Source organism: Antennarius striatus, chromosome 1, assembly GCF_040054535.1.
Source record: "Antennarius striatus isolate MH-2024 chromosome 1, ASM4005453v1, whole genome shotgun sequence".
NCBI classification, from domain to species: Eukaryota; Metazoa; Chordata; class Actinopteri; order Lophiiformes; family Antennariidae; genus Antennarius; species Antennarius striatus.
In genome coordinates this window covers 11,921,286-12,043,570 of record NC_090776.1, presented here as the reverse complement: position 1 = coordinate 12,043,570, position 122,285 = coordinate 11,921,286, and the positions used below count along the sequence as shown (strand labels likewise).

General features: G+C 42.9%; 5 protein-coding genes across 6 annotated transcripts in view; 2 read left to right on the top strand and 3 right to left on the bottom strand.

The window, feature by feature from the left end:
* The window catches only part of tmem276b (transmembrane protein 276b), an 8,262-nt gene extending 2,603 nt beyond the window's left edge, over nucleotides 1-5,659 (top strand). Inside the window, exons 2-4 of the mRNA XM_068319337.1 lie at nucleotides 97-210; nucleotides 4,940-5,077; nucleotides 5,324-5,659. Of these exons, the coding sequence (XP_068175438.1) occupies nucleotides 97-210; nucleotides 4,940-5,077; nucleotides 5,324-5,571 (500 nt within the window). The 3' untranslated portion in view covers nucleotides 5,572-5,659. The remainder of the gene's footprint in view (nucleotides 1-96; nucleotides 211-4,939; nucleotides 5,078-5,323) is intronic.
* Nucleotides 5,660-7,111: 1,452 nt separating this feature from the next.
* gas2b (growth arrest-specific 2b) lies at nucleotides 7,112-22,423 on the bottom strand. The gene is made up of 8 exons (XM_068317700.1): nucleotides 22,286-22,423; nucleotides 18,850-19,093; nucleotides 18,600-18,709; nucleotides 18,236-18,377; nucleotides 17,203-17,266; nucleotides 16,171-16,711; nucleotides 15,981-16,088; nucleotides 7,112-9,755 (listed from the first exon to the last, which is right to left on the bottom strand). The coding sequence occupies exons 2-8, from the start codon at nucleotides 19,067-19,069 to the stop codon at nucleotides 9,543-9,545; spliced, it is 1,398 nt and encodes a 465-aa protein (XP_068173801.1). The 5' UTR covers nucleotides 19,070-19,093; nucleotides 22,286-22,423; the 3' UTR covers nucleotides 7,112-9,542.
* Nucleotides 22,424-36,762: 14,339 nt separating this feature from the next.
* slc17a6b (solute carrier family 17 member 6b) lies at nucleotides 36,763-47,201 on the bottom strand. The gene is made up of 12 exons (XM_068339455.1): nucleotides 46,701-47,201; nucleotides 44,993-45,248; nucleotides 44,130-44,248; nucleotides 42,521-42,635; nucleotides 41,417-41,504; nucleotides 41,252-41,338; nucleotides 40,670-40,812; nucleotides 40,431-40,580; nucleotides 39,889-40,021; nucleotides 39,471-39,581; nucleotides 38,905-39,032; nucleotides 36,763-37,852 (listed from the first exon to the last, which is right to left on the bottom strand). Exons 1-12 carry the CDS (start codon nucleotides 46,772-46,774, stop codon nucleotides 37,511-37,513), a joined length of 1,746 nt encoding a protein of 581 aa, XP_068195556.1. The 5' UTR covers nucleotides 46,775-47,201; the 3' UTR covers nucleotides 36,763-37,510.
* A 3,090-nt stretch (nucleotides 47,202-50,291) lies between these two features.
* Nucleotides 50,292-69,935, bottom strand: ano5b (anoctamin 5b). Of its 2 annotated transcripts, XM_068339334.1 has the most exons (21): nucleotides 69,646-69,711; nucleotides 68,957-69,024; nucleotides 63,039-63,100; nucleotides 61,108-61,215; nucleotides 59,221-59,289; nucleotides 58,756-59,040; nucleotides 58,460-58,579; nucleotides 57,938-58,053; nucleotides 57,713-57,847; nucleotides 57,172-57,277; nucleotides 56,974-57,034; nucleotides 56,610-56,761; nucleotides 56,416-56,490; nucleotides 56,109-56,334; nucleotides 55,850-56,028; nucleotides 55,608-55,705; nucleotides 54,125-54,255; nucleotides 53,827-54,032; nucleotides 53,566-53,753; nucleotides 52,306-52,411; nucleotides 50,292-52,221 (listed from the first exon to the last, which is right to left on the bottom strand). In XM_068339334.1, the coding sequence occupies exons 2-21, from the start codon at nucleotides 68,964-68,966 to the stop codon at nucleotides 51,997-51,999; spliced, it is 2,658 nt and encodes an 885-aa protein (XP_068195435.1). In that variant the 5' UTR covers nucleotides 68,967-69,024; nucleotides 69,646-69,711; the 3' UTR covers nucleotides 50,292-51,996. The 2 variants fall into 2 exon arrangements, with proteins under 2 accessions (XP_068195435.1, XP_068195363.1); XM_068339262.1 differs by lacking the exon at nucleotides 68,957-69,024 and having other exon boundaries at nucleotides 69,646-69,935.
* Nucleotides 69,936-72,998: 3,063 nt separating this feature from the next.
* On the top strand, nucleotides 72,999-119,448 carry igdcc3 (immunoglobulin superfamily, DCC subclass, member 3). The gene is made up of 14 exons (XM_068317479.1): nucleotides 72,999-73,234; nucleotides 77,157-77,462; nucleotides 98,894-99,038; nucleotides 99,144-99,274; nucleotides 99,623-99,760; nucleotides 102,518-102,676; nucleotides 106,025-106,190; nucleotides 114,278-114,525; nucleotides 115,216-115,377; nucleotides 116,974-117,162; nucleotides 117,285-117,389; nucleotides 117,474-117,609; nucleotides 117,696-117,906; nucleotides 118,347-119,448. Exons 1-14 carry the CDS (start codon nucleotides 73,168-73,170, stop codon nucleotides 118,470-118,472), a joined length of 2,289 nt encoding a protein of 762 aa, XP_068173580.1. The 5' UTR covers nucleotides 72,999-73,167; the 3' UTR covers nucleotides 118,473-119,448.
* Nucleotides 119,449-122,285: the final 2,837 nt, after the last annotated feature.

Below are 122,285 nucleotides of genomic sequence, written 5' to 3'. Positions count from 1 at the left end.
TTGATAATTCCACAGATGGAGCGATAGTTCGGTCTGCTGAAAATAAAATGACTTCCTCTCCAGTTTTAACAATCCCTATCATTTTCTTTCTGCCAGGAATAATTCAGAGATGCACCCCAGTGAAATATCACTACTCTTCATCCATCCTACCGCGAAATTTACCCATCAACATCACAAAGACCATACGACAAGACGAGTGGCACGCACTCCGTAAGTCTGAAAGTGTTTTTCTGTCTTTGTGGGAAATTTTTTTGTCTCAAGGTTTTCTGGTTATGTGTTTTATCTGTATTTATTCCACTGGTTCTTATGTATTTAATTAGCAGAGCAGTTGAGCAATGCAAAGAGAAAACAACAAAGTTTGAGAACATTCTTGATCTTTCATCTGATGATGGCGAATCATTCTAAAATGGCCTTGTTCCATTATCATTTAACAATGTTATCCTCCAGACGAGCGCCTTTTATCCTGTTGTGTTGTTATTCCTCTGTTATTTATCCTTAGCAGCTACATTTTTTCCTTAATCTGCATCACGAGGGCATTTTATATAAAGTCAACCTCCTGATATTGGTCAGCTGTTCCTTCTGCAATTGTTTGTAGGATTTACTCTCATCCCATTTAAAGCACAGGTGCCCCAATTTTCAGAACACATCATTAAATCTTTTAGCCCCTCCCTCCCAGATCCAACTCTCAAGCAGAAAGCATAAGATTGATTAGGGAGTCAGGTTTTAGACTGAACATATCACATCATATTGTTCTGTACCGTGCTATCGCTGTATTGTGTAATGCTGTATCGTTTCGTATAGCATTGTACCTTATAGCATCTTTTCAGATAGCATTGTATTATATGGCAGCGTATTGTATTGTATAACACTGTCCTGTACATGTACATTGTAACGTGTCGTGTTGTCTCATATTGTATCATATTGTGTCATCGTATCACATCGTCCTATAGTATTGTTGTTTTGCATCATGCTGTATTGTGTCGTATCATATAGCATTGAACCTTGTAGTATCTTATCATACAGTATAGCATCGTATCGTATCTTTTCATGCCTAGTCGTATGATATCGTACAGCATCATCCTGTCGTGTCTTGTCCTGTACCATAATTGTATTGTGGCATGCAGTATTGTGTCGTATTATTGTATTTTATAGCATCTCATCGTATAGCATCATATCTTATCTGATGATACCATTAGTTGTCGTATCGTATTGTATAGCATTGTCCTGTCCTGTCCTATCATCAGGGGTGGACAGTAACGGAGTAGATTTACTTAAGTACTGTACTTAAGTACAGATTCTGAGGATTTTTACAATACTCAAATACTAGAATTCTTTCAAACTTACTACTCTTACTCGAATACATTTCTAAGGCAAAGATTTTTACTCTTACTGGAATTAAATTCTGAGAAGGCTCATGAATACTCGTTCATTTTAGGTTTGCCTGTTGTTGTTTTTTTGTCCTGTCCCCCCCAAAATGCATTTGGCCGCATGCAGTGTTCGTCAAAGAAGGAAACCTATCACAGTACATGTTCTCAACTGGGATTTACGTAAAAGCGGAAATACGTCACCCCCTACCCAATCAGCTCAAAACAAGGCCGCGGTGGCAATGGCTACTGTCGAAGAAGCCTCCGTTGAATCTGATGAACATGATGAGCCGGAGTTTTATGAGGCGGAGGAAGAAAACCCATGGCCTCATCTTAAAGATATGTTCGAGTTTGTAGAAGTGAAAAAGGACAAAGCGGACTCAGACAAGAAAAAGTACATTTTGAAATGCTTATTGTGTTTGCCAAAGAAAAACTGACAAAAGTAACACCTAGAGACCTCTTGTCACTTAATTTTACAGTACTACAGACTGACAGAGACTGGCAAACACAGGGCCACAGAGACACACAGACTGGGGGGCAGGGGGAGACAAACAGATGGGGGCGGGGGGGCAGACAGACAGGTGGGGGGAGACAGACAGTCTGGGGGAGACAAATATTGTGGTACTGGTATATGTCCTTCCTGTAAACATTGAGTTGTTGAAAGCAGAGATTTAGTTTGTTGTAAAGCAGTGGTTCTCAACCAGTAGTCCACCAGGGTGTCCTTTAGGGGTTCCAGTTGGTCCCCAGTATGGGCTTGCACTAGGAGGTAGTATGACTAAGCCGCTGTGGCTTAGTGTAAAAGAATTGAGCAAGCCACAAAAAGCCACCGTCTGTGTCCAAGACAGTGGCGCATGGGCGGACGAGCAATGCTTGTCGCTGGGGGGGCGTGGGGGTCCGGGGGGCCTCCCCTGGGAAATGTTTTTGAAAATGTGGTTGTTTTCCTGCATTCTGAGGGCAAAATCTTCTGTTCAGTTTACCTACAAAAATACACTAAAGTCAACAGTTCAAGTTGAACTATCTTTATTTCTATCCTACTTTATGCAGGTATGAATGTGAGATTCGACAATTGAAAACTTGCATTCACAATGTGAAGATGGTCATACAAAATATTACTCAATGTTTACTTGTAAGTTTTACTTAGACTAGAAGACATTTTAACTTTGACCACCACCAACACCATTGGTATGTCATAGTTTAGTTTAGTTTTTTTTTTTAAATTCAATAACATGATTTTTCATTTCAATTTAAAAAGGCATATAAAATATCAAGCGAGGTGAATACACATTTACATGCATCGCTGGTTATTCCTGTCGGTCATAGGGAACAAAAGTCTAAGACTACAAACAAGTAATGATAATATCTTTCATTTACCTTCTGATCGGTCTGTCACCACTCCTCCCCCCTCTCAGCATTCACCATTTGTTTAAGAATGAGGACTTTAACACAAACTCTACTATAAAACACTGGATTCTTTTGATCGATCGTCCTCGCCTTGTCTTACACCAATTCGCGGGTTCAGTTTGTAAAAAAACAATATTTTTGTTTTTCATTGGACGAGAGGAGGTCATGACCCGAGTGCATATTTAATGATCGGGAGCGTTCAGGTCACTTCAGCTATTTCTGTCGGCATGCTTCGGCTAAATTCCGTCGATATGCGGAAAGAGCGGCGCTATTTTTGCTAGCGCCGTTCGCTAGCGGAAGTAGCGCTAAAGGAAATAGCGGCGCTCGCTAAAGGAAATAGCGAGCGAAAAAGTTGTAAGTTTTAGCCTTTTTTCCGTAAAAATAAGAACGCCACTGTGGCTACACAGTCTAACAACCTTGTAGCCAATCTGGAATTTACTTCGCCTATGGCGAAGTGGCGAATGGCTAGCGCAAGCCCAGCCAGTTAAACGAGTTGGTTGGGCCTGTATGGCTCCATTTGGTCTTGTGTGTGTATGGAAGGGGGGAATTGTTTAGTACAATATGAAAATGACATAATTGTCCTCTTTGATGATTCCATTAATTTTATTTCCATTTTTATAGATGTTGAGGGAGGCTTGGTACACTATAACATAATGGTTCTACAGGCAAGCACATCAGTGCAGGTGGTTTCAATGAGTTTTCTCTGAAACAAGAGATACAAGGTACTACGGTATATATAAAATTGTAAAATGACAGTAATTCAGTCAGGTCAATTCTTATCAAAGATAAAAAAATAGGAATTTACTCTTACTCTTACTTTTACTTTAAGTACATTTAAAAGCATTTACTCTTGAATACTTAAGTACATTTAAAAGCAAGTACTTTTTTACTCTTACTCAAGTTATGTATTAACTGGGCTACTCTTACTTGTAGGGGAGTAAATTTTGGCCAGAAGTATTTTTGTATATGTATAAGTATATTTGTACTCTTACTCAAGTACTGGGGTCAAGTACTCTGTCCATCTCTGCCTATCATCGTATTGTGTAATGCCGTGTTGTATTGTATCGTGTCATATCATAGTGTCTTGTCCTGTCTTGTACTATAATTGTATTGTGTCATACCGTATTGCATTGTATCTTATAGTATCTTATGGTATAGCATCATATCGTATCATATCATGCCTTGTATCGTATCTTATAGCATCGTCCTGTCCTGTCCTCTCATCATATGGTGTATTGCTATGTTGTGTCGCATTGTGTCCTGTTGTATCGCAACATATTTCGTATTGTTATCCTTATTTTATCTTATCTTATCTAGAAAGCTCTTACAGTTAATTTTGACCTTGTATTGCTAACTGCTTGTATTGTAATACTTGTAGAGTTTCAGCTAAAATGAAAGGAAAGGTGTACAAAACTGTGGTGAGACCAGCGATGTTGTTTGGTCTAGAGACAGTGTCACTGAGGAAAAGACAGGAGACAGAGCTGGAGGTAGCAGAGATGAAGATGCTGAGGTTCTCTCTGGGAGTGACCAGGAAGGATAGGATCAGGAATGAGTACATCAGAGGGACAGCACATGTTACAGGTTCTGGAGATAAAGTCAGAGAGGCTAGACTGAGATGGTTTGGACATGTCCAGAGGAGAGATGGTGAATATATTGGTAGGAGGATGCTGAGTTTTGAACTGCCAGGCTGGAGGCCAAAAGAGGAAGGTTATGGATGTAGTGAAAGAGGACATGAAGGTAGTTGGTGTGAGAGAAGAGGATGCAGAAGACAGGGTTAGATGGAGGCAACTGATTCGCTGTGGCGACCCCTGAAGGGAAAAGCCGAAAGGAGAAGAAGAAGAAGATTGAATCAGTGCTGGAATATGATAGAACAAAACAATCATTTAACTTTAAGATCAGCTATTAAATTATTCATCAATTACAATTTTGTGAGTTTGCTTGTTTGTCAATTCTTAGAATCATTGGGGAAAAGTAAGACAGTTATTTTAATAAGTGACAAGAAGCCATTAAGTGACCAAAAAGATAGATAGAGATAATTTTACGACTGCAAATACACCCAACCTTATACCTTAAATTATCATGTAAAATACAAAATTATAGTATGAGGTTTTCTTAGCTTAGCTTCTAGAATTTAAACGAACCCTCTTCAGTGTCACCGTTGCTTCCTCTTGCAGATCTAAGAAGAATGACTGCTGGCTTCGTGGGCATGGCCGTGTCCATCATTCTTTTTGGCTGGATCATTGGAGTGCTGGGATGCTGCCAGCAGCATGATCTCATGCAATATGTAGCTGGGCTACTCTTTCTCATGGGAGGTACTGTGAGAGCACATACACACACACACACACACACACACACACACACACACACACACACACACACACACACATGCAGACAAAATCCAATTTACCCAATTTCTGAATTTATTTGGTGACAGCAGAGAGCAGCCGGAGACAGTAGATCAATGTCGTGCAGTAACATGATTCCTGTCCTGCAGTGAGATGCACAGAGCACGTACGTACCAACGCTTTAGAACCTCTTTGTCTCCTCTGCTCACACAGGAACATGCTGTATCATTTCCTTGTGCACATGCGTGGCAGGAATCAACTTTGAGTTATCCCGCTACCCCCGCTACATGTACGGCCTCCCCGAAGACATTAGCCATGGCTATGGCTGGTCCATGTTTTGTGCCTGGGGTGGGCTCGGTCTCACATTGCTGGCTGGCTTCCTCTGCACCTTGGCCCCTTCCCTGAGCACGCCGGCTCGCACGACCATCCACAAGCCGAGGCAGGAGAACGGAACGGTGTGACGGAGAGCAGCTGACCCGCTGATGTTTGATGTTTAACAGTGAAACTGTTTTTTTGTTTTTGTTGTTTTTTTTGTCCAGTCACCATGTACACCACCCTTGACATCTCCATCGCCCCCCCCCCCCCCTCCGTCAGTGTTCAGTGTGCCTGAGAAAGAACAGACTCATCTCCAAAATCCCTGAGGTACCTGCAGGAGTACCGACCACCCGTCTTGACGGGGGCTGTCGTGGCACAAATAAGACATTTGTCTGGTTCCGATGTTCGACGTGCATGTTTGACATCTACAGGTGACTGTTTTCTCTGAAGAGAATTTTTTTTATAATGGTGCTCTTGTAAATCCATAACAACACACACACACACACACACACACACACACACATATCCACACAGTGCACACACACATATACACACAAAACCGGACGGTTCTCAACACATTCAAATACTAAAGAATCAAGGGAGTAACCCCCACCCCCCCCACCACCTCCCCGATCCCAAAAGAAACCAACACGAACATCAAACCAGAGCATCATGTCAGCGTTCCTCTTTCAGTTGAGTGATGTGTGCCGTGTTAATGTTCATAATAACAAAAAAATATGGTGGCGTCGACCGCCTGTTGCTTCTGTTTAGCCTAGCACACTATCTGATACCAGACATCGCCACCCCCCCCCCCACCATTACCCACTCAAGGGGAGAAGGTCAGCAGCCTCAGCATGAACAGTTCCATCAAAAAAAAACAACACAGAAGTGAATTAGCATTGATTGTTCAGTGCTTTAAAGACTATATATGTACAAAATGCATCTCTGTGTAGATCCAGGTCATCGTTTGTGTAAAGTAGATTTTGAATAAGAATCTTTGTTTGCTGTTTGTTTTTGAGGCGATAATGGCTGATAAACGGTCGCAGGAGGCTGCCGGGAGCCTAGATCAACCACGTAGAAGTATTTCAGATAGACGTTGACCGGGTTGTTTACCGACGGGTAACCTGGTAGAAAAATAAGAAACAAAACCGAGAGGACGTGTTTAATCAGTCGGGGGGGGGGGGGGTTCTGTTATGCGAGCAATTTAAGAAGGAAAAAAAAAAAAAGCAACTCGGCAATTCTAAAAGCACAATCTGTGTTCCAAGTCCTCATCTAGTGCATAAATACCATAGAAGCATCACACACTGGTAGGCATTTTTAACAGGACTTCACCTCCTTAATGGCTAAAATGATCAAACATGCATTATATGGAGGATAACTAATATAAAAGAGAGAATTTTTCCGTATTTAAATGCACATTAATACAAAAAAAATGGAGGTGCTCTTCACTCCAGCAATGATTTCTTTTTTAAAGTTGGACATGTCATTGAATCTTGGAAAACAAAATAAAAATTTTAAAAAAGGAAGTGAAGTAATAAATCCATGAAACATGTTTGATTTTCAAGTATAGACGTGACTGTGGTGTTTGAAATCCACCGCCTGACGGATGTGTTGAACACATCTTGCATCATTTCTTCAGTCAAACGGATATTTATTGTGTACATGATGTAGTATGCAATAGGAACGTGGGGATTATTCCAGTTCTCTCTCGCTTTTTGTGATTCAACTGTTGGATTGAAAATACCTCCATATGTGTTTTCAAAAAAAGCACAAATCATTTAGAAAGATTTTGACTGCAGCGATGTACGTTAAAAGCTGTGATCAAAACTCACTGAATAGTGATTTTTAAGCTTTGTTTCCATGCTTTTACACGTGGAAAAAAAAAAAAATCACAAACTGAAACTTCAAATCTCCATTATCCTCACGAAAATATCTGGATTATTAAGTGTTGTGGTGACACCGTTAACATACATTTATAAAAGACGACATATTTTTCCTTCACATGGGCAAAAAGGCGGGAAAAAAGATGGAAAATAAAATACAAATGGAAGTATTATTTCAGATGGACAAATGGATTAATGTGTGGCATTTGTATAAATCAGTAATATAGACCTGTTTCTGTTTGCTTACCTACACAGTCGTACGAGGGAGTTTGAAAACAGGCGGAACATCCGGGCCTTATTAACGCTTGAACGATTTAATTTTCCCCCGCCATTTTAATTTGAAAATCTCAAACTCGCTTCAATTTCACAATAAAAGAATACTACAGCCATGTGTGATGAAGTTTTGTACGAAGTGGCTGGAGACAAAACTTCAGCTACTTTTCAAATTTACTCTCCTAGAGCAAAAAAGGTGTTATAACGTATGTTGACGACACTGTTGTGATGTGCAGTCCTTTCACCGTCACCATTAACCTCCTCGAGGGAGCAGGAGTTCTACGCCACGTGTCTGCAAGGCCACACGTCCAACAGGAGACGATCGAAGCGTGTAAGAAGCTAAAGAGCTCGGATTTGAATCGCGTTTGGTAGTTTGAGGTCTGATCATTGGGAAAATATCTGAACCACGTTTCTATTTATGGTCACTATACCAACGATTGACTCAATGTATTTTCTGATGTCCTTCGACTTACAAAATGCTGTTTGGTGTTTTGGTTTTTAGAATGTTTTAAGTTAACACACAAACTGATGTGCAGTAATCGAAGTACTACTGCAAGCAGTAAACTGTAATGTATAAATACATGGTGCAAGTATAATGTGTTGTTAGGACTGAAGCACACAATTCTTTTTTCCAGTATTATATAGGTGGGGGGGGGTATCCAATGTTTCCGCTACTGATGTGCAGGATGATCCAAAAAAAAAAAAAAAAGAAAGAAGAAGAAATGACCACAAGTGAACATTTAAAGCACATATTTATGCCTTGATATTCCTGATATGTGTAACAAACAAATGTATTTAAAAGATTTGAGATTTTCTTACTGATTGGAGTTCAATGCAGAAGAACAGTAGCACAGAGTAGCAGGATTTACAAAACGTTAATAAACTTTAGAGGACAAATGAAATCAAGCACAGCGTATTTGAAATTGTCGTAATAATCCTCAAAGCGGCATCTTCTTGCGTTTCATGCATACGCCGAAAGATGCCCTGTGAAAAAAACGCCGCCGTTTCTAGTGGCACTTGTTTCAGTAGCACAGTTGTTATTTTCTACAAGTCATTTCTACCGGTTCAATCCCACTGCAGATGTTAACGTGAGGACTAAAAAGACATTGCAGTCTTGCATGATCTCATTACAGTTAGTTTCTTTCAATATCTAAAAAAAAAAAAATTGTGTCCATTTTTAATTTATTTTATTGAATTAAAATATGTAATTGCTAAAGTGTTGTGTTCATGTTGTCTGTTTGGACTCCTGCTTTCTCTCTCTCTCTCTCTCTCTCTCTCGAGGTCAAAGGAGCTTGATTATATTCAGGCTGGTTTGAATTTATTCACTCATCCATTCATTCTGATTTGATGATATGCACAGCAGCTCTCCACCATGGAGGGGAGAGGCTTTGGCCTTTTGTCACTTAGGACATGGTGCCATCTAGAGGGAGGACTCCATGTCCTCCTGTGATTCCTTTTTGATCAAATCTCTGCTGCTGAGTAAAACAGCTGTGGGTGGAATAAAAGATAAACCAGGAGTCAAACTGTGGAAACAGAATGTTGGTCTTTGAAAACCAGGCTGAGAGAAGATTTCAACTTATCAGCTTTCAAACATTTTTGAAGAGTTTATTCAAAATATAATTTTTTTTGTCCAGTAAAATAAAAAAAGAAAGCTCAAATTATCAAATTATGATTTCACCCTTTATGCAAAGATCTTTTTGAACCCAACTATAAGCTATAAGCATTTAAAATACAGATTTGCGCAACAGGCTTCTGAGACACCTTTACAATGAGGATTATTTTCTTCAACCAGAAGTCTAACATTCAGAGCCACATCCAGCTTGAAAGGAAAGATGTTCATTTTCTGCTAATAGCTTGAATAATAAGTTCCTCCACTGGATTGGATAATCAATACCGACAGCTGTTTAAGGGATATCAGCCATTAGTTAACCCCGTACAGTCTGGCCTGACTTAGACAATCTCTACTTCTTGCCACGGTGATGGGCGCCGACCACCAGGTAGCTGTCAGGTGAGACGCTCAACCTGGGGAGCTTTGCTCTGTCCGCCCAGACCCTCCGGACAGGGCCTCCTCTTCCTCCTCCTCCTCCTCTGCAGGGGTCGTGTTTCTGCAGGTAAGTGACGAAGGTCTCCCACCCTCCGCCCACGCGCACCATGACGTGACGCTCATTCAGCATCTGCAAAGGTGACGCCAGACGCTACAGTCATAGAAGGAATGCTGGGTAATAAAGAATGCATGCATTTTCTGGGTTGATATATTGCCAGGATGTTTATATTATGTGGCAATCCAACCTTACACACACACACACACACACACACACACACACACACACACACCAATCTAATATCCCTGCGCTCCTCATGCATGTGTAGCTCGAGCCATGAAAGGCAAATGATCTCTCGGATAGCTTTGTCAAAATCTCATTAAAGCAAATGAAACAACACCTGGCACCAGCTGAGCACACACACTAATCCACATATGAACATTCATACACACACACACACATGTGGTGACGCACAGAGGTGCACCCACACTGATCTGCGACATAAACCGGCCAATAGACAGTATTTTAAATCACATGACCGCTGTATAGCTGGAGTAGTGAGGAAGTCTACTGTGGCTGAATCAACAAATCCTTCACCGACAGCCATCTTTACAGGAACCAGCTGCTGCCATGGCAACAGCATCCACAATATAAAGGCTGGAAGAATGAAAGGAGAGACCGACATCAGCTCAGACCTTCAATTCCCAGCAGACATTAGCATTCCCGGGAGGCCAAGCAAAGTCATCCGTTGTTCTGTCGGCACCGACCCCCCCTCACCCTCCTCACCCCTCCACCCCGCCCACCGGCCCTCCCCCTCTAGCCTTATCACCAATAAACCCTTCATTATAGAGCCATTAAGAATGTGATAATACAAGCAGAGCTGCTCCTGTGTGTGTGTGTGTGTGTGTGTGTGTGTGTGTGTGTGTGTGTGTGTGTGTGTGTGTGTGTGTGTGTGTGTGTGTGTGTGTGTGTGTGTGTGTGTGTGTGTGTGTGTGTGTGTGTGTGTGTAGGAGGAACAATCAATGACACATGGTCCGTCTCAGCTGTCATCCTGCAGATTAAAATGTTGAGGCTAACAGGGGTCAAGTCAGACATCCTGAATAATCCACTTTCCTGTCAGACGTGGGGGGAATAAAATTCTGACTGATCATTTTCAAAAGTTCACTCAACATCCAAATTCCATTGGCTGAAAAAATAAAAATAAAGAACCTATCTTAAACTGTAAATATTGTTTTTGCTGATAACTAATCTTATTTTTGTGAGATTCTTGTAAGAAAAAAGAGATTTGTAAAGATTTTATGGGATTTTTTAAATTGTTATAGACAATTAAGTTTTAGTTTCATCATTTCTATGATTAAATCAAGTTATCGTTTGAACTGATACTGGTCTTTTGATCGAATATCATGCACTATGCACGATGTCCAGTAACATTGGACAGGAGCCCTCTTTGTCAGGCTCTCTTCAGCCTCTCGGTGCAAAGTGTTGTACATCTGCTGCCCATAAACCAGCCTCTGAATTCCCCTGTGCCCCCCACCCCACCCCACCCCTTTCAGTTCCATTGATTCCCTCCCTCCTTCTGTCTTTAAAGATTCATGGCCGTCCTTTGAGAAGAAGAAGGCGTTCCAACACCGTCCAGTAGGGGGCAGGCTTTAGCCACATCTGTTGCTTGAGGCCGTTTTAGTTTCCGGTCTTTCTGTAAAATTTACAGTGAAGACAAACTAAATGTGAGCTGCTGAGAGCAACTGTGAGTCTGGTTTCTTGATCTTGATTTTTCTTTGACAACAGAAACCGATAAAAATTTCAATGTCTTAAAATCAGCCTAGTTTATTGATATCCTGACTATGTTGCACCTGGCTACCAAAATAAGATGATGCAGGAACTCGACACTAATCGATCAAAAAGAAAACGTCATCTCTACACAATTAGGCACATAATATCCCCATAGACTTTCTTGTAGCCTGATTTCCCAGTAATCTCTGCAGCCTACAATCACTTAACCAGTATTATTTCCATTAAATAAAAGACGACTGTGTTCAACCGTGAGTAAAGAAACTACTAATCCAGAGTTGCTGATTCCTTAAACCAGTTTCAAGAAAGTGTTTACTTACAACCTTTAGCCCATATAATTATTAATCAACCATTTTTATTTGCATTCGGTGTATGTTATACAGCTAAGCCAAACTGTCGTTAACTATAACAGCGCCCACTGCCCCATCCCAAACAGCAACCACTTCCATTGTCACCTCAGCCAATCAGCATGAGGCAGCAAGCTAGCTGAATGTCACTATGTATTTGGAGTATCTTTGGGCTCTGTTCCAACTCTTTGGCTGTTCTCTCGATATTTCATCTCTTAGTCAAATCATACACTACTATGAGAGAACCCACGCAGACACGGGGAGAGCACAGAGCGGAACCCGGGTCTGCCGTGTTGTGAGGCAGCAGCGCTAACCACTGCGCCATCGTGCCGCCATGCTTGACTCCAGTAAAGCTCAAATTTCAAACACCCTATGTAACTAAAAATTAAAGATCAAATGACACATGATATTCAGCTCCTAGATAAAGGAAAACAATCAAACCCTCAGTTGTAGGGTCTGAAGTCAGTACCTGGTAGTACATTTTTTCACTCATGCATCTTGCTTTGGAGCTCTGTCCATTGAGCTGCTAAATTTTTGTGTTTCGATTAGCGCTATATCTTCCATTAATTTAGTTTTAAACCTTGCTGTCAACACTTTTTAAATGCATTGGTCCCAGTCAATAAATCTTTTAATATCTTGTAGATATAGAGGTAGTCCTCAATTTAAGAACATTTGGACATATGAACAAACAGTGCCACCTGACTATTGTCCTGCAATTCCGCTTTATACCACAACCTCCAGGGGGGCAGTACTGCTGCATTTATGCAGCTCTAATGGTCATCTTCACCTCTTGTTACATCCCGCTTCAAAGCGGCGATGTATTGTAATTGTCAGCGTTTGAGTGTTCGTCCGTTAGTCCGTTCGTCGGTCCGCATGTCCGTTAGTCCACCAAATATCTTCACAACCATTGCAAATAGAAAGATGAAACAAAACGCACATTACTCGGGCAGCAAAGGGGATGAAAATGAGATGATGACCTTGACCTCGAGAAAAATAGGTCAAGGTCAAAATTTACTTTTGTACACTCAGGAACTGGATGAGATAGAAAGACGAGGGAGAAGGCCAGCGTGAGTAAGACCATAGATCAAAGAAGTAGCATAGATCAAAGAAGTAGGTCAGAGCACTAGCTTTGATCTTTGACCTATGCAAGTACGTCAAGGTAAAATTTTGAATTCAGGGGTGTCGCGGGATGTTGCAGTCTGTGACTGCATTGATTCTTGTTTGTTGTTGTCTTTGTGAGCCTGTCAGAGCTTCAGGCTTCCTACCTTGGATACATTTCTGTTTATCATGGATGATAAAGTAAAGGCTGGTGAAGATGGTGATAGTGGTGACCATCTCTCTGATGACAACTCTGACTCTGACCGACAGTAACACCTCCCTCCTCCTCCTACATTCTATAGGTAAACTACATGCTGCATGCTAAATGCTACAGTACAGTGGATTGTCATCATCAACAGCTGATTCAACAATCAGTCATCAACAGCTGACTGATTGTTGTTGTTGATGATCTTGAAAACTGTCGGAGAGTTCCTTCAAGTGTTTTATTCTTCTCCTCCTCAAGGATTAAATTATAAGGAGCAAAAGTTTATAGTAAAGTAATCTGAATTCAAATCATGTCAATCACGAGTGGTGCTTAGCAGTAGATGGTGGAACTATACTATGATAATATGTTTTTATTCTTATGTATTGTACAGCAACATGATATTATGTGCTTTTAATTGTTTTCTAGTGATTTTAAGAGTCCAGTACTTGAGGTGGACAGACGTTAATTCTGGTGAAATAAAGTAAAATTGATTATTTTAGTCTTTTTTTAAACCTACATATTATCAAGACTGACTCAAAGTAACTCAAAAGAAAACCTACCTGTATTTTAGCTTGTTATGTTTTAATGTTGTCAGGCTGTCTCTCTGTAGGATGTAAATGATGTAGGAACCAATGGTTTTCAGTTAGGTTTCTGCCCGGAAGCATTCACTGAAAGTAACAGAACTCTGAATGTTTTGCTAGTTGGTGTTAACTATTGGTCGAGTTAACTGAGAAACGTAATGAAATAAAACAGTTTAATCAAACCTAAAGAGGCGTGTCTGACTCTTGATGAGTAGGAAGTGTATCAGCGCATCATTCACGTCAGTGTTGTGGAATACCTCTGTGGATTAAAGCTTGTTTTAGCCTCTACATCCCCGAGGAAAAAATCCATTCAGCAGAGGTAGAGATATTAAAATTATATTATGGTACTACAGTATTTTACTCAATTTATTAAATCATTTAATTTATTGAATAAAATCCTGAAGAGACCAGAAACAATTATATCCTGTAACTGTTACTGGTCAGTCTTAGGGAATTGTACTATAGTATTTAGAGCAGTAATGACATTTAAATGACCTCAAGTGAAGATTATAAATTGGAATTTAATGAAAATGACTTACGAACAATATCTTGGAACCAATTATGTTCGTATGTTGAGGACTACCTACTTTGTTCTTTTGCAGGATGAAGAAAGAGATTCTGATGAAGGTGTTTTCCAGTCAGACTTTGGTCTGGACCAAAATATTAGTAATTTAGCAAAACCGATTCCCACAGGTCACAGATAGCATGTACTTTTTTTTCTTGCTATTAATAATCGCTTAGCATACCTAATCAAACTCAAATGAACATGTAAACATATAGCTTTCACAAAGCTTGTTGTTTTACTTTAACATCACTCATTAGTGATGTTTGACTGTTACTTTTCCCTCCTACTTTTCCATTTCCACTATTAAAAAAAAGTGAAATATCGAAGTCACATATAGAAAACATACCTTCCTCATCCTCTTTTGGGTGCAGATTTTGCTTGAATAAAACTAGTCCTCTATGAGGTCTCACATTTTTTGAATGCATCTGTTAGATTGATGGCATGATCAACAAAGAATCTGTGTTGCATGATAGTGTGAGGCGCTTTGACGTGTTTTCCTTCCATTGACGGAGTCAGACGGTGTCCCTGCTTACAAAGCTGAAGGAGAGCCTAATTGGGAGCGGAGAATAAAGAAAAGCCTTCCTCTTTCTAACACCAAAGAATGGTGGAACACTCCAGGGCCGGCATGAATGGATAACCTCCAGAGGGAATAGAGAGGGGTGGGATGGAAAGTTTACATGTGCGAGGAGGCATTCGTTCTCAGCCGCTCATTAGCAGGCTGTCTGATTAAACCCCCTGCTAATGACTGTGTCTCAGTAATCAATAGTATCTGCTCTTTAAAAAAGGTCTGTACACACTGAATGGCATGCTCTCCTAGGAGCTGCACTCGGGTTATCGTGGTACATGGTAATTGAGGATTATGGTGTGTTTCCCTGCACACATGTGAGCTCCGAGGTAATGGATGGTGTAAGGGCTTGATGGGCCGTGGCGTTCTATTCTGTGTTTGCTTGTCGAGAGGAGACGGGAGGGAGCAGGGTTGACGACTCGTGATTACAGCTTCAACCTGACAGATGTGGTAAAACAGAAGAATGTCTTAAAACAGGTACTTGAAAGTTGAAATAGAAACTATTTAAATGGCTGTTTTTCTTTGAATTTCAAACCCTCCTAAGAGGCAAGGAACTATTTACATACTTTGGTTATCATGTCTTTTTTTTGTGTGTGTTTCCCTTCCTCGATGTGTTAGCAAACCACAGCTAATGACATTAATTAATATTATTATCTGTTCGCCACCTGAACTGTGATTCACCTGTGTGTCATGTTTCTAAAGGGAATAATCGTCACTATTTTTAATAACTGTTCAAAAACCTATTTTTATTTTAACTTATGGGTTTATGCATATACATCACATAAACCCACACACTAACCGATCTTTTTCCTCTTCATAAAACCTTCATATATTGAAAATCCTTCCCACACACGTGGCCTTGAACTCCCCACCGAGCCGCCCTTTAAACCACACACTGCAGTCATATCTGTGCAAAATCATACTGAAATAAATGCATTTGTGGTTCCCCTTTGAACTCTTCTCTGAAGGTCTGTGTACTGAATAAAATCATTGTTAGCACAGTCGTATCCTGACCATTGGTTGCCAAGCAACCCCACCTCCCAGAAGGCCATTCCTCAAGCATTTGTACAGCGGCATACAGGTGTTGCACGACTCCTGTAGGCTAAAAAGCCCCTATGTCTTCATCCTTAATGAATGCCTACTGAGGATCAAATACTAAGGAAAGAAAATCATTGAATATAATAACAAGTCGAGTTGAACACCCTCACCCGTATGTACAGAAGTTTATCACCAACACGGTAGCAGCCTTTTGGTTGCTTCTCCACCAGGAAGCTTGTAGGACAGCAACAGGGGGGGTTTTCAATGATGTTTCTCACCTGGAAGAGGTTCATATGAAATTTACACCTTTAGCATCCAAAGGCTGAACAATAATCATTTTTCTGGAGCTCAGATACGCACAATATCGTCCAAAATGTTGTCGGTGCCCACGCTCCTCCTGGGTGTGGATTTGCACGGGGAACGAGAATGCTGGGCTGCAGGTGGGGAGGTGATGGGAGGTGTGGGAGCACATTTGTTTACTGCCGTGGGGGGGGGTTTGGCAGGAGATGCCGGGGTTTGGCCCGGAGAGGGTGCCCGTGGTGGAGACGCAGATGCATTAGCAATGCAGGATGGAGAAAACAAAGGTGTTTGTGTTGAGGCTGTGGTTGTACACGGGTTAGAGGCCGAGGGAGGGGGCTGAGGAGGGGAGAAGTATGTCGGCGCTGGGTTTGTTGTGACTGATGGAAGATCAGAGAGGAAAGTAGTATCGAGGGTTTCAGACAGGGCTGTGGGAGAAGGAGGAGGAGATGGGGTCGGGGGCAGCGAGGGTTTTGATGGAGAATACAATGTGGTAGGAGTTAAAAAGGAGAAGGGCAGACAGGATGATGGAGATAAGAGCCCCGCCTCCTCCCTCTCTATCTCCCTCTCCAACTTCACCAGCCCCGGAGGTTCTATTCCATACCTGAGAGACAACAATCATGAAGAGAAACCAACAGGAAACACAGATTACTCAACAGAGATACTTCAGTCCCATTTATGGAAAGATTGTGCCACTAATTTGAAGTACAAAAAAAAAAAATTACTCTTTCATTTTGAAAAATTTATTGTTATATATGAGTGAAACTCTTGCGAGTAAATATCTCTTATAGTGCAAAAAAACAAAAATAAATTAGATAAAAATTTGCTAAAAGCAGCTAATTATTCATTTAAAACATCTACAAAAAGGTACCTAAAAGAAATGGACGGAGTTAAAACATGTAGCTTTAAGTAATGAGTGGAATAATGAGCAAAGGAATAAAGAGTAGCTTTAAATGATCGGCTGAGATTAAAGACTAAATGGTTAAAACAGCTTCTGAAAAGTAGAAGAAAATTAGTTGATATAATCATCCATCCATCCATCCATCCATCCACCCAATAATCCATCCGTCCATCCATCCATCCGTCCGTCCCTACCTGGCGGCGGTGCGGCCCAGCTCCATCAGACACAGGCAGACCACTCGAGGCTGCTTGTGGAGGACTTCACGCATTACGGCGTTCCAACAAAGAGGGTGGAGGGAGAGACATGAAAAGAAGTCACTCATCTAAAGGGAAAGATATTTCCGGAGATAAACTCCGTCTGAAAAGAGGGGTGGGGGGGAAGGGGGGGCCACGTTTCCCTCTCTTGTGTGCATCTCTATCTTTGAAGCGGAGCAGGAATTCCTGTGGGTTCCGGATGAGCAGCTGAGGGCATGAGGGCATCAAAGCTTCATCAAGTCATCCTCTTCACCAGCTATGGGACAAACCACCCAATCGTCACCCCCCACCCCCACTTGTGTGCTCAGTTTGGAAGTCTTTATTGGTATTTGTTTATTTGTTAACTGGTAAACATGAATGTAAACAGTAATGCGAAAATGTAGGTATCCATAAACCTGATCCATCCTTACATCACGCCTGATGAGGCAGGAAACTGAAGGCTGTCAGATACACTGGTGTCACTCTCCCTGCTACTCAATTACTGAAGTCCATTAAAGTAGGTGAGTTTAACCTGTGGGGGAGTGTGGGGGGGCTTATTGTTGATGGGGATTAACCTATACATTAGGATAGTCACGCAGCTATCGCCTCGCCTGAACACGCTTCAAGTGATAAAGAGGAGCATGTTTAGTGAATCAGGCCTCTTGTTGGCCTCATGCTCTACCGAGCGTCATGCATAAGGATGCTCAGACCCACAAGCACGTCACCATGGCGACGTCATTTCAGCTAAAGATTAAATTGCTGAGTTTTAAAACGTGTTTTTCTGTGATGGACAGACTACATGGTGGGACGTGTCTAATTTGTGCCTCAGGTGACATGAAACTCTCAGTCTAAAGATGTGACTTTAATTACTAATGTACGTTAAGTGTTGCGTGACTCGAGTCACTTCACTTCTTTGTCTGTGAGAGAAAGGGAAGAAAAGGTCAGGACTTCTTAAACTCTGTAATTTCAGGCACTATCTCCTGTTTCAACTCACCCAAATCCTCTGACTCGAAGAGGTAAGCCTCATCAATGCCAGTCTTTCGACACCAATACAGGAAGTTGGCGGTGTTGTCTCGGGCGAAGAAGGATCCAGACGTTGCATCGGCTCTCCAGTAGATGACTCGTCTTGTGAAGGGCTGAAATTGTTTCCAACACACACAGAGACAAATATGTGTCCATAGAAACCAACATGAACACAGGCAAACAAAAAGAAATGGTGTGGGTCTTGGTGAAAGACCTGCTTAGCACACAGCAGAACAAAAACCCATTCCGAAACGAGCGAGCAGGAAATATTGTATGTCTGAAAGAATGAGTTTTGCCCTTGTGAGTACGTGAATGACGTTGTGTTGTTGCAGCACCTTGCCGTTCTTGTTGTGTATCATCTTCTCCTGCAGCGTTTGCGCGAGCTGACAGAGAAGAACACCATTATCCAATCCGTCCATCAGAGTCTCTGCTGTCAGCTCCACACCTGATGATGCGCAGAGAAGCACCGAATTACGTACAGTAATCATTCATTAATTATTTACACACTATAAGTCAGATATAAAACATATAATCTGCAGTGACATATTGATCTGAACATTGCTGTGGTAACATTGACATCCTCACCCATGAGAGAGTTGAGCCAGAAGGCCAGGTCCTCCTTCATGGGCAGCAAGCTGGCATCATGGCGATACGGGAGCCACTGGCTGTACTCCTGAGGACAGGCCAGGCCCGGTCCAGAGTGTCTGTACCTGCTCAGAACACAGTTCATACCCAACCCGGTTAGGAGGCTCGGGCTCGGGGGTCGGTTGAGGCCGGTGTTCGACTCCTCTGCCTCACCGTCCATGACTCGGCAGATCGGTCTTGGACCCTGATGGACCAAAAGAAAAGACGTTTGCTTTATGTGTTGATTTGAGTCAGACATTTTTGTGTGACTCCTTCCAGGATCGTCTTCCTGGGTTTTGTGTTTGGTTCGTTCGTTCATGTGTTCACTCTTGTTGCATGCGTGGTTTTCTTTGTCAACATTGTTATTTCTAGAAACCACTGGCTGCTTGGGTTTTTTAATTAGTTGATTGAAAATCCATCTGTTATACCTGCACAAGTTAGGTTTGCGTTTTGTTTGAGAGAACAAGTGAATCATCATTATGTAAGACAATCTAAGACGTGCGCAATCTTCCTTTAGCAGAGTTAGCCAAATAAAGTGTCTCTTCCTGTTTCCGACACGTCTTCATGCTAAAATGAGAACATACAAGCGCTGTATGGTGAAACTAAATCCACAAACTGTGGTTATGACTTCTATGTAGAGACCTTATACTCACAGCCCAACAGAACACACAGTCATTAATCAAAGGAAATAAACTGACAGCAGTTTTAATAAGATGTACAGCTACAGCCGGTCTCCTGGTGCCACTCCATGGCTCATTTATCCTGTTCCCAGAGCAGCCGCCATCATAAAGCTCAGTCCCATGCAGAGTCATGCTCTGACGACCAGCGGTACTCGTTCTAATCATGTGGAAGTGAGACAACACATGAAGGTCGATGGTCCTGAGAACAGCAGAAGATTGATTATAGCTGGACGACTGATTCAAATTGTAATTAGAAAACCAAAAGTGTGTGTTAAAGCCACGCAAGGGAACAGGAAGTGTGTTGTTTAGGGTACAGGTGAGACCTTAAAAGCAATAAAGAAAGTCCAGTATGATTGTGACAGATGCCAAAGAGGCTGTTTAAAGTATAGTAGGGCTGTATTTTACATTTATATTATCTTCTGTTGTGACATCACAACATCTCAAGGTAATCTGTTAGGAAGTCGATCAAAATTGCCGACATTTGATCTGCAGCAAAATAAAGATCAATGAAGTTATTGCAGTTCACCCTGAGGGGATTAAGAACAAATTACTTTATGACAAATGACCCAATAAACTAAAGCTATAGCTACAGAAATCGTCATCAGAGTCATAAAGGTTCATCCTCAGGGCACCATGAAATTCAGCGCAATTTCAAATCAACCCCAGACTTGTAGATGTTTGGTTTGGACCAAAGTGGTGAAAAGCTATAATCCTGCAAACGCGAAAGTGTCAAAAATGGCAAATGTGTGGAGCAGGCCCCATGCAGACAAATTTATTGTCGTATAATACCTAGATTTTTCCGTCGAATCACCTTTGACTCACTAGCTTGAACAATCATCAGTACAAGTTATCTCATTTCAGCAAAAACATGAGAATACATTCCCTCAGACATGAAGGGAAAGTAGGGCAACAACTCAGAGAACGTGGGTCAGTCAAAACGGGGGAAGCTGGAGGCATCAGTTCGGACTGGTCACAGTGAAAAGGGTCTTTTGTGAACACACCAAGTGGACATAGGTAGCCTATATGTAGAGGGAGTGTGTATGCGTGTGTGTGTGTGTGTGTGTGTGTGTGTGTGTGTGTGTGTGTGTGTGTGGGTGTAGGTGTGTGTGTGTGTGTGTGTGTGTGTGTGTGTGTGTGTGGGTGTAGGTGTGTGTGTGTGTGTGTGTGTGTGTGTGTGTGTGTTGGGGTGGGGGGGTACGCTGCCTGCCAAGTTTGACATGACAGGTTGACCAGCAGGGCATGAGAGGCTCCGTCTCTAACAAAACGTCCATGTGCCATATTCACACCTCTGCTTCAGGATGACTCTGCTGGGAAGGGAAGGCAAAGGTCAGCTAAGAAACTAGCTCTCAGACACAAGCAGCCTTTATATTCTCTGTAAAGACACACACACACACACACACACACACACGCACACACATACAGTTGCAGACACAGGCCCGTGCTTGCACCGCTGTCTCGATTCCACCTCATTTACTTTGCACAACCTTTAATGTTTCCAAAGTGAGGTTCGGTTCAGTGGTATTTCACAGCCTTTGTGTTTCCCAATAAAATCAAACATCTAACCTGCTGTTAGAGGGAAACAGCTAAAATTACACGTTACCTGAAGCATGTTTTGCCAAATGACAGATCCCACCTGAATCCTGAACGTGTGCTACATGTATGTCAGATGACAGGGGTGATTGATGGCGCTGATCCGACAACGGTGTCTCCAGAGAAAGAAACCGGAGTCCCCGTCTGGTAAACAACTAATTTCACAACTAGTTAACAAAATCCCATTTCCTTACATGACAGGCGTAACTCTCGTGTTTGCTTTTGGAAGAAGTTGAACCAGCAGATCCGTCAGTGAAAGGGTTTCTCAGTCAGGAAACATAACTATTCGCTTCAAGTTTGCTCTCTGTGTGACCCGCAGGCGTACTTTCATCCTAAGATTCCACTCATCATCTGCTTTTGGTGTCATAAAATAAGATTAATAACTTTAAGTGAACATCCGACAGCGCTGCTAGCAGCATCTGCTTTGAGAGAACAATCTGCTGTCTCAGGTGTCGGCTGGATTATAAAAGAGGTCGTGTAAAACTACAGCAGTGAACGAAACTGCGACCCTTGGGTATCAGTTTCAGCTGCAGCGGTGCGTTCACAGCCCGGCTCTCTTTCAGCCGCCTCCAGACTAAATAAACCTCACACCAACACTGGTTGGAAAGGTTCTGTCACCCGTTGCCGTTTCAGCTCCCCGAACACTGGAGACTTTCTCCACCGTCGCTCCAGCAAGGAACAATAAAATCTGATGTTGGCATCAGAGATTTAAAGTAAACTTCCATAGATTATTTTGATGTGAGGTAAATCAAATAAGTCATGATGTCCTCTGAGCAGCTGGCTGAGGTCTGACACAACCTTCTGCTTCTCGGGGCATGAGGGTCAGAAACATGAATATGTTGGAAGAGTCATTTCTGCACTTTGATCGTGTCATCAGGTTAATTAGTTGTAAATAATTTCAAACTAACCATCAAAAATTCTGAAATTTGTCTTTCTTTGATTAAAAAGGACATTTGCTTTTACCGTTATTATATAAGTTATGGCTCCAGCTTTAAAAGACGATAAATTCAATGACAAATCTTTGTAGAAATGTTCGATTATTAAAGGAAATAATTTATCATCAGCATCAACGATAATAATATTCCTTACTTTTATAAAAAGTTAAACACACATGACACTCTACTTACCAACACAACCAGCAGGATCCCTCAGACGATGTTGTCACTCATTAAAGTGTCATTACCGTGTCTCATCGCTGGTGGTTTTCCTCTCATTCATTCGTGGATGCAGATGTTCTCTGCCCTCAGGTTCTCCTCAAGTACCATAAGAACTCTGTGACTGTGTCACGAAGAGAGGCTGGCTTCACTTTTAAAACAAACTCTCCTGAACACGCCTGCAAGTTTTGAGGTGTCAGCTTTCAAGGTGTTGCACATTAAAGTGGTTTTTTTACTTGTTAAGATCTTTTTTCTCCAATATGCTCTTAATTTGATTGATTTATATTTATTTCTTACAGGGCAGAACTATTGTGGAAGTTTCTTCTTAATTTGTCTGTTATCTATAAAGACAAATATTTTTAAGGTGTGAAGCGTGAACATACAGCTCCTGTTAGAGAGTTAGCACAATTAGCAATGTTAGCCAGTTCACTGTCCAACGTAATCCGGTGAAAATAAAAAGTATTAATCTTATATTGTGTTACTGTGTGCATTTTAAGCTTTCTGTGAGTTACTTAATGCTATCTGCTTTTCATACTTTCAAATGCGTAAAGGGACGAATTCAAGGGATTTTATTTTTTCATTATTTGGGAATTCTCATTTCTCGTATCGTTTCAGCTTTATTTTCCTGTCTCGGTTCAATTTTGTCTTTGAAGGGCAAAGCAGGAGCTGGTTTCTGATGCACAAGTGCGGAGTTTCACTCACAAGGATGGACAATGAGTTTGAAGAATTGAGGGATCTAGTTGTATCAGTTAAGGCAGCTAATGAGAGCGCTATAGCTAAACCTCTCTAACCCTTTAGCCGTCTGCTCATTCCACTACTTTATCATTGATGCTTTAACAGAAAAACATTGTTTTGTGTCCGAAGACATTTCACACGTATACAGAGGATTGAGTGGGACTGAGGAGGAGCTTGTGGGGCATTTATCCACAACAGATCAGACATAATTTCTGCCTGATAACCTCAGGGGTGAAGCATGTAAAGAGATAAAATACTGCTCTAGTGCAGAATGGGCGGATCCAGCTAAGATAATTGCTGTGTTACTGGAGCTTTATGGCTGCTCGGGGTCCTATGTAGCCTTGCGGGAGGCTTTCTTTTCCAGAAGACAATAATAACAGGAGACTTTACAAGAGTTCCCCTTTCCTTTAATGAGCCTTATGGCTGGTGTAAAACAGTGTGCCCAGCGACACGCCAAATGCTCAAGCTTTGTTGAGGGACCAGTTTGTTAGGATGGTATTTTATAGCACCCTCTGTAGTGAGTTTATACATTTTGTGCGTAGGTAGTCCATTGCTTTGCTAGATGAGGAAAGAGGCTATCAGGTGGGAACGTAAGCGTTTCTCAGGGACCTGATTCACTCTGTTCAGTTTTCAGTGTGAAGTTCAAGGTGTTCCTCAGGGAGTTGCTAATTCTGGATATTTTCCAGGGATGCAACGGCATGTGCGTTCGTTCTCATTGTCAGCCCTCACATCAATGTGGACATGGTTGTTGTTGAAGTGCATTGTTTTGTAATTGCTGAGTCTATGCTGTGTACCCTTCTATCTTTGTGCAAGGATGTCATCTACACATTCTGGCCCTTGGTTGAGTTATCTTTGGTAGTTGAGGTTCCAAAGTCACCTGTCATTGCTGTAGTGTGCAGGCTCTTCTTGATCCCTCAGGGAAAACAAATGTGTGGGGTAGGGGGGCAATATGGTGATGGCCACATGCTCAGTGACAACAAGACCAGGAAAGATGCCTTTCATGTAGCACATATTTTGTACTCCTTATATTTCCATCAGTGAGTTGGACCTTCTCCTCCAAGCCCACCAGTATCACCCCTCATCTATTTATCGGCTGGGGTCCTGCTTCCTTTCTTCCTCTGTGCCACCATACAGTCATCCATACAGCTGTAATTGTGCCTTGAATTTACCAACTACATGATGGGGAACATGAATTGAAGGCAACAACCCCAATTGTCTAACTATAAGACTGACTCTGTCTTGCATATCTGCCACTCTCTCTGTCTCTCTTTCTCTTGCCTTGTCCTTATCTTCCTTTTATTTCTTTTCCACCCAACCGGTCAAGGCGGATGGCCGCCCAAAAGAGTCTGGGTTCTGCCTGGAGTATATCTCTCATCGAGGGAGATTTTCCCCGCCACTGTCGCTTATGCTTGGTCTGGAAGGTTCAGTTGGGTTTTTCTGTCTGTTAAAGCGCTTTAAAATGTCTGTTGCCATGATTAAGCGCTATATAAATAAAACTTGATTGATTGATTGATTGAATGATTGATTGATTGATTGATTGATTGATTGAATGATTGATTGATTGATTGATTGATTGATTGATTGATTGATTGATTGATTGATTGATTGATTGATTGATTGATTGATTGATTGATTGATTGATTGATTGATTGATTTCTGCACCTAGTTTTGTTTTGTTTTGGAGGAACCAAGTACCCTTTGGGTTCTATGACCACCTTCAGCTCCTTCCAGACACCAAAGCAAGTTATCTCTGGTGACCAAAAACAGCAATATTTTCTTGTTTGTCTGGAAGACATTGTGGATTCCTTTTCTGTTTGGAGTTGTATCTAGACTGATTGGCTGTGATGTCCTGTAAGACTCGACTGGAGGAACTCAAGGCGAAGCTCACCAGCATGAGGTGTCCCATCTGGTTCATGCGATCTCTGAGAGGGGTGTCTCCACAGACACCTAGTGGTTAACAGGTAGCCTCTCGCTGCTGTTTGCTCCTGTTTCATAGATGTCAATTTGAAGCTGTTACTTTCTCTTCTGCCAGACGGAACAGCATTGACCCCCATCGCGTCCATGTGGTCTTTGGAAACAACAACAAAGTCCAATAAAATGTGCAAATGTCTTTGTGCTATACAGCCATCGTGCCGCCCAGGGGTTTTCCAGCACCTCATCATTAGACTATGAAGCATAGTTATGACGTGCAAAACACACCTGATGGCAGGCTATCTGGGATCATTGTTTCTGGGCGGGTAGAGTGGCATGTTTTGTTCTCCGCTACGGTGTTGTTGTTAACAGAACCACTGGGTGGCACCAAAGTGGAACATTTTAAAATTCTGCACTGCATGGATTTGAAGGATCTGCAGACAATAGCATAAACATTTATGCATGAGAGATGCATAATCATAAGACCACATCTCATGTGAATCTATTCATTCATTTGAAACACTTATGTAAGAAAAAAGGCAGCAACACAAAAAAAAATGCCAGCTGTTATTAATTAATATTTCAGTAGTGCTGTCAGGGTGAAGTGGAAGTTTATGATGTTCACGACGTTTCCCCAAAATAATTTTATAGTTTTTTTCTAATAACAGAAAGCCGCTTCTAGACTTCAATTAATCAGGTAAGTGTTGGAGGCAGCAACACGCTAATCCAGGCATTTTTAACCTCTGTGTGTGTGTATGTGCGTGTGTGTGTGTGTGTGTGTGTGTGTGTGTGTGTGTGTGTGTGTGCGTGCATGCGTGCGTGCGTGTGCGTGTGCGTGTGTAGTCTCAGGTTTGGCTGCCGGTTCATTTGCAGTCCTCTCCCGGGGGACGGGGCCCTCATGTCACCACGTCTATCAGATCTGCCCTTCGCCCCCCCATCAATACACATCCCTGCTGCCCTCTTACTAATTTGCACTGGTTAGCATTCATCTGACCTACGCTGCTGGGAATATAGATTAGTGTGTGCGTATATTTGGTGTGTTAATTCCGCTTCATGCAAGATTCATTACATTGGAAATCAAAATAGTCTATAACTCCTGTAAAGTGGAACAATTCGGGGCGCTATAACCTCACTAGGTGATATCTTTACATCCTGAACAAGTGTTTTCAATCTATCAAAGATATGTAGAGCACTGTTGGATCAGATCATTGAACAGAAGTATGTACTGTATGTACACCTTGATGGGTTGTGCTTGCTAAAAATTAGTGTCCAGTTGTTAATAAAAGTTCTGCAAACAGTTGATTAGTTTAGCTTGGCTCTCTCTGGTGAAAGGCTCTTTATACACCCATGCTATCAATATTTAGCAGTTAACAACTAAGTGACCCTCTTGTGATGCTATGTGTATTCTCGGCTTAACTTGAACTTTAGAGCTTTAACTTGTGTAATTTTTGGACAGAGCCAGGCTAGCTGATTCCCTGTAGACAATGCTAAACTAAGCTATACTAGGCTAACCAGTTCTTGGTTTTATTTTTCTAACTCACAGAGTCTGCTAGAAGTTTTAAACACCAACATGCTTACAAAAATACAATCTATTGAGTAATAATTTTGATGAACCCGCCCTTCTTGTTACAGGCAGAATGACATCAGCTCTTGTATTTTAACACCTGATCCGTCTGGCAGTCAGAAAATGATTGAATTAAAACAATGTCTCTGCAACAAGATGTGGATTAACACACATGACAGATGGCATCTCCGGTTGCCAAGACGACGGAATCTTAATTCATCTCCCTTTTATCCTCTCTGCAATGTTGGAGGAGGAGGAGGAGGAGGAGGAGGAGGAGGAGGAGGAGGAGGAGGTGGTGGGGTCGATAATTCAGCACGGGGCACCATGTGCTGTGCACCACTCAAATTGGTCCCCTGGGTCGAGAGGACCCGGGGCCCATCAGATGGGGACGCACTTATTAGAGACTCACGTGTTTTATCAATCTGTCAGATTAAAGCGGATCTCATTTTGAGGTGGAACGAGCTGCATTCATGAAGAGGAATATTTCTTTGTGTGTGCTGCTGTTATTCAGAGGTGCACCAATTATCAGATCCTGAATGCTTCTAGTTTTGTCTGATAAAAAGGTGAAAACATAACCTCACAGTACAGCTTCCTCATCTCACCTCTTGTTGCAATTCAGGTGTGAAGGCAAAGCTTGTTTTTGATTTTTATCCACCTGTGATTTTCACATTTTCACCTGAAAACCTGTCCTATCCATACTTGAACATATATTCACACTATTGTTGCCTTATTTATACTTGCTTGTGACGCCACAGTCTGTAAATGAATAAAAATGCTACAATGCATGCACAAAAACGCAAAAATCCAGGTTTATTTTTCATCTCAGGATGATGTAATTTAAATTACATGACGACATTTCCTTAATTACCGCTGGTTCAGATTGCTCAAAGCAATAAGCCTGCTTTCGCAGCCTGTCGGCGAGGTGTTCATATAAATGACTAATAAATAATTTGTCAGTCCTCCACAGCAGAAATGAATGCTGGTTGCCTCTACTCAGGCTGGCAGGACAGGGGGTCAGTAGCTGCAGGGCGGACCTTTCCTTTAATTAAAGTACCTGTCACACTGAGCCAGTCTGGAATGAGCGCCTGGAAATGACTCTCCATCTGATTCTACAGTGGAATAATGGAAATAAAACACCAACTTTCTTCATATCTTTGCAGTTCTCTCCTCTTTATGAAACAAATCAGTATTTTATATCTGGTTAGAGCAAATTGGTTTGTGTGAAATGGTCCAAATGACCACTAGAGGGCAGCACAGTGATTTAATCAGCATCCCGGCTCAGACCTACTAGCCTGAAAAATAAAGAATCTGCTTTATATTTAATGGAGCTGGGCGGGGCGGGGCTTCTCTGCAGTGACCTCGTGTGCCTGAATTTAAGTAATTAAAGGTCACTAAGGTCAATAAAAACCACTTGTGGTTTCATCCCCAAACTGCAAACATCAAAAAGGATGCGTCTTTTATGCTTTCAAAAATACATTTGAACGTCTTTCCAGCTCCAAAGTGACCCTACGGCAGCGTCCAGACAGACGTGGAGAGGACTGGGCTCCACAGACGGCTGCCTGCCTGCGTCTTTTGTCTCGCTGTCACTGTGATCCCAATCACTGAGATTTTAACAAGATTATCAGGAGCGAGTGGAAGCAATGGAGTACCAGAGTAATGTGATTATCCAGTGATGGAGTGCTTCAAACAGCTGTATTATCACCGGCCAGTCGCTTAACCCCTGTCAACACGAGAAGGATTGCATCCTCACTGCCTCGTCGGTTGATGAAGAGGCTCAAGCTTTTGTCTGTTTCTTTTGTGAGTTGATTTTAAGTAGAATTTAGAAGAAATTTCCAGGTTAATCTTTGTTCAGACATTGTGAACCAGACTCTTCCAGCCTCAACCTCACGGTGCTGGAGGGTCCCCTGCCAACCATGTTTCTCTCTTTTGCCACTTCCTTTTTAGACAAGTATCCCAGTCTCCATAGCAACTCATCTCAGTTTTAGAAACATGGACAAAAGACACACATACACACACAACTAAAAAGGGATGTGGGGGGGGGAGAGGCAAGGACATACATGCGTAATACATGTATTACGCATGTATGTCCACATCAATCAATAGAATACACACATACCCCGACACACACACAAAGATATGCAGACACACAAACACCCCTGCTACACCTCCACCTTCAATGCACTCAGACAATTCCCTGATGGATGTGAAGAAACTGAATGAATGTTGTTGTAAAACTGTTCTTTCCTCTCATTTCATTTTCCTGAGTCTCCACATGGAAGAATTTTTTTTTCCTGGTAATGATTTCACTCTAGACTGGAAGCATCTTGATGAGACTGCTGCGCCCCTGCAGATGTCGTATCAACCGTTCAGTAACTGATTTGTCATCGTTTGATGGCATCTGAGTTCAGCCCCTGACGCGTCTGTGATCGGACATCATGCATGTGAACGAACTGTGAACTTCTGTTCCTTCGTTTTCAGAAATGACGAGGACGTCAAGCAGCTTTTAATGCACTAAAATGTAGTTATAAGCAGACATCAGTGTTTATTTACCCATTAGTGTCATTACTTAACAATTTAGACACCCTCCTCCACACATAGGAGTGGCAGCTACATTATGCCGCATTATAACACGTTATAACTTCACTGTAATGTAGTTCCACAACTTATTTCCATGCATATGCCGCCTGTAATGGAGAGAATGTCGGTGCGGCCTTTATTTTCTAAATTGGAGGTTTTCTAAACTGATCACGTGATCCTCTTTGGATCTCCATCCATCGTTGCAGGCTTGCAGGAAGCTGTGGAGCTTGACTGACTCGTCGAAGCCCTGAAAAACAAAACAAAAAAACAACTTCTGCATGCCCTTGTGTTTGTGTATCTGTCAGGGCAAACAGCAGAGTGTGTGTAACCGGTATGAAAATTTCATACTGAATCAAGAGACTGACTCAGAATGTGAGCAGAAGGGGAGCGAGAGGCTGACAGATGGACGGAGAAGCAGAGGCATTAAGGAGAGCCTCGCCCCTCCGTGGAGCGGTGGATTGACAGACTGACCGTGGCGTGGAGGGAAGAGCACTAATGAAAATTTAAAAAATCAGCTTGTTTGTTAAGTCAGGGATGCGGAGAAGAGAAATATTGCTGTTTGATTTGTCCTTCATGGCAGCTGTCTGTCTTCTTTTTTTTTTTTTGGAGAGTTTAAACGAGCTCAGTCTTTTGGAGGCTTTTTTGTCTGCCTTGGTGCCGAGAAGAAAAAAAAAAAAACTTTTCAGGGATGGACAGCATCCGATTGGTGTGTGACTCATCCGATATATCATTCACCGTGTAGCATCTCTGCAGTGTCTGAGTCACCATGCAGCAGTGACACGGAGAGGAGGTACGAGGGAGGGAGCAGGAGAAAGAACACATGACAAAGGAGACTGATATGAATCAAAGATCATGACATTATCTCCCCCTTTTTCATCCGTCGGAGGTGTTGTAGGGTTGATACTGAGTGGACATGGGGAGAACATTTAATTTGAAGAACATCAGATTTCTATAATTGGAGTGAACTGGGGAGAGAGTGTGTTTTCTTTGTTTGTCTCTAATGACTTTTTATGACTGATTAGTTTGAATATCAGGGGGTCTCCTCTTCAATGCTCAGTAAAACTGAACCTTTTTACCAGATATGAAATAAAACTATTTTAAATACAACCTAAGCTTTCACATACATCAATATTTTTTCCATCATACAGTATTTCCAAACCAAATGTCAGCCGTGTTTTCTCCTGTTTCCTTATCATCTCTGTCCTCCAGAGGTGTCACCTGTCTGAACCTCAGCTCTTAAAGGCGCCGCGCATCAATATTTTATCACTGGAATGGTGCTAATCCATTAGCTGGATGCTAAAACAAGCTGTCAAGTTGTCATTAAAAATTATCCCCTGGAAGTGGACAACAGAAGGTGGGGAAGGATGCGGCTGCTGATTTCAGTTGTGGGCGGCTGACGAGTAATTGCAAAGCAATTTCAACCCCTAATGGCTAAATTACAGGGTGTTAAAAAAGGCGGCTTTGTGTTGGGCTGATTGTTGTAAGTGATTTAACGACAAAAAGGTCTTTAAGATAGAGATTTACGTGTCATTTTATAACCCGAGTGCAACTCGTGAGGATCGATTCCTCCGGGTCGCCCCCCCGCCGGAGAGAGACGCACCGAGGAGATGGGAACAATAGGGCAGAATGAGATAGTCCCTGTGTTATCCCTCCGCTTCAAGGGCTCTCTATCAGATGTGTCGCATCGATGCAGCTAATGGAATCAGATGGACGGGCCTGGAGCCGGTAAAGCACCGCAGGTCTTTGTGGCCGCGTCCCATTTATCTTTAAGCAGATGCTTAAAAGACTCCATCAGTGTCCGAGTCTGAAGGCCTGAATCAGGGCTGTTGTTTTTTAATAATGTCAGCTGTATTATGTTTCCTTTAGTCCTATTAAATATGAAGGAACCCCCCCAACACACACACACATACACACACATACACTCCCCCACTCTCACTTTTTAATGAGATTTGGAGTGTGTGTGTCACCCCACTGTGAAGCCATCAGTGACAGGCAACAGGACAAAGGGAGGCCTGATGCATTGGTTTTGGGAATGCCCCCTCCTACCCCCACCCCCCCACCACCACCCATCCTTCAAGGTCCCCCACCCTTTTAACCAGGCACACACTTTCATGCATGCACACACACACATACCACTAGCTCCCATCTGGTGATGCAGAGAAGAAGGGCTGACACACACACACACACACACACACACACACACACACACACACACACACACACACACACACACACACACACACACACACACACACACAGACACACACACATGCTACAGTCCAGGTGCTTCACCTGCATTCATCTCGAAAACAACAAAAATAATAAACAAAAATGTGATCCTAATGGGCTCATCTTTACAGCAAAAAAAAAAAAAATAGACACTTGGTTTTTGTCCTCCGAATTTCGAAACATCATAATACAAAAAATTTACCTCAAAAAAATTTACCTCAAAAAGAAAGAAAATCTTATGATGTGCATTTCAAAAAATGCACATCATAAGACGTATTAATTAAATAATTATTTCATTTCTCTGGGCCCCTTTGGGAACACAGGCCTATAAATCATCATGATTTGTCATCATCATTTTTTGAAGGTCCTATTTCCTTATGTATTTATGATATGTTTTTTGCTGTGTAATTTCTTTGTCTTCAAACAAAGAAGACCCAGAACAAATGGATTTGTTTCACCTGAACTGCTCACCTGCACGTCTGCAGACGCCTCAGATTTTTTGCATCATCCTGAGTTCGCCATGAACTCCCGGTTTCTGACTCCATCATCCTGGAGCGCCTCGCCCCAGAGGCTCCCCTTGACAAGCCTATGACGCACTTCCTGACAAGGTGATGGGAGGCTGTGCGTGAGAGTGGAGAACATTGTGTGTCTGTGTGTGTGTGTGTGTGTGTGTGTGTGTGGTGGTGGTGGGGGCATCTAAATATACACCAGCTGTTGTGATAGTGAGGAACATGCGCAACCAATCGTGTTTCCTGACTGAACAAAAGGAGGATCCTGTCACTGTTTTAGCAGCCAATGGCCGCTGATCCAGAGCCTGTTATAAACCAGCATCCACATAGAAGTTCCACAAACAGAGAGCATCCTGGGTACCACGAGGCTGGCTGTCATTGATCTTTATCTGGCTCTGCTGACACCCCCACCGTTGTGTCGTTCCACACTGATCCTTCAGGTTCAGCTGCCCACATGTGGATGTGTGTGACTAAAGTTGTGAGACTGTGCATTTGTCCCCTTTTTATGGATGAAACCCCCCCCAAAATGCCGCAGATGATGAAGAAGCCGTTTAATAATTCACGATGAGTGGATGAAGCAGCTGTAAATGCTTTCTTTGGAGCATTTTGGGTGTGATCATTTCTGGTTGGTCAGTGTTTTACCTTAATGCAGCCTTCTCGTCTCTCAGAGGTGCTGGAGGCACATTGTGCAAATCAGGACTTTATTTATGAGCCACGCCGGATCTCAGGGGCCCGAGCACAACACCCCACCCCGAGTCATTAAAGAGTGATTTTGGCATCCACTTCCAACCCTCTCTCAGCCGCCCCTCTGCTCCCTGGAGAACAGAGGGGCACCTGCCCCCCACCCACGTCTACACAGTCATTTTAAGATGCCGAGCATATGCGCACGCATCCTCTCAATTTAGCATCCGTGACTGTCAGACACGCGCCCACATGCTGTACGTATATGTGTGATGCAGATGAAAACATCAATGCGAGAGAACATTGGAGGGGGCTGCCAAATGATGACGCATTTCTGCACAGAGACACCAAAGCTGAAGTGTCCTTGATTGATTGATTGATTTTTTATTTTATTTTATTTTTTATTCATGATAACCTTTTCCTTGGAAAAAGCTTTGGCAGGTTTCTTGTTATTGCCTGGATTGATGGTTACTAGGGGATACGGGTCACCTCCCTCACTTGCACCGGGACTAGATGACGGTTCTGGCTGGTTGGCTGCAAGAAAACACTGTTTAGGGGTGGCTGGTGACACGTTTATTGAGCTTGTCAAATTAAGAAAGGCAACGAGCTGAGCTGGGAGGAGGGTCTCATTAACACACACACACACACACACACACACACACACACACACACACACACACACACACACACACACATATTGACAAAGGCAGATGGAGAGTGGAAGAGAGTCTGGTTTCAATATCCTTTGATCCAGAAGTTGTGCGTCACTCAAACACCTGCGTCTGCGTCACCTTGGACTTTTTTAGAGCTCTTGAAGTTTTGGTTTGACGTCAGTGATTTCAGGAGAGAGCATGCGGTCTGAATGTTAGAGCGATTATTCTCTGCAAAGAAAAAGAATGAGAAAAGATAAGTGACTTTCACGACAATCATGAAGGTTAAACGTGGGAAAGAGAACATTTATTTCCTGAAATCTTTTGGTATAAGAGTGAAATAAAACACTTTCACCAAATTGTGCTGAATGGATTCCTTTTTGGTCTTAAACAAAAGGAGGATTTGACTTCTGGGACGTTCACCTAAATGAATCGATTATCCGACCTGCTGTACGGCGTCTCCTCTGATGACCATCGACATGATGAAGCTTTGTTTAGGAGTCACACTCCTTCATCAAACTCACACCTCCTCAAATTGGCTCAATAAGTGCTCCTCCTCCTTCTCATCTCCATTAAGAGGTCGCAGCATTCAATAGGTCCAGCAGGACAGTGGGCGCCGCCGCGGGAGACGGAAGGCAGCCATTAACGTGCACTTCCTGTGGGCTTCACGGAACAATCTAGAGCACACACGGGAACCTGACTGGTTTGGTTTCATTGATCGGGGCCTCAACATTCAGCACTGCACTAATATTCATTTTTATTTAATAGGCCTGAACTAGAAACACTGTAGGTGGATATTTTTAACCACTTGAGTGGGTTTGGATGACCAACCTGCACAGGTTGTTTCTGATTCCTTTGTAAGATGTCTCCAGTGCTGTTACCTTTCTGATAAATGCTTTGTTTCCATTGCCTCTGACATCAGAGGTCAGAGGTCAGGTGAAAACTTGCAAAAGTAATACCTGTCTGTATGTGATGCTCATCAGCTCTGACTCACTCATTCCTATTCCTTTGTTTTTGGTACAAAACAGTCGGACACAAACACATTTGTTGGTTTTCTTTATATATAAAAAAGAAGATATAGTATTTCATTTTTGACATCAACAAACCTCTCAATGTACACAGCAACAGAAGAATCACGCTAAAACTTCAGAGGCACAAAACAGGAAATTTAAACTACTTCAGGTTGCACATCTTCATTTTTTGTAAATCTAGAATGGCCTGGTTGGGTTTCATCGTTAAAGTCGATGAGTACTATGACAGTGATATCAGGGTCATGAGAGGGGGGGGGGCAGGAAGTACATGTGGTCGACCGGACGAGGAACGTTAATGAACGTAATGACGTCAAACGACAGCACACAGGGAAACAAAAACGCGTGAAGAAGACGAGCACCGCCGCTCAGACAGAGCTCATTTTATCATTCTCATCTGGTGAGCAGCCCGGACACAAACTCCTCGCACTTCCAGTTGTCAAAGACGTTTGTTTCAGGCTCTATTACTATACTTTATACACATATTTCTTTGTTTCTTTACAAGTGTTTATTTTCTACTTTTGTTATCACAAAAAACACAATTTTAAAGGAAGGCATTAGAAACGACTGTTACATAATAACCAGAACTGTTACTACGGATTTATTGCTTTGTACACTGAGTATTGTTAGTTGCTGGTCTACACTCTGGGTTGGGGTTAAATTGGGGTTAAGATTAGAGTTAAGGTTAGGTTTGGCTTTAGGTTTATGGTTAGGTTTGGAATAAGGGTTAGATTTGGATTTAGGGTCAGGTTAGGTTGGTAGTTTGGATTATGTTACGGTTAAAGATAAGGCTGGAGTTATGGTAAGGTTTAGGGTAAAGGTTAGGGTTAATGTTAGGGTTAGGATTGGGGTTAGGGCTATCTTTATGGTTGGAGTTAGGGTTTGGGGTTAGGGTCAGGTTTGGTGTTAGGCTTAGGGTTACAGTTAGGTTGGAGTTAGGGTAAAGGTTAGGTTTGGAGTTAAGCTTAGGGTTTTGTCAAGGTTAGGGTTATAGTATTAGGATTAGTTAGAGTCGGGGTTTAGGGTGAATTAGGGTCAGGGTTTAGGGTTAGAGTTATGGTTTAGGGTTAGAGTTAGGGTTTAGGGTTAAAGTTAGGGTCAGGGTTTTAGGGTTAGAGTTAGGGTTAGGGTTTTAGGGTTAGGGTTTAAGGTTAGAGGTGGAGTTAGGGTCAGGGTTTAGGGTTAGAGTTAAGGTCAGGATTTTTGGGTTAGGGTCAGGCTTCTAGGGTTAGGGTGTAAGATTAGAGTTAGAGTTAGGGTTTATGGTTAGAGTTAGAGTCAGGGTTTTAGGGTTAGGGGTCAGGGTTTAGAGTTAGAGTTAGGGTCAGGGTTTTAGGGTTAGGGGTCAGGGTTTAGAGTTAGAGTTAGGGTCAGGGTTTTAGGGTTAGGGATCAGGGTTTAGGGTTAAGGTTAGCGTTAGCCATGTTGCTGCTGATATCTGACTTCCAGCTAAAACCATAATCCACTCTCCACCTTTGGTTTATTGTGCAAAGACATTGAAGCATCAGTAACAGGTTCTGAGACAAAGACAAATAAGGACACACACATACAAAATAAAGACATACTACAAATTTCACTTTGTTCCATGCATAAATACACATCCATACACATCTACATTGTGAGGTGTTCACTTGACGGTGGCAAATTACGCAAAATTGTTCCGTTTCAGACTTCGTCCATCTGCAGACGAGGAAACTATAGTTCCTGGAGTCCTGTTGGTGTTTTCTTTCTATTTGGGAAACTAAAACACTTTTTGTGACCAGACCTTTAAGTCAGGTTGTTCCATCGCACATGAATTCATTAAATGTTTCATCTCACCTCCATCTCATGTTGGAAATGGACAAAGGTCAGCTTGTCCAAATTGCACCCTTTTTTATAACAATGCTTCCATTTTATCCCATTTTATCTGTCACTACAAACAGAGATCTCCTATTTTGGTTTAACTTTTTGTAAAATATAGATAAATGTAAACATTCAAATACTTCAGAATAGAAATATTAACGTCAGCTTTTCCTATGTATTTCATCTAAAACTTTTCTCCAGTTATTTTAAGTCTCAGCTTCACACTTTAAACAATGTTTCAAATAATAACACTAAGTTTGATACTTGAAGTAAAAGAGTTTTGGGAAAAGGTCTAACTGACAACCTATTTCTTCTTCTGTGCTTGTATTGTATATTTTTGTGCACCAATCAGAGTTCAGCATCGGCCTCTGATGTCTGCTGACCACACCCACTCAGTCCTGTTGGAGTAGATTCACTTCCTGTGCTAAAACTCTTTATAAATAACACATATTTAATTAATTCATTTCATTTGATTGCTTTTAGAAATCATAAATATTTAACAGCTAAACCTTTTGATTATGTACATCTCTATTTCAGAACATTTTAAATATTAAATGTTCTGCTGTTATTAATATAATTAGGCTTGCGGCTCTAATAAAACAAGTCTGATTACGACTTCTCTTAGTCTTTGCATTGCACAAACCCTTCAGAAAGTCTGGATCTAACCAGATTTAATCTGTTATCTTTAATCTCTAATAATCTTTCGAATCTTCCAACGGTACAACTGGACTTTTTTCTGGCCTGACGCAAATGCAGAATGTGAAATAAAATATCAATCAAACATTTTCACTGAAGTTACAAAATGGATTACAAACGGTGGACGAACAATTGTACATTTTATGCAAGTGTATCGAAAAGTTGATGAGTCATTCGTCAAATCTGAATGCTGGGGGTTGAAGGACCGTTACACACACAGAAACAAAAGTCATCATATTGTGCATTAAAACGACACACTACTCTGAGTGCATTCAGGAGGGATCCAGTACAATCTATCTCAACAGTGTCTAGTTTCTCCTCACAACGCTGTGCAGTGACATATTTGTACACTATAACGGCTGGCCTGTAGTTTAACTCTGATTGAAAAAGAGGCCGCGGTTCTGATAGGCAGCTTCTATCTAACCCTACGGTCAGGAAACCTTGGCTAATGGATGAAAATGTTCACCTTTTATACACAATTGCACTCCTAAATATATATTATCAATATGAGTACTAATACATTTACAGACTGCCAATTCGATATGTGTTACACCTCTATTGATCAAATATCTTTTCTTTTTTTTTAAATATATTCTAGTCATTTTTACATAAACTGGATACTTTTAAAGATTTAATTTCAGGATTTGTGCAAGTGATACAACAATGGATTGTAGCTTTTCTTTTTTTCTCATTTGATATTCGATGTTTTTGTGACTAAACTGATGCACACTCAGGAAAAAAATAAGTCTACTGGTGTCAGTGAAGGTGTGTTTGGTCTAGGAGTATCCCTCATCCTGCCTGTACCCGTATCCTCCTCCCTGCGCCTCCTCCTGCACGTACTCCTCCGTCTTCTCCCAGCCAGAGGCCCATCCTCCGTTGACCTGTGTGGTCGCGCCGTACGACTTAGCCGGACCTCCAAAGGCACCGTAATTTTGAGTGATGTCGCCCGTCTCTTCCGCCAGCTCGTCCTCATCGATGAAGCCGCACTTCTCCTCACTGGTCAGTTCTGGGTCGGCCCACGGCTGCTTTTCACCCGATGCGAAGATTCCATAGAATACCACTCCGCCGTAATGCACCAAGGAGGCGATCAAGAACACGTACTGCCACTCCTCTCGAGTCTAAAGAGGAAGGAGAAGAAAATTCACCTTTGTTTTACGGTTTAATTTTTTAATTTTGTCTTCACATTAATGCCTTTTGCTTCTTGAGCCAGATCAAAGCCCAGGATATAAGAATATGGCCCATCTCAGATAATCTAGGGTACATAAGCAGCTCTTTTGGACTCATATTCATACAACAAATGAATAAATGCCTGTAAAAGGAGATGGGAGATGCAGGTGAGGAGATGGGATGTCAGCCTGTGCTGCAGTGTAGTGGGGCCAAGGTGTTGTGGTTTTTTGAGATATTAGATACTGACATGCCTTACATTGTAAGAAAGGTGTACCTTACCCACCATGTGGGCCTCCTGCTATTTTCACTCTTATTTTTATTCATGTAGTTTTATTTTATTTTATACTGTTTATATTTTAGTTTTAGTTTAGTTCCTGTAGGTGCTGCATGTGTCTTTTAGTGTAGTGTATGTCTTGTGGTATGTCCTGTGGTGTCTTTTCTTCTGGTTTTATCTAGTATTTATTCATTAATTAATGCCTGAGCAGTGGATATATACAATTTCCTCCGGGATTAATAAAGTATCTATCTATCTATCTATCTATCTATCTATCTATCTATCTATCTATCTATCTATCTATCTATCTATCTATCTATCTATCTATCTATCTATCTATCTATCTATCTATCCATCTATCCATCCATCCATCCATCCATCCATCCATCCATCCATCCATCCATCCATCCATCCATCCATCCATCCATCCATCCATCTATCTACCTACATACCTACCTATCTAAAAACAAAGGTAACATCTCTTAGCTTGTCTGCATTCGTACCATTAGCAACCAGGCTAGGGTAACTAGCCATTACAGTTATTGGTTGTGAGCTAGCAGGTTTATACCAATAGTCTCCATCTTTTGCATCATATTACAGTATCTCTGACCTTCATCACCTTTAAAACACTGTAAACCATCTAACCTCCATGATACTAAATATGGGACGTTTTGCTGATGTATTTTGGTTCCTTTCTGAAGAACCCCGTCTGCACAGAGAAGCTCTCACCTTGTTCTTTGTCATGGTACCGACGATCAGCGGACACACCATCCCGGACAGAGTCCCTACGCCGTTGGAGATTCCCATCAGGATACTGGCATAGCGTGGAGCGATGTCCAGGTGATTGACATTAAAACCTTGTTGAGAGCATAAAAAATACATGGTTGATGCCTTTTTCCTTTTATGGGGCATGTTTAGGTCCATAAGCAGGAAACAGTTTATACTGTAGGTAGAGGCAGCAGCAATGGAGACCATCTTGTTTGAGCAATAAACAGCAACTCTGTATCCTCCTCCTCCTCCTCTCCTTCCTCCTTCTCCTCCTCCCCCCACTTTGACTGGCTGAATGTCCTCGTGAGTCGCCTCAAACTGCCTGCCTGCCTAATCCCCCAGGAGGACTAACACTGAATTATTAAAGAGTCCAGGAGAAGGCTCAAGAACGGCACACAAGAAACTGATTTCTGACCTCTGCATCCTCAGAGACTCGAGTCGATAGGTGAGGGAGAAGAAGAAGAAAAGGATGGGAGAAAATATAAGGAATAAACTGATGCTCATTGGCTCACTTCACTTCTACCAACCTGATATGGCAAATCCACTGAAGCCCACCGCCAGCACCAGGAATGAGATGGCCACCCCTTTGTTGTGGGAATATCCCACCACCAGCAGTAAAGTGGCTTCCATGCCAAATCCTAAAACAGACAGACAGGTCAGACACACACACACACACACACACACACACACACACACACTGGCTGTTGGTCATCATGCTGTCAATTTAATTAACCACAACACATTCTCTGCGTTCGGTTACATAATTGGCTTCTATGAGATCAATGTTTAGTCACAATCAGCAGGTCAACTTGTGAATAAGTATCGAACACACAACTCGATCCAACAGGGAAGAACTGCCGAAAAGAGCAGCGTGGATCCGACAACATGGCGGCGACAGGCGGTGATGTGGAAAATGATTTTTCATCCTCGGTTCAGATTTCTCACCTCCACAGTTCATGATTTTCCTGACGGTGGTGGTTGACAGGATGTTCTTGCTGCGGAGGTGGTCAGCCAGCTGGCCTCCGATGGGCACGATGATGGTCATCACCAAATGGGGCAGGGCGGAGAGGATACCCACCTAAGGGAGAATCAACCTTTTAAAAGAAATACGCCATCGTATTTTGCCTTTTTATTTTGATTCTTTTAGGTCTGTGGACTGGCTTCACCGACAAACGTTCCTCTGATAGATAAAAACCTTTTCCCTGATTGTCGCCTGAATCATTGATCATCAATTTTGCAGGAATTTTAAAGGACTGTGTGCAATATTAGATGGAAATGTTCCTGTTTCCCCTTAGTGTTAGTTAGTTAGTTATTCCATGGGTGCTAATTTTCTTTTGCTACTCCAGGCTAACAACGACCTTTGACCTGAGTCCGATCTGCTCCATCACTGGCCTCTCTGGTGCTCATTCCCATAAAGCTCAGCCGATTCTCGCTATAGCGTGGCGTATCTATGGCGTATGGATCCAACAGCTTGGTCGTAGCTTCACCTTGCTTATCTCAAAGCCAAACACTTCTTCAAAGTACGCAGGCTGGCTGATCAGCAGCAGGTAGAACGTCCAGCTCCTGCAGAAGTTGGCCACGATGATTGCATAGACAGGCATAGACGTGAAGAATTTCTTCCAAGGGGTCTTGTATTTCTGTAAAAAGAGGTAAATGCATTTTATTTATTGTCTTTTTTAAGTGTGGATTATTAATCCGGGGGGGAGGGTGTGTGTGATCCCTTCACCTCAGTGGGACCTGTTAGTTTGGCGCTCTCGCCGATGCTCTCCTCGATGTAGCAGCGCTCCTCGTCGGTGATGGTGGGGTGTTCCGCTGGGCTCTCGTAGGATACAAGCACCCAGAACATGTACCAGATGATGCCGAGACACCCTGCGGATTACAGGCAGATTACGCCTCAGTAGGTCGGATTATTTAACAGTTCAAACACAGGAATAAATTTGTCAACCTGATATTTCAAAACAATGCCTGCAGAATAAAAATGACAGGAAAGCTAAACTACACAGTCCAATGAGTTAGGGAGAGATTGCAGGAGGGGTGTTGGGGGATGGGGGATTATTTATTGACACACCCAAACATGGAGGGGAGGAAATCAATACCCAGTCTGCCAGGATAAATCTATTTGACTTTCAGTGAACACTCTGAGTGTCAAACTCTCTACCGGTTCTACCGAGCCGAAAAACACTTCATCCAAATGCTGATGAAGTGTTTCTGTGTGTATTTGTACACGTTTACACCTCCTCCTCCACTCCACTGTGACACGTTACACTCACACGTTCATCACATCAGACCCCTCGTGATGTCATCTTACCGTAAACGTAGAACACTGAGGACCAGCCTGTGTACTGCACCAGGATCCCAGCCAGAGGCATCGCTATCACCGCCCCGGCATAGGAGCCTGATGGACAGATGGGATCAATATCAGCTCATGATCAACCCCCGATCAGAATGTTGATGGTAGAGGAGAGCGTTTTACCGCAGAAGGAGATGGTGGCCAGACGACTCCTCTCCAGCGGAGGAGCCCACTTGCTCCAGATGCCGTGACAGGCCGGGTAAGTCACCCCCTGAATGCACCGACAGCGTGTTAGCGGTGGGTGCATGTGCAGGAATGTTCACATGTTCTTTACATGCACAGTCTGAGCTCTCAGTTTCCTGGTGCACGCATACATGGATGGAACTATGCATGCACGAGTTTGCAGAACAGACCGAGAACTCGTTCCTCTTCATACACGGAGTCATCCTGAATGCTTTACTTTATGCTGTCTCAATTACTTCTGAGGGAATACCCTTTTAATATAAGTACAAGCCAGTAGATATCAACATGTAATATTAGAGCTAACACAAATTAACATTTTCACCCTTGTAATTAATGTGAACAAATTCCACACAGCCATTAACAAAGAGGTTCTGATGAGCTACTTATGGTGCAAAGCAGGCCCTGCAGCTATTAAACGTTCATCAGCTATTAAATGCTCAACCTGTTACTTTAGTATTTTATAAAAATGTACTGCAAAAATTTGAAGGATGCTGGTCTGCTGATGATTAAAATCTATGCTATCCTGATTATCTGCCCATAAACACTGGAAGAAGTGCAGAAAATAGTCTGTTTTTAAGAACGATGGCCCCAAACAGCTTCATCCTTACAATAAATCTGCAGCAGGACCTTCTTTGTGCCATTTTATTCGACATTAAGCTGATAGATTTCATCAATGCATCCAGATGAAACAGTTTCATCACAAAAGCCGGAGGATTCACAAACTCAGTAGCATCACAGCAGCACATTGCTCGTTGTGTTTACCATAACACACAAGATACAACAATAGAAAGATGAAAGAAGATGCTGGACTATCCCACAAACACTCAGCTGTAGTGGACCCGATCAATATGGATCGTCTCGAATTTCCTCTGGCTGGATATTCATCACACATTAGAATTATTTCTTTCCTGCTTGTGCAAAAACACGATAAGAGATGCATAGAACTTGTGTTCTATTAATATTTTACAGTATATCCCATCGTACATCAAAAGAATTATTTAAGGATTTTTGGAATAGATGTGTTAAATATTAAAGTCATCTTACCTCCACCAGACCTTGTAAAATCCTCACAAAAATGACACAGCCGTAATGAAACCTGGCTGCTGAGGGGATGAACATGTTGAGAGTGGAGGTCAGGACAATGGCTGCACCAAAGACCCTGAAAAATATGGGATGTATTCGAATATATATGTATTTAAAATATAGCATATATATATATATAACCTCGTTATTATTTCAACTTGACTAAATGTGTTCTTTTGTTCTTTAAATTAAACCATTCTTTGTTTTTTTTAAAAGTAGAAAATCCGAAAATCCTTTTCAATATGACATTTTAATTTACTTAATTTGGTGTTCATCGTGTTACAGTTCTGGTTCACCATCATCGTTCCACCAGGGGGGAACAGGCGTCAGGCGCGGAACGCTGTGTACTCGGTTCTGATTGGCCTGCATCACATTCTTTCCTCTGACGTCAACGAACTAAATAATTAAAGAAACCGCGAACAATTACGTCGATGCGTGTGTGTTGCTTAGCAACTACTCTCACTTGGTACTCTGTAAGAACTCTTCTTTTTTTTTCTTTCTTCTTCTTCTTTTTTTTTTTTTTTTTTTACCTTTTCTTTAAAGTAAAATAAAAATTTAAAAAACTTCAATGGATTTCACGGTTGATAATATTCATGCAGTTCACATCTCAGGTTTGCCCCGCACCCCCACCCCCACCCCCACCGCCACCCACCCCAGAGGCAGAAGAGAGGAGGAACATTTTGTTTGTGCTCCATCCTATTTTTACCTCTGGGGAGGAGCGGCGAGTTAAAAAAAAAATAAAAAAAACACCCACGGTCACGGGGGAGGACCGGGCCGCCACCTCAGTTATTTTTCATTTGTGTCGCGCTCTTTGGGGGGGGGGCAAAAGCTTGAAACAACTGTCGGGCACCAGCTGATTCGATCACCCCCCCAGTCAGTCCTCGAGGATACGATCATGAAGATTTTTATCACCTTGAACACGATTTAAAAACCTTGTCCACATGTAGGCCTCTGATGTTCAGCTCCCCTGTTTTGCGTCAATGGATCAATTTATCCCCCACGCGACAGACCATAATAATAATATCTACCCGTGGATTTTAATATTAGCCTTTAAATCATATATTTAAAGGCCATTAATATAAGATGGGCTCATCACGAGTGATGCACTGGCGCAGTGCTCTTGCGAATTAAAGCCCTTGGTGACAAGACGGGGTCTGGTCTCCATGCCGGGGGAAGGGGGGGGGGGGTGGCAGATTAGCTCCCACCCTCCACTGCCCCCACCCCCCCAGGGAGCTCATTAACAGGTGGTGAAAAAGCCCTGACATCAGGAGCCAAGGGCCCGCCGGGCCCAGAGCCGGCTGATTAAGAGTAGCTGTGGATTCTTAATCCAGACAATAATGACGCAAATTTTACGTCATGAGTTTGTTTGATTTTTTTTTTTTCCTTCTGCGTTCTGAAGCGTCACGTGTTCATTATGAGTATGTGTTCCTTACATATTTAAAAATATATTTAAAAAAAAACCATTTAGACATAAACTGATCAGTCATTATACTGTGTAGGACATTACATAAAAGCGTCAGTAAACGCATCTGTGTTGCGTTCAGGGTGATTCACTTAGAGCGGCTCCTACCTGTTGGCTGCCAGCCTGGAGGATATGTACCCCCCCGGGATTTGTGTCACGATGTAGCCCCAGAAAAAGGATCCGTGGATTAGCCCCACGGTCTCTGGATCCCAGTTGAACTTGGCTTTCTGGTGGAGTGTGGGGGGGGGGGAGTAAAATCCCAGTTTAAAAAAAAACCAAAACAGTAAAAACAGGAACACAGAAATATTCTGATGGAGGATACAGGAAAACAAAAAGATGGAATCCCTGAATGAACCGATCTGAGATCCGATTGTTTTGATCAGACTGTATCGATCTCTGCATCAAAATCATCGGAAATGTAAAAAAAAAAAAAAAAAAGTTCATGTGTGAAACCGAACATTCGGATTGGTTTTTTTTATTTATCCAAAACGCGTTAGGCCATTAAAATATGAATGCATCAGTTTTATTATTTTAGCAGTCTGCTCTGACGTCACGTACTTTTAACCACGCGCGTGCCTTTCAGCAGCACGTGTCGCCTTTGAGCGCCGAAACGTCATCCGCGGTGAAAGTGACGTCTCTGAATGAACCTATCTGGGTTTCTACAAATGCATAAATTAAATGGGTTTTTTTTTTTTTTAATTGATTTTTTTTTTCTCTTACCTGTAAACTAGACTCACGTCTGTCGTTAAATATACAGAAATAAACATTTTGATTTAAATAAAATCTCCCCAGACACAAAAAAATTTGTAAGAAAACATTTCAGTTCACGCCGTGAACTCGTTATTCGTTGGTTTTTTTTTCATGAAAACAATAAAAACGTATCGGCAGTAATTTTTTTTTTTTTTAGTTTTGTTTGTTTGTTTGTTTATTTGTTTGTCTACGTCAGCACCGTGTCGTTGCCGCTGCCACACCTCTTTGATGATGATCTTGCCGTTCTGGTGGACGGTGCTGTTGTTCACCATGCTCACTATGGCCACGCCCAGATTGCACCGGATACCGAAAGAGATGCAGAAGCCCAATCCGCTCAGGATGGCGATGATGTACCGGCGGGGCAAACCGAAGCACCTGCAGTCACACAGGGGGGGCTTCTTCTCCGCGGCCTCCCGGGGCCGCCCGTCCTCCGTCAGCTCGATCACCTCGCCGGTTTTCTGCCTCCTCTCCATCACCCTGTAACATCCAGGTGAAGACAGTGTGTGTGTGTGTGATGAAACACCTCATGAGGTGTAACCACCCCACCCCACCCCCCACCCACTTTAAAGGCCTGGAATATTTCTAAAATAATCTTTTATTCATATTTCAAAATGATGATGTCATTATTTCATCAACTGGATATCCAGAAAGCTCCTCCTGAAATGTGTTACTCCAGTAAAAAGAAGGAAACAACTAGAGTTCATATTTGCAGAATCACAACCACAGAGCTGCAGGTTTCAGGTTTCATCATGGGGAGGCCTCCTCCATTCTGTGTTCTCATATTGGGGGGAGGGGGGGGGTTCTCTGGCGCCAAGCAACGGTGTGTCGTTTTTAGTCGGGAGACAGAATAAATACCAACGCGTTGAAGTGTGTTTGCGCTCGGAGGAAGCAGGAGCGGGGCTGCAAACGTGTCCCCGGCTGTACCGCATTGCAGCATCCCGCTCGCTTCCACACTCATTAACATTCACGGGGGGGGGGGGGGGGGGGGGAGCAACGAGCGGCTCCATCCTCCAGACGCACGTCTGTGGGCATTCCTCAAACTCTCTCCCACCCACCCACATCTCAAACCCCCCCCTCCCACCCCACCGCCAAACCGGGGAAGTCACATTTACTCGCCTCATGCTCTTGTCGAAATTCAGGATGCAAAAAAAATAAAATAAATAAATAAAGGGGGGGGGGCAAAAGAAAGTGAAAAGGTGCGCATTCTTGTGCGTAAAATATTCGAAAAGCAAAAATCCCGAGAGGAAATAAACAAATGGGAAGATATTTAAGGTGGAATAAAGAAATCACAGGCCTGATTCCTCTCTAGTCAGCCTTAAATGACAGCAGCTCAACATCAGGACGTTTTTATTATGCGTCTGGTTCATTATGAGGTTTAACATCAACCGATCTGTTTAAAATAGAAACGAAAAACGAATTTACGCGGGAATAAATAAATCCAACGGGAGGGCTTTTCTGTTATTTATTCAGTCACACATTAAATCAAAATCACGTCATTAAAAAAAATAAAAAAATCGGTTTCAACCCTTTTGGAACGTTTAACGTCACAAACTTTTAAGTAGATGAAGAAACGAGAAACAAACGAGAAACAGGCGCAGGCCCCGATCCAGGGTGGACCGGCCGTGTGTGCGCGCTTTTATGAGACACACACACACACACACACACACACACACACACACACACACACACACACACACACACACACACACACACACGTTCACTGGATTGCATAATATTATTCACGCGATTTAGAGGCGTGACGGAGGATTCTTTAAAGTAGAAAACACCCGTCGCCCGTCCCGCAGACGCACCGACCCCGAAGCGAGTCAGGTGAAAGTGAAGCGTGCAAATAATCACCCACAAGAAGAGGGAACAGACAGGCGCCAATCAAGGGGGTGGGGGGTGGGGGTGGAAATTACCCGTCCTTACCTGTGCACATGACCCAGGGCCTTCCCCGCAAATTCCTTCACCCCCGCCGTGGCTCTCATCTTCACAGACTCCATATCCAGTTTCTATGTAGGCCTATTTCTCAATAATATTTTTACTGCTTATTCGTCATGTCTCGGCGCTGGATGGCCGACTGCCGAGGCTACAGAGGAAAACAACAAACGAAGTTATAAAAAAAATAAAAAATCAGAGTCCAGGGAGGCGACGGTCCAAAAGGAAGAGTTCAAATTTTCACAATAAATTAAAAAAAAAAAAAAAATACACCTTTGCGCGAAGAGTGGGGGAGTCAAACGAGCCGTGCGCCCTCATCCAACCAGCAGCTCGTCTCCTGCCTGGCTCACAGAAGCCGCGCCGAGAACCATCGCGACGAAAAATATAAAGACTCGAAATATAGCCAGGGTCTCTTCGATAATAAAAAAAAAAAAAAAGAGAGAGAGAGAGAGAGGATGAATGGGGGAGAAAAAAGAAAGAGGCTTGAAAGTTTACAAAAGCAGAAGTAGGTGTTTGGAGGGGCTGGAGGAAATCAAAAAGGGAGTGAGGCTGGATCGTGTCTCCTGTGGTGAGCGCAGGTTCATCTGACGTCGTTTTCAGCACCGAGATCAGCGGCAGAAATTCCGCGTCCGACATCTGGCCACCGAGTCAAGCTCGAATAAATAAAGGAGTCAGATTTTAACATATAAAATCATATATTCAACACTGGACTGTGTGTGTTCGTTATTTCATGAAAACACCGTGGTGAGAAAATGTTTTTTTTGTTTGTTTTTTTTATAGTTCTATTCATCTCTTTGCGTCTCGGCTCAAAATGATATTCTGTTTCTAATACAGATATATTTCGTTTACATTTTTTATTTGGTAATTTCAATCATAAGAAAATACACGAAATAATAACAGACAACCCTCGATATGAGAGCTACATGTCTCCCGAGGGCGGTGCTATGGAAACCAAATGTGCAGGAGTGGATTCTCTCCCCTCCTTTCCCTCCCCTCCGAGATCCTCTCCTCAGTGTAGGAATCATCAATAATTTAAGCGTCTCCGATATTTTCATCACCCCTGACAACCACATTTTTCTACAAAAGGATGAAAAATATATTAAAAGTTATTTTTGACCAGGCCAATTTCCCTAATCGCATGATAATCCTTCTCCAGGATTTGGAGACTAGAGATGAGCAAATAATAGAGGGTTACAGATGATAAATAATGTGTGTGTGTGTGTGTGTGTGTGTGTGTGTGTGTGTGTGTGTGTGTGTGTGTGTGTGTGTGTGTGTGTGTATATATATATATATATATATGTGTGTGTGTGTGTGTGTGTGTGTGTGTGTGTGTGTGTGTGTGTGTATATACATACATACACACACACGCATATACATATATATATGTATATATACTGTATATATGTATGTATGTATATATATATAGCTTAATTCATATCTATATTAAGCTATATATTTAGCTTAATTCATAATTAGATGAGTGTAAGTTATGGATCTTAGATGTGTTATCAAAGGACAAAAGAGGAAGTGGAAACAAGCGAGCAGTTTCATTTGTTGGTATTGGTTGCCATCTGGCGGTTATATTTGACACTGCACGCTGCCCCACCTGGGATTAATTCTGACTTGATTTTCATTGAATTTATACATTTTCTTTTGAGCTTTCATTTTCTTTTTCCTGAAATATATTTTAATATACAAAAATCCTCATATACTATTATAATTTAACGTCCTTAAATCCTCATCCCTTTCAAAAGTGTTTTTTCCCCCCACTGGACAACTTGATGCGTGTAACAAACTGGAATTATAAATACTTTAAATGGGCTCAGTCAAGTGAGAATTTGACTGTAGTACATTTACTTAAAGGTCCTATATTAGATAGATAGATAGATAGATAGATAGATAGATAGATAGATAGATAGATAGATAGATAGATAGATAGATAGATAGATAGATAGATAGATAGATAGATAGATAGATAGATAGATAGATAGATAGATAGATAGATAGATAGATAGATAGATAGATAGATACTTTATTAATCCCGGAGGAAATTGTATAGTACGCTTTTTAATTCATTTCATTCAGCTGTCAGATGTCCAACTACACTGTATTTGAAATGTCTTGCCCCAAAGTGATCCGTGGTCCTCAATATCTTTGATCGGATATTGATAAAATCAGTTCCGCATTGAAATGCTTTGTGTTAATGGGCATGGCTCTGAGCTCCCTCTATCAACAGCTTCCCACCGCCTCGGGATCATGCACGTTTCGTTTACATGCAATTTTCTATTAACTATTATCTATTTATTACAACCTCTTTTAGTTGTTCATTCTTATATTCACCCTGTTCATTCTTGTATCCACTCTTTGTCTCTTTCAAGGCTGGGAATGAGTGATAAATTCAATTCTTGATTTCTGCTTGGATCATTTCACATGCAGGGTTTATGTCAGTTGAACGTAACCCTTGACTGGTAACAGTGAATATCTGTTAGGCAGTAAATAAAGGCTGAGGGTGTTTGTTAATGAGCGGTGTACTCGCTTTGGATACACACAGCTCTCAGATCCCTTAGAAGAGCTAAAGCTGTTTTTATTCATCAAAAACCAGACAACATTTCTGATTTAGTAGCATCTTCATCTGCTGTAAAACTGGTTATGTGTCCACTATACGCTGAGGATACGCCTTACACGGACACACACACACACACACACACACACACACACACACACACACACACACACACACACACACACACACACACACACACAAACACACACCTGACTGACGCAGAGCTAACTAGTTAGCCAAATGCTAGCTGACTTCAACAGCTTGTGAGGAACTTTCAGTGTGTAGCTCTGAGCCAGGTCATTACCACACACTGCTGCAGTAGCCTGGACACTAACTCCACCTCAGGGTTGACCACACCCTTATCCAGATGGACGTGTCAATCAATCAGATATGGCTCAGGATAGGTTAATAATCCAGGAGTTACATCACTAACAGAGCTGTTATGAATTGAAGTGTTTTCTTTGTGGATTTTGCATTATTTCATATATTTATTGATGGAGGAAGAAATTGTTTTCCAGATTCTATGAATTGGTAGGGTTAGGGAAGACCACTATGTACAAGTAGAGACCTTAAAAATGTATTTTCATACATGGAAGTTAATGGAAGTTTGTTACTCCAGTGCTTTTAAGGATTAATTTCCTTGAATTTATTGACTTTATTTATTAAAACATGCCAGCTTTTACTGCTTTGTTTCACATGGATGTTGTAGCTTTACTGAAAGGATACTGTTAAAGCAGTTTAATGTTAGATATCCCTGATAAAGAAAGGTGGTTCGGGTTTTGCAGCTGCTCCTCTCTGAGTTTGTAAGCCGGTTGTGTTCCTGAATACGACATTTATAAACATCTATAACAGACTATCCATTCGAGTCAAAGTTGATTAATTGTCTGAATTTGTCAGCACTTCTATAGAGGTACCTCATCAGACAGAAAACTTTATTAGAAGCAGACTGTTTTTGTTTCAAACACATCTAATGCAATGTTTTTGCGCTGTCTTAGGAAAAAAAAAATCAAACTAAAACCTGTTATTTCTCCATTTATTGTGATTACTTCTTTAATGCATCTTGTAAACTACAATGAGCTCAGAGTAAACAGACAAAATATGCACACGACAGAAAATCATGCAACTCAAGCCGGACAAAAGGAGTATTTTGCAATGAGTAGCAGCAGCAACACATGATATGAAAAAAGGTCTTGACTTCAGATAGGAAACATTGTCATTACAAATTCATACAAAACCAGTAAACACATATATTTAAGGCCTTTGATTGTTGGGAAATCCACCATTCATGTCTACAGGATGGCGCTCCAACCTCCTGCACACCTCTGACATCTGCGTGCTGCATCAACAGGTGTAACTTGCTTTATTAGACGTTGTACCATATATAATCTAAACGTACACTGTAGGTAAACAAAGGAAAAGAAGATCTATCAAGAGATCTTCCAACAACATTAGAAAGGCTTTTATTGTGATAGAAATTGTATTTTTGGTCCTGCAGTGAGGCGGAAACAGGTTTGATGCAGCTCTGTCTGCGACGCTGCTTTAATCTCTAACCCGGAATGGGCTGGATGGGATGGTCACACCCCTGATGTCACGGCAGTACGATGGAGGTACGTGGTTCTCTGATGCACAGATTGTAAAGAGCTTTTCTCTTCATATAATTCTCTGAAATAATACAGCTGCCAATCTTACAGTCCAGCTATAGATCAGTGGAATGAAATATATCACATCTAGTTTTACAAAAAAGATTTAACGAGAAACAGTAAAGGTATCTGAGGAATAAGAGCGAACACTTTTTACATTTAGATATAGTTTCATATTAGATATATTTAAAATTTTAATATTTTCTACATTCGTAGTTAAAACGGCCGGAAAAAGAATGACATCTATCCCCATAATGATCACCCGTCAAACCTTTTTCTTAGCATCCTCTCTGAACAGTCTCATCTTTACTTTAAGATCACATGCAGAAAATTAAATACTGACATTATGACAGCTAATGTCACACGTTCACATCCACAAACGTTCAATCAAAGGAAAATGGAGCATTTAAAGAGTACACAGGAAATGACTCAAGCTGCAGTTATAATATTTTAGCTCATATTTTGCATCCCAGGACGTTCTGTTACAGTAGCACCTCGAGATACAAGTTTAATACATTGTGACTGAGCTCGTAGGTCAAACAAGTTTTCCCAATTTAAAAAAACAATAGTCATTTGAATTCATTCTAGCCTTGTAAAAAATCCACAAGCCCCCTAAATTATTAAAATAAAAATATTTCTTATCAACTAATAGAAATGCAGACTTTACCTGTGCAAAATTATCAAAAAGTTACATAAAGAATGATAAAAAATGAAAAGAAACACAAAAGTCACAAGAACATACGAGCTGCGTTTTTACTCCACCAAAGAAAACGAGATCCGGTCTCAGCTGATGTATTCATTCGTCAACCAGCAGCGGTGTCCTGAAGTACGGCTCGAATCTCGGATTTTCGCTTGTATGCTAAACAAAAATATGGACAGATCTTAAAACACTTTTATGTCAAGCAGCTCGTATCTCGAGGTGCTACTGTATTGAAATGGAGACTGATCGGAACATAGAAGTCCATTTAGCAAGACAAGATGAAAGCGCTTTTTAAAAAAAAAATCACAGACGGAAGCCCTTCTGAACGGATGTCCTCAAACGCGTCCAGCCTGGGTTGGAAAGCTGGGCGTGTGAAGAAGGCCGCTATAGGCACTCCGACAGCACCTCATGCTTGTCTAACGTCAAGGACACCTCTGACGTGGGCTCCGTGATGAAGCTGGCGCTCAGCTGGAGTTTGAGTTTCTCCACCTCGTAGTTGTGCAGGTACTCCTGAATGAGGTAGCGTTCTCGTTTGATCCTCGCTTTTACGTCCGATGGCACGTCGGGGATCAACCACGCCACAAAGAACTTCACCACGAAGACCACGTGCTGCAAGGAGGGAAGTCAGGTACAATCAGCTTCATGCAGTTACACTAAGATCTGTGTCTCCAAGTTAAAGCGCTGCTGTCTCACCTCCATGATTATAATGAAGGCCAGTTTTGCAGCCAGGATGTGCCAGAACTGCATGGTGTGAGTGTACTCCCTCTGGTGGCCAGGAGGGTAACGGTAGTCCCGATATCTGGAGGGAAAAACACATGGAAACTTCTTCTTTTCCTTTTGGCTTTTCCCTTCAGGGGTCGCCACAGTGAATCAGTTGCCTCCATCTAGCCCTGTCCTTTGAATCCTCTTCTCTCACACCAACTACCTTCATGTCTTCCCTCATTACATCCATAAACCTCCTCTTTGGTCTTCCTCTAGGCCTCCTGCCTGGCAGTTCAAAACTCAGCATCCTTCTACCAATATATTCACTATCTCTCCTCTGGACATGTCCAAACCATCTCAGTCTGGCCTCTCTGACTTTATCTCCAGAACCTCTAACATGTGCTGTCCCTCTGATGTACTCACTTCTGATCCTATCCTTCCTGGTCACTCCCAGAGAGAACCTCAGTATCTTCATCTCTGCTACCTCCAGCTCTGTCTCCTGTCTTTTCCTCAGTGACACTGTCTCTAGACCAAACAACATCGCTGGTCTCACCACAGTTTTGTACACCTTTCCTTTCATTTTAGCTGAAACTCTTCTATCACACATCACACCTGACACTTTCCTCCACCCGTTCCATCCTGCCTGTACATGCTTCTTCACCTCTTTTCCACACTCTCCATTGCTCTGGACTGTTGACCCTAAGTACTTAAAATCCTCCACCTTCTTGATCTCTTCTCCCTGTAACCTCACTCTTCCACTTGGGTCCCTCTCATTCACACACATGTACTCTGTCTTACTGTGGCTAACCTTCATTCCTCTCCTTTCCAGGACAAACCTCCACCTCTCTAGCTCCACCTGTTCCCTGCTCTCACTGCAGATCACAATGTCATCTGCAAACATCATAGTCTATGGAGATTCCTGTCTAACCTCGTCTGTCAGCCTGTCCATCACCATAGCGAACAAGAAGGGGCTCAGAGCTGATCCCTGATGCAGTCCCACCTCCACCTTGAACTCCTCTGTCACACCTACAGCACACCTCACCACTGTCTTACAGTCCTCATACATGTCCTGCACCGCTCTAACATACTTCTCTGCCACTCCAGACTTCCTCATACAATGCAGAGCACACAGCAGAAATGCAGTGTGTAAATACCACAACACCTGACTGAATGTTGCAAAATGGACTGATTTAAAGCACAAAGAGACTTCTGTAAAGCTGAATGTGTGAGGAGCTCTCCCAGCTGGAATACCTGCAGGTTGAAGTCGAGTTATCGAACCAGTAGTCCGGCGCTTCGGGCATGTTTTTCCGAGGAATCTGTGAGATGTTGTAAATGGACAGGCTGTTGTTGACGTAGCCCCTCATGCTGAGCCCGTTGCTGTTGGCGTACAGGTAGACCATACGGGGGATCATGTCGGAGGTGAACGCCATTATAAACGCCTGGAATAAAAGTAATGAAATGTTTACGTCCAAGCTGAAGCATATTCAAGCCCCAGTGATGCATTACACTCACATTGGTAACAACAGACAAGATGGCCACCGCGTTCAAGATCTCCTGCCATGCTCCGATGTTTCTGGCTTTGGAGGCTACAGGTCGCCTGAACTGGGTGGTGAATTTCCAGGCGTCCACTCTGATCTCCAGGATGTTGTTGAATAGAGCCAGGAGCGGAGCCAAAGGGAAAGAGGCCACAAATAAAGTGATGAAGCCGAACTGGATGACTGGAATAACGGAGCAAAATGAAAGAGTTACAGATGTAACATAAAACAGAGGAGGAGATATTAGGGGAACTTCAAACAGCAACGTATCTCACCCATCTCCAGGTACTCGTAGAACAATCCCAGCTGGCTGAAGTTCTGCAGGACGTGGTCCTGCTCCCAGCGGCTGTAATGGTTCTCTGGATGATGTCGGGCCTTCCTGCCGCTCCACCAGTTACGCATCAACCTGTCAGAAAATAGAAATGGACGTCAAACTGATTAGAACGGTTACACAGGCTATGTATGAGAAGTTATTTAAAGGCGTGGTTAAACACTTTGGGACGGGTGTTCAGCATTACTAATACAGTAAATATATTCTACGTGTCTAATGTGTTTAACAAAATATAAATCCATGAAACATCTGATTGGACATTATTCAGTGAGCGAATGTTTCCACAGATGCATTTCTGTTTCTCCATCTCCTTGCACCTAAATATTGACCTTAAAAATATGATTTGATGTGAAAATTTAGAATCACATTGGCTTCATTGTTAGTTAGATAATAATGATGTCAATGATGATAAATATTTTTTCACTAATGGAGTTTTTCTTCAGGAAAATTTTGAAGATACACCAAATTGGATTATGAATAAGGGTTCGTTTTTATTTATAACTCACATTTGTTAGTTTTTAAAAAGAGTTTTTCCAATTCAAAAACCATTTATGTGGATCCAGATCAGACTTAAACGTTTGGTAGATCGTACAAGGATATCATCGTGTGATTTATACAATAATTATAAAAGTTATGCAGACACAAATTTCTTGTAATTGATTTGGTAAGTAAGCCACAATATGTTAATGTTACGGTCAAAACCTTTTACTTGGCTTTGTTGTGAAATATTTATTTGTTTTAAGTTTAGACAATATTAGTTACGGTTTTTGAAAATCATGCTTTTATTTTGGAGAAAAAAATCCCAGGTACACGTGCGAAAATCCTGTTTCATGGATGAAAAACCTGATAAATACATGGAATTAAAGAAGTTTTTTGTAATAACAAGCCAGCGTAGAAACACAAGGTCAGTATCTGTTCTAAAGTAATAACGTCAAGACGCGTTTTATGTCTCGATTCTAGCTGTCATCGTTTTGTTTGTGGTAGAGTTAATGGTAGCTTCATTTGAAGCAGTTCTAGCTTTATGAACTTTGACTGTTTGGAAATGTGTCTTACACTACATATCCTAAAACCTCGTGATTCAGATATTGAAATATTTTGTTTAACAACAATATGACAACATTTATCTCAACTTTTTTTGTGAAATGCAGGTGTTCATCTGAAGTGTGCGGGTTGGGTAGAGATGTCTGATTTACCCTAACATGATGGTAACTTTACATTATAACTTGTGTTGTATTGATCTTAAAGAATTAATTGGATTTATGCATTTAAAATTGTAAATAGTTTCCAGAGAAACAAAAGAAATAAAAGCTAGGATTCCTCAGATTATAAAAAACATTGTACCGATGAAACTTTGAGACTTTTCCACAATCGAGGTGAAGCATTAAACGGGTGAATGAATGGGTGGAGGATAAAATTGATGGACTTACGGCAGCAGGGCTTCCTGAATGTTCCCGCACATTTGTTTTCCTGCCATGACGATCACTAGCTGCGTGGTCAGCTCGATCAGACAGCCTCCGGGGTCGCACTAAGATGAAATAAAACGCTTTGACTTGACAAGTCCCTGTCGACGCCGCAGCAGAGAAGAGGTTCTCTCAAGCTCAGCAGAAAAAAACGAGTGGCTTTAAATATCTTGGGCGTATTTCAGTCAAGTGTGATTAAGAAAACTCACCTCCTCATTCCTCAGTTTGCTCCATTTGCCGAACATATACGTGTAATCGCCAGGGTAACCCACAAACTTGCCTTTGAAGAAGGCCACATAGAAGCAGGAGGAGTAGTAGTTGACAAACTGGAACAGGAACATCTTCATGGTCAACCGGTTTTCGTATTCAAGGTGGGTTTTGGGGATTTCTACAGGATGTGAGCAGTTTGATCAGCACTAGATCGATCGTTTAGACGCTCGTCATTCCAGGCCACTTGATCACACTTACCCATATCGGTGATCCAGATGGCCACCCTCTCGTAAAAGAAATTGAGGATCATAATGATGACAAAGTTGATAAAGGAGGCGGTGACGGACGTTGCGAGCTGTGGGGTGATGAACCTGCCCACGAACTGGATCTTCCTCATGGGATTTTTAATGATACTTGCAAAGGCAGCATACACGGCCAGCCTGTACGCTATGACCCCTATGATGCAGGCCACAATCAGAGAAATCTGTGGACGAGCAAACACACGTTTGAATAGTTCACAGCATGTCACATGATGTGGAAAATTATGGTTCAATACTTGACTTACCCAGAATAAAACAGTCGTCGCTGAGAGGCAGAAGCGAGCACACTTGCTGGTGATCGGGAGATAGGGCTCCATTTCCTGGAAGAGTCGTTAACATTGTTGTTATTCGATGTGCTTAAAGCAGGTGGGATGCTGCTATTTTGTGTTCAGTAGGTTAAGTTGTGTTCATCATGTTTCAGTGACTGGTTTTGCTCCACCTGAGTGATCTTATTGAGTCTCCTGTTGGTACATCTGATCTCAAACTCAGGCCGAATTTGAAGCTGCTGCTGAGCCTCCTCAAAATCCACCAAGTCCCACTCGTACTCCAGCCGGGCCTGACGCCGTTTCCAGAACTCCAAAAAGAGAGTTACTGCCACATTGATGAGAAGAGAGGAAACATAAAATACACACTTGGCCTAGAGTATGCTGGGCCAGTAATGCAAATATGTTGTTCTTGATTGAAATATGACGGATTAATGTCGTTGCTTCTGCGTAAAAAAGGTTGTAACTGTGGTAATCTGTCCCACAAGAGGGATCTCCTGCATAGTTCAACACAGGACGACGCCATCAACTGATACTTACCCCAAATCCCCATGAATATGGCAAAGAATATCGTTCCCTCGTTATCGAATAGATGGGATTGCTGGAAAGACAGAAAATTAAAAATACTCCTTGAGGTTTGACAGAAAAACGGAATCATACTCAGCAGAATAAAGCATTGCTATTTAATAATATTGTTTATCCCACACATGATTGTAGCAGAATGGTAGTTTGTTTTACCCAAGAGGAGAGACACGTTGAGTTGAGTTTCCAGAAGGGACATTTTTTATCACATAGTGGACACATCACGATGCTGCCTCCAATGTTAGGGTCGCATATTTCTTTGCTAGATAAAAAAAAAGGAATATAATTCACAAAAACACATAAATACAAGTAAATTAATGTGTTTTTAAAATGTTACCCATTAATCAAACTTTAAGAAACCATACTATTTGGCCAAAAGTATGTGGACACCTCTGTCATTTAAATTTGTGTTTGAATAGTTTGAGGCTAGTTTTCATATTTTGGGGTGAAGTTACAGTGATACTGTAGTTATAGACCCTTTTGTGTCTAAACATCACCACATCCAGAGCAATTCATTAGTAAATACTCGAGAAAGGCATCAAGGTTGAATTTTAGGTCAAACATGATCGTACCCTGATGTATGATGTATTAGTATTTCAAAAAGAAATGGTACTAGCCTGTACAGGGCTCATTAATACACAAGGTTATTGATCAATAATCACATATGAGTTCAACAGTCTTTACCTATAGTACTAACCTAGATATGTTGTCATCATAACTGAGCACTCCATAGGTGAAACATATAACACCCATAACAGCAGCGAAGAACAGCATCTCTGTGTAGAAGCCCAGCCAGGCAAAATAGATCCCAATCTTCTCCCCGTAGTACTTCCTGTAAACAAGGAATCAAACTTCACCATCAACACGCTCCAGTCAAAGAAATGTTATATCCTATGAGAGAACAGCCTTCATGTCTGGTTACCTGATTAGGTTAAGAGGTTGTACTTTGTAAAAGCAGAGAAATCTGGCCCAGTGGTTGTACAAGTTGTAGCGCTCACTTTCACATTCAGCATTTCTTGCCCTTTTCCAGTATCGACACTGGAAGGAGGAAAAACAAGGCAGCATGAAGCGTCTTTGGAAATGAAAAGAAAAGTTTCAGGCTGAATTTCTGAACAGAGAGCGCACAAAGTTAAAGATTGTTCTTTGTTTGTATTATTTATAGTTCTTAAAGGTTTCATAGCTTAGTGGGATTCTTTTTTCTTTTAGTTTTTCATGTTGTTTGCATAGAATGAAAGAGGAAAAAGAGTGTGAGAGTGAGCTCCTCTGTTCAGAGGATAATCTTCGGGAACGGTTACACAACGTGAGGGATTAAAGTCATGAATAGACACACACTGATCCGCCGGACAAGTTTGCTGCTTTGCACCCACATTTCTCACAAATTTGGTAGGTGTTCTTTGGGACTAATCAAAGTGCATATATAGGATCTTCCTGCCATTTGCCTTACGTCATGCAGAGGAAAAGCTGATGTGTATGTCCCGTTGCTGAGTAGTCGCTTGATTCCCGTCTTGTCTCTGTCTTTCCGACCCTCTTTGTAGTAAGGACAACGAGCCAGGATGTAGAACACCTAACAGCAAGGAAGGGATTGAAGACCAGATTAAGGGATTTGTTTTTTGGGCAAATGAAAACCTGTCCAAAAAATGACATTGTAAAAGGATTACCATTCTTACATGCTAAAACATCAGAGACAACAGGTATTACGATGTGAAGGTGAATTCCAATTTTTGGACAAGACGCACTCACAATTCTGTTTCTTGTGGAAGGTGGGAAGAAGGTATCCTTGTCGTTAATGAGGAAGAAGTCGGTCTTGGTCTTGTCGAAGGGGTAGGTGAAGTAGTCAGGTTGTGGGCGCATGATGTGGTCCGGAAGTCGAAAAGGATGTGAGAGCCAGTCCAGCGGGACCTCCTGACCGTGGGGGATATCACTCTCCTTGAAGGGAACTTTGATTTTTAAGACATCGGCATAGGTGGCTAGGACATCCCATGGAGCATGAATCTTCAGGAAGTATGTCTTTTGGTCTTTGGATTCCTAATGAAAGGGAAGTCAGAGGAGAGGGGGAAACACATGCTTCATAACAATCATTTAAATCTGGGAAGACTAAGGCGTCCAATGTTGACCCATCCCTTTAAGACTTTTTCTCTCTTTACTGTGGTGTCTCAGGAGACTGGCCACTAGATGGTGCAGGTGCTCTGCGGTGGAATCTCTTACTGATTTGTCATCTGTCTCCAGCTCCAGTCCTGCTTTCTCAAGGTTGTTCTCAAACTCCCTCCTCCTCTCCTGGACATAAACAAACCACAACAGTGTGAGACTCACACAGTCTCAGCACCTTTTCTCATTTATGGATATCTGACACTTTACGTAAAGGCCGTCTGATAATGATGTAGTGGTGAAGTCACTTTTTCAGGTTGGGTGTGACAGTAGGTTCCTTACAAACATCTACCTGCTTTCATCTTTCAAATAGATGGGGTGAGGTCAATTCAGACAGTGAAGAATTAGGGAGAGCCGGTTGTCGCTTTGAGGGTTGTGCCATTTTCCTTGAAATAAAAAAGGTCTAAATCCATCTCCTTTGTAAAATTAGCGCCCCCTTTCAACCCATTTTGTTTTCTAATTCTAAATAATTATAAACGTGAAAGCTTTTGACTGATATTTATTCACCTTAGAGGATAAAGAGCATCAGAAGTTTTCAAAAAATCCATGGATGTGTACTGACAAAAGTCTTTCATCTCCTGACCACTAGAGGGCAGAAACGACTGCATAACTCCGTTACAGTACAGTATAGTGATCATATCGAAGGACACAGCGTTATTAGAAACAATAGAGTAAGGGGTCACGGCACATGCATGACACAAATACAGTACATTATTATTATTATTTACTCTGTTGCTGGAGCAGTGACACCTTGAGGCCACTCTTAGTACTGCACTGCATCATCAGCATAAATGAATGGGATGATGGAAGCAAAATGCAGATGAGATCATTGCTTCAGTCATTACAGTATTTTCCGCACTATAAGGCGCACATAAAAGCCTTTAATTTTCTCATAAACTGACAGATCGCCTTATAATCCAGCGTTTCTTATATATGAAAAGGATTTTAGAATAGGCCATTCATTGAAGGTGCACATTATAATCCAGTGTGCCTTATATTGCAGAAAATACTGTACTTTCTGTTGGTGTACAATCTGTCAGGAGTCAGCAGCTGCTTAAGTCTGGTTAGCGTGCTAGCTGAAAATTCAGGGTGTCACCAATGAGTTATAAATCCTCATCCAATTTGATTTAATGAGCACGACAGAAGAGTAACAGATGTTAGATTACTAGTTGAGAGTTTGTCTCCGTATTAATGAAGACATCTTTTTCATTAGGCTACATTTATCTTCATCAACGGGATTCATCAGACGACAAAACAAACAGCAAATGATGTTCGATCTGCGACTCGGAGCACAAAGGCACAAACTGAATTGATATTAGTGTGTGCTGAGGGTTGTGTAGTGTTTCATAATATGATGAACATGTTAAGAGTCGTTTATGTTTGTAAATGGATGTAGTCTCTCAGCCACAAACTCACTGTTTATGAACTAATGTGTTGGGTTTTCATTACAAAGCTCGTCAGTCATCTCTATTTTCTGCACAGAGAATCGTTTCGTTCAACATAAACAGCCCCACCCCCTCCTTGCCATCAGCAGTATTACATTATTTGTCCCCATATAACCCTTCCTTGATAAGACTTCCCATCCTTCTCGACATGTTTTTACAAATTACCAACTCGGGAGCACTTTCATGAAAATGGCCAGATCAGATTTTGATTCATGAAGCATTTCCAAAATGGGATGAAAATATTTTCAGGCATTCACAAATGTTTAACAAAAGAGGAGAAGGAAAAGAAAATCGACTAAATTTAAATCTTCTGATGATTGAGCGTCAAATTGCTTTGGGTCACTGATTCCGTTCATCTCTGGAAAATACAGTACGTCCTAGAATATTACGTCCTCCTGGTGCTGCCGTTTTGTTCCTGTTTTAAATTATGTAATAATATTAATGGCATTTCTGGAAATTTATATCAATGAAGGCCAACTTGTCACCTCTTTATCTCACTTACTTGTTTTTTTTCTCCATCTTTGTCGTCCAAATACGACAACACAAAATCTATTCTTCGAACTCCATCCCTGAAGAAGACGGTGTCTTTGTTTGGCTGTAGCTGGTCTGTCTGAGAAACAAACGACAAGAACAAAACAACACTTTAAACCTCTTGACAGGGTGGGAAGAACAACAGATTCTGACAGAGCAAGAGACAAAGCAGAGTATTCAGAATTATTATATAAAAAGCCCATTGTGACCCAGAATAACACGTGTAATTTAGGTAACCGTGTTACATCCAAGAGTTCCAGGTTCACTTGTTGGCATTTGGGAAGAAAAAAGAAAGTTTGACTAGAAAGATCACATAAAATAGAAACTTCTGAATTCTGTTATTAACCGAAAATAATCCCATCCTCAACTTCTATATTTCAGCAATGACTTAAACTCCCAACGTTATTTGATATAAGATGCTTTTCCACTAATGGGATCATCTACAGTTTGCTGTGTAATCGGGGTCGACAATAGACAGACTGTGTTTCCTCTCGGAGTGCCATTGCATTAACGTCGATCAATACAGAAACACTCCATCAGCACATAAACTGTGATCAATGTCATTTTAGATGTAATATAAGATAAACATTCTGTTTACATTTGTAATTTTGCGTCTTTAGGGCTAGACAGAACTTGCTCTTCTTTGATATAAATGTAATCACAATTATTTCAGTTTGGGTAATGTCCTGAAACACACAGCTCATGTAGTCATGTAACAGGCAGATATCAGCACTTAAAAATTGAAAAAGGAAAACAGGATACTCTTTCTTTCTTAATCTGTGAGGCCATTTTACAGGAAACTGAAAGAGCTCCAGACTGCTGAGTACATTCAGTGGTTTAGTGGAAACACCCAGCTTGTTTATCTACCAGTAGAACCTCATTTATAGGCCTAATGAGAAGATTAAAATCTGACAGAAATGTTCCCTTTACACACAGAATGCTGTAATCACACATCACAGACATCAAATATAATCAATGTTATGGATTAAAATAAATGAGCCATGCATTATAGCCTGATCATATCCGACTGACAAAAGACATTTGACAGATTGTGTTTTACAGACCGTGTTGTGATGAAAGTGTTGATCTAACAGAAATAATATAAGCCTATAAATGGTAGTAAACCAAATACACTGAAATTATGTGAAGAAAGACAAGTTTTTTTTAAATTTTTTTAAATTTTTTTAAATTATCTGTTATAGATTGCTGAAAATGTTATTCATTCATTTATTTATTTGTTGGACTGCACCAGATCCGGTCAAAAGTAAAAACTATTCACGCTAATTAACAATTCATTTTGTTCACAGCACCTGCTGGCATTCCACAAACGTTCAGACACGTGATGGACAAAGCAACAGCAAGAATAATAGCTGACTTATTGAACTTTCTCTGCAGCGAGCGGTTCACCGTAACGTGGGCTCCATTCGAACGGACGGGCGTCTGTTTCGGTGCAGTTAAACAAACTGACGTCCCATCACATCCCTGCTGCAGTCGAGCAGAACACTGAGGTGGAATTAAAGCACAACAGGAAATGAAGATGCTGCCTGCATTGGTTTCAGGTGTTTCTAAGCAACCATCACAGAAACAGGAAGCCACCAGATCAAGGTGAAAGTAAAGTGTATGGGGAAAGTCCATTCAAAGTAAAATCAAACAAGAGACATGTTATATATTACAGTAATCAGTGAACTTCAGAGATGCTGATCAGCTTGTTGTAGAAAAACTGAGAATATTTGGAATTTTTCTGCCTGTTAAAGACTTGTCAAAAGACATATTTACTTTTCCAAATGGTTGGAGAAAAAAAAACCCCTCAATTCTAACCTTTTTACATCCAGACAATAAAAGAGAATAAAAAGGCATTCCCATAAAAATACGTCTTCCTGATGAATTTGCATCCAGACTTACCTCTCCATGTCCAGGAAGTGTCACCCTGTCAGATAATGAAACACCATTTCCATTGTTTTCATCTGCAAAACAAATTTAAAAATACAAAACAAAAGTTAAGTAAAATCTTTTGCATTTTGTAAGAAGTAGAAAATATAACGGCAACACAAACTGTACAGCCTGTCTTCAAAGTTGCAGTCTGTGCAGAAGGAAAACTCTCAAACACTGAGTGAAACTTTCAGAACTTAACTGTCAATAATTAACTCGGTTAATTCTAAAATATTAAGATGTTAAGATCTTAAACATTTAAGTTCAGGTAACTTGACTTAAAAAAAAAAAGTAGGAAACATGTTGAATATCCAAGTGTTCACTCCAAGTTAAAGTTATAAACAATATTTCACCATAACTTCCCCTAATTGTACTTTTTTAGTTCTTGACTTTTTAAAGTCAAATTTTTAACAACATACAGTGAATACACTTTCCCATGAAAGCATATTTCGATGTCATATAAAGAGATAGTTTGGGTTTGGGGGCAAATTTAAGAGGTACTGACTGATGGATACCTGCTGTGTGTGTTTGTATGTAGTTAGTGTAGCCATTATTAGCTCTGTTATGATCAGATCATCTGTTAACTTCCACAACCAATGAGGAGAGATAGAGAAATGTTGGTAGCAGCACAGCCCTCCTTCACCGAAGCCAGTGAATTAGCTTCTAGGAGTTAATCTTCTTTATGTGCAGATTATAATGAGATTTAATCCGAGCCAAACCATCCCTTTAAGAGCGATCAGCCAGCCGGGGACTGTTTGTAATTGTGCATGCACCTCAGACACACTCAGGCTAACGAAGGCCCAATGACTCAAACAGGAGTGTGTAGGCATTTATAAGAGCTGACACACACACACACACACACACACACACACACACACACACACACACACGCACACACGCACACACACATTCCAGCAGTGCCTCCTCTCCCAGTGAGGGCTGGCAGAGGGAATGTGCTCACGTAGCACGCTCCCCTTTTACTCCTGAATGGTGGAGGAGTAGAACTTCCTGTGGGGGGGGGGAGGCAGCATAAAGGCAACAGCGAGGGGGAGGGACCTGGGTCCACAGCTCGACCACGAGGCTTTGCCTCCCCCCTCGATGAATCAGCCGGCACACAAAGGACACAAAGATCCGGCTTCCTCCGGCTTTGCTGCAGCCATGGGCAGCTGTCTCTGATTGGACGTAGTGATCTGACAGACAGCGATGTGAGCCAATGAGAGGAGGGCTGCGGTGTCTCCATGTGGAAGCTCAATGATTGGCCCTGAGACTCAGTGGGAAGGAATGAAAATAAACCATATCAGTTAGATTATGGGAATCCCGAGGGCAAAAGGTCAAATGAGATTCTTCCATCGAACTCGTGGGAAACATCGCTGACTTTGTTTGGCTGAATTTTCCTTCCTTTCTTTTTTTCTTGTCTCACTTGTTTGGTGTAACTCCAGCCATGAGCAGTCAGTTATCAGAGAGGGGCTTGAGCAAACAGAAGCAAAGGGCCACTGTGTGGGGGGGTTATACCCACTTCCACAGGGAGACAAATTATAATAGAACACGGTCATGCAGGCACAGCTGCCACACGTAGAAACAAGGTAATCTACAACCGGATGCTGCATAAATGAGCTCTGACACTCATATGATGACTGTATTTATAACACACAGCTGATTCATGCGTTGTGATGTTACCCACTGTGGCACAGCACAAGTGAACCAAATGTAAACATCGCCTCCATGTTCTCCATCCAACAAACCCACTAACACTTCAGCTCATCCGTAGGCGAGCCCAGCGGCAGATTGCCCACTTGGCTCGCAACCAAATTGACATGTTTTAACCACCTTTTCATTTGAGAACTAAATATTAGTTTGTAAGCTGTTCTAAAACCCTTGATTCTATAATTTATCATGCATATTTAGCTACTAATATCATAATATGACAGCTTATTATGAGCTTTTTATGGGATTAAATCTTAAAAGCTTTAGAACAGACGTGTGGGAAAACCGTTCATTCATTACTACATCCAATAACATATTTAGATTCTGTAGCCAATGACTGCCACACAAGATTTGTTGAAAAAGGGTTGTTTTCTTAAAACAACAACAAATTTTATTAATTCATTCAAGTATAAATTTGAATTTGAATTTCTCATAATTTCGGATAAATTAGAGAAATTCTGCGTTATACCCAACACCGCATCAGAATAGGAGAAAATCCACCTCTAACCTCTGCATCCCTTGAATACAGTAAAGACAACCCCTTCATGATGAGAACATGTGCTGATCCACAGTCTACATTTCACTTCTGACAGAGCGGCATCAGCGTATAAACAGTATATCTCCAGGTGCAATCAAACAAACCACATTCACACTGCAGGATGGTATGCGTCTGCAGCGCATGAATGCATGCATCAGCACACACACAACCAGTCTGATTAGCTAACTAGCAGCACGCTAACAGCAATGCTTGTCATGAAGACGGAACAAAAGGATGCAGAGAGTAAGATGAGGATGAGGACGAGGGGACGGACAGACAGGCGTCACACGAAAGCCTCTGATCTGCCCGTACCTGAGAGGAGGTTTATCCTGAACGCTGTCAACACTGCCAGACCATCTTTAAAAAGACAGACAGACAGACAGACACGGGGTTATGAGAAGATGGATCTGCTTTCAAAAGGATCGGTACGTCCTGATCGACTGTAAAATACATTAAAGAGTCTTCGTTGTGAAGCGGCGCCCAGGGCCCACTTAGACCGTGTGATGCAGGAGGAAACAAACACCACTAAGCACTTCATCACCAGTGACGATCAGGCCTGGGTTTCCCTCCGCCGCTCACCATCTGAACGAGCAGCGGCGTCGACCTGAAACGGATGCAGGGAGCGTTTGATGCAAGATAAAAATAAACTGTAAAGCTTTTGGCTGCCTTCTTCCTGCCAACTCACCTCAAGCTACTGTCGAAATGTCTCATTTTGACAACGTAAACCCTTAGTTCTTCTTCTTCGTTTCGGCTTTTCCCTTCACTACATCCATAAACCTCCTCTTTGGTCTTCCTCTAGGCCTCCTGCCTGGCAGTTCAAAACTCAGCATCCTTCTACCAATATATTCACTATCTCTCCTCTGGACATGTCCAAACCATCTCAGTCTGGACTCTCTGACTTTATCTCCAAAACCTATAACATGTGCTGTCCCTCTCAAAATAAACCCTTAGTCAAGAAAAGGAACTTTGACCAACGACTTCCCTCAGATTTCAATCAATCACAATTCATTTAAACCCAGCGCCTGCTTTATTTATTAGGTCTCAAATACTTCAAAACCAAAGCATTCTGTTTCTTTAGGATCCGCAGGAGGGAGGCCTGGGCAGGAACCGGGCCTGGGTCTCCAGTGACAAGACATCCCCTCTATTTCTTGAGCCACATTTCCTGTCAAATCAGCCGACCATCTACAAAAAAAATCCTTAACTATGTTGTTCAAGTATGAATTTTGTCGTTACAACTCAAACACCTTTTCTTTCAGTCTTATCGATTTAAAATATGTCAAAAATAGTATTTAAATAAATACAAGCTCATTATTGTGTACATCTACTGTGACTTTAGAAAACTAGGGATGTGTTTTGCTTGTTTGTTTGTTTTTTTGTCACTTTTATTGCCGGGATATTCTGGTTCCAGAGGGAAAGTTTACTGACAATCTCCGGAAAGCTTGAGCGACATAAAAAAAATACCAGAAACAGTAAAGGCGAGAGAGAATAACGTTCCTATATTATCTCCTTGAGACACAACAGAGTGAAAATACCACAGTCGATGCCGTTGATGGTCTGTTGAGGAAAGGAACGTTAGAAGAAACGACGGCTGGTCAACGCAGATTAGGAGAGAAAAACGTTCAAGACTTGAACTTTCGTCCTGGTTATTTGCTTTTAGATATGATGCATGTGAAATATTAATAGGGTTAAAGAAGGTCTACGTCTGCATATCAGCTGTGTTAGAATCACTTGGTTTGATGTACTTTGCTGTAAGACCGTTTTAGCTCCTGTTCTACAAATCGTTCACGTACTATATATAACAAGCATTAGTTTTCCCTCTTCTAAATGATTAATGTCCATTCAATAAAAGCAAAGGTCAGAAAACAAGGCAGCTTAAAAAAACCAAAGGAGCCCAAACTCTTGTGTTGCTGTTCTTGAGTTTATCTTTGCCCTACGTGCCTCATTTGAGAGGAGGTAATACAATTACAAGGCCTGTTGCCATAGCAGCTCTTTAGCTCTGTTTCACATCTGACTGGAGGATGACTTCATCAGCTCGCATGAAGATAGCAGAGTAAGATCACCGTAAATGGAAGCAGGCCCCTTAAATGATACGTAATTCCTCATGAAGGGGGTCATCCGGTGAGAGGTACCTAAAATCTTGGCAAAGGCACTGAGTCTGATTACAAAAGTGTTAGGTGAAATAGAAACGGTTTCTGAGATCAGACCAATCCTGCACAGACATCCGATGCGCTTTATGCCTTCAGCGCAGAGCAAAAGTGTGAGTTTCTTCATTCGCTTAGTCGCTAATGGAGACATTAGAGCAGATAGAAATGAGGCCAGCAGGCCCGGATGGCCGGTCAGCCTTCAATTTCACAGGAGATTTTGTGCCCAGTAGAACAGGGAAAGCGAAGCAAATACAGAACCAGAATAAACTGTGTTTGTGTGATTATTCTAAACCCAATAGACCAGCCAATCAACAGAAGACAATCTGGTACGTAAGGTAGCTTTAGAAGTATAAATCCGTCAAAGTAAAATACTAAACATACAGTCAGCCCAAGCCAGTTCAGAGCCCCTCCTCTTGTCTTTCTGTTTCCTCCTCATGGAGCTGTCGACCCTGATAAGAACCCAAACAAAGGCGTTTACAATGAGAGTCTATCAACGCTCAGCTGCTATAGGATCAACAGGAACACGTCTTTATTAACAACTCATTGTCCTTCAGTTATACGGAGGAATTGATTATCTTTCACCTCCTTTGACTGTCTATCCATTGTTCCATCAGCCTGGAGATGCTGTTCAGCTGTTGGCTGGCCAGACAGATGGTTGTTTCAGAGCGTTTACCACATACAAGAAAGCTTTCGAGGGATTTCTCAAACGATGTTCTGAGTTTGGGTCATCAAGAACATAAAAGAACATCTTTAAACGATAACGACCCTTTATTCAATATTGGACCCCAAAGCTGTTAATAAAACATGAAACCAGACCAAATATGATGACTGACTAGGAATAAGACGAGAAGCGGTCGAACCTTTTCCATTCCTGCATCTTTCATTTGCTTTCAATTCTATGATTTTCAAGTTTCAGCCACAAACAGTAATTATTATTTTTTTACCTATTTGACGGGGCAGGCTGCAGATATCTGCTGTTTGGGTTTCAGTTTTCAGTGTGGAGTAGAAGATGAGACGGGTACCAATGAGAAACGCCGCGGTAGAGATAGTGTAATCATCATTATGATGATGTAAACAAGCATTCATGTCAGGATATCATATTAGCATGTGAGCACATGCTCTCCAGAGCCATTAAATCATTATTGTATTACTATCGTTGCACACTAATCTGTTTCCATGGAAATGGGGATGCTTTTTTAACTCAGCAGTAAGTGAGTGTGTGAGCAGTCTTCACTAGAAGTGACCTCTTTCCATTTGACAGTAGATGCATGAAATTTCAGACCAATTCGCTCCCATCACGTTAATGTCTAAAGTCACATTCATGGAGGAGAAAATGGTCCAGATGGATTCTGGTGATTGTCCCTGGTTAAACCACACGCTGAGTGTGGTTTGCTGTTGAGTAAAGGGTCAGCGGAGGACCACATCATTCCATTAGAAGTGGACGGTCATCCTCCGTTCCAGCTTGACAAGTAGCAGAAAGAAAGAGACAGATTTTGCTTACTCACGTCCGATCATGTTGTTGTTTAGTCCAGCCAGCCGATTGATGGATCTGATCCGGGTCTGAGTTATTATCCTGTAATATATTTATCCTTCTTATTTGTTGTAAAGCCACACATAATTCATTTCTACTGTGCAGAAATGTTGTTGTTTTTGTTTTTTTAGTATTTTTTAAAGGTGACCTGCCCTCCAGCAAGAGGATTCTCTGACCTCTAACAGTTATGCCTTTAATTATGACAAATTCGTTTCAAGCGCTCCCACATTCTGCTCACTTATGACGTCATTTGTGCACAGTCTGGGTTTCATAAGTAGCTGCCAAATTAAAGCGAGGCACGATGGTTGGAGGGGGCGGGGGGGAGTAAATAAAGTTATTTTATGAAGCTGTGGACCAAACATAAATATATATTCAGTAAGTTAATTACACGCAACCTCGCCAGTGTTATTTTAAAACGTCCTTTCTTTGTTGGAAACATGAAACTAACAATAAAACACCACAGCATATTGTCGATACCAGCATGGATATTTCATTCCTGCTGCTGGTTCTGAGGTTCTGATGTTTACAAGAGTGTTTAATGTGGGTTATGGGTTCGATTCCCTCACTGCCACCTGGTCAGCTCATGTCTTTCAGCCTCTCAGGGCAGCTTTGGTGGGAATCGCACCCAGACTCCGTTAAAGGTCCATTCGTGTCTGTATTTACCTCCAGCCTGTGAATCCGTCGCGCTCTGGAGCTCGATCAAAGTTTCATCCTTCGCCTTCCCCGTTATTCGTCTCATAGCGGCTGGCGGCGTTATTCTAAGGCTTTCACCTCCCCCAGGGTTCAGAGCGCCGAGGATGTCGCCGTGATCCGATGGAGCGATGTGAGAGCCCCCAAAACATGCGAGTCCCGGCTGATCACCGGAATCAGTCAGATTATATACAGACTGCTGTAGGATTGATAAATAATATTTACTGACAAACCCTCGCTGGAGCTGAAGGCTGGTGTCAAAGAAGAACAGACAGGCACACATAAAGGGGAGTGGCTTTTCTTTCTTTTCTTTTTTTTTTTTGTCGGCACAATTGTGAGCGCGTTGGTGTTTAGACCATGTGTGTGATCGATGAGGGAAGGCAACTGCTCCATACGTGTTAAAAAAAAAAAAAAGATATGGAGTTTTCTTGCTGGAGGTGTTAATGCCTCTTAAAGATTACCTGTGTGGCGTTCAAAGACGCATGAGGAGCCGACAGGAAGTCTTTGATACAAGGGTGACATCTGGTGGCCGTTTCTAAAACTGTACCCGGGTAAAATCACAAACGCATTACGGTTACGTTCCCAGTTTACTTTTTTTTTTTTCTTCTTTATTTTCGGCTTGGTTATATCTTTATTTTGAGATAGAAGTAGAATTTTAGATTTCATAAAACTAAAAAGAAATGACCACGCCACAATAAAATCACGTGGTGATTATGGAGAAAAAGGAATGTCACAGATAGGGTAACATGGGGTTTGCATTAGTCCATGAGGAGGAAGATTACTCCTGTGATTAATGCTGATGAAGGACACACAATTTACTGATTGTCTAAAATGTGTTGTCTTTAATAAAATCAAGATAATTATTAAGTTGGAAAGTGCAGGTGCCTATAGTTATATGTCACAAACTACCCTCAAAACATTACACTGCAATTGTTATATACACAAATTTCCATATTTATCATGTATAATGGAGTTTCCAAAATATAAAATAAGTCTCAGTTATGGTTAATTAATTATTATCTGAATCTTGGCACTTATGAAGATTAATATTTAGGCTGCTAAGTTGTAAGGCCAGTTTTTAGACGTGTTTTGCAGCAGAACAAAACCAGACGAGGCTTTGTAAAAGGAGGTTCCAAAATATTAAGGATGCAAAGAAGTGATTTCAAAATAGGAGTAGGACATAGCAGCAATGAAACAATTAGAAACCATAAGCAAATACAAATGTAAATTTAACCATCAAATAGGAACAAACTTAAAATGAAACAATAAGAATAAATAAAGGGATATAAATATCCATCTATGGAGAGTAAATAAGCAATTTTCTTTTACATAAATTAGTCTATATATACCTTTGAATGACTTGTGATTGGTTCACTGTTTACTCCACACGTGATGCATCACTATAAAACCTATCAGTGAGTTTTTAACAGTAACCACATGCAGGTGACTTCCTGTATTACCTTCCTCACACTCAGACCTGTTCTAAATTAGATTGTTTTTACCGTCATGACTTTATTATGACATCAATCTTCTAAACCATTTATTCCTCTTAGTGTTCTATCAATATTTAAACTTGCAGACCTATCATAAACATTGATTCAGCAGGAGAAGCTTTTTCAGTAGTTACTCTCATGAGACCAAAGCTGATTGATCAAACACAGTAAGTAATTTTGTAAACCAGTGAATAATGTCAGATTTTACAGTGGATCATGAGACGCTACCAGTATTTAATCTTTTTTGTTTTGCAGATACATTTATAAAAGTATGACGGCTGTTTCATTATGACCCAATTACAATGCAACCGCGCCACAAGCTACCGCCGGAGTGACGGATCAATAAACACAATGAGCTTTAAAACTGCTGCGGGGTTGTGATGTTGGATTCCATTCTGTGGATCATTCATCTCGTAATATCTATTCCACATCCGCTGAGCTGCACCTAAAGACTACATCTTCATATTCACAGCTGTGTGACATAATAATTCAACGATAAAACAAGGAGAGCCCTTCTGTGATGAAAAACAGATTAAGTCTAGTTCATTGAGGTTAAGGATTTTGAGAGGTGGAGGCAACATGGGAGGTAATTGTTTTTCAAGCGTGTTAAATAATCTGCCCACTAGAGGGAGCTCGAACACAACAAAACAAGCGCTACTTTATTGTGCCCCGGTGGTTGAGTATCAAAAGGTTTATTATTTATCTTTATTATACAGTAAGACTCATACGTTTTACTACAAATGTTTCGATATTATCGAGTTCATTATATTGATCATCTGAAAAAATGTCCTCTTTGATTTTATTTTTTTAATTTCAGGACATTTGTCTGTAAACGTGTTCGACCAGTGGCGTTACCCTGATTGTAACGACCTGATAATTTCCTTGACTGGGAGGGAAAATAATTATATTTTTGACATTACATTTTTACTCCCTTTCTTGCATCACATTCAGTACAGTAGCACTTTTTTTTTTTTTAAATTTCAATCCAGAATTAGGTGAATTGCGTCCACCAGGGGGCGCCGTGACGCAAGTTAAACAGCTGCTGCTTTGTTGTAACGGGTTTATTTATCAGCTGCTCGTGCACAAACAAACACTTTCACTCGTATTTGTTCTTTTTGAACTGATATGTGTTCGGATTAAACTGATGTTAAACGCATGCTTGCGGCTGTTCGGGGTTCAGCGAGGACAAAATGCTTTTGGTGTTATTGTTACTTTTTGTGTTTCATTTGGGTTATTTAACTTTTAAGAGCGTTTGTTTGTTTGTTTGTTTGTTTGTTGTTTGTTCACCTGATACATATATACTCCCAAACATATGATTGGGTAATGATTTTTTTTAATGACAAAAGGGACAATGTTAGATTTTGGTGCTGCTCCGGGTCAAAACAGATATTTTTACGCTCTGTTGAGTACGTTTTATTGACACCCCCCCCCCCCCCCAAACAACCGCATAAGATAACTAGGTTACTGTTATTATCACATCAGTGGTTTATAATTATTACATCATCGCTATGTTCTTTATTTTGCTGACGATGCCACTTTTTTTACGCACGATTTCAAAATTTTATTATTATTTTGAATCGCATTGCAAGTTCTCGACCTCATCTACTGAAGCAGCCGGTCGTAGTAGTTGAAGCTGTTTTTGCAGGTTGTTCTTTTGTTCCAGGGGCAGATTCGGAGAGAGAGAGGGGGGGGGGGGCGGGTGAGTGAGGGAGGGGGGAGAGAGAGAGAGAGAGAGCCTCTGGATACAGCAGTCATTGAGAAGGAGAGGGAGCGGGATGCTGGCAGACTCCTGATAGATGGTGAAAATGGCGAAAGCTTTTCCGACCCCGACGAGCCACCGAGCAGCAGTGGCGGTGCGGGTCCGGTGATGTAGGCCGGTGTCCGGGACTGGAAATTATCTGCGTCTGCGTGTTTTTGTTTTGTTTGTTTTTTAAATTTAAAAAAAAACCCTTATTCGCCTCACGTTGCTGCAACTGTCGGACTATCTGCTCCAAGTGTTTAAATGGCATCCACAAGGCACCGCCGCCTTGTTCCGTGCTTTTTGGGGATACTCCTCAATGCTTTAACCGGTAAGTGCCTCTATCTGATGACCGGACTGACCCCTGTCGGTGCGCCGAGCTCCAGCTCCGGGGGATCGGTGCGCGCTGGAAGGCAACGTGAAGCCGCTGACCGGTGTGCCTGAACCCCCCCCCCCCTCTCCGGTGTCCTGTTAGTGTTTTCAGACTAACCCGGGTGTCAAAGCCAGCCCGTTTGAAAATTGGAATGTTTTTAGAAGTTCTGCTTTGGAGCGGTCAGAACTTTGGTAAGGAGCGCATGGTGTTCGTATCCAGGTGGCTCCACGGCAATACGCGCGCAACGTGGTCCCAGAGACTTTCTTATTTGTTTTCCTAGAAACGCGACAGAGGAATGCGAACAATGTTCCGCTGAAAGGAGCGCAATGAATGCGTCCGGAGAGACCCGGCTTTGCCGGTAACAAAAGCTGCCAACGGGCGCAGGGAGGCTTCCACTTCTGTCTCCTCCATCGTGCGTCCACGGAATCAGCAGGGCTGCAGATCTAAGAGCCTCTTTATCCCATTAATTCATTAAATCCATAATCACATGGTCAAATTGAGACGCAAACGAAACGCAGAATCCATTCTTTCAGGGTCTTTACGAACGAGGATCGTGTAGGATGTGTGTCCCTGTGGCTCTTAAAAGTGATGGATGTCCCATAACTTGGCTCTAACTTTTCAAAGTGCGCTGCTTTTAAAAGTGTCATTTTAGATCAGAGGACTTTTAAGTCCACGGAGTTCCTGAGTGGAGAGCAGCTCACCAGTGAGATGACAATGATGATAGCTCTGGGGATGGTTTAAAAAAGGCTCCAGTTATTGTCTGCTGGTGGTGGTGGTGGGGGGGGGGGGTACCATACAGATTAAATGTCAAGACTGTCCCTTCTCCTTTTCAACTTTCTCTTTTTTTGTCCCTTTGTTCGCCGTGACAGACAGTTTCTCTCTATTTGAACGGACCCTTAATTCAAAGGCAGGAGAGAGCGTGGAGTATTTTGCGAAGCGCACCACACAGGGACCCACAAAGACCCCCACCGGAACCATAAAGGCCCACGGTGGTTCATCACATGTATGGTGAAGAAAAAAAGAAACCATCAGACACGCAGCTCCGTGAGCGTACTGGACCTGTACTTGCTCTTTCCAGTCCGCCTCATAGATTAGATTAAGCATAGATTAAGGCTCTTTTCATTATGTTTAGAGCAGGGTGGAGAAGAGTAGAGCAATAAGAAGGATATCTGCATCATCTGAGGAGTTAAGGCAGAGGATCTTTCAGTTTTCATATCAACAACACGGAGGACTTTAACTTTTTAATGTGACTCCAGATGTGTCTATATTCCCTAAAACTACCTTGAACATCTAGAGAAAATCCCTTCAGGTGACTGTTTTAAGTGTGGGAAAACTGCTTTGAAGAGAAGCGCTTGAGAACGGGAGAACGTCTTTGCAGCTGGCCTTCATCGATCATGCCAACACATGGTCGGTTTCTCAGCATTCTTGTGTTGCAATTTAAACTGCTGCAGCCAACACTGTTGTCAAGTCTGTGCAACCATCAACCGAGCTGTTGAATACCACAGTGTGAAATCACACACTCACGAGCACCGAGGCAGCAAAAGAAGAAGAAGAGTATTGATTCATAATTTATCAAGCCCAGATCTAAGGAATTAGAAAAACGGATGAAACGATAAAATAGGCAAAACGTATAGGACAGAAATTGAGCGTGTTCACGGAAGCTCTTCTTGATGGATCGGTTCTACCGGTTCTTTCATCCTTACACGCGTGCTTGATGGAGAAGCAAATTAAAAAAAAAAAACGACTTTTGAAGTATAGCTTTAAAAGTTTCCACATGAAACTCTTGGAAACCTAGGTGAAATCGCTGGATAAACAGGATTATCCAGTGTGCAAAACATTTTTACCACATTTCAAACAAGACATGCTAAATCTAATTCTGGACCGTCACATGTGTGAATGCATCATAGAAAAGCTCGCTTGGCTCCATCGGTGGCGGTGTGTTGTCTGCTAACTACATCTGACTGTCAGTAGCTGGTCTGTGATCCTCACTTTACTGTTGCAGCAGTTAAACCTCAGTGCCAGCCAGCCACACTTATCTGTCAATAGTAAGCCGGAGCATGAGCCACACTTAGCCAACACTTGTCTCTGGTCTCACCCAGTAATCCTACTTGCTAGTGTCTCTTTCCTTTGCATGGAAAGAGCATTAGGGTGTGTGAATGTGTGTGTGTGTCCTTATCTAACCATGAAAATCCACGGCTGTGTAGATTTGAACATGTGTCTCTGTGGATAGATGTGGTTTCAGAAGCTCGCTGTTTGCAGACGACTTCAACCCCCCCCCCCCAAAAAAAAAAACCCAAAACAAACCCATCACCAGCTCTCTCCCCTTTTATTTCTTTTGTCCTCTTATCTCCTCCACCTCATCTGATCTGTCTCCTGATTCCTGCTGCTGTCTTCCAAGTCTTTTTTTTTTTTCCGCCTGACCTTTTTCAGACTGTTGTTTGTAACCTTCTGCCCACCTACCGCTCATGATTGCATCCGGCAGTCCTTCCACCGGCACGCTTTATTCATTAGAAAAGCCAGAGCTCAGGCTCCTTCACATCGTTCTGTCTAATGGGGGAAGCTGATTAATTGAAGCCGCGAGGAAGTGCATACAGCATCAATAAAGCTGTTTAATCAACTCTGAATCAATGATGTTGGAACACATTGCGCACTGAACTGTTTTTATCCCATTTGCCGCAAGACTTGATAACACCGACTAATGTGACTTGACAGCTTTGGATGCAGAAAATCAAAAGCCTCTGATATGGATCAGTCAATCTGCAGGAGGGAAGGTTGGATTTAACGCCCCTGGCGTGTTTTTCAGATTTGCCCGATTGCTAACTTTGAGAGTTTGGATGAAAACAAGAGCGGCGATCGACTGGATACAGCTTTAGTGTCTTTGCTTGCTATTTCTCCTCTCTGTTCACTGCTTCCTGTTTGGAAATAAAACAAAAAACCCAATGGAATTAGAGCTCAGTGAGCATCACTTTGAATCGGAGCAGCCCCGGCTACCGGATCAGTGCCTGCCAGCTAAGGGTTAAACATTTCTCCCACCGCCACCCTCTTGTTTTTCACAAGTCATAGCATTGATGTCTCTCCGGTCCCATGGCCATTTACGTACAGTGCTTGTTGGCTGAAAAAAATAAGGGGGGGGGGACACGAAGATAGGATGTAGAGGAAGAAGAGAGGAAGAGGGGGACGTTTCTTTCCATTATAGCCCACATATGATCTTAATGGAGGAGTGTGTCGATGAATTCCTTGTCTGCACCTAAGGGGAGGCATTTCTCAGCTGGAATTTGAGGGATGAAGAGCGAGGCTCTCTGCTTTGACCCCTGTGTTTGCCCCTCTCAACTACCCTCCACTAGCCCCCCCTGTAACACCAGATTCCAGGGCCTGAGGCAGCGACTGGTAGTGCTTAGTCCATCAGCAGCTGAAACACGATACGAAGAGAGCCTGCTAAGGTCCTCTTTTATAGTACCGAGTCAGGTCAGACTGTTTACATCTTTCATTTGTTGTTCTTACAGTTCCCCCCCCCCCGCCCCCAAAAACAAGATATATGTATGTATATATGTAAAAAACAGAAATCAGATATCACACCAATGTTAAGCTTCAATTTAAGAAGGTATATCAGGAAATCCCATCACGCCATTTGCGTTTCATGCTAGAGATAAAGATCACAGCTGAGGCGCCACGAGTTAACCGCTCAAACGTGACTGTTCGTGTAACGCGATTGTGTTCTGGATGCTTTCGGCCGCCAGCCTGCATGACTTCCCTTCACGACTGTTAGCCTGGAGCTAGCTCTGCTATCTGCAGTTTTGGACTCCAGATTCTGGATTTTAAGTGGAAAATGAAAGAATGTCCCTACTTTTAATTTTGTAACCGTTTGCGTTCTTCTCCACAGGTGTGATTTGTGAGGCGGAGCTCTCCTTCACGCTGGAGCCCAGTGACATCATCGCCGTGCAGGAGCAGCCCCTCATGCTCCACTGCCAAGTAAACGGCATACCTCCCATCGTCATACAGTGGCGGCAAAACGGCCTGCTTTTAACTCAGGATCAGCAACACGCCACCTTCATCAACGGCTCGCTCCTCATCGGTCACTTCCTGCAAACCAAATCCGATGGCTCGTCTGATGAAGGCGACTACGAGTGCGTCGCCCAGAATTCCTTTGGGTTGGTGGTCAGCCGCAAGGCCAGAATTCTTGCTGCCAGTAAGTTTCTTCTTCTGTTGCTTTAGCTGTTGTTGTTTTTTTTAAAGACCACATGCATACCCTTCCAAAGTCAGCCAGGATAGGTTCCAGCCCCCCCATGGATGCAGAAAATGAAAATTCGAGTAAGGCAAAAGTAGAAAAAACAAAAACACACAACCAAGCGGCGTCCATTCCTCTGATATATTACTGTATCTCCGCTCTGGCCTGAGTTCAGAGGTTGTACACTTGCTGTGTAATATATATTCAGTGACACAAAGGCTCACGGAGGCCTGTTGATTCCCAGGCTGTGAGTGGGCAGCGTGCTGCTGTGCTGTTGAGGCCAATACAGCTCTTCCACTCAGTGGGACAGAAGTTAGTATGAAAATCTCACTGTTCAAAGGAAAAAGTCACTTGTGATCTGTGGCTGACCTTTTAAGGCCTTCCTGAAGGCCCATATGTTTCAAAGGCCAGACTGTACCTGCTGTTATAGCTTTTTATTTCAATTGTAATCAGGAAGAAGTCTTCAAATAGGGTCCTCCTAAAGCTTGGAGAGAATAATAAAAAAAAAAGGTTCATCACCTGAACTGTGTGCATGAGCTGAGCAGCAGTTTATTTTTAATTTAATTTAATTTTTTAATTTTATATACTGGTTTGATCCCCGAAGGGAAATTAAGAAAGCACACTCTAGCTACTGATTACAAACGCATGCATACATATTTGTGAGTACAGGCCCCCCGTATCACACACACACACACACAAAGGGGCCTGTAGGCATGCAGGGGAGGTAGAGTGGCAGGCAGCTCCTTCTTGGTGCGCCTCAAATGAGCAATTTGTAAAGGGGACGGCACCTTGCTCAAGGGTGCCTCGGCAGTGCTCCGGAGATGAGCTGACACCTCCCACTGTTAGCTCACCTCTGGGTATTTTTGGGGGGGCGGGAGCGGGAATCGAACCGCCGATCTTAAATCATAGGACGACCCGCTCTACCGCCCGCTTTACCACTGAGCCACTGCCGCCCCTTATTGTACTGTTTATTGTTTTAGTAGCAAGGTTTGAGTCAAAGTTGGTGCAATTTGGACATCCACTCCATAAAATAAATGTGGATTAAATAGGTGAGACATGGACACGTTGAAAAAAACGTGACATCATTGATCCCAAAAAAACTGCCTGTATCGGAAATCAACAGAAGGATTATTGAAAGCCATATCCTCATCTCTGACCTTCGACCCTCTTGGCTGTGGTGAGAAAGCTTCTGGAAGAGGTGTTGACTGAATGAAAGGTCTGCTGTAAAGATGCTTTGTGCCTCCTGAATAGATTTTCTCTCCCATCTCACAATAACAACGAGAAGACTAAATCCCCCAGAGACTCTTCCAAAGGCCTCGTTTCGTAAAGTGTACCCATGTTGCTCATCATCCGTCTACTGACACCTCGTATATCTGTCAGTCGTCCTGAAACTGGAAATGATTTCTGATGTCAGATTAAGGAGGCTTCTGCAGCATCGGGATGTCCCATTCATTAGCTAGAGTCTTGGTCCCACCTCCACGCTATGATCCTGCAGGTGTTCTGTTCAGAAGTTCTTCCCTATTGATCGGACTGTTGTGTTGCTGTAAAGGAGAGATGGATTCTCCACAGTCTCCCGTTCATTTAGGATTTAGTTTTTCATCTGCTTTTATGGAGACAAAAGCTTAAACGCTCTTCTTACAAAGATGGATGACTGGAGTTTGTGTCTTCATTCTGCTCAGTGTTTGTTAAGGCCGATGCTCTCTTTGTGTTTTTGGAGGTAATTTGCTGTCTTATTGTCCGTCTCACAACGGAGCTTTGACTTGTACCACAGCGATGCAATGGGTGTTGTGATCATGGAAGCCTCTTTATGCCCTCTCACTGGCTTCCATGTAACCCTCCACACTACCTCCCACCATAAATTTCACTTTTTATTTGCTTGACAACCATTTGTGTGAGCTCACCGTCGGGGTCTGGTGTAGGACGGACTCCCCGTCGCCCCTCTAAATCGGGTGGTCCAGGGGACTCTTTTTTTTTTTTCCTCCTAAATGTTATCTCATTAAAGGTCAGTTTCTCTCCCTCACTCTCTCTCCATCTCCCTCTCTTTCCTCGGTTTCTGTTGGAGCTCCTCATTAGCTTACGTTCAGGAAGCTTTTCATCATTTGGATGAATGACAAGCCTTGTACAGTGGACCCGGGCCTTGGCTCGCGCCCCTCCCCCCACGACACATTCATTCAACCAGCGCACCGCAGTCCTGCATTACAACATAGCTTTTAGGTTCAATTGAAATGACTTTCTTTTGTCTGTTTGCCTGAAATTAATTGGAAAGCCTTGAAGCTTTGTCAAGGAAACAAGGCATTTTTGCCCGACCCTGCTCGAAAGTAGAGATTACAAATACTCTCAGGACCTGTCCAGGAAAGATTTGGCGACACAATATGAAGTGGGATGGGAAAAGGGCAAACGCGAACAGTCAAAGAAACGCCCTAAATTTAAAGTAGAATATCCGAGAAAGCTATTTCACAGGGTTTTCCACCATGCGGCTGCTGGATGATCATTCCCACCTTGTCTGATTGTGAGATGGTCACGCTGGACTGCGCTGCCGTCGTCACAACAGACTTTTGAATGAGACTTTAATGAAAAAGAGGAACCCAGGGGGCTGTAAAGGATGAAATAAGAGAAAGCAGAGGATGCCCGTAAAAGTGTCCGACCTTTTACTTGCTTCTCGCTTGCGTGAATTCCACTCCTTTTTCTTGGATGTAAATGTAAATAAATGCAATGTCGACCAGGAAGAGTGTAATAGAAACAGTGTTTTGCAGTCGTGCCAGAACTGGAGGAGAAGTTGCATCGTGTTGCATTTAAGAGCTGCGTGGATGTCTTGCCACTGGCGGCCTCTGAGACGTTTAGTGCGAGTGATTAATGGAGAAGCTCGCTGTGATTTTACACGGGAGTGTACGTATGTGTTCACGCGCGTGTTCGCCCGGATTGACAGCAGCTCTCCATCATCCTCCGACCGTCCTGTCCCCACCCATTTCATGGCCTCCCGCCTGGGTGAATGCCGAATGCCATTCCTACATCTCCTTGTTGCTCCCTTTGTCTTCAAGCCAAACCCCGCCCTCTATCTGTCCCCCTCCCCTCCTCCCTGCTCCTCTCTGCTCGCTCTCCACGAAGCAAACAAGTCATCTCTTTGTCATATAGATTAGCCGGCGAAATGCCACATGGGCTTGTTGTGACATTTAAATATGAAGCCTCTTAGTGTTTTCTTTTAATCCTCGTGATATTAAGATTGTATAATGAGAAAAAAAGAGCTGCACATTTAAAAATCGGAGCAGTGGTTCCCAATCGGTGACCTCATCCATCAAGAGAAGCAACGTAATTGAAATTTTACACCCAAAAGATAAGATCGAATGCTGTATCACTCTTGCGGCGATCATTTCCTCCGTCTTTCTGGATGACACGACTCAATCGTGTTACATTCAAACATGATTAACTTACACAATTCATTTATAACGCTGATCCAAATCAGGATGTGGCTTTGGGAATTTTTAAGTGATTCTTTAAGGTTGTGAGAGTAAGCAGTTCATTCGGTCCATAACTTCAGAATTATGCTCAACACACGCCTATCAAAAATGAGGTTATCACCATGAGGGATAATGGCCTTGGTAGAGGTTTGAATTTTGTGTGTTTTCCTTCTTTTTTTGGTCACTTATTCCTGTACTTTTCTAATTTGTATAAATGAAATTATAAAACTCGAGTACATCTTGCTTTGTACTTTTCTGAAGACCCATAAGCCCAGTTTTAAAAAGGATAAACCCGCCCCGTTCCTTCCTTCTGGGCAGGTGTGTGGCTGATGTTAGATCAGAGTGTTCCTTCCTGCTGTGTGGTCAGCTCCCCTCCATCTGTCCACCATTGTGTTTGAAGGACTGAGAACCAACTGGCCTTTTTTCTTTTCTCTCTCCTGATGAGGCGAGCTGAAGGGAATGGGGCTCTGATCTCTGCTTTGTAATTACACTACAAACTTTGTTTAACGCCCCCAGAAATGTCCCCACGGCTCCTCAGGTTTGGACTGATTCAGGACAGAATCAATCGATCAATGAATAACACATCCTAATTACCGGTTTTAGAATGGTAGTCAGTATTAAAACACCTGATTAATCTGGAAAACGTAATATAATATTTAAAGCAGATTAATAACAGCACCAAATTTGACATGAATTTATGCTGTGGATGCATCTACCCAGACCCTGACCAAACACCACGCTTCATGAGTATAGGTAACCAATCCAAATTCATTAACGCGACAAGCCAGCCAATTAGAGGCAGACTAGGGTGGGTAACATGTCCTGGATTGTTGAATGGCAAGTTTACTTTAAAAAAAAAAAATTCTGGATGGACAAGAAGAAAAGCAGAATGTAGATATTTAATTAGGAATTCAGCTTCTCAAATGTTATTTGTCTAGTTATTACACATCCTGATCCAACTAAATACAGAAAACAAGAACCAAGGCAGTCAAAGACTGCAACATCCCGCGAAGGATAGGTCAGGGTACCCTGAAAGTAGTGCCTGACAAGTGCATAGCTTTGACCTTTCAGGGTAGATCAAAGCTATGCACTAGCTTTAACCGTAGATCAAAGCTAGTGCATAGGTAGATCAAAGCACTAGCTTTGATCTATGGTCTCACTCACACTGGCCTTCTCCCTCGTCTTTCTATCTTATTCGGTTCCTGAGTGTACGGAAGTTGAAATTTGACCTTGACCTACTTTTCTCAAGGTCAAAGTCATCATCTCATTTTCATCCCCTATGCTGCCTGAGTAATGTGCTTTTTGTTTCATCTTGGTTGACATACGAACAAACGAACGGACGAATAGACGAACAAACGAACACTGACAATTACATCGCTGCGTTGAAGAGGGATGTAATAAATATATGATTAATCACAGGATATTTAATGATTTACTGCATTAGATATTCTAATCCTACTCACACAAACCAAAGCTGCAGATCAACTTTCATTTTGTAAATTATATGATTTGTTTTTTGTTTGTTTGTCTGGAGGCTGACAGCAGTACTAAATGTTGGTAATGAAAACTGGATATTTGCATTGACAAGATGCTTAAGTTTGTCCTCGTTCTCCTTCCTCTCTGGCGAGAAGGGGGCAGGCATCCCTATTATTTCTGAAGATGGCACATCATTGACCTTGAAGCTGAGGAAAATCGCCAGGGGATCCTTTACTGCCTGTATTATGCCTCATTGTCTTATTTTTTTCCACACATGTTGACACGATGCGTAACAATAAGGTGAAATGTTCAATTTTGTTCCGTTTATTTCCCAAGCCAATTAGGATATGACTCTAATGTTTACTGGACAGATCAAGGACTATTTATTCAGAATCACGTTAATTTAATATCCTCTTTATTCAAATGTCAGGAACGATTGGCTAGCGTGACTAAATTCAGTCCTATGCTTAAATCTTGAGCATATTTGCTTGGTAAGATGCAACAATTTGATGTTAAAGGAGAGCGGCTTGAGCGGCGTCGAGCAGAGCTGGCACCGATATGCTCTAAAAATATCTGCCTGTGTAAACAGTATCACTTGGCATATCAAGCGAGTAAACAGAGGATGAGATCCTGAGGACCGCCAAACAGACGAGTGCCAAAGATACCGACATAGCCCTCGAGTTTTTAACCCGATGAGATAAAATTTAGGGTAAAAGTGTAGGTTTTATTAATTTTTTGAAGACTTGAACACAAGTGCAGAATGGCGGCGTTGTACTCCCCTCACCAATGTCTTCAACAGCTACAGAAAACATTTGGCTGGAACCGGATCCCTTTTCAGAGCATCAGTCCCTTCGGGGGAATCAGACTCTTTTACATCTTCGGACTCGTCTAAAGTGCGCCCTGTCAGACCACCAACACAGACCCTTTTGTTCTCAGACGCGGCAGAAGCAAACGGTGAATCCAACAATCAACCCCCTGGGTCTGCCGAGAGGCCTCAGATCAGGTCGGAACACCGTCTGCAAATGAAGTTATTTACATCGAGCATAACTGAACCTTTAAGCTTGGATCTATCTGATTTATATCCCGAGCTCCTCTTCCCCTGACTGGCCGGTGTACCCCAGTTTTATTGCATGAGTCGGTTAGCTTTAGGTACGGGGACAACGTTAAATCATCTGCTGACCAAGTTTGATCATTGCTTCCCAATGGTTTCATCAATTGTTGAACTTTCAAGCCTCGTTTTCTTTCTTTTATTGATTTTTATGCATTAAGTTGACATTTAGCTGAAACGAGTAAATTAACCCTGTTACTCCGTTCAACATCTGGGCCAACCTCTCCAGCGGCTGCTTTAATCAGTTGTGCAAACTGATGCTGATCCGGATTCACACTGTGTTAATATTTCTGTCACAGAAAGTGGTTTTAACTTCAATTAAAGGAGTTCGACTTAGATGGACTGGAATATAGAACTACCTTACAAATATTGAAGCACGTCTGTTTGCTGCCTGGGAATCAGCGTAGATCTTAGCTGAAGTTCAAGTTCAGTGTTGCTCTAGCGTGTGTTTGTCTGTTTGTTGGTCTCCGGATGTCTCTGGACCACCCTACGCTCTCAAACAAACAATGAAAAGGGGGTCTAAAATTCCTTCTGCCTACACTTAAGGCTCATGGGAGGAATTCCTCAGTAATAGAGGTGAAAGGTGAAAGACGGGAGAGCAGAGGCCGACCAAAGGCTGGATGGGGGGCAGACGGGTCCCCAACTGCTGGAGTCTGTCTTTACAATTTGTACTGAGCGATGTCACGTTGATCTGTTTGGATTTGGATAAGTGATGAGTTCTCGCCTTTAAAATGCCAGCGTGTGTCTTTTCATTATCTGTCGGGAATCTAACCGGTAGAAAGAGACTGTTTTATCTGAATTTTACACTTTTGGGGAGAAAACAAAACTGTCATTGTGGGGCCCCCCCTCCTTCTGTCCCCCTTCTTAAGACTCTTATTTTTGTCCTGTAGCGTGAAGACCAAAATCAGGAGACGAAGTAGATGATCCTCCTGTGAATGGCACCACATGGACACGAGGGTGTCTGCTGCACGTGCACGATGGTGTTCCTATGTGTCCTGGCTTCACTGGGCGCTTGGCTTGCTCTTCCCGCCGCGCTTCACTGCACTTAACAGAGCCTTTATGGCCAGATAGCACAGTTAAAAGCCTTTACAGAGTCTGCACCATCCACCAATAAAAGCACCCAAACTCCCTCTTCCTGTCTTGTCCTATAGAAAACATTTTGTTTTGCATGTGTGAAGATGTGTAACGATGACAAAGCCTGACAGGATTTGGAGTGGTGGACAAATTTATTAAAAGTGGACATCCAGTCCCCACCTCCACCCTCTCCTCTGGTTTTGCGTTTTGTTCAAGCAGGGATAAGAGAATCTTCTCGTGTCGACAAAGACATTTAAGACTCAGAGACAAAGTTCAGTCGGTGATAGACAGGCAGCGACTCTCCTCTGGGCCCCCGGATCCCCTTTCGTCTCGAGCCCGTGTGTGTTTGTGTGTGTTGGGGTACCTCTCGGCGCTGAACAGCACCTATTGTTGGTTGTGTAATGCAGGGCAGTAGAGTGGTTGGGAACAGGCAGAGGCTGTGGAGATGGGCAGTCTCCGGTGGCTCTGCTTTGTGACGCTGGTCTGAGCACTTGTTCTTCTGACCAACTCAGCTCGCCGTGGCTGAGGCCCCCTTTTGTCACCGCTGACTCCGGGTGGGTGTGTCTCCCCTCGCGCCCCCCCTCCCCCTCTTTTCCTCTCCCTCTGTTGCAGCACTGACTCAGAAATGGAGGGGTCAGAGGTTGCAAGGGGCTGGACGATGGAGAGGGACGTTTATCTGGGAAACGGTGACCTTTTTGTGTGCACTAGGGCAGAATACCCCTCCCTGTTTTTTAATTCTCCTCCCATGATGCTCCCCTCCCCTCCGAACGCTCAGCCTCCTGCTCGTTCACCACTGGTGACCCATCCCCCAGTCTGATGGCCCCAGGCAGTGGCAGTGACCTTGGCTTTGGCAGTGAAATGAGGTGGCCCAAACCTGCAGCAACATCGCAGCTCTGACCCTGGCCTTTGCTTAATAAGCAACACAGCAGCCCGGAACAACAAGAGTAAAATAAGCACATTTTATACACCCCCCACCCCCCAAAAAGGATATTTGTAGTAGGTCCTGTTGGAATCAACATTACAATTAAAAAAACAATCTCCATAATGGAATCAAGTCGAAGACGTTGCTGCTACTGGACGGACATGAAATCTTTTTCTGACAACCTGTTTGTTTCTGTAGTTTTGTTCACACACATTGTTTTTACTTATGCTTTCAACGCTTTTATTCGACGTCTTGACAACATGAAACAGAATCTCTGCGTATTTTCTGCCTTTGTCTTGTACAAAACTAATTATACGCGCTGTTAGACAAAAGGAGACATTTTCAAGACATCGATGTTTGATTTATACGGCAAACAGATACTTCATAAATCAAGAAAATATTTTTTTTTATTTGAGGGGGGGGGCGTCTCTTTTCATCGTGGCATTGACGTGCAGACGACTGAGAAGATAAGAGAGAGAGGCTGGCAACTGTAAAGCGACGGCAGATGAAAGACGGTGGAGAGGTGGAGAGTAAAACAGATGAAACATGTGTTGGTGGTCTCAAATGATCTCCGGGCCTCTCTGGAGACTGAACCCTGAACCAGGAAGGAACATTCCATTCCGATGCTTCGCCGTGACCTCCTGACCCCTGCGGTTTTCGACTGACATCAAGGATGCAAAGCTTTAGCTTAGCTTGGAGAGTCACGCCTCGCCATTTCACCCAGCTTGAAAACTGCTCCCCTGACCCCACTCATAATTCCTCACTGTAACACACATTACCTACATTTAACATCAAGTCACCGCTCTGACATGCGCAACATGGCTTGTTCTTGGTCGACTTTACGTACTTCAAGGTAAAAAGCTTCAATAAATGCGCATCGCCAATTCCCCCAGCTTGTTCCCGCGTCCCACGGTTGAAACATCTGATTTAATTCGAATGAGGTAGAGACTGTCTGTCCTGTGAGCTTCTCCAATTGGATGAATGGTGTCTATTTTTACAAGCGTCCATCAAATTTATGAATGTATCATTTGTTTTCCTTACCAAAGTGATTTCACGCGGTTTTCATTCACACTTGACGCTAGTAGCATAATAGCCCCCCTCCGTTTGGCAGCGTAGGTGTTATTTGTTAGAGAGGGAGACAGTTTTAGAGGGCTAGCTGCTCGCTGATGGCAGTGTGGAGGAGGCAGTGATTTGTGCTCAGGTCTGACAGCTGATGGTAGCGCCCCTCCTCTCATTCACTGCAGGGAAGAGATGAGACAAGAGCATGACAGTCAGATACCCCCCCACCCCCTTTGCCTCCCCAACTACAGGCGGATTGTGTGTTCTTTGTCATCTATTAGCAGAGTACAGAAGCGCTGATCGAGGAGCGAGGGGGCTGTTCAGAAACGCCGCGGGCGTTTACTTTCAGTTGGGGAAACACTTGTGCATCAAATATTTGGCATCAAAAGACTCATTCGGTGTCAACAGTAATATTAAGCCATTCGTCAAACGGTCTTGCATGGCGCCCGAAACGATGGGGAAACCGTTTCGACAATCGATTACACGCTGGGGTCTGTTTCCAACGAGGATTCGGCACCAAATCTCCTCCTTCAAAGGAAAAATGACTAAAATGAAAATATCTTAAGTAGTTAAAATGATTAATGTACGAGACTGTCGTTGCGGGACTAAGGTCAAACCTTAGTGTACTGACAATCGATGCTTTGAGCTGTTTAGAACCAAACGATTGAGCCTATAGTCCTAATTTATCAGCAGGATTCATTTGATTTACATTAAGGAATCGCTGCACGGCTGCAGCCTATATCCTGTTCCATTGTTCATAAGCCGTAACCTTGGGATGGCTTCTCCATAGAAAATAAAACTGATTCTGACAATTTATGTAAATCCACAGCAGCTGTTTGTTTACCAAAATCCCAAACCGCGTTTTATTATCTGATAGGATGGATGCACCATCTCAATGCACGCCTTATCTGCACACTCTTTGTTTGCACACTTTTGGTAAAGGCAGAGACAAAAGGCTTTCATTTTTCACCCACTGTCTGGTAACACTAAGTGGTCCTGACAGGGTCTCCACTTGCCTTTCCTCTTTGTCTTGCGCTCGTCCGCCTCTGTGGTTATTTTTCCTGGTAAATCTGTGTGAACCAGCCACCGTGCAGCCAGGCCTCCATGAAGGGGTTGGACATGCAGTGTAGGGTTCGCTATCTACATATTAGCATAAATTCATCAGGATTACCATTTTGGAGGCAAATGGGGTAGGGTGGCGTGCAGGAGGGGGATTGGGATCCTGGATCTACGAGGGAGGGGGTGTGGTGGTGACATCCCAGTCAGCTGGCGTTTTCCGAACGGACGAAAAAGAGAAGATAAAGAAGTTTCCAGTTGTGTCAACGAGAGGAGGCGGTGGCGATTCTCCATCTTCAGGTCCAAGCCCGGCTTTATCTTAAGTGATTCACAGGCTTGAAAGGCTGCTCTCACCATAGCTGAATAATATTTCCTGCAACCACCTCTCTTTGCTCTAAGCTATACCCTCCAGTCTTCAACGCACAATATTTTTTGCTCCGTTCACATGACTATGTGTCTGCGTTGCGGCCGTGAGTTCCCCAAGGCGCTCACGGTGACTGGCAGGAGTATTTTCCATCTATCTTGTTGATCATGATTGATGCCGCAGCGTCTCTCCTCCCACTAATTGAACTCATATTTACAGAATAGAGCATCTGGGCTTTTGATACCTCATATCTTTATCCTCCATTTATCCCAGTAGGAGTCGGGGCCCAGACTTCCCTGTGAGGAACTGATTTACAAGCCAAACATTTTCTTTATGAAGCGCTGTTATACTCTTTCTGGTCTAGCTTTATTCCTTCTTCATCAGTCTACTCCCTCTGTCTTTGCCACAATTGCACGCTCCTCCTTTTCTATGTTGTAGCCCCATTGACCGCCAGGAACGCATCTCTGTTTGCTACACACACATGATGGCACAGTGTTGCCCAGCTTTGTGATTAATGACCACAATTCAGCCTGAGAAATTCCCTTGAGTGGGTGCCAGTTGGCTTACGCAGAGAAGAAACTCATTACTGCTGTCAGTTGAGCTCACGGAGTCGGGAGGGGTCTGAGTGATCGCATGTTTGAGTGTGTGTGTGTGTGTGTGTGTGTGTGTGTGTGTGTGTGTGTGTGTGTGTGTGTGTGTGTGTGTGTGTGTGTGTGTGTGTGTGTGTGTGTGTGTGTGTGTGCGCATGCCATCATGCATGAATAAAGGCGTCCACGTGTTTTAAGCCGGGTGTAAAAGTGACAGCGTGTCCCAGGATTGGTATCCAAGTAACATGGATCATTTCTCAGAAATGACTGCCCGATCCACTGAGCACCTAGCGCACACGCTAACACCAACTTTTTAATGGATAATCTGTGCGTGTCGTCCTGCTTTATGGCTGCCATCATTCTCCTCTATAGTATGTCATTAGGTTCGGGACATAGAACACGTTTGGCTATTTCCACACATCTCCCGTTCCCCCCTGTCTCTTAGCTGTACTCAGGTCAGTCTGTGGAGGATACCGCTCCACCTTAAGTCAACTTGAAAGCCACTGAATGCTGATTTTTCTCATTTGAAACACAATTGAATATCTATTTTTAATATATTGTAATGACTATAGCAGGACAGCAAAGGCAATACTCTAGAGAAAAGCTAGGTAAAATGAGCTTTGCCTGCATAAAATGGATAACCGGAGCGTGCGTTCACTGAGAGATCACTATCTACATTCACTGACATGGTGCCAAAATGAAGATTTGAGAACATGCATGCGTACATTGTTCATATGGAAAGTGGATCTGAATGTGGCCAGGGGCTTCTTAGTGTCAAGAGACTGGAGCGGGACTGTAAGGAAATGTTATTATTTTGGTTAACTACATTTCATTGTACAATACTTGAGGTCAGGCTTATTTTATTCACTTTATTCATGCATCTGAATATCAGAAATTGCAAATGTGATGCTAAAGGTTTCGCTACCGATAGCATAAAAATATATACAGAATATATTTTGAATTTCAAATGGCCCCCAGCTTTATTTCCCAACTTTAGCCTCCTATTTAGCATCTTCTTTAGCATCCTCTTTAGCCGCTTCTTTAGCCTCTTTCCTAGCGTCTTTTTGTAACTCAATGGGGTGCAATGGGGTAGAACTGAATTCATGATTTTCACCCTTAACGTTGGCTCTCATGTACCCACGATGATGATTTATCCATATCCAACTGACCACAGAGACAGCAGCCCATTTTCCCGCCAGAAACCGCGATGTACGGATTTGCGAACCAATAAAAGCCCAATGGGAAGCTCGCAGCTGAGGCACAGTGGACCTTCATTTTGCAAATGTGTGATGGGGTGGGGTGGATGGGGGGGGTCTGGGGTTATTGAGTGGAGAAGGGTTGAGATTTACAAATCCATTTCAGCCGTTTGGGGAGCCCAGTTTTCTGAGATGCAGTGGAGCGCATGGGCCGTTCCCGCCCCCCGTCTCTTTCAGATATCCCGTGGGAGTGCCAGATGTGGGGTCATCCATCTACCCCAAGTTTAGTCCACCACCACCACCACCCGCCCCCGAAATCACTGTCAGATACATACAGTAGTTAAGAGGTCTCTCAGAAGGGAACTCATGCATACATATGGAGGTTTGCTCACCTCAGAGATTTCTGTCCACGTGGATTCTTTCCACCGGCGATATGCGACGGAGAAACGGCAGCACAAAGGAAGATATTCATCCTGACCTCCATGGAGTATCCTCCCTGCCCAACAGTTGTACTCTAATGAGGGGGAAGTAATGAGTGTCGAACTGTGGAGAATGCTGATGCCAAATGTCCATCCAGTTTGTTATTCAGAGCCGCTGCTGACGGCGGGCCTCGCTTACTTTTGGCCTCACAAAACAAGAGGCGGAGACAGGCCAAAGAAGCATTTAATGAAATTTCCATTTGAATATAAATGTTATTTCAGCCCAGATGTCTCTTAAACATTTAAAAAAAAATTTAACCCCCTCATAATCTTAAGAAATAAGATTTTATATCAGAAATATATCTACAAATATATTTCAAATAGCCCATATTTATTTCAATAAAGTGCATCTTATCGTATCTATATATATATGTAATACAGACACTTGGTAGGATGATTGGAGAGGCATCTCATTTGAATTCTAAAGCAGGTGGTTTCATGCTGAAGTACTGGTGATATTATATTAATTAGATATGTGGCCTCTGGGCAAGCAGAGAACAGTGTTGTGAACAATCAGGTGTGAAAAAGAAGAGTGTTTCTCTTTAAGGTGTATTCTGGCTGCCTAAAAAAAAAAAATAGAAAAAGATGCTTTTTTTATGAAAGCAAGGCAAAGGGGTGATGGGTGCCTCTTATCTCTTCTCCTCTTGTGGAGTACAGACCCTCATAGAGAGATTATTGCTACCCCGAAATGCTCAGGAGAAAAGAATTTTATGAGGCAAAAATCATCACAGACAGAAATCAGGTGTCTTTCTTCCCACAATGGAAGAAGTAGTGCAGCTTCAACAAGGTTCACACCGAGGATTCCAGGCTGCTGGTATCCCGATGTTCTCTTTAAATTCTCTATTTTTTATTTTGCCAGCGCAGAAGCAGAACTTTAATCTCAGTGTGCAATCTGACAATAGAAGGGAAAACTTCTTAAGCAGGAACGTCTTTTTACAACCTCATAAAATACTTGTTGACAGATAGACAGCACATTAAGATTAAAAAAAACAAAAACCCCAACATCATAGAAACGCCTCTTCTTTGCCGTTTGAGTCTTCTGTTCTGCATCGTTAGAGAACGCTTGATTGTGTTTAATGAGTTCGTACTTTTACGCCCAGTTACCCTTCAAATGATTCAAAAAGCAGGCTGTTAGTGTTCTCGTTCTTGCATCCATTCTTTCTTACTGCACTTGTTAAACTTTCTCTTTAATTTAACAGAATTAAACAATTTCACCAAGCTTGACGTGAAGGAGGAAAAACACTTTAACGTTCATTTAGAATCATTGCATCATTTTGTTTATTACCTTCTTCTACCGCCCCCCCCCCCCTCTCCTCCCTCACTCGTCTTTAATTTTGCTCAGAATCATTTAAATAATCCCTTAATTTCCAGCATCTGTTGTGCTTTAATGGGTTTCACTTTAATTAGGGTCTTCAGGCCTAAGTGCGTGTAGAAGGCTTAGTGCAGAGATTTGGTGCCACTGGGGCACAGTGGGGGTTGCAAAGGGGATGGGGGTGATGGTGCAGCACTGGGGGGTCTGAAGGGGCCGTGTGGTGGTGCAGGGGCAAGGGTTGTGATGGAGGTATAGGCACAGAGGAGGACACCAGAGGAGGTGCAGGCTTTGTCCCCACGAGGAGTCAGATTGGAGCAATTTGGATTTCCCATCATCCTCGCATTGTCCAGCAGAAAATCCTCGTGTCGCTACCATTAGCTGACCAAGCAGTGGTTTATTGCTTGTTTAGCAGTAATGCTCAGTAGTTTCTACATTTCAGACCTCTGTCCTCATCGTTTGTTTAGGTAAGCAAAGGAGAATTGTTAGATATTTGTGACTGAAGCCTCACTGCTTCCTCCGTCTGCTAGCAGGAGGGTTAATAGCAGCAATCAATCTTCTTACGTTTAACTTAGTGCACGCCAGCTTCCACAGCATTGATCAATTCGGACTTAGGGACAATCACACCTCTGGAAGTGCAAATGTAAAGGAGCCACAAACAACACCACCAGCCCGAAATGCAATCAAATCCCTTTCAAAGGTTTTTTTTTAATTAATTTTTTTTTGTAATGTGATGTAGAAAATCAGTGGAGTAGGAACATCCATCACGCTGAGCTGTGAGTGTGAACGGCGTATCGCAGATGATTAAGAAGGTCGGCCGAGAAATCATGAAAAGAAAAACGATGCTTTTAATTGAAGAGAACAATAGGATTTATTTATTTATTTGTTTGTTTATTTATATATTTGACATTTAGCTGATCCCCGTCTTGTGGTGCCGTTGAACCGGCTCATAGCTTTTGTGTGATTGCGTTGCGCGACAGCGGCCACACTCTTTTCAAAGCCATCCATCTGTATTTAGAGCGTGGTTGTGCTCACGTTTTTCAAAACATTATTGATAACTCATCCATTTTGGTCAGTGAACGCATCATTTTGTGCCAGATTGATCTGTTTCACATTCATGATGGCCTGATGTTTCGTTGTCTCTTGTACAGCCGTGAGGTTGGCTTTTGTTTCTTTAATAAAGTACCTCATCAACTATCGGATTTTGTTGCATGCATTTTTTGCCGCCGACCTGATATTGATCTCCCAACATTTGATCTACTTCTGTCATTAGTTATGAATTTTAATTAATCCAATACTTTGCCTTTTGATGAAATACCTGTAAAACTAATGACATTCCTATTGGACTAAACCGCTTCCGCTCTCGCAGAGCCTTTGGCTATACCGGTGCCATTATTCTTGTATTATGCACTGTACCTGTGTGGATGTTTGCTCTTTTCATAGCAGCTTTCAAAGGCTTCCGCAACACTTGATATATACTAAAGTAGCTAGCTAATCATTTACACTAATAAAACAAACCTTTACCAGAGCAACAAAAGAGTTGTGTAATGCTCAAAACATCCCAGACTGGATCGTTCCACCTGGTTTTCAATTGGTAAAATGGAAAAGTTACCTCCGGTGCATGGAAATCATGAAGGTTTGCTCCTCTGGGATAAAGAAGAAAAAAAAAGACCAAATTGTTACCAGAACAAAGTTCAAAAGCCGTCATCAGGATTTAATGGAGGTGTGTTTGTGCCCACGGTGGGAGAGCGTGTCCTCCAACTACTAGTGTCCTGTCATCCCAAAGGCTCCATCATGCTGCTAAAAGAGAAGATGTAATATTAAGATGATAAATATTTTTATTATTTATCAAAACTTGAAATCAAATTCTTACGTGAAAATCTGGAGGCTAATAAACCCGACTCTCTTCGGAGTCAAACTCAGATGGCGGCAGCAACATTTGCCACATGTCTGATCGTAAAGATGCGATGCTGATCATATGGTTGATGCAATAAAATAAGGTATTACAGAAGATACATTTCTCCCTATAAAGTAAAATAACTAATAAAATGGAAAGCTTGCCTTAACAGGGAAAACATGCTTTTTTTATGTCCTGCTATATAAACACATTACCGCCGAGGTGGCTGCAGAGCATTCAGGAAACCGATCAACAGGTCTGATTCAGGAGCTTTACTGTCCTCGTACGTCTGTAGATCTGCCACCTGAGCCGGTGCGGCAGCTTGGCAATAAAGCCGACGCTTCTGCACGCGCAGGAAGGTGTTGATGTGTTGAGACATTAAGGGACGACTGTGTGCGTTGTTGGAGGGGTAGGATGCATCCTACGCATGTGCAGCCTTTTCTTTCATAGGTAATAAGCATCACGCACCACCAGCCGGCAGATTGATCGCAGGAGTGCCCGAGCTCCGGCGCAAGATTGGGGGGGACTTGGTGGGGCAGGGAGCCAATAAAATATCACATCTGCATTTAGATGCCATCTCTAGGGTCCCGGCACAGGGCATGCTATTTCAGGGGATGCCTATTTAAAGGCTGTTGAAGTGTGGGCTCTCTTCGCCGGAATAGTACTGTACACCATCTCCATTATTTATGGGCCTCATCTCTATTTTACTGGTTTCCCAGGGTGGGGGTGGGGCCAAGCACGGCAGTCATCGCCGCTGCTTCGAACAACATGTGCTTAATGATGTCACGGGCTGGAGAGGGGCTTGTGGGTGGGGCGACGGTTTGCGATGAAAAGCTGTGGAAATGGTCAAAATGTGCTGCAGGTGGGGGAGCTGAGAGGATATTATAACATGGGGGGGTGTCAATGAAGCTTTATATATAAACCATAGCTGCTGGTATGAATGCTGCTGTGTTTCTGTCCCTCTACTGGCATCATTACCTCCATCATCCCCCCCCACCCCCCACATGTGGAAAAACACCCACGTGACCACAGGCCGGTGGAAAAACACGGAAACGTCTCATCAGATGAGGCGATTTGGAGCGTCACAGAAAACAGCACAGTTTGGGCCTTTAATGACTCTACTAATTATTCCCTGGTGTGTGTGTGTGTGTGTGTGTGTGTGTGTGTGTGTGTGTGTGTGTGTGTGTGTGTGTGTGTGTGTGTGTGTGTGTGTGTGTGTGTGTGTGTGTGTGTGTGTGTGTGTGTTTAGCAGTGCACTAAAGAAATGGATCATTACTTTCGAGCCATTAGGCAAAAAAATGATTCAGCCAGGGGTCATTCAAATAATTACCATTTAATCTACATTTCATTCACCAGATTTCTTCATCAGAGCTCCTCGAATGAAGAAACGACAAAAATGTGCTGCTTTCAATTTCCGCTGTGGGTGAAATTCATCAGTATCGACAACCCTTTTAGCGTGTCATCGGCTACTGAAAGCACATCTGCTCTTAGATTTATGTTTCATAAATGTAAAACGGCTTCATGTTTACTTCCTACCTGGTTCTCGCTTGGCTCTGATTGTAAATTATGAAACAAACACCAGAGCAGAGTTTTGACATAGACCTCATTTCCATCTACCTGTCGGAAGGACCACGCTCCCCATTTCCTGTCTACGACCTTCCGTCACCCGTGAAAAATGTTCTTATAGACTCCACTTGGTCTTCCCTCACTCATTTTTCTTTTGTGCTTGTCACAGAGGAACCATCAAATATTCAGGGAGCGATCCTCTTTCCTGTGCATGACTTCCTTTTTAGTATGCACCCCAACTATTCTGTCCGTTATTGCTGTAATTAGACCTGCTCCATTTAAGCCGGCAGTGTCACGCTGGTAGTGGACAGTCTTTAATCATGTGCGTGTCTGTCAACACTTAGCAGAGGGGTGAGAAAAACAATGGAGGGGCACGTCTGTTGGGGCTGGGCGTCGGGTTGAGTGAGAGCGCCTCTTTCCTTCAGTGGAACGGAGGGATCAATATAGACGTGGGCTGCTGTTGAAGCAGCGCTTTGGGTTGACTTTTACGTTTGTGTGTGTGTGTCAAAGCACTTTAGAATGACTCTGCAGCATCTCAACAAAGGGCAAACACGCAATGCAGATTGCTCTCAGCGGCTGGTCTTCAGCTCAGCAATCGGTTTCTCTTCTTCTTCTTCGTTTTGTGACCTTATTGTGAATTTTTTTCCCTCCTCCTCTGATTGTGTCTCCTTCTGTGTGTGTTTATAGTCCTGGGTGTGGGCCTCTTGGAGAAGGTATGTTTTATTCATGAGGGCCAGGAGTGGGGCCGGGTAAGGGGGTAGTCTGGGTGGGCAGTGGGGTGGGTGGGGGGCTTAATGTCGTTGGACACACACAGCAGCCAGATCAGCGGACACCATGACGACTTGGCAGAGATGCACAAGAAATCTCCTACAGGCACCGCTCCTCCGTCTAACGCCTTTGTCCTGGAGCGTTCGAGGAAAATGTGGTTTCTTTCTGTGTGTTCCCAGTGATCCCAATGATCCGAGTGTTCCCGGTGATCCCAGTGCTCCAGGTGATCCCAGTGTTTCCAGTGATCACAGAGGTCCCAGTTATCCCAGTGTTCCAAGTGATCCCAGTGTTCCTTGTGATCCCATTGTTCCAGGTGATCCTAGTGTTCCCAGTGATCACAGTGATCACAGTGTTCCAAGTTATCTCAGTGTTCCCAGTGTTACCAGTGATCCCAGGGTTCCCAGGGTTACCAGTGATCCCAGTGGTCCCAGTGTTCCTACTGATCCCAGTGTTCCTACTGATCCCAGTGTTCCAACTGATCCCAGTGTTCCAAGTGATCCCAGTGTTCCTAGTGTTCCAAGTTATCTCAGTGTTCCCAGTTTTACCAGTGTTCCAAGTGATCCCAGTGTTCCCAGTGATCACAGTGTTCCAAGTTATCTCAGTGTTCCCAGTGTTCCCAGTGATCCCAGGGTTCCTAGTGTTCCAGGTGATTCCCCATGTTCCAAGTGATCCCAGTGTTCCAAGTGATCCCAGTGTTCCTAATGATCCCAATGTTGTGTTCCCAGTGATCACAGTGTTCCAAGTTATCCCAGTGTTACCAGTGGTCCCAGTTATCCCAGTGTTACCAGTGATCCCAGTGGTCCGAGTGATCCCAGAGTTACCAATGATCCTAGTGATCACAGTGTTCCCAGTGATCCCAGTGTTCCTGGTGATCCCAGTGATCACAGTGTTCCCAGTGATCCCAGTGTTCCTGGTGATCCCAGTGATCCCAGTGTTCCCGGTATTCCCAGTGATCCCAGTTTGCGTGCACTTGTGTGTCTCAATTTGTGACTGTTTTCCAAGACTGTCGGCTTCTTTGATCACCTGGTTGACTTAGTTGTATGTGTGTGTGTGTGTGTGTGTGTGTGTGTGTGTGTGTGTGTGTGTGTGTGTGTGTGTGTGTGTGTGGTGTGTGTGTGTGGTGTGTGTGTTTGGGGTGGTCTAGCGTCCCCCCCCCCACCTGCATCAGCAGTGGGGGTGGGGGGGACGCAAGTTCTCTCAGTGGTTCTTTGCCATGGACTTCATAATCCTATCAGAAATGATTACTGATGGCGTTCTTCAACCCTCAGCAGATGTCCCCAGAAGAAGTGGAAGCCGCTCTTGTGTGTGTAATAATAATATACAGTTACTAAAGGTGAAATGAAAGAGAACAGTGTTCTGGAGCGTACAGTCTGTGGTTAAAGGGAACAATTATCATCCATGGAACGTTTAAAAAGCTCTGCATGTATTACACTGGTCGCTTGGGGATGACATATCCGATGATCCTGTGAATTTTAAGATATCTATTCCTCATGTTGAGGTTAGTTTTAAAACATTTACGACTAGAAGATTACAATCTGGCCCCTGAAGTAGGCAGTAAAGCTGATACACCCCAGTAGGATGCACAGCTGTTCAAGCAGAGATTAAAGAGGCAAAAATAAAAGCGTGACCCACAGAATGTAAAGAATGAATAAAGATGGTTCTCACAGAGAACAGTGCAGTGAACCACAAACCATCGCTATCGGAAGAATAATAAATTAGCATATTTAAATTTTCATCAAATATCCCAGCATTCATTGAGAGATCTAAGGTCAAGTCGTTTGGAGAATTCCACACCGCTCATTAGGATATAAAATGGAATGATCACACGGTTGAAAGTGAAACAATCCTAAGAGAAGCGTGCTTCTTAAACAAAGATTTCAAACTCTACATCAGCCCTTAAATAGAAACGATCCAAGGTTGAAACTTCTGATTAGACAAATCACGACCTTATTTTCAGTTCTAAATAAAGACAAGTGGACGTAAACAGGAGGAACAAAAGACAAGAGTAGAAAGACTAACATTCCTAGAAAGCCTGGTGACCGACCCGTCCCGTAAGCAACCAGTTAATGCAGCTACAGGTTGGGAGGAGTAGGAGGTTATGAAATAATAAGGGGTCCGTCCCTCTTGTTATGCTAACAGCATTCAGATAAGTCCTCGTTCGTCCAACTTAATTATGGCTGACATTTAAATGAGCACCCTTGTGTTAAAGAAGGTGGGAGAATGCAGAGGAAGAGGGCCTCACTAATTGAGTTTGTTCGATGCTGCTTTTGTTCTGCTGGGAGTTATATGTGAAACGCAGCTGAATGAGGCTCCCCGGTAGGATATTGATACCAAGTTTGCTTTATGGTGGTGTGTGTGTGTCAGTGTGTGTGTCAGTGTGTGTGTGTGTGTGTGTGTGTGTGTGTGTGTGTGTGTGTGTGTGTGTGTGTGTGTGTGTGTGTGTGTGTGTGTGTGTGTGATGTGTCCGCATTGGTGGTGTTAAAAAAAAAGGTGCCTGACTACATCTTTCCACATCTTCTCATGCGTAAAGGCATGACTGTTACCTCAATGGCTTCCCTCATGATTGCTCGATGAGATATATGGTTTATACGTAGCTATAGAAATATATATACTTGACATCTCTTTCATCCCCCAGTAGCTGTAGTGAATCCAAATTGTGGGAAGATTCGAGTGCCTTCAACAACGTGGGTATTTCCTATGTTTTTAACAGCAAAAAAACAAAAAGAAGTTCAGTTTGACGTCACGAGCCGCCCAATGTGAGCGATTAGCAGTCACTTGCAGCGCTTCTGTAAACCGACTGACATCATATCTTTCTCTGTTGTTTCCTAGCAGCTTTCCATTATATTCCTAGTTTTTTTTTAGACAATGCTAGTATTATATTGTCTCTTATGTCGGGTTCTCCACAGTGATTATTAATGAATGTTTGCACAATCACACATTGTGTGGGAGCATTGTGAAGCTTTTTTTTGTTACTGGACATTAAATCGATGGAACATCGGGATGCCAAGGACAAAATAAGTACTTTTCTCAGTCTGTAAGTCATAATGTGGTGACATCTTCTTTCTCCCCTCTGCAGCCATGGCCGAATTCCACGTCCAACCAGAGCCGGTGCATGTCGAGGAATCCGGCGTCGCAAGGTTCCAGTGCCAGATCCACGGTCTGCCTGAGCCGGTCATCAGCTGGGAAAAAGACAGTCACCCAGTGGACACCAAGAACGAGAGGTTGGGCCCAAACCGTGATTAGACGTGACAGCCTTTTACAGGTCGTTCACCAGGTCTCACTGCGCTTGTTTCCTCCTGTCTGACGTCTGCCCCTCTCTGTCTCAGGTACACCCTCCTGCCTACAGGTGTTCTCCAGATCACCGGAGTGCGTGATGAGGACAGCGGAAAGTTCTGCTGCGTGGCCCATAACAGTGCCGGAGTGAAACACAGTGCGGAAGCACTGCTTACCGTTTCAGGTTAGATTTCATCTTTGTTCTACAAGCGTGGTTAGGTTTCTTTTTTCTTTCTTTTAAAGGAAGCACAGATGCATGCTCACACTGCAGATTAAGTTAACTCTGAATCCATGCCATGCTCTCGTCTTTTGTTTTCCCCATCACCGCTCTGGTACGACCATCGCTTTGTCCTCTATTTATCCGCCGAGCATATTCCCAAGATTTTCCATACCTATTGTTCCTCTGTCTGATCTGGGAGATATAGCATATCGAACTAATGCACTCTAGAGAAATCCAATTAAGGGATGCCATCCATCATGTTCGTTCCCCCTCTTATGCTCCCCCTCTCTCTCTCTTTTATTTTTTATTCAGGCTCCCAGTCATCTGTTTACAAAGAGCCCATGATCCTGGTTGGTCCAGAAAACCTCACCCTCACTGTTCACCAGACCGCCATCTTGGAGTGCGTCGCCACCGGATACCCTCGTCCAATCGTGTCTTGGAGCAGACTAGGTGAGACAGACATGATCGGATTAAACAGAAAAAAAGAGCCCAGAAGGTGGAAATTTGTTGTTGGTAAGACGTCCGATAACTTGATTATTTAAGAGATTGGCGATAGTGATCGATGATTGTACAGCCTCAACCAATCACACGACTTACATCACTGTTTTACATGAGGCCATGCCGAGCTAACACCGTACTGCAGCTCTTTAATACTTGAATAAAAGTTAACTTTATACATCTTTAGTTATTATTTATTTAACTTCTGAGCGTACAGGAAATTGTGGTAATGACATCAGAAAAGCAATTTTCCCCTGAACCCGCTGATGCTTATGTCATAACTCCCTGAAATAAACTCACGTTTATTTCTCCTGAGCAAAGTTTTGATCTTTGTTCATGATAAAAGGCATTCAGAAGAAAAGAAGTCAGACAGAGAAAAGAGCCATTTAATAACAGGCCCTCTAAACTGGAATTCTAAATCACATCTGTAAGAGGGGCATTTAATCACGTAACAGGATGCACAGCAGAGTGACTGACCAATCATAACCCACAGAACACTGTAAATAAATAGAACACACACGCCGGTGATGTAAGCCTTGAAAACACACTTCAGGATATTCTCTTTCCACTGATTGCATTCAGAGTGACCACAGAGTCCACTAATGCACCATGTCTCTGCAGCGTCGGTTTAAATCCGTCCTGCATTGTGTGCAGACGAGGCGATGGGATTCAACCGATTCGGCCTGCGGGCTAAACATTATGTTTGACTATGTGTTGATAAATGGAGGTTTCATCTCCTCGTGAAGTTGAACCTCCTTCCAAACCACCAGAGAGCCTCTGAGTAATTGCCGTGAGGTGCTGAGACAGATACGATTAGTCTGCCCTCCCTCAATGTGCATTTTTTTTCCTTGACTATCACTCCAAGTCTGTCACAACCAATTTGTCAATCTGCTATCTGTTTTCTTTACTTATTATACAATCAGATTTTCTGTTCAGAATGTAAATTGCTACCTCCCCCATAAAGCCATTTTGGCATAATCAGATGGAGGGTATTTCCTCACACAATGTCACCAGAATGAAATGCTAACACGATGGGATTTGTATGTATTCGATTACAGCGGGGAGGTTGGGATAAGCTGCATAATGAATCTGATAGTTTCACATCAGTCACTGCTTAATGCCAGAGTTTGTTTTTATGCTATCCATTGAATGGCACCACAGCCTGCTGGCTTGTGCTCTTTCTTCTCTGACACTAAGTTAATTAGTGCCTGACAGAGAGAAACGGATGGAGGGGGCAAGAGAGGAGAGGAATATGGTAGAAAAAAAGCAAGAACAGGACGGCTTTTCTTCTGTGGTTGTTGAGTTCACTGGTCTGTGACTCGTCGGTGCAGCGAGTTCAAAAGAAACAAGGCATTCAGAGACTGTAACGTCCTGCGACACCCCTGAATTCAAAGTTTTTACCCTGACCTACGCGTTTTTGTGCCTCTGGCGTCCTGAAAATGTTGCTTTTTGTTTTGTGATTATATCTCATCAGGTTTCAGAGATGTGTACCTAAAAAGGTCTAAAAAGTGAAAATTTGACCTTGACCTAGTTTTTCAAGGTTGTAATCTAATTTTCATCCCCTTGCCTCCCTGAATATAACACTTTTTGTTTTGTCTTATTATTTTGTCCTGATATATGTGGAAAAAAATGTACAAAAGTTGACTTTTGACCTTGACCTAGTTTTCTCAAGGTCATCATCTCATTTTCATCCCCTTTGCCGCCCGAGTGATGTGCTTTTCCTTTCATCTTTCTGTCTGCAACGGTTGTGCAGATATGTGGTGGACGGACTGACGGACGAACACACAAACACTGACAATTACAATACATCACCGCTTCACGGGATGTAATTATAGAGAAATGCAAAAAAATTACAGTGAGAAAACACTTCAGACGGAGCGAAACCTTCTGGAGGATAATTTTTCAGTGATCTGTCGTGATAAATGACAGTGATTATTTTCCATTTTGTGTTCATTATGTCGACATCACGTGGTTTAAATGAAGCTAAAACATTTCTGGAGTCGCGTTTACGTCACGCTGGGCGCAGCGCAACAGGTTTTTTAACAGACTTTAACTTATGTTTTATACTTGAAATGCCTTTAATGGCTCATCTTTACATAGGGTTTTTTTTTCCAGAGAAAGCTGCGAGAGCCCTCAGCGGTGAACTCTACTCATAAATGTCTACATTTCTTTCTTTTAATGTCATTTAAATTTGCCTTTTCATAAGCACTTGACTGAAAGATAGAAACCCTAATGTAGGCTCGAACCACATGGTATGAAGCACTGGAGCCTCTATCTACATCGCCCTGCCTCTGACTGACCTTTTCACACATCAAATCATGACCATGCAGACTTGCAGGCTGTAGTTAGAAGTCAAAGATGGGATTAAAATGCCCCCCCCTTGGCCCCGTAGCTAATATCTGGGGTTGAAGCTACAGATAAGGCTCGGAGGAAAGTACTCGCTTATCATGTAAGTACAGAGGCAGTCATGAATTGTGTAAGGAGATAGAAGATTAGAAGTTGCAGTTAGTTCCCGGCTCCCTGGTGGCGTCTGGAACAACTCTTGTATCAACACTGAAAAGCAAAGTTTTTGCAAGACAAGAAAACGGTTCCTGAGCCAAACCTCTTTGAGCATCCAGTATTTTTAACTTTTCCTGGTGATTTAAGCGCACTCTGATCTTAAATGTAGCCCTCAACACATTCACATCTCTCCCTCTTGTCTCCGATCAGACGGCCGGCCAATCGGCGTGGAAGGGATCCAGGTGCTCGGGACTGGGAATCTGATGATCTCAGATGTTGGCGTGCAACACTCGGGTGTTTATGTGTGCGCCGCTAACAAACCAGGAACTCGTGTGCGTAGGACCGCTCAGGGACGCCTCGTGGTCCAAGGTGAGTTCTGGCTTGAAGGAATGTGTCATTTCGAAGGCAGAGGCAGACATGAAACAGTCCAGTCAGGTGGTGAAGCGATAAGGGAGCTGCACCTTGGGTGGGTGGTGGAGAGCTGCCATTTTCATGCATTTTTATCTCATACTTTGTGTTTCTGCATCGCTGTCTCCCTGACTAAACTGCATTTATCGTCCAATCATTGGTTGTGTTTGTTTCTATCGCACCGGTTTGGTTTGAGAAAGGTTTCTTTATGCTTCATTAATAACTGCGGGAATCTGAGCCTTCCGTCTAATGAGAGCCTGGAACACAGCAGCACAATGTAGTCGATGATGTAGGTGTGCAGAAACAGCTTGTTAGTCTAACAAGCACAGCCTCACAATGCAAATACAATAATCGCAACTTAACCCCATTTCCTTTCTCTTGACATCAACTTGCTAAAATTCCTTTTCGGGTTTAACCGGTTTTGGGGATTCTAGATGGAAGAGAAATCACACATTTGTCGGTGTGATTCCACCAAATTGCTTGTCAGAGATGGAGCGAATCCACGGTGATGACCCGATAAGAAGCGAAGCTCAAGAGAAGGTTTTAGGGTAGAACGAGATGGCCTCCATAATAACTTATCCCAATTCTTTTATTTTCCCTTCTTGTTAAAGTTTTAGGCTGTCATTAAAAAAGGCCTGATTACAATTATTATATAAATACCCTCGCCTTCTGTTCCACGACTGCTTAATAATACAAAAAGATAACACATCTATCAGCTTCTGTTGTCGTTACGAGTCTTTCATGAGGGGCGCACATCCAATAAAACACAAAATTCTGTTTTAAAGTTTTTTTGATCTTCACCCGTTTGAGTTCAGTCCCTCGGGGTAAGAACACAGAAGTGATTTAATCTATGTAAATCTGGCGAGAAGTCATTCTTATTCAAATAAATTGCCTTACGAGAGCTTTGTTTCGTCTTTTGCCCCAGCTTATCTTGTTATTACAGTAGACTGTAGATATAAAATACTGTATTATATTTTTTTCCGGGCATCACTTCATGTTGAAAATACAAAAAAAACAAAACAACAACACTATTTTGAAACAATTTTGAAAACAGTCTACTTTATTTAGCGTCTTATCTTATCTCTGAGCTCAGTCCACACAGGTCTTCACTAACGTCTAATGGCTTTTATCATAATTATACATCCCATCAGGCTGCTCTCATCTTGCCTTTCTAGTTCAATTTGTTTTTCTCTCTCATTCTCTTCACTCGTTCTTCATCACACAAACATTGTTGTATTTAATCTGACAGTTTTTGATGATGACTTACAGAGATAGACGGTTTCAACCAATGACATGAGGCCAGGTGTGGGTGGCCTTGTGCATTAATTTACACCAAGCTGGAAAAAATTCAACATCTGTCCCGCTCGCATATTGATCAAAATGGACCACACTTTGCTTCAGCCTATGGCAATATTGATCCGGATCAATATTTCATTTTATCTGCCTGTCAAGTGTGAGACAAGCTTGTTCCCTGACAGGAACAAATAAGGAAAGCCACAGATGTTAATTACTGGTCAATGTCTGTGGTTCTTGTGATTGGTTTTGTAGGAACAATGGTGGTACTGTTAGATCCGAATTAATGCAGTTCGGACCTAATTTAATGTTAATTATAAAGTTTTATTATATGGAATTAAAGAATTGATCTCACACTGTCGTGAGTAAGCTCCCTCGGTAATTATGAGAACGTTAATGAACCCCTGTCAATTAGAAATAAAATAAAATAAAATTAAAAAGTGCAGTGCTCCGTAACTGTAAATTCAAATTAGACATACATCAAAACCCTGACGCCGTTAATCAGCCGGGTTTTATTTTGCTCCCTTTGGGGGCAGATATGAGAAACAAAGCCTGAGTAAGGAAGTCCCAGTGTGAGAACGGAAAGGGGAAAAAAAACAAGAGCAAGATGGATGGATGGCGCTGATGATCTAACCCACACTACCACAGGTGCAAATCAATATCTCCCCGAGCCAACCTTCACCTTTGAGACAACCCTCAAAGAACGAGAGGAGGGAGGACGAGAGAGAGAGAGAGAAACAAGCCAGGAAGGAAGGACGAAAGCGTCACATGCTTCCTCCAGCAGCCTCCATTCCAGTCCCTGAGATTTTCTGATAGGAGAATTAAATGCTTGCTTTCAAAATGATGATTTATCTGCAACGGAGGGGAAGAAAAAAAAGCAACGGAAACAGAAGAAGAATGTAGAAATTGGAACAAGTAAGCAAGATATCCTCAGCGTCAGGGACAAAAGCATGGTTCAGTTCTTTTCTTCTCCCTTGAAAAGACCAAATCCAATAATAAATCAGTCCTGCTGAGAGCATAATAACGCTGTATGAGTCTTATTTTTGTCTCCCACAATTATTTTGATGTGGCGAGGTCAGTCAGAGACGGTGAGCAACACCACGTTTGACAGAATACGGGCTGTGTAGGTGACATTACTGCCTTTTTTTCCTGCTGCAACTGCATCATGAATGTATAGGAAGTACTGCAGGTGTGTGTGTGTGTGTGTGTGTGTGTGTGTGTGTGTGTGTGTGTGTGTGTGTGTGTGTGTGTGTGTGTGTGTGTGTGTGTGTGTGTGTGTATGTGTGTGTGTGTGTGTTCCAAATTTACACAAATTCACACCTCCTTGGCAGAACTAGAAAGAAAGATACCAAATGATGAACACCCACAGACTGCTTTAGGGACTTCATGGTGCATTCAAGTACCACTGCACCAGTAGACGTTTTCCCACCGTTTAGACCCACACAACAGGCCTTTTATTTTAACAGTAGGTCATATGATACACCAGGTTTTCACCCTGTAGTGATGACTCTGAGATGTTATAATTACCATAACATTTTTACAGCGTTAATACGGCTATAAATAATTCAGGTTATCAAATCAGTGTGAACCAGTAGAAGGATAATGAGTGCAGAGGAGATAATACGATACCCCTCTCTGTCTGTCGGCTCCAATGAAAAACGCCGACCGAGGAATTAAAACTCCAGCTGATGTAACTGTAATTACACTGTAATTGAAGTAAAGCTGGCTACTCTACACACGCTGCTTTCTATGAATAAGTTATTGCCACTAATTAAGCACCGCTGTAGGCTTGCAGAATGACAAGAGACAGGATATGATGAAACCATAAACTGCATCGCTTTATTTTCATTTACTGCTGTTTGAAAGCGCATTAATCTTACGTCGTGCTGCTGCAGAGTGTTGTTCTCTTCCTTCTGCTTCGTGTTGAGAAGCATCAGTGACCTAGGAGCCCGACAGACTCTCATCAATCCCTTTCTTTTCTCTTTTTTTTTTGTTTTGTTTTTGCTCATCTTTCAGCCCCGGCGGAGTTTATTCAGCCCCCACAGTCCATCGCTCGGCCGGTCGGCACCACCGCCATCTTCACCTGCCAGGCGCAAGGCGAGCCTGAGCCCCAGCTCACCTGGCTGAAGAACGGGCAGATCCTGGAGCCCGGGGGCCACGTCAGACTCAGGAACAACAACAGGTACAAACAGGAAGCGCCGATGATTGGCTTCGGCAAATGTTCAATTTCTCAGCGTTTCCGTCGCTCCCGACTTGGCAGCTGCAGGAAGTCACGTTTGCCAAGACACAAGCCTGGGTTTATTTGCGCCTTTGCGTGTTAGGAGCGTGTTGACCGCACACTGCTAACACGCAAAGGAGGAGGAGGAAGCTGCAGCTAGCGCTGTTTCCATTCTCAGCATTTCAGCAGATGTGATTGATTGCACATTAAACCTGATTTCCTACCATGCATCCATCCACACATCCATCCATCCATCCATCCATCCATCCATCCATCCAGACCTACGAAGGCCTGACTCTCCAGCTGTTGCTGCTACAAATCGTGTTGAGTAAATTCTGCCTCGCATTACTGCACGCATAAAGTTTAGTTTTCCAGTTGACCCTGGCAACCAACCATATGTGTGTGTGTTTGTGCGTGTGTGTGTGTGTGTGTGTGTGTGTGTGTGTGCTGTTATTCAGTGAGGCAAATATGAAGTACAGACATTAAATATGCACACTGAAAAATCAATAGCAGTGAGTGACATGAGCGGACACCTCCATCACCCGGCTGCACCGCTCCACTCCCACTTGCCTCCTCCGTCTGTATTAGTCAATGAGATGAAGCGAGGGATTAACAAAGCAGCAAAACAAGAGGAGAGAAGAGAAATAAATGACAGGCTAGACGTGTTTATGGACGGTTAAAATAGAAATGAGTCGAAGAGAGAGGACTGTCTGAGCGCATCGTCGAAGCATCGCTGCGTTTTACATGCTTCCTTTTGTTTTTTTCGTGTGTATGCTTAAGATTTGCAGTGTGGATCTCATGCATCACAAAACCCGCTCTCTGATTGGTTGAAAGGACAGGTCCTAGCTGTAGATCTGCCATTAGCTAATGAGCTCATAAACTTAGCTAGTTGACCAGGAAATGCAGTCAGCTGTTTAGAAAGCACAGCCGCTTCAGTTCGCTGATCTGAGGAGAGTCGAGAGAAACCATAAAAATCTGATTAATCCTGACGGATTATCTGAATGTGAAATTGCTCTTATCCAGCGTTAAACCCGTTTCCCGCACTTTATGTTTATCCAGTTCATTTTCAGCCATGTAAGAAGAATTCAGATGCTTGTCTTGTTTAGGAGTTTTTCCATTTATAGTTAAGATCTTACTTCACATCGCTTCGAGGCTAATCGTGACTAAAAGGTATTCCCCGACGCGTCGGAGCTAACGGTAGCGACAGAGCAGATTACATGGAGTAGGAGCATGGTGGAGCCTACAGCACCCTGCCTTTCTGAGTTACACCAAAGTGCCAAAGTATTTCAAGGAACACTACGTTTCTGCTATCAGTAACTCTGTTGTGTAGTTGGGGTAAAAGCTGTAATATCATCCTCCGACATGTGATGAAGTCGAGGTAAAATCCATCAGGAGAAAACGTAACCGCTGGCTGGATGACACCCACATGCATCTACCCGCTCCTGCCCGCACTTATTTTTTATTATTGATTAATTATTGGATCATCAGTTGTCTGTAAAGCATAATGGCCGTTACAGTTTCTTATGGTCTGTGTTGAGATATAGATTATTTAAGACTATATGCAAAAGTTGTATCAGTGGAATATTTGGTTTCTTCATTATAAATCCAATAAAAATGTTTCAGCTCTAAGGCTGTAGGTTGGTTTCCCGTTTGCCTTCCTTTCTTAGTTCGGACTGGGAAAAGCGAGTGAAACTGCTGTATTCATCCCTGAGGGGCAAATTTAAGCCAATAGATCCCAAACTCAAACAGTCTGGATGGATAAATTTCATTACAGGCAAGAGGTAAAATATGAACCTTTGGGGCTGTCATGTTTTTTACTAATTAACTAAAACCAGAAACATTCACTCAACAGTGTGTGCCTCAGAACAGTTCTTCTGTTCATCCATCCATTTTTTTTCCGTCTACCTGAGGTCAGGTTACGATGGCAGCAGGCCAAGAACGGTATTCTGACCGTCCCGCTCACCAGCAGCACTTTTTCCAGCTTCTCCTGGGGGGGGGGGATCCTGAAAGCTTCCCAAATGAGATATATGTAATCCCTCCAGCAAAATCTGGGTCTACCTTGGTCTCCTCCCAGTCGGACGTGACTGGAAAACCTCCAACAGGAGGCACCCTGGAGGCATCCTAATCAGATACCCGAGCCAAATCAGCTCCTTTCATGGCAGCGGAGCCAGAACTCTGCTCTGAGCTCCCTCCAGCTGTCCGAGCGCTGTTAGGTCAAGCCCTGACACGCTATGAAGGAAACTCATTTGGGCCGTGATCGTATTCTGTCACCACCCAGAGCTCACGACCCTTGCTGAGGGTTGGAACATTTACTCGACTGGTAAATTGAGAATTTATCCTTACGGCTAAGCTTTCGCTCCACCAGGGATGAACTGATAGGATGTCCACACGACTGCCGTCGCCACAACAAACCGCCCGTCTATCTCACAGTCCGTCTTTCCCTTCGGTTCGTGAACAGAGCTGACCTGACGGTGAGATCGCAGACTGACGAATCCAATAGAAAGACATCATCAACAAAGAACAGAACCCCCCGCCCCCCCAAAACGGATAACCTCCTCCCCTTGAAAGACTGAGCATGAACATCCAGCGGGCCTTGAATCCGACACCCACTGAGAACCTGTCAGACTTTCTAGCGAGAACCCAGACACAACTCCCATTTTGGTCATATAGAAACTAGATGGTTCAGAGAAACGGCCATGAGATCCGTCCTCCTGCAGCACCCACCACAGGAGTCCCCCTGAAGGGGAGGGGGTTAAGGTCATAAGGCCCCTCCAGATCCACAAAACACATGTTTGCACGCTCCGTGTCCAGCAGGTTGTGTCGTCTGAGGGTAAACTTGAGTGAGGAAGGCGTGTTTGACACACTTAGGTGAACATGTTGGTGAGACTTTCAGGATAATGAACTCAAAGGTGGTGTTGAGTTTGTGTGCACACAAGCGAGGAATACGCTTTAACCCACCTTGGAAATTTTAGTTATACATGAGACTATGCTGGTGAATTTATAACAAGGTACTTCTTTTTTTTGCCAGTGGCCCCAAAAGCCATGTGGTTTGTTTTCTAGTCTGGTGGAGGTCATGGAAGGAAGGAAAATTATATGTCATGGCGTACAGTTTACCTCCTAAGCAAAGCCTCTCTCCAAAAAAATAAGGCCAGTGATGACATGCAAATGATATTCAAGGGCTCCGAGCGGCAGGACGGGTCTGTTCTTACAGATATACATGTTTGCACTCTAACTGGGGGGATGCATGGATATGCAGCAAGTGTACCAGCGGAGAGAGAGAGATTTTAATTAATGTGTGTGGTTGTGTAAAAAAATATACACAGGCAGTGGTTTTCTCTGCTCAGCCGTCTCCCATGATGCTGACCTTCAAAAGCAAATCACATAAGCGAGGGACGGGGAATCGATTGTACATTTCATTCACACACACGCGTGCATACGCATTAATCAAAAAAAAAAAAGCAAGCGAAACTGTATGCGCACAAATAGCGACGCGCGGCGTGCCATCACTCATTTTGTGCACACGCATAATCAAACATGAAAATTCACTAACGTGTTGCGCCATTAAGTCCTCGTGCACGGGCTCACACACACACACACACACACACACACACACACACACACACACGCAGCCACTTGAAATGCTGCATTAGATGATGTCAGAGAGGAGCTGATGGGTCGCATCTATAAACAGACGCTTGCAGCTCATGGCGGAGCTGCCTGTTTGTTCTTTCCTTCACATCTTGCAGGGTTTTTTTTTTTTCTTTTTTTGCATGCACCTGCACACCAGCTCAGACACGAACACACCGACTCATTTGTTTCGCCGTTCACTATTAGCCTTTGCTGACCACGCTCCTGTAAAACAAGCTGGTAGAGCTATCACCAGGCATCTGTGGAAGCTGTTTCTCATTATGTGTAAAGCATCGCCTCAATATTAAGTCTCCAAAGCCGACAGGAGTAAACATCCAACGCATTCAGGTCACAGTCTGAGGCGATGTCGGTCTGAAAGCGATCCTGTGGCAGATATCCAACGACGTAACAAGGAATATCAGTCTGGAATGGGATGGAGGTGGCGTCTGCGTGTCCTCTGAACATCCTGGCATGTTGTCGCCTCACCTGCTTTACATTTCCCACATGTACCCCAAAACCGAGGATGGCCCTTCCTGGATCTGGACCGGAAACGCAATCGGTATTAATACAGAGCTGGGGGGGGGTGGGTGGCGGGAGGGGGGGTCTCCAGGGGTTGATTCCATTCAGTGGAATATTGATCCTTGTGCAAGAAAACAAACTGTGATCTTCAAGATAATGTCGGGTTAACCCCTCCCCCCCCCGTCCTCCTCTCTTAACACAATCATTTTGGTCATGCAGTAAATTCACAACACAACATTATGGAAATGATTGAGGATGCTGTCTTCATTACACAGTAAGATCACAATGATGACACAGCAACTCTACACTGGAGGACTGTTAATAAACTCTCTACTAGTCTGCAGCACAAACAAAAAGAATTGCAAAGCGTGTGCAAACGGAGGTTTTTCCAGTTTGAACGGCTGCAACACTGAGTTTAATTTCATTTTCCTTTGACTGAATATTTCAGTAAACTTGACGTGATTTCATGTACAGTGTGTGTGTACAGGATTTATTCCATATTTCAGAGGTGTGTATCCGCTGTGGTGAGGTAATGGCCAACATCTGAAGGAACAGGAACACACAAATCTCCACATTTTGATGCTTTCAAAGGAGTTTTTTTTTTTTCTCCTATTCCCTCCTTTTTTTTCCCACTTTCTTTCACCGAGACCTGCCTTTCTTGTTTGCCGCCCCTGTTGGTGCCCCACATTCCCTCTTCCTGCCCCATTACAGAAAGCTGGGGCCTGGGCATTGGCCTTGAACTCTGACCCCGTCTGTAATCAGTCATATCCCTGGGCCCTTCCCTCGTCTCAGGCCACAGACAGCTCGTGGCCCCCCTCCCCTCGCCCTTCCCCACCTCTTCCTTCTGTTCTCTCTCTTTGTCCCTGTGGGGGTTTTTCTTTTCTTTTCCCTCATGCCGGATCCAGAATGGCCACGTCGGCCCTTGACGGGGTGCTGCTCAGAAACTTTGAAGAGTAAACACAGCTTCAGCAGCTGAACAACACCCCCTCCACACACACACACACACACACACACACACACACACACACACACACACACACACACCACGCCACTCCCCTGGCCCACGGCCTTACAGATCAGTTTGTGAAATGACCTTGAACTGATGAGTAAATGATGGTGTCAGTCTGTCAGGACAAGACGGCTTTGGCTCGGGCTCTGGTGTAACACGAGCAAACAGCCGCGTCGACCCCAAAACCGCTTTTTATCTCATTCCCCAACTCTCAATGTGGATCAATTTATTCTAAAACCCTCATTAAAAACGAGAAAAATTCTAGTCTAGTGAAGTCTAGTGAACCCAGGTGTCTTTTTGTTACTGAAATTTTTTTTACTTAATTGAAAAGTTCTATTTCTAAGCTGCAGAAATATAAAGTGTGTTCAGACAAAGACCTCTACGCAGTATTTTTTAAAACAAATAAGATAATTTAAAAATGATTCTCTGAATAAATGCATGTTAATGGAAATGAAAATTAAATTCATCTTCATTTTTAATTAGATCAGATTGTTACGCAGTTTAGGAACCTTTTCTGAGAAACACAAGAAATCTTCATTTTAAAATAAAGTTTTTATTAATATTATTATTATTATTATTATTATTATTATTATTATTATTATTATTATTATTATTATTATTATTATTATCATAATTAATAATATTAATATTAATAATATTATTAAACATAATAATATTAATATTATTATGTTAACTTTCATCCTGGGCGCTGAGGAGGAAGTTCTGACTGGCGTTGGTGAACACACATGTTGGACGTGTGTTCATGCGTGTGAACGCTCACATACACAAACACTCAGACGCTACTGTACCTTCAGAAACAAGACGAGCTCTTGTGAAATGTATCCGTGTTCACCTTACATGCTTGGGGGGCCCCCGTCGCTTGGTAGTTCATCCCAGGGGGGGGGGGCCTCTTGGCTGCATCTGGTCAGGATGCCTGTCTGCAAACACTCCATCCATCGCTGATATGAAAGGCTGTCAGAAACGTGACGGTTAAGTAACGAGGTGAGGGCTGGTGACTGCTGCCACCTCGGGGGTCAAAGGTGAGATTGGCTCCGAGATGGCGAAATACAGGCGCCTGTTTGACTTGATAATTATCCAGATTGAATCCATCTGAGACGGTAGGGAATAAATAACTGTTGCACCTGGCATCCTGCACCGACCTAGATTACACATAGAGTAATTCTGTCCCAGCGCATCAATTTTGAAAGGGGAAATGGAAGCATTCTCTCCTGACCTGCCCGAGCTCTTCGCCTGTCCCCGCAAATCTATTTGATAAACCGCAACATGACTAGTTTGAGGTCAGTGCCGTCCACGGAGAGCTGAAAATGCCATTTTCCTCCTGACCCATTTCACAGACCCCCGACGGTGGTGAGTGACAGACCTTTCGGTTATGTTCCGTCAGCAAGAAACGTGTTGTTCCTTGCAGGAATTGTCCTGGCATTTCTTAATAAATTTCAATTTAATACACCAAGGAGCCGATCTGTCAGTCAAAGAGAGACAGTCGACGGGTTCTAGGAAGGATCACGCCGTCAACACCTTAGGTTATGATTTGGTCAGGATGTACAGAACGTAGAGGAACCGCTCCGGGTCCTCAAGCTTCTGGAACATCTGGAAAGTGAAGCTTGAAAGGGAGTCAGGAATGGTGTTGAAATGACCGGAAACACAAGAACATAATGGTGTGTAACAGACTGTCGGGTCATGTGACGGATGAGGCGTTGAGGAGTCCAACTCTCTTCCTTCCTTTCTTCCTCTCGGATGCCGATTCAGATCTGGATACTCTTCTATTTCCAGAGGTTGTCGTTAAGTAAGGTACCTCTAAAATGCGCTGCGGTCCTGTTCCTCCAGGATCCGGTATCCTTTAAGCTCCGCTTAATCACCGTGACATTTAATTCTGGATTTCTCTCTTTTATTTAAAAAAAAAAAAAGTCTCAGAACTCTTGAAATGCCAAAAAGCAAATGGCTTCACGGCATTGAAGTGGAGAAAATGGAACAAACAAGCCTTAACATATTCCCATCTCGCTTTTCTTCCACACATATTATAAATTACCTTAAATACAACAGGAATGGCCTTGGCATGAAAATGGCATAAAGAAATGTTTTGCGCTAAAGGGCCTCATTTCCATAGTGTGTTAAATGTTTTATTATTCCTTCAGCCTCCGGACAAACACAAAGACAGGAGCAGATTATGGATCTTTGTTTAATAACACCTACTCAACATGCATGCTCAGACCGCTTTAAAGGGAAGCAATAGGAGCAGAGTCGAGGTGGAGCGACGACGGAGGGGCAGGGAGATGTTTGGAGGAGCGTATAGAACTTGGTAGGAGTGCGGTGTTCTTCGTGTGGGAGGTTCGTGTGTGTGTGTGCGTGTGTGTGTGTGTGTGTGTGTGTGTGTGTGTGTGTGTGTGTGTGTGTGAAGCCTGGACAGGTACTTTACCTCCGGGAGAACATGAGAACTTTCCCAAAGGATGGAAGTTACATCATAAACGATGAACTTGAACATTATATATAGACATCCATGAAGGAGAACGAATCGTTACAACAGAATGATATTAATATGTTGTAAAGTATTATTAATTTATTGATTTATATGTGTTATTCAAGGAACAACGCCGTGAATATTTAATGAATGTGAGGACTGTGACACATTAAGGATTGATTTTTTTGCTCAGTCAGCTCTTTTAGATGAAATGTATTATTCTGATTAGTTGACTTAGGTTTGAGTAACATCACAAGGTCACATGGTGTCTCTGCCGTCTGTAATCTTCTTGTCGTTTTAACATTTTTTACACGTTTTACAAGCTCGGATATAGACCGGCATTCGATCTAAAGAACGAATGCCAGGAAGGAGGGAACTAACCGTCTCCTGCGTCTCTTTCCACATCCCCTCTCCTCTCAGCACGTTGACCATCTACGGCATCAGCCAGGATGACGAGGCCATCTACCAGTGCATCGCTGAGAACAGCGCCGGCTCCACGCAGGCCAGCGCCCGCCTCACAGTGCTGCTGGCTGACGGCCTACCCGGCGCCCCCGCCCACGTGCGGGCCGAGGCCCTCTCACCCACTTCCATCCGGGTGTCCTGGAGGGAGCCCGATCAGAACACTCAGGACATCATCGGCTACGTTCTCCACTTCCGCAGGACCTCAGGTGAGATCTTTTATTTTTACGTGCTTATCTAGCGAACCTCCTGCACACCTGGATCAGGTCATAGACACATTTAATGGGCTTTAAAAAAGAGAAACACATGCATTAAGTCCCTGCGTTTGTTCGTAGGAGCTACTTGACACGGATGCAGTGTGTGTGCAGCTTTTGGTGTATACCTGTATGTGTGTGTGTGTGTGTGTGTGTGTGTGTTTCTGTTCAAGGCTCACACAGCAGCTGCCGTTCTTTTCGCTGCTTCTATCGGATGGATAATTAAAGGCCTCGGGGGCCGACCAATAGGCTCTGCAGTAATTACCGTTTGGAGATGGTACGGCCCAATGGGTTGAGGGCTGGAGGTAGAGACCGGTTATGGTTGGTTGTCTCTGGATTAAGAGCAATAAAATGCTTTAACACATTCTTTATAACTGCCCCCTTTCACGCCCTTCTTCTTCTAAAGCCATGCCTGCAATTCACCCAATCACTGTCAGCGAGCCTCCCAGGGCCGAAAAGATTATCCATTACGAGCAGAGCCGCTTTGATAAAACTGGCGAAATGAGCAATAAACATAAAATGGAAACAGATTGTATTTATTTGGTGCTTTCTTGATCTTATTTTCTATCACAGTAATGTCTCCTCCCCCACCTGCCATCCTTTTTTCTTTCCTCATTCACGCCTCCCGTCTCACCACCACCACAGATCCGGTGGAGAAGGAGCACGAGACGGTCAGTAAGGTGACGCTGCAGCAGGTCATCCAGGACCTGGAGCCCTCCACCAGCTACACCTTCTATGTCAAGGCTTATACTTCCCACGGGGCCAGCAAGCCGTCGGACATCGTCACCGAGAGCACTCACGGGGAGGGTGAGTGTGGAGCAGAACCAGTTATTAGAGTAGAGTATAACTTTATTTATCCCTTAAGGAGGTTCTGTCAGGGAAATTAATCTGTCTGTCGCACAGAGCACAGTAAGTAGACAAAACACAGAAAAAGCACGCAGAAAGCACCAGCACATAGGAAATAGTACAACACCAAATAGAAAGAATAATAAATAACCCATCAAGAACATATAAATAGAAAATCATAAATAGGCATAGAAATAAAAAATAACCAGGCCTAGTTTAGTATGGGTATAGTGTTTGTATTGTTTTTGCTGTATTGTCTGTGTCATCCCTCAGCTCTCGTGTGGACTTTCTTCTTCTTCATCTCCCCCAGAGAGGAGTTGAGCAGTTTAATGGCTCGGGGGGGATAAAGGAGTTCTTACGTCTGTTTGTCTTGCATTTTGGGAGGCGCAGCCTCTGGCTGGCCAGGCTTCTCAGGCTTCTCAGGTTGTTGGTAACGGTGTGCAGAAGGTGGCTGACATTGTCCATGATGTCCAGCAGTTTGTCCAAGGTTCTCTTCTCTGCCACCTTTGCCAGAGGGTCCAGCTTCATCCCGACCACCGAGCTAGCCCGCCTGATCAGCTTCTCCATCCTGGAGAGATCCGCTCTTTAGTTTTGGAGGTGTTCAGCTGCAGGCTGTTGCTGTGACACCAGTCAACAAAGTCCTTCATCAAGAATCTATACTCCTCCTCATTGTCCCTGATACATCCCACAATAGCTGTGTCATCTGCGTACTTCTGGATGTGACACAGTTCTGAGTTGTAGCAGAAGTCCGCCGTGTACAGGGAGAAGAGGATTGGGGACAAGACAGTCCCCTGTGGAGCACCGATGCAGCTGACCACAGTATCAGACGTGGAGTCCTTTAGCTTGATGAACTGTGGTCTGTCGGTGAGGTAGTCTTGGATCCAAGCAACCAGGCCGGGGTCCGCTCGCATTTGAATAGGTAGAATAGGTGGTGGGATGGGAGGAGGAGGAGTGCTGGTGGGAAGGGGGGGCTGAGGGGGACTGCTCCGCTGCTGCAGAGAGGGGGTCAGTAGGTTTGGAGGAGAAGGAGGGACTGGGGGGAAGAGGGATGGTTGGGGGCTCCCTTGTGCCTACAGATTACAGCGTGCTTTATAACCAGAGCAGAGCGACAAACCACAGACACCAGTGTCTGTTTATGCTTACAAACCTACATTTCGATGCAATGCAGGTTTGTAGTTGTGTCTTATTACGCTTTATGTGACCCAGCACAGACGGCAGCAAAGACAGAAATGAGAAGCGTATGGATTGAATGAGGAGGGAATGATTGAACAATCAGTGCTGCAATATAGCACCATATTAGAGGAGGGAGTGATTGGCGACATAAAAAGAATGGAATATACGGGCGTACAGTGGAGCGGATGGCCCATTGGTCTCACCATCATCATCTAAATAAATCTTTACCGTTTCAGGACAGATGCAATTACAACATTTTCACTACTACTCGTGCGGAAATTAAACGATGGCATCGATTACACGTTAACATCCAAGTCGTTCCTGAAGGTGTTAAAACTACAAAATTCACCTGTGATAATGTGCATTGTGCGTGTGTCCTTGCAGTCCCTGCGCCTCCATCGCTTTACACCAAGGTGGTGAACAGCAGCGTCATACAAGCCACATGGGAACCTTCCTTCAAGATGGGCCAACATCAAGGTTTCAGGTTGTTTTATAAAAGAGCGCACACCGCCCTGTTCACCGGTCCCATCACCTTCCCTCGCAATGTCACGCAGTACAACATCACTCAACTGGGTGAGACGGGCGGCCGACGTCTGAGAAATGGTATCCATGAGTTAGGATTGATATCCACCTCTGGGATTCTGGGCTGATTCCATTTCTCTACCTCTCCTCTTCTACCTTTTCTTGTCGTCAAGATCCCACACTGGTGTACGAGATAAAGCTGCTGGCGTTCAACCAACAGGGCGACGGAAATTCTACTGTGCGGTTCGTTTCGCTTCAGGAGGCGGTGGAGAAGTCTGGTGATTATTTAACACACACACACTCACACACACAGACGTACGACAGCTACACACCAGCCGTGTCCCCTGTTGTGTCTCCTTCAGTGGTGGACATCCCGTGCGACTGCGTAAAAGACGAACAGAGCAAAACATCTACGACGGGCATCATCATCGGCATTCACATCGGGGTCACCTGCATCATCTTCTGCATCCTCTTCCTCGTCTTCAGCTACCGCGGCAGGTCGGTACCGTCGGGATGGGTCGTGAGCTGGTAATGGCAGGGAGTAACTCTGCCTTCATGCGGGGTTGTGTTCATGTGATCTCCAGGTTAAAGATGTGTAAGACCATCGAAGCCAGCCCCCAAGCGGGGAGCATCGCAGTAGGAGAGTCCTCTTCTACCTCCCAGGGGGCCGCTGGCCTGAACGGGACCGCCAGGAGAGCAATGGAGGTCAACGGCAGCGCGGCGGGGAAGAAAGTGGAGGATAACAACGAGCTGGAGAGACTCTTCACTCAGCCCAACATGCAAGAAACCAGCCTGGTGAGTGCTGAGTCAGCTGTTTATGCGCGAAACATGACTCAGCACGATCCGGTTGAACACAGATTTCAGCGCTATTTGTATCATATTTTCATAGTTTCTGTAATGGCGACTGTAGGTGGATTGAATTTCATTCATATTTACCCCACATCTGATTTATTGAATGTAATGATAAAAAAAAATCGATGCCTGGAGCTGTGGGAAAAAAACAGGCTGTAATAAAGTGTAGTTTACCTCCTAATCAATTTCACTCTAATTCTCACTCATGCTCACTCACTCCAATTTATTTCCAATAAGCACACACCCAATGCCAGCGATCATTCCATCAGGAAACACAGTTAAAACATCAATGTGAATGGGAAGCCGGATTATTAATATATCTATAAAAGTGATTTATTTTCTTCTTTCTGCTTATGTAAATGTTTCCTTTGCTTGTGTTTCAGTCCGACTCCTACATATTAAACGAAACCCAACTGTCCACGATACCTCTGGATCAGGCGGCGACGGAGCAGGAGATGCAGTTCCAAGAGCCTCCTAGAGGGGGAGCGGCTCGGCAAGACCAAGGCTGATCGCGTAACAGAGGCCAATTCACGTGGCGCTGTCTTCAGCGTCCACTCAGACGTTACTCAGGTTGTCAGGTGTTCCCTTTCAAAATAATATTTCCATTTGTGCAAAGATTTTTTTTTTTTGATCGGTAAGTTAAGAGGATCTCGAGGATCTGGGACTGTATAGAACGCCGGAGTGTTTTTAGCCTCTTGGTTCGTGACAGCTCTCTGGTTAAATGTTCTTTATTAGTACAGATTGGTCTTTTGTTAAATTTGTGGTGTTAGGCGGCACACAGAGAATAGGCCCTAGAATGCGTATACTGTATGTCAAAGCAGTTATAAGTTATTGGCCTCTGAACTCGACTTTAATTTGGAGTGGATGTCAAAGATACCCGCTGCCAGCGCCCACCAACCAATGATTCCACGCTCTCACTCTCAGAAGACTTCAGCCTTCGTCCAGGGATTCGATATATTCTGTCTCAGGACTTTGTTTCAGTGATATCAACACTTTTTATGAGTTCTCAGCCTTCGCGCAGGAACTGGAAGTGACTGCGTGAACCTTACGAGTCAACGAAAACCTACCTCAGCCGGAATGAATGTTTTGCGGGAAGCTTTTAGGGATGTATCCTTCCCCTGTGGCTCACCATTACTTAACATACAGATGAATTTATTGATTTGAAAATCACAGGATCAGGCGCCGCACTACCTCAGATGTCAAGAATCGTCACTCTTTCTCTCTCTCTCTTTCTCGGAAAAATGAGTATCCAACATAAAGCACTTCCAAATGCTGTAGTTACTGTTCTACCTCAAGATTACAATATTAATGTTGTTGCTGTTGTTGTTGCTGTTTGTCTGTTTATTGCAGAATGAGACACCCTCTTTCCCCCTGTGACATCACAGCTTCCCTCTGTTAGGGAGCATGTCTGTAGATTCAATGACAGTACCTCATACAGATTAACAGACTAATAACACTGTTGTACGGAACACGGTACGTTATGAATATGTGTGAAATGTGCTGTTCCATTATAAACTTTTTTTTTTAATATTCTTTATTTTTTATTCTAAAGATCGTAAAGTCTTTCTCCAGAGGTCGTTTCTGCTCCACGAGAAGGCCGTTAGAGATACACTGCATTGCTAAAGGGATAATTTCATATGCAATACATCATACGTGTTTAAATCAGTACAGTGATTGATTTCTCACATGATGGATGTGAAACAACAAGAAAATCAAGCACAAAACAGCTGCTGCTGGTGTGGCGAATTTTAAAGAATATCCTTCAAGTCTATGCGTTACGCTAACCTTGTCTCCCAGCTTTTGCTTATCATAAATACTGGACACTAATATCAGTACCTCCAAAGCAAAGATTGCTTCATTCGTTGGAAATTATGTGGCGAGTGTATTTCCACTCTTCCAATGCTACCGGGTCAGCAGCAGTGTATTTCTAACCATCTTCCCTGTTAGTAGTTTTATTTTCACGTTGCATGATCTGCCTCCTTTTTGAACGGTAATAACCTTTTTTTAGCCATCTGGTGCCCAAGTGCCCACAACAGTTGCTGATCATGCATCATGCTTGACTACAATAACTTCCTCTCTTCCCAACACCACAGTTCCTGCTCGGCTTTCTCCCTCCTGTCAAAACTGGGTAGACAAAGTGCTTCAGGACCAGGGTATTTTTAATAATGGCCACTGAGAGGCGGTTGATGGACACAGAGGGACGTTTAGCGGCTCTCCGACTGTGCAGTACGTCTAAAGCTACGTAGGCCTACCTCACTCCAGCTTTTGGCCGGTCTCTCAGGTTTAAATGAAAGGAAAATACACAACGCTAACAGTAAGGTAGAGAGGTGCACATGTATATAATGGTATATCGCAATTTCGGATGCATGCTGGACAGAAGTAGACAGAAATGGACACACGGTGCAAAAACACACATACACACGAAGGGAGAATGTTATTGGACCTTTATTTCATGCACTAATGATGAAAGCAGTTCATTCTTAGTTCCCAGTGGATGTAATTATGTGACTTTGTTTGTTTTTTTGTTTTGTTTTTTGATATGAGCTTTTAACTTTTTTTTCCCCGCTGTTTTAATTTTCGTCCCATGTGGAAAGTTAATCCGTGAATTAGTGAAGTTAATTGAAGAAAGAAAAGAGGGTGGTGCTTACAACGCCGACATAAAGTTCAACACAATTGGTTTATTGGTTGATTTGCCTTTCTGGCTCCTGAATGTAATTAAACTGTGCTTCATTCATGTGATATTAGGAGCGGCTGAGTGGGAAAAACCATTACATCAGCCTCCTGGTTGTAATTCCAAATTAGTTAATTAGCTTTATTGGGAATTTCAGTACCTTTATAATTACCGAATAGAAAACAGAAGTACCAAACAAATGAGGCAGCGGTGAAGGGAACTCTGTTCCCCCGTTATTTACAGCTAGACGCAACAGTCCCCCGATAGCACGACCTTCATGATTGGATGAAGACGTCGGATTCATACTGGAATTTTTCCATCTGATGTTTTTTTCCACCCTGTTATCCAGAGTTCATGTTTAATTAATGCCAAACGGTCCAAAAAAAACTGTTTTTCCAGATCCTATCCAAAATTTTACTCTGTTACTTCAAACTTCACGTTTGAAACATTTGCTAGAAGTACGATGAATAGTTCGAGCAAAATTTAAAGACCTCTTACCATTTTCATTCATTCATTTCATAAAAAGAGGAAGCGTTCCTAATCTACTTATCTGAAGTTAAGGGTCACGGGTTCTGTTGGAGCCTATCCCAGCTCACTACAGGACAGCGGCAGGTTAATCTGGGCTGATTAAAATCCACGATGTTAGCTAGCAAAATTGGAATATCAGGAGATTTCCGTTTTTCCCACTTAGCTGACATTCCATCAATGCAGCATAGGCTTCAAAGAGGAGTAATAAAAATATAGCAAATTTAATAGTTTATAAAATGCATATTTAAATTATTTAGGCTGTATAGACTATATAATATATTGTGACTATCCGTGACATTCCACATCGGAGTTGTTCCTGTCCAACAGAGAATCTCCTTCTGTATTTGTTTAATCTGTAACCACTTTCTTATCCAGTTTTCATCCCTGTGATGATCTTATTTGCTGTAATCTCTGCCTTTAAAATGTACTTTTATGCATATGAGTTTCTCCTTCGGTTGTGTTCATATCATTATCGTTCTTGGTGCTCGTCAAAATAGCGGAACAAATGTTCGACTTGAACTTGTCCTGCTTCTGTATTTATTAACCACGGATGTGGTATTTTCTCTCCACTCTGCTGCAGCCTTAAATTGTGTTCTTACTTTTGTTATTCCCTCCCTCTCTCCCTTCTCTGTCTCGGTTTAATTTCAGGGTCGATCTCCCACATATTCCAAGCTGTCGATGTGACGGGTTTGGGTGGTTTGACCCGATCAGACTTTGACAGGTTGCTGTATTACATTCGAGCCCGTGTGATCGGACAGAGCCATCAAAGCTGTTCGTACTGATTGGTGATGTAATTCCATCAAACCCCGAGGAAGTAAAACATCACCAAAACCCCCTCCTTTTTTTCCCCTCCTTTCAAGTATCCCGACCTTCGGACAGAGAGATTATAAGCTCAGGGACTCTCTGTTCCTCTTGTATGAACATGAGCAGGCCTCACTTCAGCTTCTGGACATTATCTTCTGTTCTGTGCCTGGTTCAGTCGGAATCTCTTCTGTTCGTAGCTGTTGTAGCTGGAAATACATCAGTGTTTCTCAGAATATACTTCCACTGCCTCATTAATGTTCCCAGGGGTGAGAAAGAACAAGCGTGTAGGGATTACACATTAACGTAAGGCGGCTGCAAC

Coding starts and splice junctions, on each gene's coding strand:
- gas2b (XM_068317700.1), bottom strand. CDS start 19,069: ATGGACGGTGAGGCAGAGGAGTCGAACACCGGCCTCAACCGACCCCCG. Junction 17,267..18,235: donor CTTCGAGTCAGAGGATTTGG/GTGAGTTGAAAC, acceptor TAATGCGTGAAG/TCCTCCACAAGCAGCCTCGA. Junction 16,089..16,170: donor ACAACATTTTGGACGATATT/GTGCGTATCTGA, acceptor AACCTCTTCCAG/GTGAGAAACATCATTGAAAA.
- slc17a6b (XM_068339455.1), bottom strand. CDS start 46,774: ATGGAGTCTGTGAAGATGAGAGCCACGGCGGGGGTGAAGGAATTTGCG. Junction 45,249..46,700: donor GCCCTGGGTCATGTGCACAG/GTAAGGACGGGT, acceptor TGGATGTTACAG/GGTGATGGAGAGGAGGCAGA. Junction 40,813..41,251: donor CTCAGTGTTCTACGTTTACG/GTAAGATGACAT, acceptor TGTAATCCGCAG/GGTGTCTCGGCATCATCTGG.
- ano5b (XM_068339262.1), bottom strand. CDS start 69,721: ATGAGACGAATAACGGGGAAGGCGAAGGATGAAACTTTGATCGAGCTC. Junction 58,054..58,459: donor CAGCTTTTCCTCTGCATGAC/GTAAGGCAAATG, acceptor TCCTCCTTCCAG/TGTCGATACTGGAAAAGGGC. Junction 55,706..55,849: donor GCAAACTGAGGAATGAGGAG/GTGAGTTTTCTT, acceptor ATTTCATCTTAG/TGCGACCCCGGAGGCTGTCT.
- igdcc3 (XM_068317479.1), top strand. CDS start 73,168: ATGGCATCCACAAGGCACCGCCGCCTTGTTCCGTGCTTTTTGGGGATA. Junction 99,039..99,143: donor GTGGACACCAAGAACGAGAG/GTTGGGCCCAAA, acceptor TCTCTGTCTCAG/GTACACCCTCCTGCCTACAG. Junction 106,191..114,277: donor AGACTCAGGAACAACAACAG/GTACAAACAGGA, acceptor CTCTCCTCTCAG/CACGTTGACCATCTACGGCA.